Here is a 122092-nt window from a genome sequence, read left to right on the forward strand (position 1 = left end):
AGTTATTGAAAAAGATTGAAAACAAAATCCAGACTTGGAAAATGCAACCGACATTAGTGAAAAGCAATGTTAAGTAAACAAAAGTAAAACAAAAGACGAAATGTAATTAACAGAGGGCAAAATTTTTCTCATGATCGTGCCAACTGCTGTGCCGTAGTGAAATGCGCACTTAAACTATAAAACTATTTTTTTTCTTTTACCAGGTAAGGCCCACTTAGCTACACAGCACTTTTTCAGAAGCGACCTGGCCACAAATTATCTCTCAGACAAGTGGTGTATCATGTGTTAATTTACAGCAGCCAAAAACTCTAAACGCATGCTGATTTTAAATGTGGAGGGAAACCCCCGGTGGAAAATGCACGCGACCACGGGAAGGGAGACATGCAAACTCCAAATATACGCCAAGCGTCAGGGTCGGGATCGGGATCGAACCCACGGCCTCCTGTATACCAGGCGAGGTAGTTAACATCTCCTGGCCACCGGGGCGCCCCGACTTCACGGTGGAGTCGAGCCAACAACGACAGCGAGCGAGAGAGAGACTTCACGATCAGTGTACGATACCTGCCGACCTTGAATACGGCGGCGTATGTTGAGTTACAAAAGCGAATACACGCAGCCCGGGCATTGTTTCGGGACGGCCGCCTCACAGTTGAAGGATGAAACAGTAAATTCAATTCCGGGAGGGGGGGGGGTGTCTCCTGTTAGAGCATGGTTCCCGGTAGATATTGGTGAAATTACAGATCGGACACATCTTAATACCTATTTTATTGGCAGAAAGGGTAAAACATATTCTTATTTTTCATTTTTCGATTTAAAGCTTTCGTGACTGCAAGGATTCATCTTCTTTGGTTCTTTCAGTAAAGTCACGTAGAATGAGAATAAAATAATAAAATAACACAATAAAATTCTCACGACGTGTCGGCCACAACACAAGCGGCCTTCTTCAGGTGAAGGAACAAAAAACTGTCGGGACGACAGAGCTCCAATGAACGCTGCTAAGATTCGTAGCGTCTTTTAAGCTGGTTGAGAGGCACCTTGACAAAGGGGTTTACATATCAAACAGGAGAATTTATCATTGAAATAGCTGAGGGATTTAGCTTGTGACTGGTCACAAAAATAGCTATGTTAAAGTCAAAGCCTACACATCAACAGAGGCACCTAGTACAAATTAAACAAGAGAATTTAGCATTGAATAGCTGAGAGATTAGCTTGTGACTGGTCACAGAAATAGCTATGTTAAAGTCAAAGCCTACACATCCACAGAGGCACCTATGTCAAATCAAACAGGAGAATTTAGCATTGCATTATTTTTCATATTTTGATACTGTCCTGGCAAAAAGGTTCCATAGATATAACTGCTCAACCCGAGCCATAAATGCTCTGATACTTGCATTGTCTTTGTTCTGTTCCCCTATTTGGCGTTCTCTGGTCTGACACTGGCAAGACTGGACCCTAAATAAGTCTCGTCTCTGCTGTAGACCAATCAGTTTCAAAGACAATGGCATATATTATTATCAAAACATGTATGCACGTTCACCACAAGTACATGTGGTTAATGCAGACTTGATTCCTTCCAAAATGTAACTATTTAGTGTTTGGACATCTTAACACCTGATGTATTTCCAGAAAGGGTTAAAACATTTTTTTCATGCGGATACGCGAAGTTTTACCCCTCCCCCTATGTCGCTATGTCGTCATGGAGGAGAGCTGTTCTGCCGTAGGGAAATTAGCTTATATTAAAATAAGTTATATAGCGCCTTATCTCCATACATATAAAAGGAAAAGTTGTGATTGTGTGTCTGTTCAAAATGTTTAGCGTACTTTCCGAAAAGCAACAAACTGGAAATTTGCCATGTGGGTACTTTCCAGACTGTACACCATGCAAATTTTTTTTTTTAAACACACTTTTGTTATTTTGGGGGGGAGGGGAGCTCAATAATGATATTTTTTTTGCACGGCCAATGATCTGTGACATCAAATCTGTCACGTGGCCCACGCATGTGGAGCCGTAACGCATTGTAGTGTAGTGGTTAGCCCGCTGTGTATGTGTCTGTGTGCGTGTCTGTCTGTGTGTGTGTCTGTTTTTGTGTCTGTGTGTGTCTGTGTGTATGTGTCTGTGTGTATGTGTCTGTGTGTATGTGTCTGTGTGTATGTGTCTGTGTGTGTGTCTGTGTGTGTGTGTCTGTGTGTGTCTGTGTGTGTGTGTCTGTGTGTGTGTGTCTGTGTGTGTGTGTCTGTGTGTGTGCGGAGCCGTAACGCATTGTAGTGTAGTGGTTAGCGCGCTGCGCTACGAACCCAGCGACCCGAGTTCGATTCCCGCTCACGCCCACCACCGGTGACGATTATTTGAACCGGTCCTGGGCCTCCCCTGGGTCGACTCAGTCTCAAACGATTAACTGGTGTGGTGTATGAACATCGCCACTGGGGAGACAAAGGCGGCCGGGCGTGGTTGCTGGCCACCCACCCCCTCGTATGCCGTGCCGGCCTTCATAGGTGAGAGATGAGAGGAAGCAATGGGTGGCAAATCTGTGATACGTGACTTTGGTGAAAGCGAAATTGATGACAGTAAATGATGAATGGATTCATTGAATGAATGGGAAATGATTGAAAGCCATGTAATGAGAATGTGAAGAGGGAAAAGTTACGGTGGCGGTTATGAGGGGGAGATTAAGGGGTCGTGGGGTGAGCTAGGGGTAACAAGAAGTGAGTTTTGAGTGAGGAGCGAAGGTGACTGTTTAATATGGAGGGGGAAGATTGTTCCAGTGAAGAGAAAGCGCAAGGAGAAGGAGGAACAGAGACTTTGACTTTTAAACCACTTTTATTGCTGCCAGCAGCAAAAGCACGGGCGCCGATTTCGATACAAGTCACATTGAATACACAGCATGACGTCACATTGAATACACAGCATGACGTCACATTGAATACACAGCATCACATCACAACAAAACCGGCGGGCACGTGGCGCGCCACGCGCAACACACATAGCACGTCGTCACGCAAGTGACGCTCGATGAATAAGCTCGTTGACAATTGAAATGCAGAATTCCGTTTTCACTGGTGCAGAGGGCTCGACATCCCCTCCCCCCACCGGCATTGGAGTGGTACGCGACAGGAAGGTTTGAGAACAACTGAATCTACGACGCAGAATCACAACGTGCATTTACCGTGGAGAAATCGTCCTGCTGACTCGATAACTGAGCCCTGTGACTTTTCGCTGCTGTGTGTGTGTGTGCGTGTCTATACAGGTTCCGTCGTCAGCACAATCGGGCATGCATGTCGTCTTTGTTGAAGGGAGAAAAATACTGACCTCAATTTTTTTTGTTCAAATGATTGTGGTTTCTCTCGTGCGTATGCGGTCGCCCACCGTGGCTGCTCCAGATGCTCGCTGCTGACGTAAACTGTGGCCGGGACTCGAACTCATCACGTTTCCCGGTTCATAGAGCGGTGCGTCAGCCAATCAATGCACCACCGCTCTTCCCCCCACTCTACGGCTCCGTCTTTTCTCTCTTGCGTCAGCTGTCAAACGTGCGGCCGACGATATGTCCGGATTGAACGTCTCCTCTCATTCCCGTTCGACGGACACGGCAATCACTTCCTGCAAGTATCGATTTTGTCTGTTTGAGTTTTCCCTTGCTACGTTGTCTATCCATCTTTTTTTACGCTCGGTGTCTTTTCTCCCCCCCCTCCCCCCATACTTCTTCCACGTGACAGTACAGAGCCATTGTTGGTAATGTCGTGGCCTCCATCCTTGTTACGTACCCCAACCCCAACGACGTCAATACCACTACCAACTCTTAACGCATTTCATCACGTGGATCGAAATCACGCGGTGCGTAGAGAATCTGGCTCCATCGACGCGAACTCAGCGCAACTACTTTGCGATTCAATGAGGATCGTGAGTGCTGCTACGTTCGCCAAGATCTGGCCTCTGACATAATTACCGGAGCGTAAGAAATCGGATTGTATCCAGCCAGTTACGCGGGAGCTCATTGACTTGCATCGGGGATCAATTACCAGCAGCTCTGAAGTTTCAGGTGAGGTCACCGACTCCAGCCCTACCCTGCCCCCACCACCACCGCTGACCGCCCCCCCCCCATCACAGCCCCCACCACATGTAAGGAGCGTGTTTACATATTCGTAAAGTATTGCGACACACACCGGAGGTGAGTAATGTTTATAGCCTAAACTAACTCGCGAAATAAATAAATCACCACGTTATGCATTACCATTGCCTTATAAGAAAAAAACCGAGGGCTACACTGGACAAAGTTGATAAGCCACGCCAACATTGTAACGATAACTCATGATCGCTTCGCTTGAATGCTGAATGGTTTTATTGTATCGTCTCCCCGCAGATGGACTCACAATTGACTTAATGAACAGAATTTTTTCACTTAATCCACCGACTAATTCAACAAAAGGCTGCTTTCTGGTAATGTGTGGGTTACAGAGTGTATGTTTTTTCACCATTATAACAATACCATATATATAACTAGCTTTACTACCCGGCTTCGCCCGGGACTTGGATTGTCTCCCCAGTGGCGATGTTCACACACCACACCAGTTACTCGCTTGAGGCTGAGTCGACCCAGGGGAGGTCCAGGACCGGTTCAAATAATCGTCACCGGTGGTGACCGTGAGCGGGAATCGAACTCGGGTCGCCGGGTTCGTAGCGCAACGCGCTAATCACTACACCACCGCTCCCCCCACACACACACGCGTGCGTCCATAGGTACACATACACGCGCTTGCTGCAGACACAACGTTCAGGGTGCGTACGGCAGCAAACGACTCAAATAATAAACCAATGCTGCGCGAAGAACGCCTTAGACCTGCAATACATTTGTATTTCACTTTACCCGCGGAGGGTTGGGGGGGGGGGGATGCGTGACATCAGCAAGCACAATCCGTTACGCTTCCACATACGGGTTGGTGTTACATGTTATTTATCTAGTTTATTGTGAAAAATTCGGTCACAGTCCCTATGATCACTGTGACATTGCATTTATGGCTTTATTTTGGTGATTTCGAAAACGCTTTTGGGTTTTGGCCATGTTTTTGTTTATTGTAGTACGGAGTTAGACTGATGGCCTTAATCTGAGTTGTTTTGTTGTTGTTGTTGTTTGACTTGCATCCCACTGGGATGTTTGCACACAGCGTTGTGTACGGTGCTTTATCTGGAATATTTTGATGTTTTTTTTCCTGGATTTTCTGTTTGCACAGTCACATAGTCACTTTAAGATGTTTTCTTGTTCGTGTTTTAGTGTTTTTGTTTGTTGCGGTTACACCCGATTCAAGAGCCGAATGGCTCACAGGGCTATACCAAATCAATGGAACTACGAACATGACATATGTAACATCACAGCTCACTTGCCGTGCATAATATATGCATTATTGCGCCCCCCCCAAAAAAATATAAAAGTCTATTTTTATACTTTTTGCATTGTGTACAGCCTGGAAACTAGCCACATGGCAAATTTCAAGTTTGTTGCATTTCGGGAGGTATGCCAAACATTTCGAACAGACACACATATTCACACATTTCCCTTTTATATGCATATATAAGAATAAGATTGACGGGAGTGATGTGCAGAGGAAGCTCGTCAGTTGACCGGCTATTTTGCTTGTTTGTTGGTGCACCTGCACGTATCTTCGCTGTCACCAAGTGAAGTATAACACGGACCGCACAGTTCATTTGCACGGTAGCAAATTGATCAGTGTTGTTGACTAGTCAAATATATCTCAAGCGATCGTGGGTGAAATAAACATCGCCCACTAAAGTTGAGGCTTAAAGGCCGTGATCTGAACGTGGCTCTTTCACTCCAGCGCTGTCCAACCAGACAGTCTCGTCCCTTCACCTGATGAAGGCCGCTTGTGTTGTGGCTGAAACGTCGTGAGAATATTGTGTTATTTTATTTTATCAATTTATTATTTTATTCTCATTCTACGTGACTTTACCGAAAGAACCAAAGAAGAGGAATCATTGCAGTCACGAAAGCTTTAAATCGAAATTTAAATCGCCCACAAAACTTACATTTCTGAAATTCACACCTCTGTCGTAGCGAACTGGAGTCAATCATTAATCTCCGTGCGCCTGCCGAGTTGTATTACCTAATTGCTCAAAACCGCCACGTTTATTCAAATGTTCTTGTTGTAGGGTTTTCACACCTGATGATGATTGCTTGTGTTGCAGTCGAAACGTCGTGAGAATTTTATTGTTTTATATTTTTATTATTTTATTGTTTCCCTTCTACTACGTGACTTTGACCGAAAGAACCAAGAATATGCTCAAAACATCTTCGTTACACTTTAGGGACGACATTAGTACCCAGCACACGCACGCGACCTTGGGGCAGGTTAATAGGTAACCTTTGCTGCAAGGCTGGGACCAAAAAAACGGTTGGTAATTTGCGTTTCTGTGGCTGCGTCACCGACTCCACCCAAAAGGCATAAATGTCCCGCAGTGGTATTTTTAAGGCAATGACGCAACAACAGTACCAGCTTCTCCATCAATTGCCAAGAGGAGCGTACATTCGTGGCAGCGCAGGGGCGTCGCTTATCGAAAGTGCAAGCAATGCACCAGGGCTCACGAGCCATGGAGGGGGGGGGGGGGGGGCGGAGTACACCAGGGCGATGAAGAATGCATGAAGGCAGACAGAGAAGGGACTCCATTTCATTCCTTGCACTAGGACCCATCCCAACCACACCACTGTGGCTACTATCTTTGTTTTTTTACCAGCGCGCCATGCAGAATGCACATCCGTGTGCTCGTTCTCTTATCATGCAGAATGCGAGTCCGCAATTTAAAACGAAACATATTTCAGGGGCTTGTAAAGAGCACTTCGCGTTCAGGCGCAGAGCGCGGGAGTTCGTAGGATGCGCGTGGAGGCAGATGGTTTTGGTGCGGCGTGTGGGGATATTAAGGATCTTTCCAGCCGGAAGGAAAAGGGCTGCTTTGTCGTCGGTAATTATAAGGCTCCCATTCACAGACAGCCAGGTGGCTCAGGAGGAGGATCATAATAGACGTGTCAGCCGTGAGCCGCCACCGGGTTTCAGCCACCTGTGATTTAACCGGGATTTCAGGTGCAGCGAGTTTCTGATCTCAGCCCAGTTTACAAATCGCTCGCAGAGAGACCCATATACTGGGGTAGAGACCGAATACAGTCAACATGGGCAAAGCGTTGATGAAAGCGGGTTCTCCAGTGTATCCAGTTAATGATATCAATCCATTCACAATTGGCTTCACAAAAAACCCAGTCATGTGAAATTAGATTTTTGTTAAATACTAATTTTTGCTTACTTCGGCAATAAGAATCAAACATTTAGAATTGGACACACGCTGAACATTATTTGCGGGGCATGTAAATTGTGTTCATCTAGTATGGATGCAGATACCTATTGCAGTCATTTCAGAAGCAAGTAGTTCTGTAATGCCATCATCTGGGTCATTCTCTTATATGCGGTGATGCATTGATCGAGTTCCAGACGTAAATGTATTCATCTCGTAATGACACCGATACGACAAGTGGAATATAATTGAGTAAAAAAGAAACAAGGACGATAATATTCCATGGCAAAGGAAGCACTGTGCAGGGCCGACCCTAGCAAGAGTGAAGCCGAAGGTGAGAACCCAAGATTGATTCGGACACCTGTCAGTGATGTCAGCTGTGGCAGGTAATTGAATGCAGGTCATCAGGTTCATGGCGCAGTGGGGGCCAAAGCAGGGGTGTTCGGCCTCGTTGCTCCCTTTCAGATACTTGATGAGTTCATGAATCTTGCTGAACACCTACAACGAGTGAAACGCTGACCATGGAGCACGCATCGCTCTGTTGCCACCTGGAAGGAGCCGTGCACTGTGGATGAGCTCGCTATGGCTTGGAGAACCGGGCCGTGGCACGTGCCCACTTCTGGGAACCCATGACTGCGGTGGCAGGACGTGAGAGCCAAGGGCAGCACAGCGTGTTCGCTAATGTGATATTACTCCGAAAGTGTACGCGTTCAAAGTTATTAAATAATATTCACGATTCACAATGGACATGTTTTAACACGCATATTCACAGCTACACCTGGAGTAGCCACGAATCGGTGGCATTAGGCGGACAATCAATATCTAGGTGCTAATTTTGCACTGTTCAAATTTAATTTGGTTGATGCCTACATTTTCTGTTGTATCAAATTGCAAGCTGTAACTCGTTCTACCTTTCATGACTGTGATTGAGGCCATTACGCAGAGGTTGCTATACACGAAACATGCTCTTTGAAAGCACGAAATTACTTTAATTGACTGGACGATTGTGGGAATGCGTGGGTAGACGCTGAGAAGCACTGCTCTTCCCATCGGCTGTGTGCACGATTTGAGAGGCCCTCAAACCTTTAGTCCAGAATATTAGAGGCATAAATGACAATTCCACACACAAACGCACGTGTCCAGTCCAAAGGTACTCATGGGTGGGATTGCAGCTGTGGGAGGCATTGGGGATGGAGTGTAACAAGGAGGGAGTGTAGCAAGGAGGGAGTGTAGCAAGGAGGGAGTGTAGCAAGGAGGGAGTGTAGCAAGGAGGGAGTGTAGCAAGGAGGCAGTGAGGACTTGAATAGATATTCTTGGTTCTTTCGGTAAAGTCACGTAGAAGGGAAACAATAAAATAATATTTTATTGTTATATTTTATTTTATATTTTATTGTTTCCCTTCTACGTGACTTTACCAAAAGAACCAAGAATATGAATCCCTGCAGTCACGAAAACTTTAAATCAAGACTTGAATAGAGTTGCCACTGCGGCATTACAAAAAAAACAGGACTTCATGGGAAGAAGAGTATTTTTTTTTAACTTATGGGTGGTGCATTATTGCGCAACTGACAAAAAAACTGGACTTTGAATTCCCTGGGAGGACTTACAGGTTTCCCAGGATAACTAATTGCCCCCCCCCCCCCCCCAAAAAAAAAAGAAAAAGGACGATCCAGGGAATATCAGCACAGGTGGTAACCCAAGACTAGGGTGGGAATAGGGATACAAAATACAAAGTTTCCCCGTAAAGCCTGAATATACACATTATTGGTTCTTTCGGTAAAGTCACATAGATAGAAAATAAAATTGAAAATAAATTCAAATGAAAAATAAAAGCAAAAAACCACGACGTTTTGATCGCAACACGAGCGGTCTTCATCATCGCCTAATTTTATTTTTTATTTTCTATCTACGTGACTTTATCGAAAGAACTAAGAATGTGAATTCCTGCAGTCACGAAAGTTTTAAGCCTGAATAGACTGTTGAGGCAAATGCTGTTTGTGAGCACCTATGAAGGCCGGCATGGCACACGAGGGGGGGGAGGGGTGGTCAACACCACACCCGCACATAATCGTCACTGGCGTTGGCCATGAGCGGGAATCGAACTCGGGTCGCCGGGTTTTGGAGCACAACGTGCTAACCGCGACACCACCGCTCCCAGTATTCACACATATACTCACAGATTCACGACTGCAGTGGCACCAATTCTATGTTTTGGTTGCGTCAGTCATAGAGTGGGCTCTGTACAATATAACGACTGCTTAATTGCACCGTCGTAGAACCTGTTACTGGATAAGATAAACAAGTGATACCAAAGTACCCCAAATCGGTAAACGCCAATAAGTGTGTTTTGATAACAACAAAAATTGCTCCTCTTTGTCATTCCACTGCCCAATGAAAGCATTTCCACGTCAAAACGGTTATGGGGGTGCTTGAACATACTTCATCACGCTAGTAAGTGCGCGTTGGTAAGGGAGAAGTGGGCGAAGACCAGTTCAGATGTCACTTGTTAGCCGTGGCCAGGAATTAAACCCAAGTCTCTGGGTTATGGCGCAGTGCGAAAACCGCTACCAAGCGCCTCTTAGGTTATCCACGGTAAAAAAAAAACATCTTTAGCATTCCTTTAATGGCTTAAGCAAACACAGCTTTTGAATGATTGAGGTTTTAATGCGTAAACAATAAATGTCTCAAGTGTGAACATCAGACGACTGCACGCTATGCACTGACTCCCAATCTTAAGTATTTCCCTATGCATTTTTTTTCATCTCTTTCAAGTGCCTCCATCTCACTGTTCACCTCCGCTGCGTATGTACCCTGACCTTTACTTTCTACCCCTGTCCGTGCAGCTTATCAGCCCTCTCTCCTCCGTGCCCTCATGTTTGATTTCTGTGCGCAGCTTACAGCTCGTGGGCCTTGTGGCATGACTCATTATATATCTATAGGAGCAATCGACGCATTAAACGGAAACCTACAGGAGTAATTCTAGGCGTACTGCTCGTGGTGTAAGGGTTCGCACGCTTGACTTGCAATCCAGAGGTCGCTGGTTAGATGGGATCTCTCAGCATGGCAGTTGAAAAACTGCGCGCATTTCTAAAATCTCCCCCACCTCAATTTCGATTTAAAGCTTTCGTGACTGCAAGGATTCATCTTCTTTGGTTCTTTCGGTAAAGTCACGTAGAATGAGAATAAAATAATAAATTGATAAAATAAAATAACACAATAAAATTATCACGACGTTTTGGCCACAACACAAGCGGCCTTCATCAGGTGAAGGGACGAGACAGTCTGGAGGACAGCGCTGGAGCGAACAAAGCCACGCTCAGATCGCGACCTTTAAGCTGTGTGAGAAGAAACAAAGCGCCTTGACAAAGGAATTAGGATAGAATTTAGCATTGAAATAGCTGAGTGATTAGCTTGTGACTGGTCACAGAAATGGCTATGTAAAGTCAAAGCATACACATTCACAGAGGCACCTAGTACAAATCAAACAGGATAATTTAGCATTGAAATAACTAGGATAATTTCAATGCTAAATTCTCCTAGTTATTTTAATGCTAAATTCTGCTGTTTGATTTGTACTAGGTGCCTCTGTGAATGTGTATGCTTTGACTTTACATAGCCATTTCTGTGACCAGTCACAAGCTAATCACTCAGCTATTTCAATGCTAAATTCTATGCGAATTCCTTTGTCAAGGGGTGCCTCTGTTGATGTGTATGCTTTGACTTTAACATAGCCATTTCTGTGACCAGTCACAAGCTAATCACTCAGCTATTTCAATGCTAAATTCTATGCTAATTCCTTTGTCAAGGGGTGCCTCTGTTGATGTGTATGCTTTGACTTTAACATAGTCATTTCTGTGACCAGTCACAAGCTAATCACTCAGCTATTTCAATGCTAAATTCTATGCTAATTACTTTGTCAAGGCGCTTTGTTTCTTCTCCCCCACCTCTTTCCACCCCGCGGTGGCGAGATGTTGATTCCCTCGCCTGGTATGCAGGAGGTCGTGAGTTGAATCCCGATCCTGACACCCCATATATTTGGAGTTTACACGTTTCTCTCCCCGTGTTTGCATGGATTTTTTTTTATCTGGGTCCTCCGGTTTTTATCTCCACAATTTAGAATCAACATGCGCATAGAGTATTTGGATGCTTTAAATTTCGACATAAGCCACTTTGTTGAGCTATCATTTGTGGCCAAATCGATTCTGAAAAAATATCAATACCACTCAGTCGTTTAGCTTTAGTTCAGTTTAGAATGGATACAGTTATGATTTAGTTGATCGGCACGTTACCTATAGTGGGGTACTCCAATGTCTTATTTGTGACGTTTTGGTTGTTTGTGCCTTTTGTGTTGGTCGTAATGTCTTTGTTTATCTATTTGTGTTTGGGGTTTTTAACTTGCTTTGTAGTAGCTATATACAATATATGGGTGTTAGCCCTCATAATTATTAATGTACAGCGTTGTGAGATGCAATTATCATGAATGACGCTGTATAAAATTAATTATCATTACTGTATATGTATAAAGGGGATGTCTGGAGCCCTCTCTCCGTTGACAGCAGCATGAACAAGCAATTGCAGGGTTGCACCATTAGCTTTGTATGATAATTCTGAAATAATTCCGAAAGTGATGCAGGCTCAGATCCCAATGGGAGATCCAGTTTCCGCTTTACAATCGTACGTGATGACATTTACAAAAAGCACTGACATCATAGAGAAATATTAAACAAAAAATATTCCCTTTTAAACATGCCATCGTCTGCTGCTTAAAAATGAGGCCTGCGTTGACATTTTCAAATATCAACTAAGGATTTAGTTTCTTACATTTCACACTTTCTTGGAGGCAACACGCAGCAGCGTGTTTTGCAAACACTATATATTTCTCGTTGCGCCCGTTGTTTGTTGGGTTGTGTTTATCTGTTTAACAATGCTATTTAAGCCACATTTCCATTAATTACCATTTATTTCATAGGAAATTAATGTGTTTTACGATTTGACTGGGGCAGGGGAGGGGGGGTTCGCACATTGCGGCTGTGAACCCAGTGGACCTGAATAAAATCTCGAGCCACAGTTGATATTGGTGGCGAGTATGATATTGGTGGCGAGTAATATTCGAACCAGTTCTTGGCCCCATCTGGGCTGGTAACGTCGAGCAACATCCATGCCCGCTACCTAATAGTAGGCCTTCCATGCAGAAATTGACGAAGGGCTGTAAATAATTGTTGCAGATGTTGCACCATACCAAGGCTCTTTTGGTCTTCCTATGGTCACCACCCTCACAGGCCGATAGGGGGCGGCCGAGAGAGTGAGCGGGAGGTGTGGTGGTTGACCTGGGGTAACCCCCCCCCCACCCCGGGTACCCCGTGACCGGAGGTAGAGACCCCAGACCCCCAAGGGGTGGGGGCTGGGGGCTAGGAGCCAACGGTTCATTCCCGAACTTTCTAGAGACTTCTGGAAGGTTCTGGGTTAGGTGCGGTTAGGGGCGGGGTAAGCACCAACTTGTGTAGAAAAGCCGGCCCCTCTCAACGGGACCGGCAGTGTTCGTCCACTCAAGACCCGAAGACGTCTGTAGACCAGAGCCGGGTTGCAAGCGGACCAGCGGTGATACCCGTACGCCCTGGCTAGGTCGGGTCAGGCTAGCCTCGCCTAGCTCCCGTAGCGGAGGACCCGTGAGAGCGTAGCCCGGAGTCCGTAGGGCACGCAGGAAGGGAGGCTGTACCTCCCTTAGGTTATCGGGTGACGGGGCCGTACCCCGTAGCGTTACAGAGGCCATAACCGTAAGTGTTACGGCTATTGGCGTTAACGTTTATTGTAATATACACGCGTTGCCTCCAAAAGAGAAGTCTCGCTCCACGTTCATACCCACAACACAGACGAACGAGTTTTCTTCTCCTTTCACAGTCCAGTACTCAGGGGGCACGAAAAAGTAATCTGCTTTTTAACCGACTAAAATGCCAAGATAATATGCAGTGTTTTTTTTTAAATAATATGCCAAAATAATTACACGAATTGGATAGCAAATTGAAAAGTTAAAGCAATTTTAAAATTAACCATGTCGGTCTTTTGTATTCACTACTCCCACCTGCTTGGTGTCGTTAACTACTATGCCTTAAAGAGCTTCCGCCGTTTCAATTCAATGTTTATTTATTACACGGAAAATCCCGTTTAGCCAGTTACCCAGCTAGTTTCGGTGGCAATGGCCCACAGCCACTTGTCTTCCAAAGGGAGCCACAGCTCCATTCACTGGGATTTCCAAAGTTACAAAATACATTTCACGACAGAGCCATCAACAGCACAGCGGATAATCTGCCTGAATGTAATTGGGGTTTAGCAGTGTAAGGTTTAAAACCAATGCCTATTAAGCTTGCTTCGTCTCTGTAGAAAAATATACACAGCTGCTGAAATTGCACCAAAGTCAACACGTTTTTATTATTTTGAATTTTTGCATAGGGGTTACACTATGAGCAAAAATCGTCTTTAATTACAGGTGTCCCATACAAACATGCCGAAGCTTCATTGGTCTCGCACAACAATGTCAACACCCCCCACCCCACAAGTGTATCAGTGCACAGTTTACTGTAAACTCTTTGACACACTCGGTATACTCCACAAACAAATCCCTTACGTGGCTATAAATGTAACTTTTGGTCAGACCACCATTCTCGCGTCCACTCTTTTAAAGTACCAAGGATGATGGAAGCGATATTACAGCAGGGAAACTCGGGCCTCGCAAGTTAACACTATAGAGTGGCGCTTCTAAAAATAAAAAGATCGTCCCATACAAACATGGGGGGGAGGGAATACCAAAGTTGATCCTTCATCCCCTCTAATGCTGAATCCTTATTGTACCATATACTCGATGGAGATATTACCGTCCGATGCACACCCCCTTCACACCTTCATTAGACTGGTAAGGTACAAGATAAACAAAAATATTATAATCACTCGCACAAGCTCCCCCCCCACCTCACCCCACAAGGCCTATAACTGGCTGTTGGGGCAAGTGCTGTGAGCGAGCACTTATGATGACCGGCACGGTGCACGAGGGGGTGGGACAGCACCACGCCTGGCTGCCTTCGTCTCCCCAGCACTGATGTTGCCACACCAGGTACTACTCATTTAAAAGGCAGAGTCAACCTCGGGGAGGCCCAGGACCGGTTCAGATAATCGCCACCGATGTTAGCAGTGGCCGGGATTCAAATGTGCACCGTGTTCAGAGTGCAGTGTGCACCAAACACTACGCTACCGCCCACAACTTCCCTCTTGTGTGGAGTCCGTCAGAGCCAAGTGGGCACTGAGCCCAGGCACCGTGCATCAGAATGAAAGCAAGGGGGGGGGGACGCCTCAACAAAGCAAAGTGCTCTGTGCAGCAGCAGCAGCGGCAGCAGCAGCGGCGGCGGCGTGCCCCTCCTCCTCCCGTCGTCTCCTCGGATTGCATTGCCTAGCGAAATCCCGCCCGGCCGTGTCATTCAGCGGTGTGCGCCTTCAAAACTTCTCTGGCCCGACAGGGACGGCGCCTCATTAGCGGCGAGGGGCCCCCAACCCTGAACTAACGATGCCGCACTACCAAAAAAAAACAACCTCCCTAAATCCACCATAGCGGGTGGGAAGATCAAAACGAGCCCGTGCAAGATGACACTGGCAACGCCTCAGCTCAAGACGGCCTCTCGTGACACACCACACACAAAAGGCAGGCTTGCACTCCAAGCATCCTCTTGGCCCGAAGCCTGACAAGTTTTTTCCCACATCGTAATATTAAAAAATCCTTCGGCAAAACATGTTCTTTATCGTGAGGTGCGGTGCCGGGGAGGGAAGTGTTGGCACTCTTTCAAAGTATAAGCTTCCAAATATACAACTAAACCATTGAGCAAGTCACCTGGAATTTCGCCCGATCCCGTCGGGCTTAAAGCAAAGCTTAAGCCCTCGATATTGCTTGGATGGGTGACCATACCATGAGCAACAACAAAAAAACAGGTGTAAGTCGTTGTGGGTAGTGCAGCAAAATGCATCGTGTATCTCCCCCCCCCACCCCCCCCCCATCTTCACCAACCCACATTGACCAGCGTGGTGAAGTATGGTCAAATAACCATCACAGCCTGAAAGGTGTATGAGGGAGGCCTTCCTTTCCAGCAGTCGTCGTTCATTAACACATTCTTAAGTAAGCTGGCTTATATTACGTTGATTTCATTGGTTTACGTGGCGCTGTGGTGGATAGGCATTTTGTTCAAGCGAGCATTTCTCTCACTCCGTGTACAAGACAAACAGCCCACAGTTTATAATCACTTGCATTGGCACTCGGGCAACACAATACAACCGTTGGACTTTGTAACTTCATTGCACCGAGATATTTACAGTGTTGACCTTTGTTGCAGGAAACATTCCTTCAATTGTATGGTAAATTATTTTACAAGTTTCTACTTACCAATATAGCTACGATGTTTTAGATTCAATTGCTCAAGCATCTGGATGCAGTCAAAGAAGCCACAGCCTTGTAAACCTGACCAGCAGAAGTATTGTATAAATCCAGTGTCCACATACATGATATTTCTTATAACCAGCACTTGAGTGACGATACGTGATGCCACAATCCAGTGTATGCAACAAACAGTAACACTTCTAAGGTCGCTTCGGTACGCGTGTTAAAGCACGTCCCATGTAAACACGCTGAGAAAGTGACGACCAACAACGGTACTTCCTCAAGTCCTCCGCTGTTTCACAGATACCACCACGGGTTCGTCCGGCGCAAGTCCACACGAACAAGCGAACAAAGCAATCAGCCAACGGAGACCAGCACCACGCGGGCGCTCATCTCTTCTTCTTCTGCTGCTTGAGCATCTTGCGCCTGCGCAGGATCATCTCGTACAGCTTGTCCAGCCCCTCGGAGAGGCCCTCGCCGATGATGGCGCACGCCGGCTGCAGGTGCCACAGCGCCGCGGGCCCCAGCTCCGCGAGCGCCAGCAGCCGCTCCACCTCGGCGGGCGCCAGCGCCGCGGGCAGGTCCTGCTTGTTGGCCACGACGAGCACGGGCACGCCCTGGCACTCGGGGGTGCGCGCCACGCGGTGCAGCTCCGTGCGCGCCTCCTCCAGCCGCTCGGCGTCCACCGAGTCCACGACGAAGACCACGCCGTCGGTGCGCCGGGTGTACGAGCGCCACAGCGGGCGCAGGCGCTCCTGGCCGCCCACGTCCCAGAACTGGAAGCTGACGCCGCGGGCGCCGCCCGCCCCGGGCCGCACCTTCTCCATGTTGAAGCCGATGGTGGGCACCGTGTTGACGAACTCGTTGAACTTGAGGCGGTAGAGCACCGTGGTCTTGCCGGCCGAGTCCAGGCCCAGCATGACGATGTGGAGGGAGCGCAGCGTCGCCAGCTTGGCCAGCGGGGAGTTACGGCTGGAGTGCGACCCGCCCATCTCGCGCGCGCGTGCGCTCGTCGCCTCCACTGCTCGCTTTCGTTTCCTTTGCGGGGGATTTTAAATGCCGAGAGTTGGTGGAGTGGTGATGGTGGGCGTGCCAGGTGGAATTTTCTCCAGCACTGTGCCTGAAAAAGTCAGGAAAGAGCATTTTGATGTCAGATGTGCGCCCGGTCTCTTCTATAGTCAAGGTCACTTTTGTCAGCAGTCTGATCTGTGAGATAAAGATGCACAACATTTGTTCCAGATAAGAAATCTGGAACAAATTTGTGTCCCTTTTACATTTCGTGACAGATCGCTCTCAGTTGGTCTTCGAGACGAATTAAACAATTATATTAATTACAACTTACAGACCTCCGATCAATCCACTGGTGGATGACGTTCCTCCCAACACCATGCTGCTATAAATTTCCACAAGCCACTTTGTTGAGATATTATTTTTGGCCAGGTCACTTCTGACAAATAAGTAAACAATTAGATAGTTGAGTTTTATTTGTATTTTTTTAATAATCAGTTTACCTTTCCTATACTTTGCACTATCCTGTTTTCATATTGTTTGTTGTTGTAACGTTCTGACCCACACAGACTGGATATCTGTGAAAAAGAGCTTTACAACTCGTCAAATTCCTCCAGTATAAATAAATATTCTGATTCATATAATCACTCCCCTATAACGTTATCCCACTTCGCCGAGATCATAGTGCAGTGTAATTACAACTTGTGCTACTCCTCCACCACCCATGAGATACTTGCAATTACATTTTAAACAAATACAAATTGCCTTATACTCCATGCGAGGCCTTCATGTTCTATAGCCGATCATGCATAGTGTCGGGCAAGCGGCCAGGTCAGTCAAATACCTTCACAGAGCTGGGATCAAGACGAAGTTATGTGTGCAACAGCAGGCTTAACGCCCACCAACAATGCTTTTGGAAACATCCCGACGTTTTGCTTGACGTACCGAGAGCTTCTTCAGAAACTGAAAAGGTTTCCTGAAAAAGCTCCCAAACATTGTGCCAAAACAACATGCGGCACTATCTTAAAACACACCGGAGAGCCAAATTTTACGTAACCCAGAACGTGAATCTTGTGCTCTTTTACCGCTCGGTAACTGCACAGTCCGTGGTAAACTGTGCCATAAAATCGCTCATTGTGGAACAGTGCCACCGCCTCGTGCACAATGATTAATGTAGCCGAAAACGGACGTCCAACAAAACATCTCCGAGCATGAGCGAGGATGTGGAACAGTTCTAAAGATACGCAGTCAAGCATGCCTGGCACCAGACACCTGCTTTCTTTTAAAAGTATAGCAGACTGCATTCGTCACGGCTAAGAAAAACACATGTACATTTCAGAAATTTCAGAAATTCCAGAACCTGCCGCGTGAAGATAACCGATGGATTCAAAGGTCAGGCGATGCAATTGTGGTCACCAAACATATTGCTTTGCCTTTTGCATATAGTCAGGTGTGACGAAAATTAAAGTTGTACTTGACCGACTCAAAGCAGTCTGCTTGCAAACCGAATGACCCCTGAATGCACCAAGCAGGTTTGAGGCTGTTTGTATTTGGATAGGTGACCGCCAGGAGATGGTAGTCGTGGGACCGACTGCGAGGTGGCCAGGAGATGGAAATAAAGCAATGGGATCAGTCCATAAATGATTCAATGTATTAGATATACCTGTGGATTGAATCCATCTGTCTGGAGCTTTGAATGTTATCTGCCTCAGTCATATCTGTTTCTCCACATACTCTAGTTACTTCCCAAATGTTAATCATTCCTGAAAGGAAATTGGCCAAACATCCCAACGGAGTACCCTTCTGGTTTAGAGTTGAGAATTTGAGAGGCTTACTCGGGAAATGAAAGGGCATTATTATTAATATAACAATTGCCTGTGCGGAGCTATGGCGTCAGTGGTTTGTGTACTACCCCGTGAACCTGACAACCCGAGTTCAAATTCCAGCCATGGCTAACATCAGCGGTTGAATTATATCAGAAACAGTCCTGGGCTCAACCTGCATTGACCAGCATGGTGAAGTATGGTCAATCAACCGCCATGAGGTCCTTCATCCAGCACTGTATGGACAACGGGGGCTGTATATTACGTTTGTTGATATATTATTGTTATCATTGCTCTGCATGTGCACTGCTGAGCAGCGGGGTGACCCCATGGGGATTTGCTTCGAGGTTGTTTGTGCAAACTGACCTGGGGGGGGGGGGAGGCACAGAAATGAGACACCTTCTCACAGGCGGTCGACGCACGCGCTTGCACGACAGCCTTTTGCATTCCTCTGCCCTCCTTTTTGTCGGACCTGAAATTCCACAATCCACTGCTGTGTACGGTCGTTGGTTTAATGGGTCCAGGCCCAAAGGATCGCGCTATGTGCTTGTGAGCCCGTTAGCTCGGAGGTATCGGCAGACTCTCGACTTTCGCCTTCGTGCTGAAGCGTGATCGGTGGCCCCCTTTTTCCCCACGCCCAGCAGATGCCTCCAACTCTCCGATGTGGTTTTCCGGGTTGTACCGTGCATTGTTCGGCGTGATATCCGACTTTTCGCTCCACCTGCTGGGAGCTTATTCGGGAACGGAATTGAGCGGCCCACGCTCTCCCTCGACTGTTATCAAAGTCGCCAGCTGCTTGTGGTGTTTTATTGTAGCCCAAGTGTTCAATTTAAAAGAACCCGCAAAAGTTTTAGGACGTACGGCTGCTGTGGCGTGTTGGATTAAAGTTCAACTTTTATTTGATATGAAGGTACATGTTTTTTTTCTGTGCAGTAGAGTATAAAATACATTCTACTGTATTTTACATTATGAGACCTCCTTTGCCAGAAACAAGATATAGGAATAGGTTTTACCCTTTTAACTGGCACAAAAACTGACACCTTTATTCAAGGCATCATGTTTGCAATAACCATAACACAAGCAGTCAAAATGCAAACAAAAAAGACAACTCTGATAATAATATGCACCGTCCCCGAACTTGATTGGTTCACACGCGAGACAGCCTCCCCCAGAGCCCAGTCTCCACTGGTGTTGGACCAGAAGACGCCAAAAGGCGTGTTGTGGTTATTGCAAACATGATGCCTTGAATAAAGGTGTCAGTTTTTGTGCCAGTTAAAAGGGTAAAACCTATTCCTACATTCTACTGTACTTTTATGCCCCATGTCTACTATGCGCTCCCTACATTCAATAACCTGCACTGGTCAGCATGAAGTATGGTCAAATCACCTCCATGATCCGCAACGGCGCAGGTGAGGTATCCTCATCCAGCAGCAACTTTACAAAACTAAAATATTTTATTTGCCAGTTAAAGCCAACTGAGCTCGGAGCTCTTTTTCAAAGGCAACTTGGCCACATGCGATAGCCCATCGAAGCGACTCATCTTCATTGGGGCCACATGCGATAGCCCATCGAAGCGACTCATCTTCATTGGGGCCACATGCGATAGCCCATCGAAGCGACTCATCTTCATTGGGGCCACATGCGATAACCCATCGAAGTGGCTCATGTTCATTGGGGGAATTTACAGTAGCCAAATAATCTAAACGCACGTTTCTAAATGCGGAGGGAAAACTTGGAAGACTCGACGAAAAAAGCCCATGAAACAACGGCGAGAGAGATCACGCAGGCTCCAAATATACAGGTGTCGGGGTCACGATCGAACCCACGACCTCCTTGCATACCAGGTGAGAGAGATAACATCTCGACACCACGACGTACATGTAGATGCACATGTTAAGGCTGGGTGCATAGCATATGGAAAGGTTTTGTTGTCGCTGTAATGGCAGAGTGTCAAGTCCGAGAGCGTCTTCATAATGGGTCATACAGTGTGGCCCCCACTGCTATACGCAAGTTCACAATAAAAGTACTTTGCATCCATTTTGTCTACTGTGAGGTTAGCTTGGCCATATTTCACCACGCTAGTCAGTGGGAGGGGGGGGGTCGATGAGGGGATGGCTCCATACCCGTTCAGAAATCACTCGCTACCGACGTTAGCCATGGCTGGGAATCGAAGTCAGGTTTCCAAGTTCACAGGACTGTGGTCTGACCACCGCGCCACCGCCGCTCCACCCTGCATGTTCACGAGTCTCCATTATTCATTCTGTAAGTTGATCGTTGCTTGGAGAACAGCTCTGGAACCAACCCAAAATCTAAACGATTATGGAATGTACAACATTTAGGTACGATGTGTGTGCTAAATATACTATCTTGAAAATACCTGAGCCCCACATTGTGCAAATGCCACCCGCTGAAAAGTTTGTTTAAATAATGCCATTATTTGATTCCCGAAAGGATATTATAAAGAACGCATAATTAAGATATGGACTCTCCATGTCATTGATTGAAAAAAACGTCCATATGTCTGCAAAGCAGAGGACATCACCTGCTCACTAATTAGCACTATTTACATCATGAACTCAAATAATCCTAGCAGCTATGGAAGATTGTATGATGGTCACAGTGAAAATATTTTTCTTTTTCAGTTTAGCACTGCATGCACATTTTTGTCCATTATATAGTAGGGCAGACAGATTGGTTTATAGTTCCACAACACACCTAGGGGTGGTAGCTTGCACAATTTCGAATTGATAACAGGACATTAAGGCATGCAGATTATTTTCGTTACAATTCACATTACCGTTCCATTGTTCAAGAATAAACTGCGACTTCACTCAACGTACCAACACAGGTAGTTATCCTGAACTTAAAACGCTAGCAGCCAACCAATAAACCAATTTGTCCATAAAGGTTTTTGGGTTAGAGCACATGTGTGGAAACTCTCCACCCCCCGCCCCCCACACAGCCAATCAGTAAGGGATTTGTCAGGTAAACAGCCAAATAGTTACTACTTCAGCCCACCGGTGTGTTGGAAAGTGAATCCACAGATTGTAAATATACTTACACGATCTAACCCAAAACCGGTGGGCTCAAGTAGTAACTATTTGGCGTTTTGGTTACATGACAAATCCCTTACTGACTGGCTGTGTCGGGTAGTGGAGGGTTTCAACACATTTATACTTCTGCGGTCTAACCAAAAAACCTTTATTATGAATAATATTGGTCGCGAAAGCATACGTGTTAAACAAACCAATTTGTGCCAAAGAAGAGAACATACCACATGATGACGTCCAAATCGGAGATGGAGCGATTAAATAAACTCGTGTGCACGAACGAGATGGGTTCTGACACTGCAAGACATTGAGAGATGGCAAGGGCTCAGGTGGGGGTAGGGCTTCTTCCAGTAGTGGATAGACAATGTCTGTTCATTAGGATTATATTTCCGTACATATATATTTCGATATGTTGTAAGGCATTGCTAATGACTAATGTGGTGAGCTTTTGTTTGTGGAGCAGTTACACAAACGGTCAACTTCCGTCCCAAAACATTTGTTCGTTTCATTTAATCCCCTTGTTTAACCTCAATCAACAGAACTCCTCTGTCGGCATGCCAATCTGCGCGCAGGTGATACCTGGCAATTACGAAAGAGCCTTTGGTGTGCGGTTCCATCTGTTCCTTTTTTACATTCCACCCCCACACCCAGCCACACCGGCAGAGGGACTCTCTGTGTCTCTCTCTCTCTGTGTCTCCCTCTCATCATGTGTACCTCTTTGCTCTTAGGGGTTTTTTTGGTTCCTGTTGCCCGGCTCTCGTTGAAACCTCTCTGTCCCACCAGATGGACTGTTTGCACCCCTGCCATCCGCTCAGTTCTCAGCCAGTAAGAGTCAGAAATGGCATCATGCAGCTGTATCTGACGCTTCAACTAAGGCCAATGGTCTTCATGGAAAATGTCTAAAAGGGAACACTGTGCTCGGCCTTGTAATGGTCGAAGACTTGATGGGGGATTTGGAGTGCATGAACACCTCCCTGCAGCTTAGGAAACAGACTGTTTCAGGCATGTTGGAGGCTGTGGACCAAGTCAAAACAAGCATGCAGGACAAGCGAATGGAGGAGCACTTTCATGTCTTGTTCGCAAAAGCAACTGCTATGGCAACAAAGTTGGACTGAGAACCTATTCAGACGCTTCATATCCGCAAACCTACAAAACGCTACGCCAGTTAGGCTGCAGCCCATATCCATCCGGATGCCCAGTCTTTGTACAGAGCCCAATTCTACAACGCCTTGGACACAGTGAATACTCAATTCATAGAGAGGTTTGATCAAGCTGGATTCCACAAGCTGCAGCAGCTTGAGAATGTGCTGCTACGCGGAGACATGGACAAGGTGGTAGATGAGTCTCCTGAATTGAATTCAAGACTACTGCAGGTGCAGCTGGCCATGTTTGGGGCTAATTACACAAATCAAATGAGCTCAGATGTTCAAACTTGATTTGAAGCTTTCGTGACTGCAGGAATTACTCTTTGGTTCTTTCGGTAAAGTCACGTAGAAAGAAAATAAAGTAAATAATAGAGTACGACGTTTCGATTGCAACACAAGCAACCGTCATCAGGTCGAACTAAAATTGAAAGAGAGAGACAAAACACAGACACACACAGACAGGCACACAAGCAGAGAGACAACACAGACACACAACATAGACACACAGAGACCCAATGCCTCTGTGTCGAGGCATTAAATAGAGAGAGAGGGGGGGGGGGGGCAGAGAGAGGTGGGTCTCTGCTGGGGCAGCTGCTGGAGCAGAGAAATTAGCATGTCAATGAGCTCAGATGTTGCTAGCATTATTAGGGAAATGGTGCCAGAGGTGAGAGGTCTCTTCAATCAGGTGCAAGCTTTAGTAAGACTTCTTGCTGGTCGTCCCTGCCTCCTCTGTAGAGGCTGAGAGGAGTGTTGTGCCCCGAGGAGGCTTAAGACATGGCTTAGATCTTCGATGAGTCAAACAAGGATGAATAATGTGGCCATGTGTTACGTGCACCAGGAGAAACTTGACAGACTGGACCTTGAAGGAATATGCCAGTCTTTTATCAGTGTCAACGATAAGCGCAAACAGGCCTTTGGATCCTTTGCTTGAAGAATGTCAAGTCAAAACACTTGTAATTGCCTGGAGAGGAGATGAGAGGATAGGAGAGAAGAGCAGAGGAAAGGAGCAGAAATGACTGCAGAGCAGGGGAGAGGAAAAGAGATGACTGGAGAATAGAGGAGAATATAGGAGCAGAGGAGAGGAGGAGAGAGGGCTGGAGAGAAGATAGGAGAGGAGAGCAAACGCCCCTGCTGCCCACCCAAGTTTACTTTTAAATGTGTAAATAAAATCAACAATTAGCTCAACCTTGGCCACAATATCTGGACTTGTCTTCATATAACAATGCATAGATTTCTGTTTATATGATTGTGGTTGTACTTTATTAATACCTAATCTCTGCCATTACATACAATGAAACAAGAAAAGGTAAAAAAATACAGAGCAATTAAATACAATACACTATTCGACATTATTGTAAAAAATAAATAAAAAGTCCATCCCATGTGTTAGTGAATTTTTCAATATTTTAGGCAGGAAATTCGTTTTCAAATTTAGATTTTTTTCTGGGGGGGGGGACCCCCTGGAAGATTTGGTTTCCCCCAATGTTGACTCCAAGGCTACGGCCTTGATGTAGATATATTAGATGCTACTGTTGATGCATGTTGCCACCCCAGGTGGTACCAATCACGCCCTTGGCTCATGGGCAACCGCGTTTAGAGAGCAGGGGGGTGGAGAATATTTCCCTTACCCAAGACCGAATCGTTTGTTCCGGAAGACGCTTACACAGTACGTGGAGCGAAACGTCGGACATCATGCCAACCGACACACGGTAGGTAACAACGCGATAATACATCGGAGAGCTGTTCGGCACAACCACCAAAACCTACACAGTACGATTAATCATTAACCATGCCCGCCCAATCCACTGTTGGATGAAGACCTCACCCCTGGCGGTCGCATCTCTCCCGGTCCTGCGATGAAATTATCCACACAGCATCTGCACCACGGGATGATTTTTCTTCGCTTCACTTCCACGGATACCTCTCCGCCCTTGGCTGTCAATGCTTTTCAAACACTACCTTTATACAATCGACCACGACACTTTATCCTAAACGTTAGGATAAAGCGTTGAAACAAGCTCGTAAATATCGCCCCGCTCGAGAGGAGGTCCCGACGACACAGGGTCGGCAACAATGGTTGGTAAGCCACGGAGACTATTACTGGTAGGAACGAAGTTGTAAACTGAGTGTACCAGCCTGCAATAGATTAATGTGTCCGTCCGTCCGTCCCCTTCCAATACGTTAACGAAGTGAAATCTCGTGCTGTTGGGTGTAATAAAATTGCGCAAAATTCCAATGTTCCTACCAGCCCACCCTGCAGGGACCTGTTATAATATAAAGTTGTGCGGGCCGTTTTGAAGTGGCAGACTTCGCGTCACGTGGAGGGGGGTCGTTTTAAATGAATTAACACACCGTGCGTCCTACGAGTAGAGTGGAGGGTGGGGGAACGCCGCGTCTCGATGTAGCGGACACAACAAACACAACACGTGGCGTCAGCGCCGGTCACACGTAAGGCATTGGCTGCTACAACACACACACACATCATACACTGCTGGTTGCCTGGCGCACACACACACACAAAATTAAACCGCACAAGCAAGCCCAACCTTAGCTCAGAGGCTTTAAACAAACACGACCTTCTTCAGTTTAATGAGTGTGTGGTTAGGAGTGTTGCTGCGTTGTTTGTGGGGGAGACGGTGGTGTAGCGGTCAGCGCTGCGCTGCGCTACGAACCCCGGCGACCCGAGTTCCATTCCCGCTCACGGCCAACATCAGTGACGATTATCTGAACCGGTCCTGGGCCTCCCCTAGGTCGACTCGGCCTCAAATGAGCACCTGGTGCGGTGCGTAGTAAACGTCGCTACTGGGGAGACAAAGGCGGTCGGGCGTGGTTGCTGGCCACCCACCCCCTCGTGTGCCGTGCCGGCCTTCACAGGTGCTGGCTAACAGCACTTGCCCCTACAGTCTGTCACAGGCTACACGGGGGATCTTTGTCTTTGCTGTGTGTGAGCGGTAGGGTAGCCGGTCCTCCTCCCCCCCTCCCCCTAGGTTAACTCAGCCTCAAATGAGTACCTGGTGCGGTGTGTAAAAAAAAAACCCATCCCTTATTGGGGAGACAAAGGCGGCCGGGCGTGGTTGCTGGTTCCCCACCCCGTCGTGTGCCACAGGTGCTCGCTAACAGCACTCGGCCCCAAAGCGCGCAGAGTCTCTAAACAGGGCATCTTTGTCTCCGGCACGCGTGCGAGCGATTGACGGCGCCACTTACTCATGCGTGAAGTTCTCGACTCGCTGCGTGTCCGCAGAGACTCGTTGGGAAGACGACGATCCTTCGGCTCGCCATCACCACCACCACCGGCACCGGCACCACCACCACCACCGTCGCGAAGTGGAGAGGGTTCCTTGGGTAAGAGAAGAGGTTCGTTCCTATCGCTGGGTGGACGGATACAAATTGACGGACTTGATGAATAAGTAAAACGGTGGCCGAACGATATTGATAGGGTCGGTGGGTGGGTTAATGGAATTGGATGAATGGGATTAGCCCCAACCAAATTTGACGGACGGCTGAATGATTTTATGAACTCGCGGACGGATGTATCGACGGGCTTACGCAGAAGCCGTCCTCGCCACTTCTGCCGGCAACCTCCGACTCCGCCGTGGACGAAGAGGCGAGTGGCTGTGCCTGTCTGCAGCCGCGCACTCATTCACACAGCACCCTGCGCAGGCCCCGCCCCTAGTAGGGGGGGCTCAGGGGTGGGGGGAGGGGTGGGGGTTGGTGTGGCGGTGGGGGGAGGGGTGGTAGGGGGGGTGTGGGGGTGGATGTTTACTTCTGGTTTCCGCTATGGCGGTGACGTCACAGCGGTGCACCAAGACACCTCCCCCCCTCCTCCCCCCCCCCAGTTTGAACAGACCACCCCGGGCACGTGGTGCAATGCACTCGCTTTGCGTTGATCTAAAAAAAAACCAGCGGATCTTAAACCTTTACTCTGCAGCCTTGCATCCCTTTGGTTCTCAATCGTAGCTTTTTTAACGTTAATAAATATATGGGGCCGTCCATAAATGACGTCACGCGCCTAATGTGTTTTGTAATGCATTATATGGTGTCTACAGGGTGGCCCAGATGTCTTGTGACCCCCATTTAATTCTCTAACCGTTAACATAAAAAACAGAAATTATTATGAAACGGGGAAAAATATACGAGAGGTCAATTCATTGGGGGGGGGGGGGGGTCACATGACATCTGGACCACCATTGTACATTAATGCACGATTTTAAGTGCGCTGTTTGTGATGCTTTCCAATTCCTCGCATCAATCATGCTGCGACAAACAAGTCACCGAGCGTGTCGTAAAAAAAAAACTCCTTACAGTGTAAATTCGGCAAGGGAAGTTTAAAAATCCACTCCACAAATTATAAAGCACTGTACTGTATTAAACATAACATTATGTGGTGGTTATAATGTTGCCACTACGTTGGCAGTGGTGAAGACGGGCCATTGCCCGAAACGTAGCCTATTTTTTTTCCTTTTAAGGCAACAATGTTATTGACGAATATATCGAGTTGTTTTATTCAACATAGTAACCTGATACAATAAATGAATGATGTAACCAAAAGACGAGCAAGCTTTAATAACGGTATATGGTTTTCGTTATGAGTTTCAAAGCGGCCACTTTGCATTATTTACGTGACCGCACGATGCGATCATTCTCTATCAAGTAAATTTTCGCGCGTGTCAAGGAGACAACATCGGCATTGGGTCTCTGATCCGCTCTAGCAGCGCCTCAAACCTGCATTGCTGCTCCGCGAAAGGGCCTTCAGTTGCTGGGATCTCTAGAGAACCTATAGAAGGTGTTTGGTCTACTCTTCCATACTCTGTGTATGTTGAACTACTTTGCCACCGTACGTAGCCAAGCGTGTTAAGCGGAGGTGCGGTGGAAGGACAACAAACTAAACACCAAATTATATTCTTGGTTCTTTCGATAAAGTCACGTAGAAGGGAAACAATAAAATAATAAATATATAAAACAATATATTCTTGGTTCTTTCGGTAAAGTCACGTAGAAGGGAAACAATAAAATAATAAAACAATAAAATTCTCACGACGTTTGGACTGCAACACAAGCAATCATCATCAGGTGTGAAAACGTGTGCGAAAACGTAGAAGGGAAACAATAAAATAATAAAAATATAAAACAATAAAATTCTCACGACGTTTCGACTGCAACACAAACAATCATCATCAGGTGTGAAAACCACAGCATATATTTTTAGTATTTTATTGTTTCCCTTCTAAGTGAAGGGAAACCAAGACTATGAATCGCTACAGTCATGAAAGCTTTAAATAAAAATTTAAACACCAAATTATCAACAAACAGTTCCACCAGCCAGACATCTTGGAAGAGGTGGGGTATCTACACTTCACCCCACCAGACGCGATCTGCCGATCGACCAACTAACTGTTGTGTACCCATTTATACGTATGTAGTGAGTCCAACTGAGTCGCAGACATTGTTCCTTTTAGAGGCAACACATTTATTGTAACACCGTAACACAAAGGGGTAAATGCCCCTTCACCAGACACAGCTGAGGGTGGTGGCCACCCAGCTAACTACCCAATACAGAGGAGTTACTGCTACCAAGGGTCGGACCCTCATTCGGGTCTCCGACCACGTGGTTGCCTGGTAGGACGAAGAGCTTCAGCTTAAGGCGTAGAGCTTCCCGCTTCCAGATGTTGAGCTTCCAGCTTGTAGAATGCAGCGACCCCGGTCCCTCTCAGGGACGCGCCTTATATCCCCCTACGGCCGGGGCCGCTCCGCGCTCGGCCCCGCCGGCCTTCTCGAGCATTCCCATTCTCTCTTGATCCTTCTCAAGAGCTCTCCCCGGACACGTGGTCACCCACTAGTCCCCCCACCTGGGACCCCTTGTATGTGCAGAGGAGTAGTGTGACGACGTGACGTCACGAGCGCTATGAGGCGCGAGGATGTCATGTCATGCGGGATACTTAAGGGGGACCCCGTGACGAAAGCGGGGTCGTTGTGGGGGCCCGGGACCGAGAGCGGCTGATGGAGGTCTCTCCCACTCGTGACCGGACGGTGTTGGCTGAACCCCAGTCCGGGTTCAACGAGTGGGAAAGCCGAAGAGATAGCCGAGAGCAGGGCTCGAAGAATCTGTGAGAGCCGGCTAAGAGTGGGTTGCTCTCCTCGGTCAGGCGGTGTTGGCAGAACCCCCTTCCCGACTCGAGTGAGAGAACCCAAGGGGATAGCCGAGGCTAGAGGTAAGAGTAAATCCTGGGGTCCACACGAAGGACCCGGTGTAGCAGACACCTACCTCTGGTGTAAGTGTACTTTTCCCTGTCATAATAAATTGGCGTAAGCCCCTACATGAAGTTCTGTCTTCGCGTCCATCTTCACTACACAACATATGGACTCTCCGGATCACATGTCTACGGGGTCAACCAGAGTGCCATGGCCCGTGGCAACCCTGCCCCTGGGCTGACGCTCACCCACTCCCCGTCGTGGGAGCTGCCACCACACGCTGTGCGTGGTGCCCGCACTATCCCAGTGCTCGCCAAGCCCCGCTAGGGCTGGTGTTACACACAGCCACCCTCACGGTGCTGTCCACGCTAGGGCTGGTATTACACACAGCCACCCACACGGTGCTGTACACGCTAGGGCTGGTGTTACACACAGCCACACACACGGTGCTGTCCACGCTAGGGCTGGTGTTACAGCCACCCACACGGTGCTGTCCACGCTAGGGCTGGTGTTACACACAGCCACCCTCACAGTGCTGTCCACGCTAGGGCTGGTGTTACACACAGCCACCTTCACGGTGCTGTCCACGCTAGGGCTGGTACTACACACAGCCACCCACACGGTGCTGTCCACGCTAGGGCTGGTGTTACACACAGCCACCCTCACGGTGCTGTCCACGCTAGGGCTGGTGTTACACACAGCCACCCTCACGGTGCTGTCCACGCTAGGGCTGGTACTACACACAGCCACCCTCACGGTGCTGTCCACGCTAGGGCTGGTGTTACACACAGCCACCCTCACGGTGCTGTCCACGATGTAGGAACATCGAGCGGCACGGCCCTTCCGGGCCGGCACCATACAGTGACATCTCCGATGTCACTACACGTACAGTACAGACGCTGGGTGCACACAGGAGGTGGGACATTTCAAGACATGTGTCGAAATCCAGTTTGCTTAAATCCTCTTCACAAAATAGGTGCCAGCCACACCCGCGACTGAAGAAATCAAAACTCCAATTCGAAGCCTCAGGGACGCCCGAATCAAACACGCCGCGCGTCAGCCGCATGCGATGAACGAACTTCAGTAACAAAAAAATATGACCTATTGAAAGCACATTGTCAATGTTCAAAGGTCATTTTCAAAACCATGCTGAGCTCTGCTATTCGACGTTGGTGATGTCAGATTGACGTAGCAAATATGAATTGTGACACCCTGCGCTATATATATTTTACTGCCTTTAAGTCAAGGGCGGTGTTCAAAATGCAAAATACATTGACGTAATGTGACTTCCTTAACAGTCGGGTTGAACTCTGCATAGTATTATCCCTCCGAGGTCGATTAAATGTGTACCACGTTTTGGGGAGCCAATAATGTTTCTCAAATATACAATAGTACTCGCCATGGGCATGTGGAAGTTCCTCTGCTGACCAGAATAATTAGTGCTGCCTTATGAGTACAATTATACTGCACTGTATTGATAATTCACGGCCCTTTGTCAAGCCACTGATGTTAGCCTTGGCTGGAATCGAACTCAAGTCGCCAGGTTCATATCGCATTGTTGATAACACTATGTAACACAATTTTTGTTCCAGGGAAGTAAGTCTTATTTCGTAATTGCTTATGCCTAGAAAGTATAGAAAATGGCTATTCCCCGCAAATTTTGCTTTTGTAACCAGGACAGTGATATTTATAAATGTACCTATTTTCAATGATAAAACGGGAGAATTTGTGTCTTTTCGTTCACATAAAGTCAGAAAAAAACATGAATCAAAAGTAACATGTATTTATACTAAAGCAAGACAAAAATGACTACAAAAGATTTAGAAGTGAGTAGTTTTTCGAGATTTACGATTATACTGTAAATCACTTTCACAAATCGGCCCCAAATGTAGTCTCCCATCATGTTCTTGTTATACTGTCCTTGATAGCGGCGTTCATAGTCCTGTATATCCTGGTGGAATCGCTCGCCTTGCTCCTCCGAGTATGCTCCCATGTTCTCCTTTAATTTATCAAGATGAGCATCAAGGATATGGACTTTGAGGGACATCCAACAGCCCATCATTGTGCCATAGTTCTTCACCAGAGTCTCAACCAGCTCCACATAATTTTCGACGTTGTGATTGCCCAGGAAGTCACGAACCACTGCGACAAAGCTGTCCCAAGCCGCTTTCTCCTTACTAGTGAGCTTCTTGGGGAATTCATTGCACTGCAGGATCTTCTTTATTTGTGGTCCGACGAAGACACCGGCCTTGACCTTTGCCTCAGACAGCTTAGGGAATACGTCTTGAAGGTACTTGAAGGCTGCCTACTCCTTATCTACAGCTCTGACAAATTGTTTCATAAGGCCTAATTTTAAGTGCAGTGGTGGCATCAGCACCTTCCGGGGGTCCACCAGTGGCTCCCACTTGACGTTGTTCCTCCCCACAGAGAACTCGGTCTGCTGTGGCCAGTCCCGCCTGTGGTAGTGCGCCTTGGTGTCCCTGTCGTCCCAAAGGCAAAGATAGCAGGGCAACTTGGTAAAACCGCCTTGGAGACCCATCAGGAATGCCACCATTTTGAAGTCTCCGATGACTTCCCAGGCGTTCTCATCATACTTCAAGGCGTCCGGAAAGGTCTTGATGCTGTTGTAATTATCTTTGAGGTGCACTGAGTGAGCCAGGGGAAGATACGGGTACTTGTTACCATTATGGAGCAGTACGGCTTTGAGGCTCCTGAATAAGCTGTCAGTGAAGAGGCGCCACTCATTCTGGTTACAGGCGATTCCGATTGCCTCGAACAGACTGGTCACATTGCGGCAGAAGCAGAGCCCATCTTGACGGGTGAAGAAGCTGCAAAGATGTTGGTGAAGCTTCCTCTAATCTGCGACTTGGACCCTTTCATCCAACAAGTTCCACTGCTTGAGCCTAGATGTCAAAAGCTCGGCATTGAACTTGGTGAGACCAAGATCTCTGATCAAGTCGTTGAGGTCTTTTTGGTTGGGGTAGTATGGGTTTCTCTGCTCAGCTCCACCTCTGAAATTGTCATCTGGATCTACGACGTCTTCCTCGCTCTCTGACTTGCTGCTCTCTTCTAAAGAGGGTTGTTCTCTCTCTGGAGGAGTGAGTACGGGTAGCTCATGGCAGTGTGGCACCGGGGCGATGGATGACGGAAGGTCTGGATACGTGATAGAAGGTGAATTCTTACCGGTCCGATGTTTGGAAGGGTCCACCATGCAGAAGTAGCAGTTGCTTGAGTAGTCAGTGGGTTCCCGGCAAATTCTTGGGATAGCGAACTTCATGGCTCTCTTTTCCCCTCTGTACCATCCTACAAAAATACATTTATTTCACCAATGACTAATGTGTAAGAGATTATCGCAACATTTTTCATATATGATATATTTTTTCAAGTAATTGTGAATTGAATTTATAATTTCTACCCGATATTAAACCTACACCGTCATCATCATCATCAGCCGTAGATAATCCACCTCTGGATGAAGGCCTCCTCAAGTCACAACATTCTCTCACGATCCAGGGATGCAATTAAATATACGCCGAGCACCTGAACAGAAGCTGATGTCATCGCTCCACAACATGTGTCTCCAACACAGGTTTTTCATGTACGTGCGCCTCTCCCAGCATGGACATGTGTGTTCACATTAACGCAATGCACTGCGAGATAGGGCCTCCCCACGTCTTGCAGGTCTTGAAAATTATTGACCAGAGTGCGCCACGCTGGTCAGTACGGTTTGGTGAAAGTGGGCAGCGTTTAGGTGCCGTACGATTGATTTTGAACCACTGCCCTCTGCTGCCCACAATGTAAAGCACGCATATGTCCTATGTTGTATGTGTGTGGCGTAGCTATCAAGTGTGCATAGGTTTGATTGCACACGCGCCACATCCACTGGCTGGAGGGGCCCGGGTACCTGGCTTCGAGTAGGGCTGAAATTGCACCTCCGATTAGCACGGTTGGTTACGTACGATGCGAAAGAAGTTCAACATACTGTACATACAAGAGGGAGTGCCCATTTCATTCATTGCACTAGGACTAATATCAACCACACTATGCCGATATGTGCCTCTTGGGTGTGAGACATGTATGGGGTTTTTTTTAATAATATGTTATACAATGTGAAAAGTAATGAGACACCCGCATACAAAACAAATGACATCAACACAGTGGTGTTTTAAGCAGGGCCTGTATAGGATATGAGAACATTTAACATAACTCTACAGTGTACAGTATTTTTTTACGGAAAGTATCCTCTTACAAGCGGACAAGCCCAGTCATTTTGAGCTCAATACTTAATTTACTATTTTACAGTACAAATAATTGCCTACGCTCAGCGGGGTGGCAGTGATGCACAATCCATTGTTCCACTGTACGATTAACGATTTTTTTAGGCCACTGCTATTCAGTGACCTAAAATAAAATATTTCGCTCTGGATGACCGCTGCAAAGTATGATCTCGTGTTTTGATTATAGTCTGCTGATCTTTAAAGGTGCATTGAAATGTTTTTATCCTCCAACTGATGCTCCTGGCGTTGTGGAGTGACTCATGCAGCCAGCTATGGCTATAGGGTTTGGTGGTACATGTTGTTTATGTCGTTTATTGTGAAATTTCGGTCACAGTTCCTATGATCACTGTCACATTGCTCTTATGGCTTTATTTTGATTTCGAAAAGTTTTTTAGTTTGGCCATGTTTGTTTGTTGTCGTACGGAGTTAAACTGATGGCTTTAATCTAAGTTGTCTTATGGTTGTTGTTGCTGTTGTTTGACTTGCATCCCACTGGGATTTTTGCACACAGCGTTGGTGTACGGTGCTTTTTTCTGGAAGATTTTGCTGTTTTTTTCTGGATTGTTCTGTTTGCGCATAGTCACTTTAAGATGTGTTTCTTGTTCATGTTTTTGTTTTTTGTTTGTTGCGATTGCACCCGATTCAAGAGCCGAATGGCTCACAGGGATATACCAAATAAATTAAACTGAAATTTCCCCAACCTTTACCAGCTTCACCAGCGTGATGAAGTAATTACGTGTGGTTAAATAACGACGAAGAGCCGCACTGCAAGGCGAAGAGATAGGCCCCTCATCCAGCAGTGAATTGACGAAAGGGCTGGCCAACACCTGTACAGCAGACAAGCGTAGTACATTGAAATGCACTATTTAACTTATTCACAGAAACAAATAATGAAGCCTACTCAGATATATATGTGAACCAAGCCAATCAACATGCCCTAATCCTGACCATTGTGCTTTGAGAAGTATGCCACCCCCACCCTATTTTCTGTATCATGCGTTTTTTTTTGTCAAACCAAGAGCTGTGGGAAACATGTAATCAAATGTTAAAATAAGTATTGCCTCCGCATAGCAAAACGTGTCGTGCAGCGAAGTATATTGGAAAGGGTGTGGTGAATTGTGATATATTTGCACCAGCAACTCATCGCCCAATTTAGCTGCCACAGCAAGTCAGGCATGATGATGTCATCCCTAAATAAAAAAACATGTGAATCCCTGCAACTAAGTATTTGTAATGCGAATTTTCATAGCGCTCAGTACGTCCATTCAATGTGCAATTGATGTGGAGCATGTGCCCACTAACCACGTACCTCATGTACTGTGCTGCGTTTAAAAGAAATACGTAATTGCTGAGCAATTGGAACTTTTAGAGCACAGGTCAGAGAGATATATCGTGGATTATCCACTCTACAGTATATAGTATAAAGAAGGTCCATTGCCCGAAACGTCGCCTGACATACACTTCCTTTTAAGGCTACAGTGTCATTGATGACTGTGTTGAGTTGTTTTGGTCATTGTCCTTGTGCACCGGTGCCATCACCGAATACTTTTATTACCGTCCACATCTCCTCTTTGAGGCAGTGTTAGTAACAAATGTGTTATTTATGCTTTTTGCGCTACTGCCCACGCAGTATAATTTTAAATAAAGGTATTATTGTCTTCTACGGAAGGGGATCCGTAGTGCTTTACTTACAAAGTCAAGCATGGTTCATGATACTACGGTTGAAGGTGGGGATTATAGACGCAGGAGCCACGTAACACAATTTTGAAAATCGTGGTTGCTGAGCACAGGCGCAAATGCCCCCAAACGCCAAGGAGCCAGCAACAAACAGCACTATTTAAAGTGTAATATGCGTATCTTCAATTGAACACGGTTATTAGACGAATTTTTTTAAAGAGACGATGGGGGTGGGGAATTCCAAAGTAGAGCAGTGTGAGCTAAGAGGCAGAAAGTGGTTAGTATTGTGACCTGCAAGTGTGCTGGTTGAAAATGGTTGGGATTAAAAACTATTTCGTTGACCAGAGTCTTCAACATGGGTGGATGAATCCATGAGTGAAATTCATGTCAACAATAATCACCATGGTGGTAGCGATAGAAGAGTGGTAACGAGGCGACTGTACGCCGGTCACTTGAGTGAATCGGTGAGTGCTGGATCATCATTCAGCCTATTTTACTCTGGAATTACGATCAAGGCCAGTGATTGAGATATAAACTGGGTGCACTTACCCAGATACGATAACAGTATTCCAACTTCGGCCGAATGTGTGCCTTGTTTTAACAGTAATAATTGTTTGGCGTCAAAGAAGGCTTTATACAGAAAATAAAGCCAAGCTTATATGATACATCGTCAGCCACATTAGCAGCACAGTGCAGATCATGTGAGACTGTTGCGCTAAGCAGATTGACGTTTCTAGCACAGGACTGCTTTGGCTATACTACCCTCTTGCTGCCCAACCAAGTATAGCAACAGCCACGCAGACGTTTATGCCAAATATGCCTGTGCTCGTCTAAAGCATTATCCAATCACATTACCTCGGCAGGCCAAACACAACCTGCTCAGCATTCCCATTAACGGATTCAATTAAATCATCCACCACGTGCGCCGAATCACCCCCTCCCCCCCACACTACGCCGCGCGTCACGTGATCCGCGCGTGCTCTCGCGCTCACATGACCCGCGTCACGTGACCGCGCCGAAGATTCAACATCGCAGCGAGACCGGGTGCCTGAGATCGCGCACCGCGAGAGATTCAGCCGCGCTCAGACCACGCCGCACGACGACGACAACAACAACCGCGGCGTATCGGTGGCTGTTGCAAGGTAAAGGCACAGCCCCGACATTGTGATCGCCTGGCGCAGAGAGCGGAATTTCCCTTCGCTTCCCTCCCCTCCCCACTCAACCCGGTTTGAGGCCTAGTCCTCTGCGGGGCCTTAGGCTTTACCTAGGTCGGGCTGCTCGCGAGGGGCGCCGCCGGCTCCGCGGGTGATGTCTGGGATACGCTGCGTCGTCTCGAAGCTCGTTCAATTACATGTGCGCGCGACTATGCGCGTATGTGATTTCGTTAAACTGTTAGGTGTGACGGGTAGGTGCAGCAATTGGGGTAAATACTTTTTCGGTTTGAGGCGAGGCCTGTTTCCACACGGGGTTGGATCTTGGTTTATGGGGGAAAAGAATGCTTAGAAGTTACGGTCTCTTCCAAATTCCGTAATTACAGCAATCTAGTGGATGTGTATTCTTGGTTATTTCGGTAAAGTCGCGTGGAAGGGAAACAATAAAATAATAAAAATTTCAAGCAATAAAATTCTCACGACGTTTCGACTGCAACACAAGCAATCATCATCAGGTGTGAAAACCACAGCAAGAAAATTTGAAAAATCTAAAAATCTAGTGGATGTGGTTTGCATTTTAAATTGTCATTCGAGTGGTGTCCTTAACGGTATGGTGGCGCGTTAGGCCTTTGCATTCAGTCCCCTTTTACCTCAAGGACGCTTCGATCACATGCCGGACATCCTGGTTACACAGCCTAAGTATGTAGGACCGATGGGAAATCATTGATTTTTGCATCGCGTTGTCAGATTAAAGTCCATGGCTGGTGAGTGGAATAAGTGCAGTTCAAATGAGCGCGATGCATTGCTCGTGTTTTGCTGGTAGCAGTGGTGGAAATTCCACGTTCATAAATTTGAGTCCAGTTTCACCATATAGAAACAGGGTTGGGAAACTTGCAGACCGCGGGCAGTGACCCATGATTTATGTTATGAATTATGAATGAGCGACTACGTAAACGATTTTATTTCATCATTAGACCTCCTTTGGCAGTACCAAAATGTAATAATAGGGTTTTTCCCCTTTTCTGGCAACAAAACTGAAATCTTTTTACAAGGATTCATGTCTGCATTAACCACAATACCTGCAGTCAAAATGCAAAACAAACAACATACTATGATAATATATGCATTGTCCTTGAAACTGATTGGTCCACACCAAGGGACGGCTTTCTTTTGAGCCTCGACCCAATTGGTGCTCGACCAGAGGACGCTAAAAGGCGTACAGCGTACGCTGATTCTTAAAGGTGCAGATTCTTAAAGGTGCATTGAAAAATTTGATACTCCGACTGATGCTTCTGTTGTTGGAGTAACTCATGCAGCCAGCTATGGCTCTAGGATTTTGTGTTACATGTTATTTATGTAGTTTATTGTAAAAAATCGGTCACAGTCCCTGTGATCACTGTTACGTTCCAATTATGGCTTTATTTTTTGTTGATTTCGAAAAGTTTTTTGGTTTGGACATGTTTGTTTTGTTGTAGTACGGAGTTAGACTGATGGCCTTAATCTAAGTTTTCTTGTTGTTGTTTGACTTGCATACCACTGGGATTTTTTGCACACAGCGTTGATGTACGGTGCTTTTTTCATGAATATTTTGCTGTTTTTTTTCATGGATTTTCTATTTGCACAGTCACTTTAAGATGTTCTTCTTGTTAATGTTTTTGGTTTTTTGTTTGTGGTTGCACCCGATTCAAGAGCCGAATGGTTCACAGGGCTATACCAAAATAAATAAACTGAAAAATAAAACCGTCAACAACAAGGCAAAGCAAGGTGTCGGCGCATTTGAGGAAGTCTCCAACATCGAAACCGACAAATAAGGGACTACATTACATTGAAAGTAATAGGCATTCTGCAAATATTAACATGACTGAAACTATAAGTAATGCTTTCTTCCCAATTTTTCGCAATCTTTCTGTTTCTATAGCATTTATGGTCTAAAGTACTGGAATAGGCCAAAATGTTCAACTTCTGAATATATACTTTATTTTTGGGCAGTATAAAACAAATGTAAGTATTTTTTACATGTATACATTATCTGGGAAAGTAATCCAAAATTGCATTGCTCATGAGCGTAGCTGGCTATAGATTAACAACATAACTTTGAACTTTTCGGTAAAATATCAAAGCAGAGATCCTTGAACTATAATTTAAAAGGCATTATCTACCTCCTCTGGAGCCAGTCGTCCTTCACAGCTCCCAGTCACCACAGTCAAACTGACTCGTGCATTGATTGAAGTTGCACCGGGCACTATCAATCATTGCCTTCACCTTGTACTTGCATGGGTGAAAATGCACTTGTTAAGTTTGGTTTTGGGAAATTGAACAATCAATTTACTCTATTGTGCGCTACCGTAATTGTTGGTGGGATTAAGACAAAAGCTATGCGAGAGCATACACACTCCATAGCTGCGTTAAACACGTGTGCGTTTACAAATAAAACGTGTAACCAAAATCACTTTAAGATGATTACAAGTGTGAAATAAACTCTATTTGTATTGTATTATGACATATCCTATGAGGTAAGGGTCGAAACTGGCAAAAGTGCCATTGCAGTACAAGTTGCCATTTTCAAAAATGATGTGTGCACACCTACTCCATGTAAACATCCAATGGATGTGCAGTGGAAGATGAATGCCATGAAACTTGTTGCCGTTGCGTCTTGCTTTGCCCAGTGATTGCTTACTCAATATTTTTGCTAATCTCTTCCCTCCTTGCTTTGCGGAGGCGTGGTATGGCGTCGGAGGGGAGCCCCAACCGTTACGAAGTGCTGGATCCTGAACCTATGAGAAGCGCCGTGCCACATCTCACCAGCTTCAAACCGCTGTCCCCGCATGAGGAGGACCTTCCACCTCTCCGCTCTGCCTATAGCTCCATCATCAACCTCTTTCGCTTCAAAGGTGCACACTGTCCCATAAAAAAAACTTGCTTTTGGTTGTCCTGCTGTTTTTTACTCCTAGCGTTTTGTTTCAGTTACTATTTTTGAACCAAAGTTTGTCTTTGAATTAAGTTCATGAATACATTAAGTAGTGAAAAATCATGCATGCAATACCCATGGCTAATTTAATGTCGTATAGCATTTTTGTTGGGAGTATTAGCAGTTTGTTAGCAGACAGGTACCTCTGCATATTTCAAAACATTGCTCTTTGATCTTGTTTTATCTTAAAATTTTGGGAAAACGTTTTAATCAACTTGGCCGGTTTTCAATTGGTTAAGTCCTTACAGTAACACCATTATACAAAAGTTTTTTGTTCATATGAATCCTCTTTATTAAAATTACAGTACTCCCCATTATGAAGGAATGTACAAACAGCTAATGCATTGACACTTTCAACATTGGTTGCAATGCAACCAATGTTTCAAAACGTATAATACAAGGTGACTATATGGCTATAAAGGAGCATGTTAGTCCATTGGAGATGTATGAAGCATGATAATTGTGCCTTAATTCTGTTTCAGGGAGTGATCCAGTCGTGCACAAGGGTGAGCAGCAGGTACGAGTTGAAGGGAGCATGGATTCCCATTTCACTCCCCGAAGGGAGTCTCAGACGGATTCGTGGCATGACCCTCGCCAGGAATCCAGCTCGGACACGAGACAGGGCGCCCGTGAGCACAGAAGCCGCACTGTGCGCTCATCCGGCCAGGGTACGTGGGAGACGATACACATGGACTCTGGCCCAAGTGAAGCCTCCAACGTTGACAGTGAAAAAGGATAGGGTCATCTTAAACACACTTAACTAATATTATACTTATTAATGTTTGTTTTCTTTAAAACAACACTTCTGGGGATACAAAACTCGTTGAGGGAAGATCACCTCTACGCAAAGGTGGTGTATTTGTTATAGCGAATGGTTTTAAAATGCAATACAGTTGGGATTTATACAGTACCTAAATGCAACTACATCTTAAGACATTGCACTAAATATTGGGATATGGGCATTCTGGGGAAAACGGGGACCTATTTATATGAAGAAAGTCGGACCATAGAAAGGTCTTAAGCCTAGACGTGGGCAGGGAGTCGACGGCATCGATGGCTGGAGGAAGTGAATTCCATGCTATGGGGGCAGCAGAGTAAATTATGGTAGAGACAATATTTATCCTCAAAATAAAACAAGGCAGTGCTTTTGCAGTAACACTACAGGAATTGACTTGCATTGCTTCTCATAGTCACCATTAGCAAACACACTTTCACAAAAGGAACAACATACAAGGTGTAATTCCTAAATTGGAGGAAGAGGGTCACATGTCTGGTGGATTACTCGGTGTTAGCCATGAATTCTTAGACATATATAAAATGGTATGTTTTCCCGATTTTTACAAAGACTGGATTTTACAGATGCATCACAAAGGAAGGAAGAAGGACCAATAGACCCACGCTCAGCAGTGCAGCTCAGAAGTCTGGGTACAGTGGTGAAGAGGTTGAAGGAAATCATGGATGGCAAAAGTCAGGCGAGTTAAAATTACAAAACATGTATTATTGCCATTTGCCCAAACAAAACAACATTTTTGAGGTGTCCACTGATTTATGTATATCAGTTATGGAAATAGAAAGTGGTAAATAATCATGTTATCACTTGCATCCCAGGACACAGACCTCAAACAGTATTGGATGCCGGACAGTCAGTGCAAGGAGTGCTACGACTGTGGGGAAAAGTTCACCACCTTCCGCCGCCGCCACCACTGCAGGCTTTGTGGCCAAATCTTCTGCAGCCGTTGCTGCAACCAGGAGATCTCTGGAAAGTTTATGGGCTACACAGGTATGTGTCTAAAGTGTATGTAATGCAGCTGATCACTCTGGTTTTAATGATTTGCACATGTTGCCTGTGCAGGCTGTGATACGCAATACCTGAGGCTATTTTGTTGCTCCACTTGGATGAGGGCCTCCCCATGGTGTGCAGATCATTGGGGGATTTGACAAATCTGAGTGTGAAAGTGGGGAGCATATGTAAGAGAAAGTACAGTATAATAGCAGGCGGTCTCCAGTTTACAACGGTCAGATTTACGGTGATGGACATTTTACAACATTTATATAATGCTACCATGGATCGATTTTATGATGCACAAACTTAATTTGCGACGCATATTCCGACATGACTTGGAGCACGTGTTTGAACAGTCGGGCCTGGTTTCTGACTCGACTTTGCGTGGAGCTTATGTCATCCTCGTGTTTTTGTGGGTTTTCACCTATGAAAACCTGAAAATATGGCTGCTAAAAGGAAACAAATCGGCAAGGGAAATTTCTACTGTTTCTGTATGAAAAATAGGAGTCCGATTTACGACTTTTTCCAGGAACACATTGTGTTTGAAAGCAGGGACCGGGGACTAACCTGTATTGGGTTTCCTGTACCGATCTCTGCTGCCCACCATGTATGACTCCAATAACCCGGCGTGCATCATGGTCACCCATCCAAGCAATAGGCCGAACCGTATTTATCTTCTGAGATCGACCACATGTTGGGTAATACGATCATTGTCAAAATTGTTTTTTTTTATCATACAGTCATACCTCGGTATACAACCGCTTTGGAATACGTCGAATTTGGTATACGTCGTGTTTTGACGAGAAGAAAAATGTCTTGGGATACGACGCGCTTGCTAGAACTTGTATGGGTCGCGAGATGAGTCACTGCGTAGACCCCGTTTACGACTCCTCCCCTTCCTCACCACCATCCTCGTAGGCTATCAGCAAGATAAAGTGATGTTAAATTTTATTTTTATTTCAATTTATTTTTTATGCATTTATTTAAATTTATGAATGCATTGTAGTAATAAGTAGTGTGTAAATTATTGTATACAACCACAATAATGTATAACATGCCATATAAAATGTAACTTCTTATACTCTGGAACGGATTATTTCCTTTCCCTTTATTTCTTATGGGGAAAAATTCGCTTGGTATTCGTCCTACCTTCTGGAACGACTTAACGACGTATACTGAGGTACCACTGTATACATTTGGTACATGAAGCATTATTTGTTTTCTGTCGCAGGAGATCTACGGGTGTGCAACTACTGTAATAAGGTGGCTATGAGCTACACGGCCTCGGCAGATGGAGGCTCCCTGGGAGAGGACCTTTCCCTGCTGGCCGACCAGGCGTGCGGTGGGAATGGTACTGGGGCTGCTGGTGGGAGTATCACGGCTGCCCTAGAACAAAGCCACAGCGAGCCTCGCACACCGATTGGGTCGCGCAAACCCAGCCGCGTTGGTTTCTTGGAGGAACAAGTCACTTGGGGCAGGTGCGGTTTGTCTCGGTCGCCTTCATGTAGGGTGTGTCGGTTTGTGTCTTGCTATTTTGGGTTATGAATCCAGTTGTGAATGTCGTTTTTTCTGGAATTTCCCCCCGCCCCCCCCATGCTTATTTGTGGGGGTCTCTTTCTGGTCCCCTTTTTCCACATTCTTATCGGTTGTCTACATCCACACCATCCTGGTTCACCACTTCACACCACCGTCTGTCTTGGCCTACCTCAGTATCTGCCCTGGTGCTTCCATGTTCATGACCTGACGTGTTTTTTTCCCCCGCTCGTGACCCATCATAGCAATCTGAGCTGACCTTTGATGTACAACGCTCTTGAAACTGTTACAATTGCAACTGCGACATTAAGTTTTGGTTGATGAATTCTTGTGTTTTCAGCCATGAGAGGACTTGACTTGTGAACCTCGTGGTGGGTGGTGTTTTTGTAGCCGAATGGTGCAGGAGCCGCAGAGCAGCGCTCGAGCAACTCTCTCCCGCCTGAGCTCTGTGCCAGAGGAAATCACTCTCTCGCCATCTCATAAGAGGTGGCCAAATGCATCCTTTGTTCTTTACCTTAATGCCAATATTTAAATGTAATTCGTTTTCAAACTTGGATTTCGATTAAAAAGCTTGCCGTCTCATCGGTAAACTATCTGGATAATGTGAAGCGCAGTGTTCATTTTTATTTCTTGCTTGGCGCTCTTTCTGCTCGGTTTCAGTGCTGCAAGTCCACAAGTTGGCCGGAGTTACAAGTTGGATATGACAGATGAAGAGCGAAAGTTATTATTGGTAAACTTGCTTTTTAGCTACGGGACCGTTTTGCCAGTATCAAAATGATGAGAGAATAAGGGTGGGTTTTACCCTGTCTGGCAATAAAACAGGTGATAAGATGTTCAAACCATGTTTTTCCACAAGTATGTGGTTAATGTACACTTGATGCCATATTAAAAATGTATCCATTTGGTGTTTGAACATCTTAACACCTGTTTCATTGTCAAGGTAAAACTTAATCTTATTTTATTGCTTTTTTAAGTTCTCCCACAAACTAAATCAACCTTTCAAGAGTAGTGGGAGAATGTCCTAAACGGTTGTGATACATACCTGTCAAACCCTTATTAGTGCCTACTTTATTACAGACCAATTCAGACCTTATTGGTCACCCCGTGCCCCTTGTGAATCTCAACATTCTTCCTATAAAGTCCCACCACAAGGGAGAAACAGACCAAAAAAATTGCCCGCATTGAAACAGCTGTACGCCGTATGGACCTGAACTCAGTTTCCCTGCATAAGAATACGGGTAAACCGTATCGGTTGACACTGTGAATAGCTGCATTTATTTCACAGGTGTTGCAAAAGCAGACATGTCTGTGATCTTGGAGTTATTTTTTGTTATTGCTTGTTAAAATTTATACATTAGTGTGCCATGTTGAAAGTACATCTGGCTGAATCACCCCAGTGCCTTAGGTATTTGCCTGTTGTGTGTTTAACAGACTACCTAGCTGTGACTGCCTACCTGCTGACTATTTTCTGGCAAGCCAGAATTGAATGCTACATTGGAAGCATTGCTACCAGCGTTATTAGGTTGCAATTCGAAATGCGCATGTTCAGGATACCTCTGTTTATGCCAGGACTCGGTGCAGCTCAAGGAGCTGTGGCGGAGGGTCTGCCATTCGAACACTGGCATGGAGTTCCGCGACCACCGTTACCGCCTGCGCAACCACCCCAACACCATCGTGGGCAAGGAGCTCATAGACTGGCTCACTTTAAACGGGCACGTGTCCACCAGGTGACTGGCTGCCCAGTCACAACCACCATTGGTCATTTGTTGGGAATTGAAGAAATAGCTTTTTAAGCATGCATTTTTTAAATAGCAAAGTTAGTAATTTCAATATTTTTTTTAATTAATTGTAGTATGGCTGAGTTTGCAACTGGGTTCAAAACACTGGGCTGGAATCGCTGAGATCCTATTTTTATATTTTTAATCTGGGCAGCCACTCATAATTTAAATAGTCTAGTGATGGTGTTACCCTTACCAATGTCTGTGCAAAAAAAACCCTTTGCTTAAAATGTGTTTTGACTTAATTTGTATAAGCTACAGCTCTTCATGTTGTTTTCCTCGAATGGAAAATGTTAGTTAATCATAGGATGAACATTTTTTTGTAGCAAGGTGTGCAGGAAAGTACAATGCCTAGATTGTGGATTTCAATTTTATTAAATCACACCTGCCAAATATGGTATGTGTAATCAATGAATCTACTACCACAGGAATTCATGCCATTCCCATACACCAGTTATTTTTCAACAGATTTTAGTATTTCACTAACTGTTTACTGTCTATTGTGAATGGTGCGTCTCCAGGGAGCAGGGTCTTGGGATAGGGCAAGCATTGGTTGATGGTCACTGGCTGGATTGTGTCACCCACCTCGATCAAATATTCCGAGACGAATATGCACTGTACCGACCTCTGAAGGTAAATTACATTTTAGGTGTAGTTTGTAATATTCCCAATTGAAAATAACACGTGGCAAATGTATGAAGAAATTATAACACCTGTTCAACAGCCCTTAATTTTAACTTGCCCAAACAAATTGCAGGATTGTGCACTAAAAGTAAAAGGTGCATTCCTGTTATTTCTTGTTTATGCCACTGCTGGCAGACGGGCTTCCACTAGATGGAGCTCTAGAGTTTCTAGAGGGTGTTTGGAAGGGGGGGAGGAGTACCCACACTTTATCCCACCGCATGTAACTTTTGCAGATCAATGAATTGGTGTGCACCCAGTTATGCTGCGGAGTGGACGGAGGTAGAATTTTGGAAACTATCTCAACTGTGAGACTGGGAGATTAAACTGGAAACCTAATTGCATGCCCAGTGTGGCTAACCTTGACACCACAGCAGCATTTTGCGGTACTTATTGAAAAGTCCATTAATCGTCCATGCTGTTCTCGTTTGCACTTGCTCGTGAACCATATTAGAAAATGGTGTCGTCAGAGCCAGCTTCCCCTGACACAGCTTCACTGGACTCTGTGGAGGGCCCATCGGAGCCCACGTGGTTCAAGGACATTAAGTACGAAGACAGCGACTCGGAGGGCTCGCCAGGGAATGAGCGTATGAACAGCCTTCTAAAAGGTATTGGCTTGTACATCTACTGCCTCCTACATAGACGTTTTTTAACAAGGTTTTTGCATATTTTAAGACTGACGGCAAACACTTCTGTGCTAATTCCTTTGTCGAACACCGAGGGATTATATTTATTATGTAACCCCATTTTTACTGAGGGATAGCACTTGCATTCACGCTACCACCTGTTTGCCATCATGCTTTGTGGGCAAAAGCAAATTTTAGGCTGTGCAGACTGCCTCAGATTGGCATTTGCCTAGGAGCGAGCCCATTTTCATTTACTTGCTTTTTGCAAACAAATATTAGCAGGCCATTCTACTTTGGAGTGGACACTTCAGCTGAGGCACCACAATGTTAGCACCATGCTAAATGCTTTCATCTCTTGGAATGCAGTGAATAGCGCTAACTTGGAAGCTGTTTACGCAGTGGTGTGATATGCGCACGCAACCGAAGACTGGTGTACTCTGGAAAACTTGTGCAAATTTACATGTGTGAGGGAAAAGTAACTTTGAATTCCATCGGGTTTCATTAGTGCTTTTCAAAAGTGATTTGCTTTGTACAGGTTGCTCTTCTTCAGTGGAGGGCGTGCGTTTTTGAATGACGCTTGTCCCCCTCCGGGTGCTTTAGGACGAAGCAGCCCAGAGAAGCGGGCGTCAGTGAGCAGCTTCCATTCTGTGGCAAGCACAGATTCAGCCGCCTCCGTCAGCCTCAGCAGCGATCTGGACAATGTCAACTTCCACGTCAAGAGGCATTCGAGCCAGCCACATGTGCCTCCGCACTACACCGAGCAGAGAGGTCTGCTTTTGCCGTGTGCGCATGGCTGTCTTGCACAGCTTGCATGACCTTGGTGTACCCGCAGTGAGGAAACGTGCACATTGATGGATGCCATTTGGAATCTGTTCAGAATTTAACAGTGCCATTCTAACTCCTTCGTTATCCTTGACTGTTGTGTAAACACACACACAATCGTTATGGACTTGTACGGCTGTCCATAAAGTATTTATGTAAATTTAGAATTACATTTTGAATATTTAAAATGCGTTTTTTTGCATCTAATGTGCGAGTGCCCATGTTTTTTTGTGTTCATGCATGTTTACGCAGCTCATGTTCTGGCTGGACAGCAGTCCCAGGATGAACAACAAAGCATCCATATAAGTGACGACTTTATAAGAGGTATGCTAGGTTCCACTAAATTCTTACGATAATTTCAGAAAATATAATTAATTGCCTTTTGGTTTTGTGTACATAATTGCTTAACTGAAAATAATGGAATTTATTAAATTAAGAGCAACTTGTAATCTTACAATTAGCTTACATTAAACATCAATAAACTTTCACGACCAATATCCATAATAAAGGAGTGTTTTTTGGGTTGGATCGCATGTAAGTGTCGTTAACCTGCTAGGTGATGTCATCACTGAGCCTATCAAGTGTGAAGACCAAGGTGGGGGGAGTGGGGGGAGTTCATGTAGTCCTATACATTTATAATGGAATAACATGAAGAAAAAAAACTTGTTTAATTAATGTTGCCTTTCTGGCAGAGTCATTGTACACCCGTGGTGTTGAGAAGCCAAACAAGGACCTGCTGCTCACCCCGCTGGGCTGGCACCACAGCGCCCTGGAGAACCTTCGCGAGGAGAACGGCGAGAGACCGGCCATGGAAATGTTACTGTAAGTGTTGCACACTATTTGGGGAGGGAAGCCCCCTTGTGACATTTTTAGTTTTCAAACAAGTCGGGGGGGGGGGGGGGTGGAATTAATGTATACTCGTGGATGAAGTAAGACTTTCGAACATGGGTTTTGTCGTCAAGTGTTTAATTAGCAGTTCGAAGACAGGTTCTGTGCAAAATGCGTTTGCATATGTAGTGACATAGAATTAGCTCTGCAGTAGCATAGCGCTGGTGGGGAAGGATCTGCAGCTTACAGCAGCCCTGACAACCGCAGGCTAAGTGATAAACCAGAGGGGGATCTAGGGGAAAGGTTACGGAGGGGACACACCAGGAACCCGCGGGTAGGTTCTAGAAAGGGGGCATGGCCAGGGGCGGAGCCAGGCCACACTGACAGTATAAGAGGGACCCCGAGAAGAGACCTCGGGGCTGTCGTTTGAAGTGAGATCCCCGTCATGCTGCTGGAGTCTTCACTGTCGTCTCCGTCTTCGCCATCTCGGTGTCGCCTGTCAGGCAGTTTTACCAACTGTCCCGCTGGGTGCGTGTTAATAAACGGTGCCTCCAACTCTTAGTGTCTCCGATTCAGTCACTACACATTTGCATGCAGTCCCTTTGCTCTTGTTTCTCCACATTTTTGGGAGGCTGAATTTGGCCAATTTTTCTTTCTGGTAAGCCCCTTATAGTGATGACTTAATATCACATTTTCATTCCTAATTATATCATGTTTATAGGAGTTAATGTGCCCCCTCCCATTTGTGACGGACAGAGCTAATGCATACATTTTCAGCCTTAGAAAGCAGAAAAAAATAACATCGTGAGTTGCGTTGCTTCCGGTTGCCCACCACCACAGGTCAGCGAGCCACACCCACGCCACGGCCGTGCTGCAGCAACTGCTGTGCATGCAGTGCCTCCCGCTGGCTTGGTGCGATGGGGTGCTGCCTATCGTGGACCAGGCCGTGCGCTGTGTCCGGCCAGACGTCAAGAATGACGACGACGACATGGACATCCGCCACTACGTGCACATCAAAAAGGTGCGCCCGCAACGTGTGCGTGGGCAGTGATGCAGCGCCTTGGATTCTGTATGCGATACCGGGTTCTCCATATCTCCTTGGGAATGGCACCTAAGCTGTAATAGGACAATTGAGTAATATAGCGTACATTTAAAAGCGTTTCTGTCTACACCAATGCTGGATGAGGGCCTCGTGCCATGTGGATCATGACAGATTGGTACTTCCAAGTGCTTGTCACTGTGGGTTGGTGAATACTGGTAGCATACAAGTACAATACTTCAACGAATTTTGCTGTACTTTGCCCACCTTGTAACCATGGTTTACTTTTCAAAGCCAAAAGTCAAATTTGTCTACCATGCTTTAACTTGTCATGCTCACTTTATTTCATAGATTCCAGGTGGGAAGAAATTTGACTCTGTAGTCTTGAATGGATATGTCTTCAGCAAGAATGTGGTACACAAAAAGGTATGCTTTTATGGAGGACTGTGTATGATCAAATTTTAAATTTTTGCGCACAAAGTCGCACTTTAAAATGTTACATTGGCGCATCATAATATTGTAAAAGAACCTGCTCTTCTTTTTTTGGTGGTTTTCCAGATGAACAGCTGCATCAGAAATCCCAAGATTCTGCTTCTCACCTGCTCCATTGAATACCTGTACAGAGAAGAGACCAAGTTCTCCTCCATTTGTCCAATTGTCCTGCAGGTCATTGCAGCATTGCACTTCCATCCAATTAGACATTACTGACTGTCGAGGATTTCATCTCTCAATGTACATAGTAATTCTAAGTGCTATTTTACATGCATTTTCTTGGCTTGTCTAAAACCAATTTTCTGCATATGTAGTCCATTCTCTTGTCAGTGATACATCAGCCAACCCCGTGTCGCCAAAGCTCACTCCTTGTGCCATCACTTGGAGCTTTTCTGACATAACATCTGTAGTAGATGCTGTGAATGGCCTGCAGTGGTATATTTTGTAATTGTGCAAATTACTTTTAGCGGTTGTTACTCCCATGAATGATTTTGCGAGCTCGCTTATAGGTCTGCCTTTAAGGACGGATTACTCTTATTTCTTGAACTATACAAGATATTGTCTTCATTGGTTATGAATGTTAATTGTTTGTGAAGGAGCGGGAATTTCTGAAGAATTTCATTGCTCGCATCGTGGACATGAAGCCACACCTGATGCTGGTGGAAAAGACAGTGTCTCGGATTGCTCAAGACATGCTTCTGGAGAATGGCATTGCACTGGTCACCAACGTCAAACGGGTGGGTGTGCACACGTTTGTGAAATACCTGGGGAGCAATAGTGGTTAGTGCGCTATGTTATGAACCAGGTGACCAGAGTTCGATTCCCGCTTGCGGTCAACACCAGCGACTCTTTTCTGAACTGGTCCTGGGCATCCCTTAGGTCGACTCGGCCCCAAATGAGTACCTGGTGTGATGCTTGAACATTGAAACTAGGGAGACAAAGGCGGCCGGGCATGGTGCTGGCCACCCACCCCCTCGTGTGCCGTGCCGACCTTCATAGGTGCTCGCATACAGCACTTGCCCCAACAGTCTGTTCGTGCTATATGGGGGATCTTTCTATTTGTGAATACACAGTTGTGGCAAAAAAGTGCTCGTGCAGTAGTTGACACACTACTTGTCAACCCAGCAGCCAGAGTTAATTTCGAAACGTGGAAAGTGGTATTACAACTTGTCCTCGGCCTCCCCTCGGTCGACTGGGCATTAAGCGTATCTTTGGAGTGTGAAGAATCTGCACTGGGGAAGACGAAGGTGGCTTGGCTTGGCGCTGACTAAAATTGCCTCTGCCAGCTTTAATAGGTATTCGCTAACAGCACTTGGCTAAACGGGATCTCTGCATACATACCCTTGGCGTTCTCCCTTCTTTAATCGGTGTGCTTGAGCAATTCGGCTACCTTGTATAGCTTCTGAATTTAAGTAAATCATCACTCATGTCCTTTGCCTAACTTTGCACTGCACTTTAATACATTGTATCTTTTTCTTTGAGAAATATGCGTTGCAAGACCATGCAATCGGGTTTGTTTTTAGAATGTAATAGTTTACTTTTAATGTTTACACTAATGCAGAAAGTGATGGAGATGGTGAGCCGCATGACTCAAGGCGACCTGGTACATTCCATAGACCAGTTGGTGACCAAACCCCGTCTTGGCTCCTGCCACAAGTTCTACGTTAAAGCGTTTCAGCTGCCTAATGGTAAGAACGTTATATGTAACTATCTTGTTTGCCCATCCTAGGATGGAAGCTAATATTTATGAAAAAATTGAGCAGAGTATAATTGTATCTTGTGTACAGTTTAATGGCAGTGAATCTTGCATTTAAGTATGTCATCAAATACTTCACTGCAGTTCACTGTGGCACTATTAATGGCAGTGAATCTGGCACCAAAACTACGTCATTAAACACCTCGCTTCATGTCACTGTAGCACTGTATATAACTTGCTTTCAATTTCAAATTCACTGCTCTGATACTTTAGTCTCTTCGGCTTTCAGTCGCTGGGGTTGAAATAATTTGGAATTCGATACAATATCTGTTAAATCACCGAGAAATGTATTTTACCATTATGTACAAGCTTAAATTACTTGCCTTTTGTCTCAAGTGCTGAAGAAATAAATAGACACCTAATCCACTTTGTTGCTGCGTAGAATTATTTATTAGATTCACTTTAAAGAAACGTAAAGCTAAAAGCGAATTAGCAAAAATGTTGTATTTCCGCTCGACCTGCGCGAGTGTAAACATCCACCCGCTCATGAATATTGATGATGGGGGGGGGTGCAGCATGTGGAGTGACATCACGCGCATTACACACAGATATTCTTGGCTCATAGTAGTAATGTTGGTGGATTTTCCACCCACTGTTTCATATTAGCATTTTTATTATTACTATGATGAAATTAATTTTCGTATGCCTGGATCTCATCATTATTCAGAAGCTGTGCAGGACTGAGCCTGTTTATTGTTTACTTAGGTGGCTTACCATGGCTTCTCAGATGTGTAAGAGAGGAGAAATGCGTGGTGCGTACAGTTAAACAGTGCAAATGGGGCAAACAGAAATGCGTGTTGCAACATATTTGCACAGACAAAAAACAGCCAATAATTAAGTTGCGAAGCGGGTGCAACCGAGGTCGGGTGATAAGAGATTAATGGGGCAACTGGCGGAGGCATGGGAGGGCTTGTTATAAGCGCGAGTGGGTGTGAGAGGTGTGAATTGTTGCCGGGGACGACTTGCCGCTGCCGCTCCAGCCGCCAACAGGACCTTGACACTCGCACATCGCCGGGCGGGTGTTGGCTGATCCTCCCTGCTTGGGACAGACGGGTGAGCGGGTCCGAGGGAGCATAGGTGAGGGCAGCGGTGGAGATGCGAAGCTACTCATTGTGCAGGATAAGCGAGGTGCAGAATAGATAGGAACGGGGAGAAGTTGAGTATACGTGACCGTACCGATAGTTATAGGTGTGCCTAAAACTTGGTGCAAGAATGGGTGAATAAAGTGTAAGCAGGTGACTTGTTACAACGTGTTTTTGATGTGAATAATTTTTGAAGACACTACAGATGTGTAGGCATCGGACCGAGACGACATACCCAGGCAGTTTGCAGTGCCGAGTGTCGCCCCCTCAATGTGTGGGTTTCTCCCGAGTATTCTGGTTTCCTCCCACATGGAATAAATGTCATGGAATTGGCCAAACATCTCAATGCAGGACCTTCCTGAATAAGGGTATTGACACTGGGTAAAGCATTCCTAGATTTTAATTGGCATTATACGCTTTTGGGAGTGACATCATTTCAGTGTTCTACTTCTTTGGAATTTGCATTTTTTTAAATGTTAAACAATAGTTTTAATTGCACATGCACTGCTAACATAGTAGTACCATCCGCTTGTAAATGTACTGTGGCATGGCTCTAAAGAAACACTACCTATAAATTTGTTTGTAGTAAAACAAATCAAATACTCCATGGCCTTTTTGTACTATTGTCATCTCATCCGTGTGCGCTGTGCTGTTTGTTTTGTTTAGGGAAGTCCAAGACACTGATGTTCTTTGAGGGCTGTGCACAGCATCTGGGCTGCACAGTGCTACTGCGGGGAAGCGGGGCATATGAGCTGGCCCGCGTAAAGGAGATCATCCTCTTCATGGTCTACATGGTGTACCACTCTCGGCTGGAGATTTCCTTTCTCATGGATGAGTTTGCCTGGCCGCCCTCGCTCTCCCGAGCCGAATCCCTGCAAAGCATTGGCTCTGAGGTTGGCAATAAAACCAGGGCCATCGCGCACATTGAAGACCCTGCTTCCAAGAGTAGTGATGGGCTTCGGAGCAGCATCACAGACCAAGCACACGACTCTTCGGACGATGCCCAGGAAGCGGACAACCTGAGTGGTCGCACGTTAACGAGTGGAGACCTGAATTCCAATTTAAGTGCAGATGGAGTGATTGAAGATGATCCAACCGGTCACTTTAGACCAGACTGTCTAGATTGTGCAAAGGTTTTGGTTGGAGAGCATTCAATCACTAATGTCAAGAATGATGGCTCGGAGCCTCCGACTCTTAACGATTCCCCATTTGGGCTGGATATGGAGACTAACATTCATAAAGGTCAAAAAGTTGAGACTAACGTTGAAGACCATGTTCCAGCGATGCTTGCTCTCCATAGCAAGGAGGATCATGCTATTACTAAAGCATCAAGTATTTATGATAGCAGCAGAGACGCAATGAAATCATTGTCCCCTGAAAATGAAGATGCATCTAAACCTACTCTAGGTAAAGGGGCAGCAGATATGGCAGATGGGAGCAGCATGAGCAGTTTGACCAAAAAAACATACACTCAGCCATTTCCAGACCACTCCGACCCACTACGTGCCAGGTGTGAGGTAGCTGTCAAGACAAGGGTGGATGACGAGTCTCAGTTCCACGACCCACTGCGATACGACATGGGCCACTCTGCACGCTCTGAGGAGGAGAGCCACGAGGAGCGACTGAGAAAAATCACCCGCACGTTCGTGACGGAGATGAGGGACGTCATCCTTTCGGTGTCTCCGTACATGACGTTTCCTGAGCCATTTGTACTAACCGATGCTGGTTCACGCAGCCCTTGCCGCTGCTACTTTTCCGATGAGATTTTCTGGTCAGCGCTGTGCCACAAGGAAGCCAAGGACATGGAAGACCGTCGCAAGAAGCAGCTGCTACGGGATATGACCACCGCGCATCTTGTCCCCAACGGCGCTGTCTCTTCTCAAAGACCCTTGTAAGGCTCATGTTGTTACGTGCAGTTGTCCCTACTACATTCGTGTTCTGTGCCCTTAAACGGATTAAAGCCCACCGATTTTGTTAAGAGTAGCGATAACCTAATGAAGTAAAGTCAAACCGTAACTTGGAATATTGTTGGCTGCTTTTTAATGCACGTTTCATTTCCCGTTTTCCCATCAAGCGTTGTTGTCGAGATGCCCAACCACAAGCTGCTTTCAGCCAAACTCATAGAGCCCTTGGCCAAGAACATGGAGCTCGCCCGGCTCCTGGCCGACTACCGGGCACAGGGGGGCAGCCTGCGGCTACAAAGCCGGCACATCTTGAGACCTGGCACGGATTGGAATGACCAGGACCACGATCCAGAGCAAGCTTGCCGTGAACGAGAGTCTTCCTGGGCATCCTTGGACTGTGCCGAGGAATCGAAGCAGCAAGACCCTTGGCAAAGAAAGGTAGTTGGGGCAGTGTTCTGAAAAAACGTGTGCATACATTCCCACCGTGTTACACTAACTTGTGGTGGTGCGTTCTTGTAATCCAGCACTTTGGAATTGGAGGTTTACTGGGTCGCATGTTTGTGTAACTCCCAAACTTGTTGTTTTAAAGGTTTCCGTTCAAGGAGAGTACGGTATAGCAAGTATGCTTGTGAACCCATCTCTGCAGACGTTTGAGTTGTGCTGTCATATACATCGGTTATTTTTTGGTAGTCCAGTTTTTCCACATGTAAAATGCTCAATCAAATGCATCCAGTGTAATTTCCTTTTTGGAGTTTTTAATTGACAATTCTTGCAGTGATTTTTATTCGCGCTGAATTATACCCAGAATAAACTATAATGCCATTAAAAATAATTGTAAAATATTGTTTTATACAAGAGCCTCACTGGGCATCAATACTCTTTTCAAGGGATTAATGCATCGGAATGTTTGGCCAGTTCCATTTCTCTGCAGTGTAATAAAGAAAATGTTTATCATTAGCTCTCCTTTTCTAAGAACTGAAATAACCTTTGGTTTGCCACATTTGATAACGGTGTGTAGTTGTGATTTTATTATAACGTGAAGGTGAGCTGCGACCACTTTGTTTTGGTCAGATTGACAGCTTGAACCCCCTGCACCATCAGAAGCTCTGCGTGCTGTTCAGCAGCTTCTCCCTGTATTCAAGCAATGCTCCCAACCCTTGTGTAAGCCCATGGTGAGTGGTTTGACTCTGCACAGTATGCACACCTTGTAACACTTTCAATTTTAGGAGTCAATTTTAAATGTTTATCCTGCACACGTGTAGAACTGCAACTTCATTACAAATTCTGTGATATTTACACTAATCTATCCATAAGGATGATAAAGTTAATAACAATATAATGCTAAGTCATGCTGATAATTTAGTGCCCAACGTTATTTAATATTAATGGCTGATTTTGGGCATACAGGTTGGTGACAATGGAATTTTACGGAAAACAGGATATCACACTTGGGCTTTTTCTGGAGCGGTACTGTTTCAGGTACGTCATTTAATCTACTTAACAACCATGCTGGCACTCGGATAATAGATTGTGACATGGATTCCTCCACGGCCAAGCTTCCACATGGACTATCCTGTTCGTAGACGCAGTTCTTCCACGTTTAGATTTTGCTGAGCAATTTTGCACCATTGTGCTGTGTGCATAAACACAGCCTCTGACCCAATCACTTGCAAAGTGCACCCAATCCTGTCAAATCTCGGATACCAAGCAGGGTTGAGCCTGAGTAGCGCTGACCTTCACAAAACAGGTGATGTAGGCTCATGCTGTGGGTCTGCGTTGTCAGCAGAAGGCAGTGCAACAATATTTGCTGTATTTTTGACTCCAATGCGCGGTGCTTCCTACTTGTCAACCCCAAGACAAGTTGTGAACTACGGTCAAACAGTACGGCTTGAGCGCCTTTGCCCAGCAGTGTATGAACAAACATGACTACCTGAACATAAACACTGCTGGCAGACCAATCTGTATTCAGTTGTGAGGAAGAGCTCGCCTGAGGAAATGTGACCAGAGGTCTGATAGAATGGCATGGGCTCTGGTACAAGGAATTAAATTCGTGGTGGGGGGGGGGGGTGGGGAGTCTGTGTCTTATCCCAGCTGAACTGCCTAAACAATAACAATGCTGAACTGGAGATGCACACGTGGGGCATATACTGGAGACACAACACGCTCAATGCGGAACTTGTGCTTGAGACGCAATGCACGCTGGACACTCTCGGAAGACATCTGCACAGTGAACCCCTGGACCCATAATAGCTGCGCCACTGTCCAGCATGGACACAGCAACCCAGCGAGTGACGGCATCGCTTGCCATGTGTGTGCAGGCCGTCGTACAACTGCCCGAGCATGTACTGCGACACCCCCATGGTGCAGCATGCCCGCCGGTTTGTGCACGGAAATGGCTGCGTGCAAATCCTGCTTAAGGAGCTGCAGTCGCCCGTGCCCGGATACCAGCACAGCATCCTCACCTGGTCCTGGTGCTGCCTTTGCCAGCAGGTGTGCCTGCACACACCTGCACACAAAGATCCGTGATTGCTCGGCATGTTTGTGGTGTTAAGTGTTATCTAGGGTTTTTAGAATGTGAAATTGTCATTTATTTCTGGTCGTAGATTGTCACCCGGTTTTTAGCTTGTTCAGGAGCTAGACTGTCGTTGCTAAATGTTACCCTTTGTCGAATTTTTAGGGAATCTTGCCAATGCCTCCCAACAGCTCAAATTGCCATAGTTGTGTTTTGGCCATTTGCTGAAGGTGTGCATCTGAACATAAAAGTTTGAGTTTACATAACGTGCATGCTAATGTTGAAGTGTGCTCATGAATACAAGGACTCTACTCACGAACGAGTTGGGTTCCAGAGATCTGTTCATAAGTTGATTTGTTCCCAAGTCCAACTTTACTCCTGTCGCTTCCAAACATGTTGTACAGCATGTACACTAAACGTGGAGAATGGCTTTAAACGTTGTCTTAGCTCCTGTAGATGCCGCTAGTTATGTTCTGCAGATGTAGATGCCACTGGTTCTTTATGTTCTGCAGATGTGGATGCTAATTCCCTTGGTCAGTTTTTTAAGAGAGTAGAGAGGAAACACAAGCACCAAGAGATGTCTGAACAGTTGCTCTTCATAAATCAACTTGTAACAGGCAATTGCATCGTGAACAGCTCCCAACACCTTGGTAAACCTTTCGGTGTTTGGGTCCTGAGACTCAACAACCCAATTCCTTATTAATCGTGCCGACACCTTCAGCCAGCTGCTTGGTGTTGAACCCCTTTGGGTTGCTCAGCCTCCTGTTCTTCCTCCAGGACCTCATCCCCTCCACCCTTTGACACCAACAACCACCGCCATCTATTGTGTGGTGGTTGAACTTGCGACTCAGTCCAAACAGGCAACTGGACATATGGACAAGTTTACATTATGAGACCTCCTTTGCCAGAAACAAGATATAGGAATAGGTTTTACCCTTTTAACTGGCACAAAACCTGACACCTTTATTCAAGGCATCATGTTTGCAATAACCACAACACAAGCAGTCAAAATGCAAACAAAAAAGACAACTCTGATAATAACCTATTCCTATATCTTGTTTCTGGCAAAGGAGGTCTCATAATGTAAATGCTCACCCCGAGCCCTCAATACTCTGATAGTGCGCTGTTTTTGAGTTGTACGCCTTTTGGCGTCTTTTGGTCCAACACCAATGGAGACTAGGCTCTAAGAAAAGCTGTCTCGGGTGTGGACCAATCAAATTCAAGGACAGTGCATATTATTATCAGAGTTGTCTTTTTTGTTTGCATTTTGACTGCTTGTGTTGTGGTTATTGCAAACATGATGCCTTGAATAAAGGTATCAGTTTTTGTGCCAGTTAAAAGGGTAAAACCTATTCCTATGGACAAGTTTGTTTGTATCTCTGAATAAGTCGAATGTTCATAAGTAGAACAGTCCCTGGTATACTTTCCCTGTGCTTCCTGGAACAGGCGACACCAGTGGTGCCTCTCTCGGCCGACTCGTGGGCCATGTCATTTGCCAAGTACCTGGAGCTTCGGTTCTACGGTCAGCGGTATACGCGGAGAGCCAGCGCCGAGCCCTGTGGCCATTCCATCCACCAGGACTACCACCAGTACTTCTCCCATAACCAGATGGTTGCGTCTTTCAGGTGATTATTGCTGCTAAACACAAGTGTTCCTCTGGGGGTGGGGTAGGGATGGTTGTTTAGTGCTACGAATCTGGCAGTATTGGGGAAACAAAGACGTCTGGGCATTGTACTGGCCATGCCAAATGCCCACTAATGATCTTAGTGGGCATTTGAGTGATTTCATGTTTGAATTGATGTGCCTTTCTGCAGTTCGAATTTATCTCTACCTTTATCAATTTCAGAATGTAACAAATGCGATGCAAATTTACACAATCGTCCTTTTTAAAGTGACTTTTTTTTACCTCCCCAGTAGAATGCAGTGTCTGTCGTGGTGGAGAGAGCGATGAACCTTTATCACTGTCTTGTATTTCCACAGCCACTCTTCCATCCGCCTGCGCCTGATCTGCCTGCCTCCCCTGGTGGTGTGCATTCGGCCACACCACCTGCCCCTGGCCACCCGGCTTGCTGACCTTAAAGACCTAACCACACAGTACGTGGCACGGTGTCACAGTTGCAACGTGGCGGTCTGTAAACTAAAAGGTGAACTGCGTTGGTGCACGTTGCCTTGTGCCACAAAGGTGCACAGCTGTTTTTGCCCCCTCTGGTTCCAGTGTGCAGCAGGTTTACCAGGCTGTCGATGAAAGGCTGAGCTCCCTCAAAACGGAGACCTTCAACAAAAGCCGGGAGGAGAAGGTGGAAGACATGTTCGCACAGAAAGAGGTGCGGTCTCGTATTGCGCAGCAGTTACCTTGACTGAAAGTGTGGGTGGCACATCCCCCCCCCCCCCCCCAACCATCGTGAAACTAGTTAGTCAATCTACATTTATTTCTCACTTGTACAGCCATTTTGTTAATTCACTGTTGGATGAGGGCATTCCCACACCATGTCAGTTGTGGGGGTTGTTTTGATCATACATCGTCACTGATCAGTGTGGGTTGAAGGTGGGAAGCATGGATATCGGAGCATAGTACTGTACAACAATGGATTTTTACTACACTGCCCTCCTGAAGATGTCCTGCAGCAACCTGCAAACTCGTGCTTTATGCATGGAGGCCACACATCCGAGCACTGTCCAGGACAAAATCTGCTTGGCCTCTTGAGACCTGACGATCGGACCTATTCCGGGTGCTATGGCGATAGGTGTTGCTTACATGGCTCCTGCTAATGTGCCATTGTCTTTGCGGTCAGATGGAGGAGAGTGAATTCAAAGAATGGCTGGAGAAGATACAGGCTCGCTTGCTGACCAGCGCAGGGGATGCCTCCCACCAGCCCCGTCTGTTCTCCGATGTGCTGATTGGACAGAAGCAGAAGCTGTGCGAGATGGTCCACGCCTGGAACAACCGGTAAGTCACGCTGCGAGTGCAGTTTTTATAATTATTTGTTCCTTGTTAGATTGTATCATTAATAGTGTCTTCAGAGTACCCTAAGTGCATATACTAAGTCTTACATGTAACGTGGTAATTTGGAGGAACCTTTTAAACATCGATAGTAATTGGGGCTTTTGAAAATCACTAATGTATTTTGCATAGTGCCTTATATGCATGGATGTCTCCTTTCATCACATCTCAAACCATTGGAAAGGGCACCCCTTGTGGCTGCAGTCCCTGTGGACACAAGGTCACATGGCACCTGGCCTGCAAACAGGCATATGGCTGCCTGTAGGGGAGTGATTATTCACGTGTAATTCCTTTTGTGAGTAATTTTAGAATTTGGCACATTTGGACCCGGACTGCAACAATCAATGGCCTAGTCTTGAGTGACATGAGGTGGATCTTTCATCTTCGAATGTGAAGTAGATTGCGCATATTATTCCACCTGCAAAAATAATCAGGGCGGCCACTGGATTTGAACTGAACCTCTCAGGCAGGGACTGCTACTGCTGGACCATGTCACATTGTACTTGCAAAGCTCAAAAAATAAAAAATGTGCAAAACAATGCTGTGTGCTGCATTTTCATGCAGCGCAGAAATATCGTGCACCAGAGTCTGTTTCGAACTGTGCAGTAACTATTGTAGCATTTGCTTGTGCCTGTCATTTTCGGTGTTTTCAGATGTTTTTATTATCTTACATCTTTTTATCATTTGTATAACATAGCAAAATAAATACAATTATAAGTTGCAAGTGGGCTAAATTTGGTCTGCAAATAACCAGGTTTTGTAAATAGAATGTATTACCAGGGCATCGCACCCCTGAATTGGGCTTTTATTTGAAGGACCTGGTGTATGTGAAAACTTGAGTAACTATTGGAGAATCTCCGTGTCTGTGTGCCCATGTCATGTACATCTGGCAGGCTTCAGGACATGTTCCATCAGGAGAAGGGGAAGAAGCGACAGACAGTGCCACCGAGCCCTGGACGCCACCGGCATGCTGATGACAGGGTGGGGCCCACGTCCACAATTTACCAATGCACCGGTATAGAATGCCTGGTGATTTGTTATGGGCAAACAACTGCTCGTTGCGCACAATATAATTTTCCCTGTTTTTGTGTCATTTGGTTACAGAACAGTGCCCACGATACCTCTCCAAGGGTGGTGTCAACCAGCAGCGATAAGGGTATGCTTCCCCCACAGTACACTGCTTTAAATACACAAAATAAAACATATAATTTCTTAGACGTTGCAGTATTATTGTGTGATTGCTCAAGTCATGGGCAAGGGAACTTTTGTTACTCCTGACTGAATAGGATTTTAAAATACACACGTGTCTGACTTTTATAAGGGCAAGAGGTCGGTGGCTGGACAGGTGTGTGAGCATGCAAAATTAGGTTTCCAGGTCAATATTTACTTTTAATACCCGATTTTATTGCAGATAATATGCTTGTAGTGACATGTGAATGTTGTTTGCAGGCCATCTCAAAGTGTTAGGCCCCGTGACCACGAGCCATATGAAATGAAGTTTCCAGCCAGATGTTTTCCCCACCCATGGTTCAAATGAATAACTGTCATAAGATTTTTTTTTTAATTTGAGTTGATTGCATCGTCAAACTGCGATACGATTAACTCATGTCTGGTGGGTTGGTGGTGCAGAGGAACAAGGCAGCTCGCTGGGTCCTCCGGGCACCAGCGCCACGCACCTGCAGCCACCGTCGCCCTATGAGGCACCCACCTACAACACAGAGCCTGAGCAACCGCAGGAGGGTAAGCTGTGGGGACACGCTCCAACCCCACTCGCCGAGCACTCGACCCACTGAAACGCCATCGTCATCCACAAGCAATCCTCTGCTAGGCGAAGCCCTCTCCAAGCCATTGCTGTCTCACTTGGTTCTGCAATCCACTTGGCACGAGCCGATTTCATCACACCAATTCCACAGTTTGCGTCGGTTCAATTCCTCCAGTCTAGATAAAGATTTGTGTTCCGAGTTATGAAGCTCTCTTTTTTTACGGCCCCACATTTGGGTGTTCCCCCTCGCCCCCCCCCCCCCTCTGCCTTGGGTCCCCACCAACTGTCATTTGACCACCACCCTTTCCTTCTATCAACGTGGTGTGTGCAATCCAACATGTTTTTCTTTACAGTGGCATGAACCATAATTGGATTTACTCAAACTCCTTACCCATCCTCCTGCACATTACTCCTTGATCTCGCTGCTTATGGTGCAAGCTTTTTTTTATATAAAATCTTAAGTACGAATAGAATAGTTTTACTCATGCCATTTTGTATGCACGGATGCTGTATCACCATTATGCCTGGTCAGTTTCATCTATCGTCCATAAGAGAGGTTTTTGAGTTGGATCACGTAAATGTATAAATGTCTCGTTAAAACCCGTTACCACCCAACACAGCCAACTATTAAGGGTTGTCACGTAAACGGAACATGCCAATTCGTCACCAATACAGAACACCGGTGTGTTGGAGAGCCAAGCCCCACAACATTTACAGAGTACGACGTTTCCCCAGTAATTACAACTAGCTTCATCAGGCGACAGCCATATTTGTGCCGACGTGTAAAACGAATCTATCGTGTTTGACTGCCTTACGGATTCATCTGCCCTAAATATTTTTCAGATGTGGTGGAAGGATTCTTTGGCACCTCCCAGGAGGCCCAGTTTAAGGAGAAGTCAACAATGAAAGCCATCATAGCCACACTCCTGCCTGGCATCAGCTACAACCCCATTCCTCTGCCTTTGTAAGCTCTTATTATTACAGACCTATTGTGGCACTTTGAAAGTTGTGGGTTGTGCGTTTTTAACATTGCCTCTTTCGAATTCACTTGTGTCACTAATGTTAAGGGCCCATTTTGATTCGTAAATATACAATGTGTTCTGTTTACATACGTCTAATCCTTTGTGATTTACTCTCGACCTCAATGAATGTGCTGAAAGGATGGTCAATTACCAAATGCCTAGTTATAGGGGTCCATAGAATAGACAACCGTTGAATTCGTTTTTAATGCAGTAAAAACTCACAGTGAATGCACAACCTGAAGGTTTTGTGACTTTTGACAGAGGATCTAGAAAGTATTTTATTGACCTTGTTACTGCACCAGATTCTGGTATATGCGGTGAGTCCTCCAGCAATTAATTTCGGTGACACACCTGAAATAATGTTACTTTGTACTTGTTGATGAAATTATATATATTAAATGCTTACTGATGATGCATTAGTCTACGTGCGTTTCGGCATTGTTATTGATTTGTTACATTTTTAACAGTGGTTTTTGCTCTCTTTTCTTGATGCTGTGCTGCAGTGAGCCGGACGATCATTACGTATTTGAGTTCGAGCGAGTGCCCATTGTAGTGTGTGAAAAGGAACCCAGCACAATCATTGCCTTTGCGCTCAGGTATACCACCCCATTTTGAAGGCCAACACATTGTATTTGTAATTCCCTAAAGATCTGAAATAAATTACATGTGTATCTTGCATAATAGTTTTTTAGCTAGATCGTGTAAATATATAAATGTGTGTTATTAAAACCTGCCACCACCCGACACAGCCAATTAGTAAGGGTTGTCAGATCAACAAAACATGCAAATTCGTCACTAGTACAGCACAACGGTGTGTTGGAGAGCCAAGGCAAAAATTTACAAACCGAGTACGACGTTTCGCCAGTAATTACAACTAGCTTCATCAGGCGACAGCCAGATTTGTGGAGAAGTCCATCTGTTTCGTTCCTTATAGAGGCGTAGATGTGGTGACCACACTTCTGCGCTCTTGCGCAAAGTGTGGGGGAGATTAATGAGTCAACGCGCATTATGCGAGCCCTTTAATCTTGTCCTTCCTACGTGTTAAAATGTTTATCTTAATCCAATTTGTATAATTATAATAATCATGTGCAAGCCCATTTAGTCTTGCTGGTTTTAGCCTCCCCCATGCCATATCAGTCATCTGGGTTGTTTGACAACTTCACTAATGCTGCTGGTCAGTGCAGATTGCCAATGGGATGGGCCCTGGGGCTCTTTTAGATGACACTTGCCACCATCAGCTGTCTGGCAATGGAACTCGGGTCGCCAAGTTTGTATAGTGCAGTGTGTTCACTGCTACCTTGCTGTTCCACCCTAAAACCAATTTATTTTGAAATATAAACGAATGCTGTGATTTTATATATGCTTTGCATAATAGCTGTATCTCTTTAAAGGAAAGGGTCAAATGTGTGATTTATATATGTATTTAAACTTTTGTATTTATGTGTCTATCAATGAATACAAATATATCATAGATGAAAAGGCTTTAAAGATTGTAACAAAAATAAAACTTGACTTGATGTTTCTTTTTAATCTGGTTACTGTCCCCTTATGCTCAAAATCCTTAATGTAAATCACACCGCACCAATTCACATGATCTGTTACTTGAGAGTTGTATTGTTTTTGAGATTTAATTTTGTTAAGGTACTCCAAGCTATTTCTAGTTTTGAGGTTTGACTGGCAAATATGTATGTTTTGATTGCCAGCTGCAAAGAGCACAAGGCTGCACTGGAGGAAATTGTTCGAGTCCTGGGAAGAATGGGAAGTGAAAAGTCTACAGGCAGCGCGGGGTACTTTCCAGCATACCAATACTTGTGACCGTTAACACCAACACTTTGATTTATTCCTCTGCCCAATGGCAGGTCCTTGGCTCAAACGCCCTCCATCCTATCTTCTTGATATGTCTCCTCGTATCACTGTACGGCCCCTCAATCAAGTTGTCAAGCAGTGTTTTTTTTAGCTGTAGGGCCTCTTTCCCAAAATCCTTCAGAAATTCCTTCATCTCAAGTTTGCAAATCTGAGTATCTACTAATCGTTGACCTAGACAATGTGGTAATGAGCATAGATTTGTACTTCCTGTTTTACCACCACCTGCGGATGTGTGGTTGATACAATTGGGGGTGTGGGTGGTGTGGGGAAGCTGCAGTGTAGTGGTGAGTGCACTGCGCTACTAAACCGCTTCCCACTCGCAGCTATTACCAGGTAGAGATTATCCGAACCATTCTTTGGTCGACTTGGCCTCATTAATACCTGGTGTGATGTGTAAACATCACCACTAGGGGAGACGAAGGTGGTCAGGCTTGGTCCTGGCCAACCATACCCTTGTGTGCCGTGCCTGCCTTCATCAGATGCTCGTGAACTGCACGTGCCCCAACAGTCAAAGGCTACACAGGGAATATTTTCTTTGGCACTGGTCAGCATGCTCTGCTGCAAAACTTGAGTGATTCTCGGCCACAGCTTAATATAGGTGGTGAACCATAGCCGAACCGATCCTGGACCTCTGCTAGATTTGGCTCGGCCTTCGATTAATACCCAGTGTAACATAATATCCGGGAGTGGTTCTAACCATATCACCATTACTGTTGACATGTTACAGTGGGGGGGGGGGGGGTCTATGTGTGGCTCCCTCATGGACAGTATGCATCTGACATTATTAACTCTGTCGTCACAGTGGTGTGGAGAAAAAGGAGAAGATCGTCAGCCCGGGCAAGAGTCCTGAGACCATCTTGTCCGGCGGTCGCTCCTCTGAGCCAGAGACTGGTACAAAAACTAATGGTTTGAGTGGTGTTTGATTGCAATTACCAATGCATGCAAGCTAGGTCCATCTCACTCGTATGATGGTGTGTGGCCCCCTGGGTGTTGTAAAGGTAAAAGGGTTTTTTCCTGAGATTCCATGCTCGGCTACACTGCTGCAGAAGGACCTCCAAAAAGAGCTCTAAAGAGAGCCCCCTCCTAAAAGGGTGTAGCCTACTCTTCCCCGACAAATGTCTTGGAAGAATGGTAGGGAGGGGGTGGGAGTACCCACACTTTACTCGCACTGCCTACTGTGACTTGGTGTACCCTGTTATATTGCTGGGTTGGTAGAGGGATATAAGAAAGTTGTCCATTATCTCTGCAGACCCTGGAGTATTTTCCAGGTACTTTTTTTTACAGGTCGGACATTCGTTTAAATTAATTAATTTTTCAAACATCCCAATGGAGAATGTAGCAGTTATGAAACTCGGAGGCTTTCCTGAGTAAAACAAAAAAGTTGCATTATAATTGTTCCCGAGGTGGGCTCTCAGTGTAAATCACGAAACTCAATTGAATTGCAGCACCATAATTACCAGCCGATTCCTATAATTCAAAGCAGTTTGCCTTGCACTAATGTGCCATTAGTTGTATATAGTGGCCTAAACCTGGGCCTTTATCTAATTGCAGTTTTGTAGTTCCTTTTTTAATTGTATTCATTATTTGGTGATGCTGCACTGGCAGTGGTGCACAAATAACAAAAACTCAATAAATTAATCAACAGCACTGCCTTAAAAACATAGGTGACGTTTTGGACAATGGCCTTGACAGCACATAGACCAGAGAAGTTGCATTAAATTGTATGGGTTTGATTATGTAAAAAAATGTATACTGAGCTTTACACCCACCCTGATATGCACTACAGTGGGCTTCATAGGTGCGTAATGATAGTGGAGTCTACTTGCGACGTGAAGGGACAAGTGGCCACGGGACGTAATTAACAGGCGTTAGCTGTGAGTGCAAAGGGACTAGTGGCTACGGGAATGATCGAAGGGAGCGTGCGGTCAGGTGACGGAAGAGGACGGTAGAATCTGTTGGTTGAGCGAGCGTCTAGAGTCGGCGAGAAGGTTTGGCAAGGGGGGCGTGGCCTCGGTCCGTATACAAGGGAGATGCGCGGGAGACTGGGCGCTGTTGCAGCAGTAGGGTCTTCGCCTGTATGAAATGAACGCGTCTCCAATAAAGGAGCCATCTCAAAAGTGTCAAGTCGTCTTTACAGGTGCACTCTGACAGCCCCTTGCCTTATCAGTTTTAATATGGATGGAGGGAGACTTTGTTTTGTGACCATGTGTGGCACAGGGAGGAAGATCTCAGGAGGAGGGATGCTCTCCTTCTTCCGGGGCACGGTGACTAAGCCGCCTGTCGAGGCCGGAGAGAGGAAGAAGGCCGAGACCCTGCGGGGAGCGGAATCGGTCCAGTGCACAGTTGGGCAGGGGTCCAAGGATGTACCCGATGCCCAGGGCCTGGGTTTGTTTTTTCATTTTTTTCCTGTTACACATCGGCAAAGCTACTTTAGGACCACAATTTTTTTACAGACTGCTTGTCAAATGTGTAATGATTACCATAAGAATCGCTATATAACTTTTACCATTTTTATGCTGACGATTGCGTACCATTGAATAGTTTGTGGTAACAATTGACTTGGCGATGCTTATGTCCTGTCTGAATCTGTGCACGTGACTGCTGTAAGCCACTAGGAGGTGCTACGTTCCCCACAGGCGATTTATTGTGGTGAATTGAGACCCTCAATTATGACAATTGATCACGAGTGGGCAAATCGTTACGTGCCTACCACCCATGCATGTGGGGCTTCGTGTTACAGTTTTGTAGGGGATGTACTCTGCGCGTCCCTTTTTATATTTTGACAAAACTGCATGGTACTTTGGTCAACCAATGGTGCCCCTTTTACACATCTGTGTTCAATTATTATTTTAAGAAGAAAGTAATGACTGCATTGGCTGTTTTGGCATTTACATTTAACAGCGGTCAGTGAATCATTGATGTTAATTGATCGCATCTAACGTATATGCTGTATATATGAAAAAAATCTAACAATTTGTATGCTTTTGCAATGTCTAGCTGTTGACTTGCCATTATTTTTATTTAACTAACTTTGATTTGAAAAGAGCCTCATTGTCAACCCACAAAATAAACGTTTACTAAAGTTGGCATCCAGAGGTCACTAAAAGCAAACTTTGGAGGTCAGGTGTCGACTCTGCAACAACTGCAATGGAATGTTGTGGCAACCACAATCGCTATGATGGCCTCTTAATCTAAAGAAGCTGAGGCATATTCCACAGATCTGTCATCTTTCGCAACGTATCGTTTTCGTCTCTCCCTACTTTGTCTCCATTTGTCATTGGCATCCAAATAAAGTTGCGTGGTTATGGCCAACACGAACGGCACCCACCCTGTTCTGTTTTCTAATCTGGTTTAACCTGTTTGGCAAGCATACCTGGTTGGTTGGTGGCATTGTTTAAAATAGATTTGTGCATCATTGAATGGAAGCTTAACGAAATTTAATGACTTAACCGAAGCCATTGTTTTTTGGCAAGTGCCTACATGTGTGGTGATCATAAGTTCTGTACAGTATTTTTTTAAGTATATTATGGCCATTGTCCGTCAATTGTTAATACAATTCTAATGTTTTAAGAACAGGATATAAAGAAGATGCAATTACTCTTACTCTTTTCAATAGAGCTGCCTCCAACATTGCGTTTTATTTTCTTGAGTACATAAATAAGGGGCTTCACAAAAAAACTTCCTTAGATTTGTTTTCACTTTTGTGACTTCCAGACCACAATTGTGTGGAAGACTGCTTCACAACTCCCCTCAGTTTTGTTGACATTTTAATTTTTCCTACAGATGAACCTGATGGCTCTGACAAACAAAAGAAGCAATCCGTCCACCCCCACATTGAAATCCGTGAGTTGGAGAAATTCTAAAAATCCACAGACACTTATTTGGAGTGCATTAAATACTGCCTAGGTAATCCTTCTTGGCAATAGAAAGGAAAACGGTATGTTTGTCTTATTTGTGAACAAGATTAATGGAGAATCAGATTCAGCCTGTGTTACAAAGTGTGGAAAAGCAGACAAACATACATTTGTAGTTGAAAATGGTAAACTGTATAATACGTAGATAACACGACCTTTTAGAAAGAACATATACATAGGAAAGATTTTGGGCAATGGCCCTTCGTTGCACAGGAATGATTTGTGCTTTGAAGAAGGGCCATCCTCAAACGTCTTATTGGCAAATGTTTTGGTGTTTATTTTTGCTCTTGTTCCACTGCCAACACAGTATTAACACCCGCTGAGGTACACAATACCGGAATAGGAGACAACTACATGGAAACGCATTGTCTTGAATTGTGTTATTGCATAACTGAAAAAAAATTGGAATTTTAATGTTCTGGAAATACTTGCAGGTTTCCCAGGTCTGCTATTGCAAAAATTGGACGATCCTGGGAAAAACAGAACGGGTGGCCACCCTAATAATACAGCATCTTTTCTAGGACGTTTTTGTCAGAAAAACCCAGCTGACCCAGCTTGCTGTCTGTTTTTGCTGACCGAGCAGAGTTCTCCGACTCAAGTTGCCGGTTTTACTGTCGCGTGTACTATGGGGAGGAGTTCCGCAAGCTGCGCGAGGTGATCTTGAGCAGCAGTGAGGAAGACTTCATCCACTCACTCTCCCACTGCATGCCGTGGCAAGCTCGCGGAGGAAAATCTGGCTCCGCTTTCTACGAGACGCAGGGTGAGGCTTGCAGGGACGGACCGTGTGACCTGGCCAACTAAACGTGGACAAAGATTGCTTAGGAGAAGATCTAAAAGTGTTGTTTATTCACAGAATAGGGTGCAGACGTTGAATGCGTCCTCTTAAAATAATTGGTCAAGCGTGAAAAGCTAATACAACCATTTACCCGAGTAAAGTGCACAAATTAAGTGAAATACCAATTTCCCAATCCCCTTTTTCACGAGGTAGTTAATTTATATGCAATCTGGACAATCTGCACGCAGTTAATCTCGTTGGATTTCTGTGGTAAATAAAACATGTTTGAGTAAAGTGGTTCAGTAATGAACTGTCGGAGTGCAAATTCCCTGCTCTGGCTTTTCCACTAACCTAATGCAGTAGCCCTTCTGCCTTCTCACTGCTGCAGATGAGCGTTTTATTCTGAAGCAAATGTCTCGTCTGGAGGTGCAGTCCTTCTTGGAGTTTGCGCCACACTACTTCCACTACATCACCAACGCTGTGACCCAAAAGGTAAGATCCACTTGGCTTTTGTCCTCTCATTGACTTAAAATGGTCTTGAGTTGCAATTCTGTTCATAACAATATTGTAATGTAGCGCTCAGAGACGCTGTCTTACTTAAGTTGCATATATTAATTATATTACAGTCCACCCGACTCTGCCATGTTATCAGGTGGACGCAGGTTGACTATAAACAACTGAGTGACTCTATGTAGCTGCTACACGACGTTCACTATATAGCTGACTGACTATATAGGAGCCGTCGATGTAGTAGCTACGGTAAAGATGTATAACTTCTTTCCCAGCCTTCCAAGACGATGAGGGCGATCCACCCTGATGACAGCGATGGTCTGAACCCCCTAATCCCCACAGGAGCGCCCCGCTCTGCGCTGCCTTTTATTTCCCCTCGGCTCTGCCTCGTCCCTTTTTCCCCGAACGCTCTCCTTTGCCTCACTATAACACCCCGGGGGTTCCATCTCTACCCCTGCGTTGACTCCTCACCCAGTTACCTCACTTGACCCTGCCTGTCCTCATCGCTGCAATCATTATTTACGGCCACTAGGCCCCGTACTGTCCTTACAATATTAAGTACCGCATCATCTTACGTAATTTTGGTAATGAAAATCAGCATGCTAATATACCCAAATAATTAAATTTCACTTGGTCATTTTACCTATTGTGACATAGATTGGTAGCATGGATAGTCACAAAAAATAAGTGAATTGTGGAAAAGAGAACACATGCAAGTTAAAGACATCACTTTAACTTTAAGAAAAGTGGGTAGGATGCCATTTTATAAAGGGATTATGTCCAATGGTCGAGAATAGTGATGGTATGGCAGCCAAAGAAGGTATCATACCGAAGAGGAAGACTGGCAAGGTAATGGGATGAATGCAATTAGCTCCTATCTAGGAGCAAAATGGATAATTGCATCACTGGACCATGAGAGATGGTGATGAATTGAGGGGTGCTTTTGTTCAACAGATTGATCATAGCTGACGATGGCTACACTATCTCTGCTCAACCTCAATTGCAGTGATATCACTGGTAATAAAGTGTGTAATTCATCACCTACTGCAATTAACTTCTGTGAAGTCAATTTCTGCCAATGTGAGCCCAATAGACTTACATTTCATACCATGGATGGTGTTTGTTATTTGTGGCCAGCCTTATTCAACCAGGTCCGTTCAACCAGCCATTTAAATTTGTTACAAATATTTAATTGTGTTTCAGTGTAGCTGAACTTATGTAATGGTCGTATTATATGTTTATTGCAGCTCAAATGTGAAAGGTGTAAATACATTTTGATTTAAAGCTTTTGTGACTGCAGGGATTCATATTCTTGGTTCTTTCGGTAAAGTCACGTAGAAGGGAAACAATAAAATAATAAAAATATAAAACAATTCTCACGACATTTCGACTGCAACACAAGCAATCATCGTCAGGTGTGAAAACCACAGCAAGAAAATTTGAAAAAAGTGGCGGCTTTTTAACGTTAGCACCACAGAGTGATTTGGCAATTATTCAAATGGACGAGTCATCTATGTTCGGAAAAGAGGGAGGGGGAAGACACGAATAATGGATGCAGTCTGAAAGCCACCGTAAGCGTGAACAATCAATACAGATCTGAAATGGTTTATCAAATCCTTCCAATGATTGCTAAACTAGAATCCATCTTCTTGGTTGAAATTGTCTGTTTGTATATGTGGCTAGCCTCATGAACGAATCTCTCATGATAGCCACATGGCCTGCAGAGAACCCCTGTCTTGGAGAAGTCATGTGAGCCTACTGAATTATAACAGTGATCTGCCACGGCCGAAGTGTTGGTCCTACCGTGTTTCAGGTCTGCTTTATGTTCACGAATGCGGTCCGAGACATGTCGTTTGCTTTCTCCAATGTTACTACCACAGAGGCAACTTAGTTTGTAGATGCCAGGGTACTGTATGTCCGGAATCACATCTTTTACAGACGGAACCAGATCATGGATTTTATGTAATGTGTTGAATCGGACCTGGATCTTGTGTGTATTCAAGATTTTGGAGATGTTTTTTGTGATCCCCGCAATGTAGGGTAGAGAGGTTTTGAATGACTCCTCAAGAGGGTCCTTCTTCATGGTTGGAGTGATAGCTTTGCGGATTGTGTAGTCGGAGTAACCATTAGCCTTAAGAGCTTGGTGTACGTGCTTGAGTTCACTGGCAATTTGTTCCTGGTCGGATATGCATTGGGCTCTATGGTGCAGAGTCTTGATGAGGGAATTCTTCTGGGGTGGATAGTGGTGGGAATCCGGTTTCAGGTAAGCATCTGTATGGGTAGCTTTTCTGTAGACAGTGGCTCATTGAACCATCAGGTCTCTATTAGGACATTACATAAAATCCGTGATCTGGTTCCGTTTGTAAAAGATGTGATTCCGGACATACAGCACCCTGGTGTCTACAAACTAAGTTGCCTCTGTGGTAGTAGTTACATTGGAGAAACCAAACGCCATGTCTCGGACCGCATCCGTGAACACAAAGCAGACCTAAAACACGGTAGGACCAACACCTCGGCCGTGGCAGTTCACTGTTATAATTCAGTAGGCTCACATGACATTGACTTCTCCAAGAGGGAGGTTCTCTGCAAGCCATCTGGCTATCATGAGAGATTCGTTCATGAGGCTATCCACATATACACAGACAATTTCAACCGAGGAAGATGGATTCTGGCTTGGCAATCATTGGAAGGATTTGATAAACCATTTAGGGTCTTAATTGATTGTTCACGCTTACGGTGGCTTTCAGACCGCATCCATTATTTTCGTCTCCCCCTTCCTCTTTTCCGAACATTGATGGACTCGTCCATTTGAATAACTGCCAAATCGCTCTCCGTGGTGCTAATGTTAAAAAAACGCCACTTTTTTCACTTTTCTTGCTGTGGTTTTCACACTTGATGATGATTGCTTGTGTTGCAGTCGAAACGTCGTTAGAATTTTATTGTTTTATATTATTTTTATTATTTTATTGTTTGTCTTCTACGTGACTTTACCGAAAGAACAAATAATATGGTGTAAATATATATTATTTGAATTTTAAAATAGTTTATTGGCAGACCTTGTTGCTTTAGGCAGCAACTGATAAATGTCTACTGATGAAGCTGCTGTTAAGGTCATGGTGGAGCAATAGGATTGTGCATGAATTAGTTGGTTTAAAAGTGTACAACATTAGATAAAAACATCCAGAAGAAAGTAAAACAGTGGTGTTTGATGCTGTTACTAATGCTTGTACTGATAACGCTGGTGTTGATCCTTTATCAGCGTCCAACGGCTCTCGCCAAGATCCTTGGCGTGTACAGAATCGGATTTAAAAACTCGCAAACCAACACGGAAAAGAAACAAGATCTCCTGGTAATGGAGAACCTCTTCTATGGCAGGAAAATGACCCAGGCAAGTTTCCGTTTACAGTCTACATTTGGCTGTAATGGTTTAGTCCTGGCTCGCAAGGTGTTCAATGCCCGGCAGTTACTTCACACAACATTGTGTGAAATTGTTTAAATGTACAGCCCTTTGTCGATGCACTGCTAATGGGTTCTGCTAAAATGGTGTTCAATAGAAGACGGTGCAGAAACATCCCTTGTACTATTCTGTTTCCACATCTATGCATCTCGCACCTTCAATCCACACCGACCAGCTTGAAATGTGGTCAAACAAACCACAATGTGTGAAATACATACAAAAGCAAATGTGTTCAGATATCATCTGCCCATGCCATGTGATGTCTCATTCCATTATTTAATCTTTCTCTTAAATGACAACTTCAATGAGGATGTCACTGCCAATTGCCTTGACAAAGTGGTCTTTGGTGCTGCGATAATGTGACACTGCAATCTTAGAGCCAGGATGTATACAGTGCAGACAGCTGATATAGGATCTGGGAGTTCATGCCCTCTGAATGCTGTTCATTTGTATCACGTTACAAATGCTTACATTAACTTTTGTGGTTAAGGGGAAATGACAAGCCAAGTGTAAATTATCCTGCGCCACAATTGAGTTTGGCCCTATGAGCCGTCAAACTGTTATTAATCTAAAATTTTCATTTAAATATACTTGATTTCAATCGGACAAACTCGAGCCTTTAAAGCCTCATTGGCAGTTGTGCAAACCATTGGAATTATTGGTAGTAGAATTGAGCTTAAATTCAAGTAGAAACTCTAACATCATCAGACGTAAATGTCTCGCTGTATTCGGCTCCAAGTAGTAGACTCGAGCCTCGCATGTATCTGCAGTTAAGGGGCAGGGAGATGGAAAATGTGCATTACCTGTCCACCATGCTTTGAAATCAGCAATTTGAGCTTTATTCCTAGCCACGGCTAACATCAGTGAAGAATTATATTCGAACCAGCCCTGGGTATCCCCCCCCCCCCCCCTCCAGCCTGGACTGATGAGTGTGATTGTATGGTTAAAACATCCACCATGCTGACACATGGTGGGGGGGGAGGCCTTAATTCAACAGAAAATTAGGAAAGGAAGGTGGGTGCGTTCTCTTTGTTTATTCATGAATGTCCTGGTTAATGATGTCCACTGCATTGGCGATGGTATTGTCTGAAAAACATAGGTACCAGCAAACCTCCCTAACTATTCCTTTGCTAGTTTATCATCAGCCATATGAATCGATTGGCGGTAGCCCGGGTCACCGCAAAATATTGGTGGGCTGGGCATAGTTTAAGGTTTTTTTTTTTTCTGGGAGCATCGCTGGTACTACCCTGTCCTGCCAGAGGGCAACGCTGGGAGCGATGACGATGTCGATCCCGCCAGCACGACCGTGACCGCCCCCGCCAGCACGACCGTGACCGCCAGCCGTACCAAGAGAGCGCCTGGTGCGCCATTGCCTCCAAGTGGTCTCGCTCCCAAAGACAAGGGGGGTGGCCACCCCTGTAAAAAGCAGAACGTGCTGGGGAATGACCAGACCAGCATCCTGATGTACTTTCAAAACAAGCAACAGCCGTTGCCATGCACAAATCCCCAGCAGTCCCCTTTAATGAGTATTTTGCGTGTTTTTTTATTTCCATATTTAGCGTGCGTATCGGGCTCGGTGACACCTCCCGTCTTCATAGGCCTTCTGGTTTCGGAGTTATGGAGGTTTTGGCACCCCCGGGTCACCGCCAATCGATTCGTATATCCACTGCTGAAATGAATGTGCCTGCTAAGCCATCTCCTCCGGTTTGAAATTCAACAATCCATCTCGCTCCCGCCCCCCCAAATGAGCAGATTTAATTTCTGCATTTTTCATCAATGTGGTGTGCAGTCCTTCAGTAGCTGTGGTTTAAGAATGTTAGTGTGGCATGTAAGATTACAAGGTGAATTGAGGTTAGATGCGCTTGAGGGAGGAAGCTTAAGACAGTGGTACCAGCCCGGGTGCGTCAAACTCAAGTGGCGGACGAAGATTTCGGAGTTCTGGCAGGCGTCGTCCATGTACCCCTCTGCTCTTGTGTTGCATGTACATTGAACCTCTCTTGCACCGTACGTAGCCACCCGTTCTAATCGGAGCTGTTGCCTGGGGATACGAGCAGGTGTTTGACCTGAAGGGCTCGCTGAGGAACCGCAATGTGAAGGCAGAGCTGAGCAAGGAGGGGCCATGCGAGCTCGTGCTGCTGGACGAGAACCTGCTGCGGGTAGTGCGAGACGACCCGCTCTACGTGCGCCCGCATTGCAAGGCGGCGCTCACTGCCGCCATCCTCAGGGATGCCCACTTCCTCTCCAGCCACCTCATCATTGACTACTCTCTCCTTGTCGGCTGGGAAGAGGAAACGGGGCAACTTGTACTCGGCATTATAGGTCAGTCCTGCCCTTTGTAGTGCTTTGCAATTATTTAGGCTGAAACTATTTGTATTCTCTCTGTTTATAACTGGTGGGGCATGGAAAATTATAAATCAAAGGTGAGGCAAATTTTTGGTGTAAATCTGAGTGCTATTGGTGACTTAACCTCTGGAAAAATGGTAATTTTGAGAACCCATTGCTACATCGACAATCCAAGCCCTGTTTATCTCATGGCTTACGATTGACTTATTACCTGCTGGTATGTGGTAGTGCTACCATTACCAATTCACTCATTCAGAGGTCAAACGCATGTTGGAAAGCGTCAAATAATTGGTGTATAAGCATTAATTAAATTTCTTGTGATTATGCCTTCCACTTTCTGACGTGAATTTAAACGTTCGTTGATGAGAAATTACTGAAGTTTGCAGTCAGGGATGTCACTAACATTGTAATACAAAATCAATACACTGGTGTGCTTTGACGGAGCACCTAACCAGTCTCTTTCACATTTTCAAAGATTCGAACCAGGCAGCGTGACAATATAAACACTTTTGAGATGCTTTTTAATTTAATGTAATATTTCGATTTAAAGCTTTTGTGACTGCAGGGATTCATTCTTGGTTTTTTCGGTAAAGTCACATAGAAGGGAAAAAATAATTATTTTATTTTCATTATTTCCTTTCTACGTGACTTTACCGAAAGAACCAAGAATATTAATGTAATGTTTTATTCATAGATTTGTAGTTTTGTTTTGTCATTGCATGTTTAGAATTACCCTGTATAGTAAACTAATGTTCCTGAATTTATTTACATTTTCTCCTGTGAAACAAACTGCTTGCTTATGCTCTTTGGTTCTTTCGGTAAAGTCACGTAGAAAGAAAAGAAAATAAATAATAGAATACGACGTTTCGATTACAACACAAGCAACCATCATCGGGTACGAATTAATGAGAAAGCAATGATAGTAAACTTAGAAATATAATGTAATACAACACAGTCGGCTAACATAACAGTCAACACCCTACCTGGTTGATTACATTCTTCTAAAGATTGCTCCATTTGAGAGAGACATGGAAACAAAGACAGACACAAGCCGAGACAGACACACAGAGATAGAGAACTTAAATCCTCCCCGTAGAGGTTGACTTGATTTGGAGCTTTAAACAATATTTAATTTATTTTCTTTCTACGTGACTTTACCGAGAGAATCAAAAAGTAATTCGTGCAGTCACAAAAGCTCCAAATCAGGTTTTGCTTGCTTGTGGTTTAATGGTATTTGGCTTTAACGAATACGTCTACACTTCCTCTGCTGCACCCAACCTCTTGTAGGTCATGGATGTGTATATAACTGCACGTCAATAAATCCATTATTAAATCCGTTTTTATGGTCTCCTAGATTACATACGAACCTTCACCTGGGACAAGAAGCTTGAGATGGTGGTAAAATCTGCAGGGATCCTTGGTGGCCAAGGTACATGGATGTTAACGTTTAAGCACTTTTTTTGCATTGTGTCAAATATATTCCGAAGTGGTTCTCGATAACAATAAAGGGTTAAGAGTCCTTGAACATCAAAAGTACTGCACCTTCCCTTTCCGCACAGTCACTAGTGGTGTAACATATTTTCCCCCGCACCTGATTTTAGCATGGTTGGCTGCATACAATGTCAAGTTATACATAGGCCTCTCCTTCCCTTGCAGCCTGGTACAGTTGCTCTTCCTGGTACATAATAGCAATGCCACTTAGTCACCTTTGACCTAGTCCACATGTCATTCATTCCCATGGCGGCGTCACCTAAGGGGTTTGTCTGTTCATGCTTTTTTATATATTGGCATTGTCTTCTCCCCCCTGCAGGCAAAATGCCAACGGTGGTGTCACCTGAGCTATACCGAGCCCGTTTCTGTGAAGCCATGGACAAGTACTTTCTCAAGGTCCCTGACCACTGGACAGGACTAGGTTTAGGTATTGATTACTGAACTGCGTTATTACTGTTACTATGGCTATCTCTTTTGTGGCATTAACATGTGTTTTTGTGCTATTTTAAATTACTTGCATTTAGACACTTTAACACTGCTGCAAATTGTGCTTTGTGTGCATTTAACATTTTGCCTGTGGACCAGTACCTTGCGATAACCCTTAAATTATGTTGGTATAATTGAGCACAATTAATTAAAATTGTAATTTTAATGTTGGCAGTAGCTTTTTTCCCTTTTTTATATACTGTCTTCATTTTTAAGCAGGTGACTTAAAATGCTTTGAAATATAAATACGGTACAGCCTGTGAGATTTTTTTTATTTATCCTTGCATAATACAATGGCACTTATAGGTGTGAATGTCAAATACTGTGATTTAACATTGACTTTACAAATCTATGGTCGACCGTTTTTGATTAAAAAAAATTGAGTTTGTTTTTATCTTGGCGGGGGGGGGGGGGGGGAGTTAAGAGGTGTTATTTACCAATGCTTTCCCTCAGTGTTTATGACCAAAGACCCAGGTATTAACAGCACTTGACCTGAAGAGATGAGCATGCTGCAGTTTTTTTATCGCACTGCATATTGTTTTCATATTCAGAAAGTATTCCAATGAAGTGTAATGTACCTTTTTTTACTTTTACCTAAATGTTTCTTTGGGCTTGTCCTAAAATGTGCGATTTTTATCTAACATGCTGCATTATTATTATTAAAACGGTGAAACCCCACGTGACTAATGTTATGTATGCAACCTAAAGGTGTGTAATTTACACTTATGCCTTAACTTTATACAGGCACCTCTGTAATAGTCATACAATAGAGCACTGAAATATCGAAAGCATGTGCAATAAACATTGCCTTTATTCATGAGTTTCATTTGTTAAAAAAAAAAAACTTTTACCTAAGCAAATTGTTTCATAGCAGGTGCCACCACAATCAATACGCACTGCTGTAATCATAGCGGGTGCCACCACAGTCAGTACGCACTGCTGTAATCATAGCGGGTGCCACCACAGTCAGTATGCACTGCTGTAATCCTAGCGGGTGCCACCACAGTCAGTACGCACTGCTGTAATCGTAGCGGGTGCCACCACAGTCAGTACGCACTGCTGTAATCATAGCGGGTGCCACCACAGTCAGTACGCACTGCTGTAATCAGTGGGTGCCACCACAGTACGCACTGCTGTAATTATAGTGGGTGCCACCACAGTCGGTACGCACTGCTGTAATCCTAGCGGGTGCCACCAGTCAGTACGCACTGCTGTAATCCTAGCGGGTGCCACCAGTCAGTACGCACTGCTGTAATCATAGCGGGTGCCACCACAGTCAGTACGCACTGCTGTAATCATAGCGGGTGCCACCACAGTACGCACTGCTGTAATCATAGCGGGTGCCACCACAGTCGGTACGCACTGCTGTTCGATTTTTAAGAGTAGTTTAGAAATATTTTTTAGACCCGGGCAACGCCGGGTACTTCCCACTAGTATCTCCATAAAGAGACTGGTCTGGAGCGTCTTGACCCCATCTAACCAGTGTTGACTAGACTTACACAATCGCTTCATGGACATAGCTGCCACCTACCCGGTTTTCGGGTAGGTGGCAACTTTAACGACAATTGGCATCGGTGTTCAGGTCCCAGGAATTTATTTGTAGCGAGATCTGGTACCGCTGGTGTTTGAACTATATTACAGTCCTGTATATAGCACGGTCTTGATGGATCGAGACTAAGAAATGTCCCGATTTTGGTCTGTGGAAGACGTGGCAACCGTTGTCCTGAGCCTCACCCGGCAATCCACCTTATTTCACGACGTTACCTTTTTAGCTGATGACTGATTGAGAATCCCCCTCCATCGATATTTTCCCCCAAAGTAACCAAGGGTTTTACTCCTTTGCTCTCGGGGGGGTGTGACAGTTCCAGGAGAGTACCATTGTGAAACATGCGTGCACTACATTTCTGTTTACTGGGTGAGGGTTATTGTTTAACGCCTGCCGTTCACATTTAATAATACGCACAGCTGGCACTTGTATGACCTTAATAATTTTATTTTAAATACAGATGTGTATCTGGTTTATTGGTCAATATAATTATTTTCCAAAATAACCAGGCATGTCAAGTTAATCGGATTTTATCATTCTCAGATCCGGTTTATTATTTGGACCCTGGTTTCCTTGGTAACCAGCATCCATATTCCTTGGTTCTTTTGGTAAAGTCACGGAGATAAAAAAATAAAGTTAATACAAATTATTTTTTTTTATATATAAAAACACTAATGTAGACTGTAGCCTGGTTCTTAATCGGAGCGAGTATACTGGCAATCTATAATGTAGACACTGTGCCTGGTTATTAAGTTTGGTTAACCAGGCTACATATTCTTAGCTCTTTCGGTAAAGTCACGTTGAAGGGAAACAATAAAATAATAAAAATATAAACCAATCAAATTATCACGACTTTTCGACTGCAACACAAGCAATCATCAAAATATATAATATTTATTTTATTGTTTCCCTTCAACGTGACTTTACCGAAAGAGTTAAGAATATGAATTGCTGCAGTCACGAAAGCTTTAAATCAAAACCAGGCTACAGTTGACATAAACTGCCAGTGCATTCACTCAGTTTAATAACTATTGCTGCAGTCTACATTACAGACTGCCAATATGCTCAGCAGCTTAAGAATCAGGCTACGTATTCTTGGTTCTTTCGGTAAAGTCACGTAGAAGGGAAACAATAAAATTATAAAAATATAAACCAATAAAATTATCACGACTTTTCGACTGTCATCATCATCAGGTGTGAAAACCACAGCAAGAAATGTTGAAAAAGTGAGAATTGTATTGTTTTATATTTTAATTATTTTATTGTTTCCCTTCTACGTGACTTTACCGAAAGAACCAAGAATATGAATCCCTGCAGTCACGAAAGCTTTAAATCAAAACCAGGCTAGTCTACAGTGGGTTTTCTTTAGTTTTTATATTTTTTATTTTCACTTTATTTTTTATAATTTTTCTATCTACGTGACTTTACCGAAAGAACCAAAGTCACGTAGAAGGGAAACAATAAAATAAAAATATAAAGCAATAAAATTCTCACGACGTTTCGACTGCAACACAAGCACGCCTGATGATTGCTTATGTTGCAGTCGAAACGTCTTGAGAATTTTATGGTTTAATATTTTAATAATTTTATTGTTTCTCTTCTACGTGACTTTACCGAAAGAACCAAGAATACACCATCCACTTCTCCCCCGCTCGGATCTGGTTGCCACGGCAACCGTTGTTGGGGGGCGAGGACTGTTCCCACGGGGCTGGACCCGTGGGAACAGTCCCCGTGGGAACAGTCCCCGCCCCCCAACAACGGTTGCCACGGGGGTGGGGACTGTTCCCACGGCGCTGGACCCGGCTGCCGTGGTTTTTTCGTTCCCGTGGTAACCGCCACCGGAACCGGATCCTCACGGAGAACCGGTTCTCGTTGCCTCGCCCCGGATCCGGTTCCCAAAGCCCGACCTCACCTCATCGGCGGCGAGAGGCGCGATCGGCCGAGCAGGCGAAAACAACAACAACAAGCAGCCGCTACAGCAGCTACAGCAGCCGTGCATCTCCAAGTGAACCCACCACCCACCCCGAACCGGAGACCTGCTGGTACGCGACTATGCCGCTTAGCGCCGCGAGAGTCCCGAGGCTGAGGCGGCAGCGTCGGGGAGCCAAGAAGATGGCGGCGCGATGGGATGGGAGGCCGCGGTGGGGGGGGAGTCGTGTGGTGGTGGTAGCAGTGGTGGTGGGGGGAGTCGTGTGGTGGTGGTAGCGGTGGTGGTGGGGGGAGTCGTGTGGTGGTGGTGGTAGCGGTGGTGGTGGGGGGAGTCGTGTGGTGGTGGTCAGTAGTGGTGGTGGGGGGGGAGTCGTGTGGTGGTGGTAGCGGTAGTGGTGGTAGCGGTGGTGGGGGGAGTCGTATGGTGGTGGTAGCGGTGGTGGTGGGGGGGGAGGTTGTGTGGTGGTAGCGGTGGTGGTGGTAGCGGTGGTGGGGGGAGTCGTGTGGTGGTGGTAGCGGTGGTGGTGGGGGGGAGGAGGTCGTGTGGTGGTAGCAGTAGTGGTGGTGGCGGCGGCGGCGACTCGCAGTGGTCGCGACGCCCGCAGCTTACCGGGCGAGGCGGTCCCATTTGGCCCGAGTCCTTAAAGGCGCTCTCCGCGGGGCTGAGCTGTTGAGCGTGCGGCTCGGCTGGCATTGTGTGGCCGTGCTTTGGGTTGGGTGAGGGGAGTGTTTGTGCGGGGGGGTGGCGTGGGGGGTCCGCCGTAAGTTGCGATTGTAACAACGTCTGTGTTATCGTTGTCACCTAGCGAGTTAGGTGGGGGGGGGGGGGTGTGGGGAGTTGGGGGTCGCGATGTTGGGGTGAGTAGCTGCCCCCCCCCAGCCCCCGGCTGCTTTGTTGTGGCTGCGGCCTAGGCTCTCGGGAGGGTCGGCGCTGCTGCTTGAGGCCGCGCTGCGCATTCCCGGCAAGATGTGAAGTTTTTTTTCCCCCCGGGGTTATCGGCACGGGCGGTGTACAGTTGACGTTATTGACGACGCGCTCGTTCACGTAGACGCGGTGGACGCAGTCAAAAGTTCGCAGCTTCGTGCGACCTCGCCTGCCGTCGGCACACCGGGCGCCGCGAGTCTCTCGCGCAATCTTGCGCGTGTGGGCGTGAGAAGTCGACTCTTGTTACACGCTGCCACCATTTAAGCGCAAAAACAAGCACCGTCTTATTTTATTAACCTTCTCCCCCCCCCCAACTCCTCCTTGTGAGCTCACGCCCCGGTACTCGTCAATCTCTCACGCCCCGGTACTCGTCAATCTCAGGCGACACGACGACCCCCTCTCATCACGCATTTGCCTGTCTCCCGGCTGGACAACGTGGAAGGCCATCGTGTCTGAGATCTAGAAGTCGGGGAGGGTGGTGGTGGTGGTGGCGCCTGTTCCCCTCCTCCAGTAGCAACAATTCCGCTTGATACACGTGTAATGTACTGCTGTTTATCAGTGCCTCGTGGGTGTCAGCCTTTCTGCGTGTTTTTATTTCTGCAGCAGGTGCCTGTTACTCTTTGTTTAATGTCGACGTCTTGCGCACAGTCAATTGGAGCCGGATGATGATGATGGTGGTGATGATGTCACCCGGCTACACGGTGCCGCCCTTTACGTATGAAAAATACTTCTAATTGTTCAACGAACACGACGCTGTGGACGCAGTGCCAGAGGTCGTCATTATTTTCAAAGAATAATTGTAAGCTGTAATGTGAACGAGTCAGGATTACAAAAAAATACTCAGAAGTGGCTTTGAACCTTATATACTTTGCAAAAAAAAGTCGTACATGAACAAAGTACGATGATGTAACATCATGGTGACGTCATCACTTACATTTTTACGTAAAAACTACCAGTAATTCATCTTGGTAAGTTACTGCTTTTGTACAAATGAAATGCCACCCATAGATTATTCAATATAATGGTATTTGCTTCAACACTACTTGTGCTTCAGTGTTGAAACAATTTAAGTCGTTTAATTTGCCAATGTGTCGTGAACAGATTAACGCTACTGATGAAGTAATGTTTAAGAGTATGGCTTAAAAGTACCCTCATGTACAACATCGAATTCGTTTTTGTTTCTGGGGTTTTACATGTGCTTACTTTTAAATAATTCGTTGTGGTTCCTGTTTTCTAGTTCTTGAAATGTACTTCCTATTGCTGTGATGGAAAAAAAGTTATGTTGATGAGAAGTTGCATCTCTGGTACACTGGTTTAAGGTAACAGTCGATTCTTATTACTTACGTTTGCTTTGTCCGTGTGCAGTATTGAATCAACCCCTTCCACTACCATCTCTGCCGCCGAGGCCTCGGCTGAATCTGGGCACGCACCCTCCCCGCAGTGCCACACAGCAGCAGCAACAACACCATGGCAAGCCGTGGGTCGGCCAGCCGGCCCAATTGCCAGACAGCCACCAACAAGATGTGCCAGTTCAAGCTGGTGCTGCTAGGCGAGTCTGCCGTGGGGAAGTCCAGCCTGGTGTTGCGCTTTGTCAAGGGACAGTTCCACGAGTTCCAGGAGAGCACCATTGGTGGTGAGACATGCGGGCACTACATTTCTGTTCGCTGGGTGAGGGTTATTATTGTTTCTCGCTTGCCTGCCGTTCATCACATTTAATAATGTGCACAGCTGGCACTTGGATGGCCTAAAAAAAAAACGTTATTTTATTCTCAATACAGATATGTGTATCTGGTTTATTGGTCAATATAATTTTCTACAACAAAAATTCCATCACTATAATGAAATAATTATCAAAATGGGACCATTTTGCCAGTATCAAAGTATGAAAAAATAAGGGTAGGTTTTACCCTTTCTGGCAATGAAACAGGAGGTGTTAAGATGTTAAAACACCAAATAGAAACCTTTTGCAAGGAATGAAGTCTGCATTAACCACAAGGACTTGTGGTGAACATGCAAACAAACACGCTCTGATAATATTATTTGCATTGTCTTTGAAACTGATTGGCCTACACCAGAGATAGCCTTTTTTCGGGCCTAGTCTCACCAGTGTCAGACCAGAGAATGCCAAGAACTAGAACTGGCCCCTCACACCCCTTCACCAAACTGCACTGACCAGTGTGGTAAAGTCTGGTCAAACAACCTCCATTAAAATACATTGTGGGGATACCTTCACTCAATAGTTAATTTTCAAAGGGCTGTAAATTAACTCTGCTTACAACAGAGCCAACTGTATGGAGTGCTGTGGAATTCTGATTGATAATTTAATGCATGACATCAAAGTGTCTCATGAAGATCCTTTTACATTTTTCATAAGAGAAGGGTGTTATACAATTTGAATTCATAGTGTCAAAATATAAATGCACCTCACATGATATATTGTAGTCTACAGTTTCTAAGTTTAAAAATAACTTAAAGTAGATTATAAAAACAGTCCACAAAGCTACAATCGATTGTTTTTAACTTCATTGCTAGAGCTAAATAACATTTGGCTGATAAATAAAGGACGTTATCGCCCAAATAGTGGAAATGTGTTCCATTTAAAGCTTATTTAAAATTGGATTCTCAATACTTAATGAATATTGTTCATTTATGCCATCCTTGATTAATTATCAACTGTGTTGGCTGTATGAGCTCAGTATTTCTTTTGTAAAGTGACTGTTGATAAAGGAATGTTTGCTTTGACTGTTTACACCACAAGTAAGATGGTATACAACCACCATCCTTGTGTAATGACAGGGTGACACCTGCTGGCATGACAGGGTGACACCTGCTGGCTTGGGAAGGGATTCACGGGTACGGGCACAGAAGTAACAACCAATCGGGAAAGGAGGTGTATCTGGGGCAAAGGCAACAGGTGGGGTTAGCTGAGATACTCTGGGAACTTGCTCGAAGGTTCCACGAGAGGGCGTGGCCGGAGGCGTGGCCTGGCTACGCCTGGGGGGATATAAGGGGGAGCGGGCTAGGGGCTCGTGTGTGGGGTCCTGGCTGTGTCGCTGTTCTCTGACGTCTGGCCACGTGGAAGACCTCCTGCGTGGTTTCCATCGCCGTCATCGTCACGCCGCCAGCCAGCGGCGTGGCTGAGTGAGGGCGAGGGGACCACGCTGAGTGATCGGCTGTGTGTAGCCAGTAGAGACGTGAATATCGTGTGTTGTACTCAGTGGGAGGAAGAATAATAAGTGTTGGCCTGTTTTGTGCCCAGTGGGAGTGATAAAAGAAATACCCTCTACACGATGTGTCGCGGAAGTGGCTCATTATACATGTAAAGTTGTACATTAACTAGCATCAGGCTGTTTGTGGTTTTATTTATTGTCCCTGGCTTACAATTCAGTCTTCAGTTGTAATGTGGAAAATTCTGTCTTGATAAATGAATACAAGGCACAAGTACAATACCTTTTATTTTTATCATGACCAAATATATGTCGCCAATTTAATTTTATTAACAATTTTTTTAATTAAGCAGTAATTAACCTATCAATTGACCTCAAAGCCACATGTCACTGAGGACTAAAATGTTAAAATTTTATAAATATATATCTGTTTTATTGTTATCTTCAGTACGTTCCCTTTAATTTCCTGTAATATCTATCACCTCCGATTAGCATGGTTGGCTACATACGATGAGATTGAAGTTTGAACTCATGACACACAAAGTGCTTAATCGCAAATGAACCACTACCTTGCTGATCTCGTCAAGGAGCATTAACCATCAAGCGAACTCCATTCTTCCTGACAGTGGCTTCTTGCCAACCATTGGACAAAGACGGTCACTGCATCACGTGCTTTCAGATGCGCTTCTGCGGCCGTCTGGAATGCTCTTCCTTTCGATATTAGGAAGTAAATCTAGATTGAAAACTAATTTCTGTCGAACTGCTTTTTGTGTTTATTTTTTTGCCCTTCCCCCGCTCTTCCGATTAGCATGTTTGGCTACATTCGGTGTGAAAGAAGTTCTACATACATACAGTGCATACATTGATTGCCATACCCTCTTGTGGTGCGTGCACCAATGTAAAACATTTAATTTACAAACCTGTACTTTTTCAACAGCAAAGGTGTCGTTGTAAATTATTGTGAAATGAGGTTTTGTGCATTTTCTACTTTTTAGCATTTTCTTAATGCATTTCCACGTTTGTGATGCATATGTGATAACAGGAAATATATAGTGATTAAAACTATTCTATAGCCACATTGATATGTTTCTTTCCAATAAAAAAAAATTCCAAACGCACTCCAGGATTCCAAGCTGAAAAGTACACAAAGAAGAGTTAAGTGGTCTTGGACAGGACACACCTTTAGGGTTAGAGGTAGGGTTGTAATGGTGGCAGGTGGTTGAAACTAACAAGGAAGATTCAGCCAAAGGAGGGAACACACCCGGGTAGATGGCCACCGTGGAGATGGAGCAATGAAATTGCTTGTGTCATAGAACAATATTGGGTTGTATCACAAGACTGAGATAGCAATGGCCTTTAGAGTCCATCCAAAACATAGACCCCGGCTGATGATAATGATTATGTAAGGTTTCCATACATATTTACAAACATTTCAATTAATATTTACAAAAAAAGCTGTTTTAAGTGATTGTAGCATTTACACTGGTGATGCTTGAGCTTTGTGTTGGTTTTGGATGATGGCCACAAAATGTTTAGCTGCTGGTAAGACTCCATTCTCTCTTTGACCGCAGCGGCATTCCTGACGCAGACTGTGTCCCTCGATGATACGACTGTGAAGTTTGAGATCTGGGATACGGCCGGGCAGGAGCGCTACCACAGCCTGGCGCCCATGTACTACCGTGGGGCGCAGGCGGCCATCGTCGTCTACGACATCACAAACCTGGTCACACGCACACTCAATTGCCGCTTCTGCTGTATGCACATCAGGAATTCATCTCTCCCCCAGTTTTATTCCAGTTGTGCTCTCGCCACGTGGCGAGACAAAAGAGTTAATTGCACACTTGCAAAGCAGCACATCACCACGTGTTAGAGAATAGCTTGTGGAAGAAGATATCACCGATGTACTTTTTGCGATCCTTTTAAGTTACCTTTTTTATCCGCTTGAGAGAGCACTGCACATTCTCATGTGCCCTTCTACAGAGAAACCTACATTTATTGTCCATCAAACCATTTCTTCATTTTCAAAGCTCATGTTTTATCACGTTTAGTGGACAAAGCTAAACAAATTAACACGATGGGTTTTTTTTTATGCAGTCATTGTGACCCGGTAGAAACCATACTAGATTTGAGAACCCATTTTAATCGTATGTGGCTACCCAGATTCGGGCTTAGGATCTCGGTCGTGCCAACTCAAAGCTTCAACCGCTGAGGAACCTAATTACCACTAGCCCTGCTGTAAATATAATTCTCATGGTAAAAACAAAATAGGTGCTGGACTCCAAAATGTGCACTTAAACTGCTGATCTTTTTCGTTAGGAAATACCCTTAAATGCTAAACTATCCACCTAATTCTCTTTCGGTCTTTCGGTAAAGTCACGTAGATAGAAAAATGATACAATCATTTTTAAAAATCACGACGTTTCGATCGCAACACAAGCAATCGTCTTCAGGTGAAAAAATACAGCAGGCGGACTGCTGAGGCAGGAATAAATATCGCGAGAGCTACTGCAGCCAAAGGTTATATAGGTTTGAGATGGTTATAATCCAAGGGTAAGTGGGCGGGGCTAGAGATGGAATTTGCAAGTAAATGTAAGATCGCAGAGCTAGGTATACCTCGGCCATTGTGTTCCTAGAGATTAGCGTGTCAATCTGTTAATGTAATCCCATGGCTACGGTGCTGAAGAAGCCTCTGTATTGCTCGAGATTAGAGATGAGCATGTCAATGTGAGACGGCTCCTGCAGCAGCGGCTGTGTTAATGAGACATTCAGCTTATTAAGCAACGAGGAAAAGGGAGCAGCAGCTATGTTAGTGAGAAATTTAGCCGCTTAATTTAAAACATTTAACAAGGTAATGTAACTCAGAGAGTCGGAAGAAACTGCTAACATAGGCAGGTAGGATGGAAGCATCACAGCCAGTTATGACGTTACCGAATTCAGGAAGGACATTATAGTCATGAAAGCTTTCAGTCAAGCTTTTTCCACTTTAAGGGATTTTTTTGCCAATATCGAAAATGATGCAAAATTTAAATAGGTTTTACCCTTTCTGGCAATAAAACAGGCGTTTAAGATGTTCAAACACCAAATATATACCTTTTCAATGGCATGAAGTCTGTTTTGCCACAAGTATGTGTGGTTCATGCAGACTTTATGCCTTGCAAAAGGTATATATTTGGTGTTTTAACATCTTAATGCCTGTTTTATCGCAGAAAGGGTTAAACCTATTTTTTTCATGTCCACTTAATTGTTGCTTTCTCAACAAAGTGTGTACAAGCCGCTGTCCCAATGCCTATGGATTTGTAGGACTCATTCGCCAGAGCCAAGACCTGGGTAAAGGAGCTGCAGCGACAAGCAAACCCCACCATTGTGATCGCTCTTTCAGGAAACAAAGCTGACCTTGCCAGCCAAAGGATGGTGGAGTTTGAGGTGAAGTGATGCATCTGACACAAGCAGGACACCACATGTTGTCAATGTACCTTTCATATATTTAAAGTGAAGAAGTTAACAAAACACGTCTCCACTTGTGACACTGCAGTAAGAAGTAATGGTGCTAAACAATTCACCAATATGGAGTGAAGAACCTCCGTAGATGTGGGTCTGGGGAGGTGAGGGCTGCAGTGGAAAAGCTTGGACTTGATGCCACTGGTTCAGTTACATTTGTGGCATTTCATCAGAATCACTTGAACTATTTTGTATGAATTGATGTTCATTTCTGTTTGCAGGAGGCCCAGGGCTATGCAGAAGAAAATGGACTGTTGTTCATGGAGACATCAGCCAAGACGGCCATGAATGTGAATGAAGTGTTCCTTGCTATCGGTGAGCACCACCCCTCCCGTTTGTTCATAGGGATAATTTGCTGCTCTCACCATTTTTATTATTTATTTTCCAATTGTGAAGCATAAATCCATGTAGACTTAATGTACTGGTTTGTATCTTGGCTGTATCGAAGTTTCAAATGTCTCATAGTCTTCCCCATTTTTTTAAATGCTAGCCACAACCTATACTGTTTGTTCCTATCTAGAATTAGCTCCTGTCACTAATAAAATAATCTAATTGCCTTGTAAAATGTTTCTTTTGGTTGCATTTTTGCTTCTGAATGTAAGTAAGTGTTGCTGTTTTCCTCTTTTCATGCATTTTAGCCAAGAAGCTTCCGAAGAATGAGCAGCAGAATCCAGGCGGCAAATCAAACGTTGTACCTATCGACCCCACATCTCAAACAAGCAGTAGCTGCTGCAACTAACTGATGGGTCTCTCCTGGATTTGTATTTTGCTGTACATTTATAGCTGGCTGTTCCTTCGGTTGTAAACACTTCCTTAACATTTTGCACACACTGTTTTCGCAAGCCCCTCTCCAGTGTGGTAACGTTTGTTTTCTGTTGTATTCTTTCTGTGGATTATATTTGGGAACACGTGAAAGAAAATGTGGTGTTATATTAAAAACGGTTTTAGGCCGGCCTGGCTCTTAATGAAACTCCTGTTTCTCCTGTTTAAATATGGCACTTAGTTCACAGTAGAATCATCGCCGGCCTTCTTGGGTTTAAAGCATTGAAAATTATGGTATTCATCAACTTGACAATAATATATTTTCTTGGTCCACATATATTGTCAAGTGTTTTTTTTTAATTGACAGCAGTGAAGATGCAATTTGCTTTATGATGTTTTTGTGTGCTGATGGTGTATGTCCAACATAGGGAAATATCTGCATATTTTGAAGGCCAAATGCAGAATGATCTGTAGCTGCAAAATATGCACATGTTAATTTTAACACCAGTTTTAATTTGCCCAAATAGACATATATGTGTATGCTGCTAATTAGCATAGTTTTAAAGGCACTAAGAACCTTACTATGAAACATTTTCACCACATTACATGGATCGAGAAGTGCTTGGTGTTAAATAGCTTTCTCTGTTATAACATTACTGTATAATCTGTATTATCACTCGTCTTGCTAACTTTCTTGCAATGTGATATACACATTGCTTTAGCTGTCAGTGCTAACCTTGTATACTCTTCCATTGGCGTTGATACACGAAACTGCATGCCAGGTTTGACATCAGATCACACCTGTTTGTGATGCTTTAACATAGGCTAGCCCATTGGTTCCTATGCTGGCCCACTCATTCTAACCCTGCTAAGAATGCATGTGCACACTAACCATTATTAACCATTTATATTTTTGCTACGTATTTCTTTTAAGCAGATCAAGCACATAAAATACTGAACAGGGCTGTTGTCATTGACAGATGTATCTTCTTTTGTTTTTGGAATAACATTTAATGGTGACTTTTTTTTCCTTATTTTCTGTTTGCATTCATAAGTCTCTTTCTCGTGGAAGTCTTGGGTAATGTGTAAATAGGATAGTATGACATGGTTGTGTGATTAAGGTCTGCAGGGTAATGTGCACACCTGTGCTTGTGGTGAAGAACAGGACCCAACTGTTGAGAAATTTGTGATGCTTTTGATAAGGCAATATACACTTGGGGGGAAAAACAGATCAGCTGCCGCGTTTATTATACATGTGTACATTTTTCATTTTATGGAAATGACGATGTGCTGTTAACATTTTGCGCTTTTGACACTTTATGTTGAGAAATGTTACTTGGCTCAAATTATGTACATCATTAAAAAGACAATGACATTCTTTGGAATCCCATACTGCAAGGTTGTCATTTGTTGATTTCATCAACACAGTTTTGCCTCTAGAGTTCTTATTGTTCCCATATGGGCTGTAGAGCTGAGAGTTTTTTTAGCATTCATGTTTTTCTTCTGCTTTATTACTGAATACTACATAGGCTTTAGTTTACTACATTTGAATTGAGGTTTTATGAAAATGTGTTCACCGAGGATATTTTGATGGGTTCAGTGAACTATTTGTGGCATCTCGCATATATGCATGAGCATTTATGTCCAAAATGTTTTCTTGAAATCCCTGTGATTGGAAATTGGTGCATTATAAATGACAAATGTTTATAGCATTTAAAATGTTTTATCCCTATTTTACAAACTATGATTCTGCATAATATCTTAGTTGCCTTTGGGATCTAACCTTGCACATTACATGCTGTTTATCCAGAGTTTGAAGATTCCTGGTCCTGAATGAGTGTGCAGAGAAGTGTATTCAGTGGATAACTGATTAAGTGATCTGAGAAAATGCTTCTTTAATACTTGAGTATTTTTTCTTTGCGAAAGTTGTAATCTGCTACAAGATTGGATTCGGTAGATGTCTAGGGTTGAATGCTATCCGAGAAGGTTTATGTATCCAGGTCACCTCGCATCTGGCAGGGCATCTTAAATGTGATCAATTAATTGTGATTATTAAGAGCTGGTTACAACTGAACAAAAAATTAAGGAATAAGCAATGTTTTGTATGTTTTAAAGATACCATTTGCAGGGCAGCTTAATTTGAGATATTGTTTTGCAGACCCTTGAAATCAACAGCATATGCAGCCATGATTATGACATTTCACAAACCCAGAAGCAACATCTTACGATTGCAATGACATTGTTCCCAGTAGGGGGAGTGGTCGTGTACGTAAAGCTTATTTTGCGTCCTTGTTTTCATTTGATTACAAAATAACCAACACTTGTGTTTTTTCGTATATGGAGGAACTTTTGTAAGGATGGTGGTTTCCAGACGCTTCCAAAAAAGTGCTGTATTGCCAATTAAATTTCCAAATGTGTTGGTGTGCAGTACTACAAAACTATCATTTTGATGTTCAAGCAGAGCTGATTAATAATTGCTGCAGATCACAACTTGATGAGGGATAGTAAGAGGATATTCGGTGATTTCATTGTCATACTTTTCACTTCTGCCTTGTCAAATTCGGTTCCTGTATTATAAAAAAGATAGAAATAAAAATTACTGAATACATTGATTTTAATTGCATTTACTACAACACATATATACAGGGTGTTTTAAAAATATGGACCCAATTTCAAAGCAGGATATTTCACGATGGCAACATGTTACAATTACACAAAAAGTTACAAACGGTTTGATGAGTTATCAAGTTTTACTAGCCATTTTATAAATGCTCTATGTTCCCTCCATCTGCTGTGCGGACAACATCGAGACGATAGTTGAATTCGCCCCAAATGCCTCTCTTACGTTTTCCTCTGAGGTGCATGGTAGCCCAAATTGTCGGTACCATTGACGAATGTTCTTTGACATTGGCGGATCAATGCCAAAACGCCGTTGAAACGCACCGCTGCACCGCAATTATGGATTCAGTTTTGCTGAACTGCAGAACGCAAAACGCCCCTTGTGTCGCGGTGGGGTCATCGTCTTGCCAATGACTGAGGCTAGGGGCTGTTTGTGTGCTGGTAGAGGCATCTATCGGTCATAAATTGAAACTCTATGCCCCGCCCTCTCTATGCCCCGCTATCTATGCTCCGCCCTTTCAAGTGGTAAGAGTTTCATTCATGGGCGGTTCGTGGTTGCAGAGATCGATTTCAAATCGGGTCCAATATTTTTTAAACACCCTGTATTTACATGAAGGGAAAGCTACAAAAGTCAATATCTTTTAAGTAGATTTGCTTGTGTCATTTGTGCTTTGTTAATGTCAATTCTGTCTCAAGTTCGACATGGTTGATTCTTCGAGGAGCCTTCAATCGTGGATAGATCATGTCTTGTAGTGATGATTGTTTATATAGGCTGAGACTAACATGTTGGCTAATGTGTAAATAGAAAACTATAGGTAAACTAATACAAACATCTTTCCTTCCAAATTTCAGGTCGGTTCCCTATTCACAGCAACCATGCATTTAGATGGTTGAGTTATGCAAATATTACAACCATCACGAGAGCACCACAATCAATGCGAACACCGTGGCTTACACTCTCGCATAAGCTACGGTTTATCCACGAAAGCTTTACCAAACACTCAATTTCAAAACAACCTTGCATGTAACATTTGGCCATATATTTTTGAGCATTAAATGCATGCATCGTGGTGGGGGTAGGGGGGGGGAGTGTCCGAGCCACCCTCACACACTCGCACCACACACACACAGACGCAATCTCCGCACTCAACATCGCACACACCAATCGCACGCACGAGAATACGCGAGACGGGGGTCAAGGGTTAAAGGGCCCCGACGTCACACGGCGCGCGAGACGCGTGGATTAGGAAGGAGGGCGGAGATGGAGAAACGCGTTCGGGTTTGGTTCTGAGGAACGAGTGTGGCTGTGGTTTGAAGAATAAAGAAGTGCTTAACCAGTCTCCGACTCCTTCAGTGATAATTATGCATGTCCCTTTCTCAATTTAGTGTTGATTCAAGGCCTCAACCGTGTTGGTCATGGGGATTGATGTCACCAATTTGGTCAGCACAGGTTGAAGGAAGTGGTGGGGTGCATGACTGATTAATATCGCGCAATGTTCACCACGTCCCGAGTGTACACAGAAGAATGAGATGCATGCTTGGATTTACGCTGAGAAAAGGGGAACACGAATCTGGAACAAACACAAATCTGAGACATCCATAGTAACAAGAAAATTATTTGGGCTTTGGCCGGACATATCTCTAATGGTCGATGGCCGAGACTGATAACGGAATGGCAACCAAATGAGTGAACGTGATGAGGACGACCACGCGAGTAGGGTCGATGGGATCGGTTCATGTGTAGGAGCGAGATGGACGGTAGCGGCACTGAACGAAGAGGGATGGGCGGTGGGGAGTGGGGGGGGGCATCTTCCAGCAGTGGATCGACAATGGATGGACATTATTATTCACGTCCAGGAATCCAACAACTCAATGCCGGGTTCACATCGCAGTATGCTAACCACTGCGCCACCACTCCCACCCATGCACAATGTGTGCTGTCCGGTAACTTCGGTGTGGAGACGAAAGAAAAAAAAACGAGCCAGATGCACGTGAAGCGGCCCCCCGCCGGGTGGGTTTTAGTTTTTGTCGGTCGTGTTTACCGCAAGATCGGTGGTTTCGCAGAGGGTTGGTGGGTGGGTGGGTGGTGGCGGGGTGGGGGGGGAGGTCAGATTTGGTGGCTACGTGAGACGTGCGCTGCTCGGCTGGTTGCGGGTGGCTGGGAGGAGGAGGATGAGGAGGAGGAGGTGCCGGGTGGAGCTGTCACCGCCACCAGGGGAGGAGAGGAGGGCGGTCGCTGCGAGGGATCTGCCAGGTGTCACGCAGCAACGCTTCACGATGGAGAACTAACACGGGGGTGAGTCTTCTGGTCGAGCTTGTCGATTTGGAGAGGTCGTCTTTTTTTTTAAATCTCGCGTCGAGCAATTTTACAACGAATACAATTTAATGTCTTTTGTTCAGAACAAACGTTTTTTTTTCTCTTCTTGCGCGGGTTATGTCGTAGTCCTCGGCCAGTTGGCGGTCGTGACGAGTGAAGCACTTCTCTCTGCGTGTGTGTGTGTCAAAGCAGGATCCTTTTTTGTGTGCGTGTGTGCTTGTTTGAGACGCTCGTGTTGACTTTTGTGTTTTTAAACGCCTCCAGGCACCGGCTCTGGCCGAGCGGCTGAGTTGTCACCCACACTGTACCGTATAGGAATGTGAAAGCAGACAGATTGTAGGTGTCACGGGCGTGTGTGGTTATAATGCTACCCTCCGAATTAGTAACATCATCTCCATTGCGCCTGGCATGGTTGGTGTCACTATATGACACGCCTGTCAACCCCTCGTCAGTGCCCTACTTCATTACACACAAATTCAGACCTTATTGGTCACCCCGTGCCCATATAAGTCTCTACATTCATCCTACAAAGTCCAATCACTAGGGAGAAACACAAACAAATAGACACACATTTTTGTTACCCGTATTGAAACGGCTGTACGCCGTATGGAGCTGCTAACGAAAATTTCCATCCGCAGGAATACGGGGTCACCCGTGTGAGTTGACACGGTATGATACAGGAATACGGGGTCACCCGTGTGAGTTGACACGGTATGATACAGGAATACGGGGTCACCCGTGTGAGTTGACACGGTATGATACAGGAATACGGGGTCACCCGTGTGAGTTGACACGGTATGATACAGGACTACGGGGTAACCCGTGTGAGTTGACACGGTATGATACAGGAATACGGGGTCACCCGTGTGAGTTGACACGGTATGATACAAGAATACGGGGTCACCCGTGTGAGTTGACACGGTATGATACAGGAATACGGGGTCACCCGTGTGAGTTGACACGGTATGATACAGGAATACGCGGTCACCCGTGTGAGTTGACACGGTATGATACAGGAATACGGGGTAACCCGTGTGAGTTTACACGGTATGATACAGGAATACGGGGTCACCCGTGTGAGTTGACACGGTATGATACAGGAATACGGGGTCACCCGTGTGAGTTGACACGGTATGATACAGGAATACGGGGTCACCCGTGTGAGTTGACACGGTATGATACAGGAATACGGGGTCACCCGTGTGAGTTGACACGGTATGATACAGGAATACGGGGTCACCCGTGTGAGTTGACACGGTATGATACAGGAATACGGGGTAACCCGTGTGAGTTGACACGGTATGATACAGGAATACGGGGTCACCCGTGTGAGTTGACACGGTATGATACAGGAATACGGGGTCACCCGTGTGAGTTGACACGGTATGATACAGGAATACGGGGTCACCCGTGTGAGTTGACACGGTATGATACAGGAATACGGGGTCACCCGTGTGAGTTGACACGGTATGATACAGGAACACGGGGTCACCCGTGTGAGTTGACACGGTATGATACAGGAATACGGGGTAACCCGTGTGAGTTGACACGGTATGATACGGGGCTGTTGAAGTCTTCTCATTGTAAAGCAATTTAGTGACGACGTCGTCCTTGCTATAGCACTTGCGAATGTTAACATTCAAACGGAACTTATGCGATGCTCTATGCCACATGACTAGGGCAGTTGTCTCGCTTGGTTCTTTCGGTAAAGTCTGCGTGACTTTACCGAAAGAACCAAGAAGATGAATCCCTGCAGTCACGAAAGCTTTAAATCAAAATTTAGGGTAGTTGTGTTATTAATGTTCTTAACTGAAGAACCCAGTTTCCCATTAAAGGTCACGTTCTTGAAAAAGATAACCTGTCCATTATAAGGTAGTGGTTTGCAGAGGGATTTTGTAACGGTGTATATATTTGCTGAAGCGAAAAATACAGTTCCCAAATACTGCATGCAAATATAACGATTCGTGTGTTTACTTTTAAATTAAATACTTATTTAAACGTGCTTTTCAGTGTAGTAAGGAATTAGGGCGCACGACCTCTATGTGTATGATCATTAAACGGTATGCTTTATCATTCGAGTTGGCGTTTGGCGCCGCAGCTGGCATGGAAGCATGCTGAATTCCCCCACATGTTCATCGTAAGCGATTTACCGTCATGCAAATTACACATACCGAGCACCGTGGGTCATAAATGTGATATGAGCTGCTTTTAAGCTGCCTGAACATTGAACTTGCTTCGCTTGTCATTAAACTACAGTACTGGAGTCACCCCACCGCACCCTTTGCAATTAACGCACGGTGTGCACAGACTTGCTGATGACATCCCGTCATTGGATTCGACCACCAACCATCAACATCACCGCGCCGCGGTGACAAGATGTTAACTACCTCGCCTGGTATACAGGAGGTCGTGGGTTCAATCCCGACTGACGCCTGCTGTATATATAAAGGCTGCATGTCTCTCTCTCTCGCCGTCGTCGCGTGCATTTTCCTCCAGGGTTTTCCCTCGACATTTCGAAACATGCGTTGAGAGTATTTAACTGCCGTCAATTTCCACGTGATAGGCCACTTTGTCGAGGTATCGTTTGTCATGGAGTGACTCATGCAGCCAGCTATTGCTGCAAAGTTTGGTCGTACATGTTATGTATATCGTTTATTGTAAAATTTCAATTGCAGTTCCTATGATCACTGTTACATTGCTTTTATAGCTTTATTTTGGTGATTTCGAAAAACGTTTTTGGTTTAGCCATATTTGTTTGTTGTAGTACAGAGTTAGATTGATCACTTTAATCTAAATTGTCTTATGGTTGTTATTGTTTGACTTGCATCCCACTGGGATTTTTGCACACAGAATTGATATACGGTGCTTTTTCTGGAAGACTTCGCTGTTTTTTCCTGGATTTTTCTGTCTGTGCGTAGTCACTTTAAGATGTTTTCTTGTTCATGTTTTTGTTTGTTGCGGTTGCACCCGATTCAAGAGCCGAATGGCTCACAGGGCTATACCTAATAAATGAAACTGAAACTGGCCAAGCCACTTCTGGACTAGAGCTATATAGCTAAGTGGGCCTTACCTGGTGACACAAACCGGTTGATTTCGGCTGCTGCCGGGGGGACGTGGTGGGCAACAGAGGGCAGTGCGGCAACATCTAATGTTTTGCTGTAGGGGTCAACTTTTACACTCCCCACTTTCAAACCCACACTGACCAACTTGGTGAAGTATGGTCAAATTACCCAATCCACACGGTGTGTGGATTGGCATAAGGCTGTTACGTGTACATTGCAAGCTTAATAATCGACATTAATTGACGCATCGTTCCACCCACGTAATGTTTGCTGTGTTGCCTATTGAATGGTAGCCGGTCTCAATTTGGCTCTCGCCTGGTTATGACGAATGTATGTACAGTAAGTTAAACTTCTTTCGCACCGTACGTAGCCAACCGCGCCAATCGATACAATGACTATGTCTGACTAGGAGGGATGTGAAGCCTAATGTAAGTTTTCCACAAAGTGTGGCTTCTCGCGTGTAAATGTGTAGCAGCCAAATGCTGATGACATGAGTGAATGCCTCCTGAAGGTCGGCACGCAGACGGGAGAAGGGACAACGAAGAGGAGGGAGAGCGAGGAGGGGAGCGATGGAGCACGCCAAGCTCGTTCTGCTGGGAGAGCAGAACGTGGGAAAGACCAGCCTGCTGCATCGTCTCGCCACCAACACCTTCCAGCCCTTCGAGGAGCCCACTGTGGGAGGCAAGCACATGTCAAATGTGGGCCTCAGGATAGAAGTCCCTCATTGTCATCATCGGCTATTACCTATCCATTGCTGGATAACTATTTTTTTTATTTCACAAGGTAAGGCCCACTGAGCTTTGTAGTTCGTTTTCAGAAGCGACCTGGCCACAAATGCGAGCTCAACGAAGTGGCTTATCACGTGTACATTTATAGCAGTCAAATGCTGTGAACACATGTTTCTAAAAATGCGAGGACCTCGGAAAAATAAATCCACACGACTACAGGGTGAACATGCAAACTCAAAATATACAGGCGTCAGGGTCGGGATCGAACCCACCACCTCCTGCATCATCAGCCGAGGAAGTTAATATCTCGCCACTGTGGCGCCCCTAAAGACCTCCCTGTGCCGTCACCATCCCTGACAGTCTCGCGATGCAACGATTCATCTTGTCGCTGCACACGATGTGACGCCGTCCCTCCATCTCCGCAGTGGACGTCGTCTCGGATGCGTTCCATAAATGGCCGCAAATGCCATTATTATCGTCCACCGGTCACCATCCCCTGTCAAAGCTCACCTACGTTTCTTAACAGTTGATGCAATGCATGTACCTTGCATGTGTTCTCTGATCCACGTGTCCCTCTTTCCATCTGCCAGTTTTGCTGTTCCATTGTCTTGGTCAATGTCGACGTTGTTGATCCATGTCATATAAACGGTAGTACAGCAAGGCCAGTAGCTGTACAAATATTTATCCTACTTCGTTTTTAAACTAACATTTTACATAACGACTTATTTTTCTTTCAAAAAGAACTGTAGCTCATGTAAGGAGAAAATTGTTATTTAGCTGTTGATTTAAAATTCTGTGTCGAGACCATAGTTCATTGCCCGATATATGAGAAGGTTGGCAAAGCAAACCAGACTAACAGGTAATGATTGTATACACTATACAATACATTACCATCTCATTTATCATTGTTCTGCATTGTTCACTTTACATGTCATTGTGAGTGCTTCTCGGTCAGCCACTGGCATTCCGTAGAGGAAGGCTGGCCATCGTGCCAGGATTGAAGTATTATCGATGTCTCGTGTTCTTCAGCAACTGTGTTCCCGGTGCTTAAACACGCAAAGAGTGTGGCTTGACCGAAAGCCTCAAGCTCCATTTAAGTCATGTAGTATGACGTGTGCATATGGTAGCTACCTTTTCTGATTTTCCCAGGACATCCTATTCTAAGATTCCTGATTTTTGTCAGTTGTAGTTATCCCCTATTCCGGTGAGATATTCTTCCTCCCATGATGTGTCCCGTTAGGTGCTGTATCAACATTCAGTGATGATGATCGATGATGATAATGATAAACTTCTGTCTGTTGACCGGTGCAGCGGCCTACACAAGCCACGTGGTGCACTTGGACGACACGGCGGTGAAGTTTGAGATATGGGACACTGCCGGGCAGGAGCGCTACCACAGCCTGGCACCCATGTACTACCGCGGGGCACAGGCTGCCATTGTCGTCTACGACATCACCAGGAAGGTGAGCAAGAACTGCTGCTGCTGCTGATTGGCTGTAGGAAGGCGAGATGGCTGGATGGCTCAGGAGTTAGAGCTCTGAGAAAACGATCAGCTTTGCTGTCACGTGACAAACATTACTGTCCATGGAAGAGAGTTGGAAAGGGCTCCCCCCCACCCCCAACTGTGTGAACCAGAGGTCAGAATCAGAATCTTTATTTTTCCTGGAGAAATCCGAAAAGCTAATGAAACTCTTTTTCACAGATGTCCAATAGGGGCATGGGGTCAGAAAGTTACAACAAAAAAACGAGCGGAGTGCAAAGTGTAGGAAAGGAAAGTTAAATCACCAAACATAATTACATAAGATAGATAAAGTATATAAGTTCACAATGCATACGTACTGTACACCAATTCTTAAGCTTGGGCAAGGTAGAAAAACAACAGCAAGTACAGTCCCAGACCACACCAAGACAACACAGTCCCTCAATAAAATTGCACATTAACATTCAAATTTGAAATCGAATGGATCTCAGATGTCTGCTTCCATCGACTATTCTCTTCACACAGATAAGTTGCACTGCCCTGTGAGGGATGGAGATAGATGCTTCATCTCATGGCATGATGCCTATAGCAAAATTAGGGTACAGTTAGGGTAAAATTTCGTAGAAAAGAAAGTGACAATAGGATGCCCCCGTTGAGGATAGATTTCCAAGAGAGTTCCATTGACAAGGAGCCACTTCTGGTTGCTTGACGGGGGATCAAACCCCACCAGTGTGGCGCAAATATTAAAAGTTCAATAAGTTGTCAGGACGGGTGCCGTTTAGTGCCCCCAAACCTAGCTATCGCTGCCTTCCGTTATATTCCCATCGTTTTTTAATTCATGACATTTCACCTCCACTGCCTCAATTATTTTCAAGTGCAACAGCTAATGCGTTGCTCATAAGGCACACCTTTCGTTCTTTGTTAAAAAGAGCAGAAGTTTAAATAGCTACAGGTGTTGTTCTTTAAGTGGAGGGTTTAAGCGCCCCTTTTTTTCCCTAGTTGGCATGTGTTTGGGTATTATTGTTAAGATCCAAGCAATATATTCTTGTGAGAGTGCCCAATCTGCTGAGCAATGCCATGGTCGTATTTATAAGAATAAGATACTTTGTACTAGTGTCATAACAATGTTGATCAAATTGACAATTTTCCCAAAACTGTATCATATGTTAACCCATTTCAAATGTGTTGCTGGTAACCGAATGTAACTGTCCTAAATGTGATGACAGTGATGACGATGATTATAATAATTATGATGGGTGTGTTTTTTGCAGTGTTATTAGAACACTTAACTTGCAGCTGTTTGTCAATGCAATGCATTTCCACACCATGTCAGGAGTGAAGGCTACATACTCTTGCTTCTTTCGATAAAGTCACGTGGGTAAAGAAAATTAAAAATAAAATAGAATAAAAGATAAAAAAAATTTTTAATTAAATCACGACGCTTCGATGATAAAAAGATTTTAGCTGTGATTTTCACACCTGATGATTGCTTGTGTTGCAATCGAAACGTCGTGATTAAATTTATTTATTTTTTATCTTTTATTTTATTTTTCTTTACCTACGTGACTTTACCGAAAGAACCAAGAGTATGGATCCTTGCAGTCACGAAAACTTCAATTCTAGACTGAAGGTTATTTTAACCATACTTCACCCCGCTGGCGAGTGTGGGCTGCTAAAGGGATTCAGTGGCAAAATGAGTTCAGATAAAAAATCGTCCCAGGTATTTGTAAACAAACCGGCCCAAATTCGGGCTTAAACAAACCGGGCCAAATTCGGGCTATGGGCAACATATTTTTTAATTTATGGGTTGTGCGACAATGTGTATAGGAGCTCGATTTGTGATGTGACATATTCATTGGCCTATTTTGGCTGGGTCCACCAAACAAATGGGACCCCTTGAGGAAGAATCTTTAGGGCTGCCGAATATGGAACTTAATGCAAACTGCGAGCATACATAATCAATGAAGTGTACACATTAGAGGTAACAAATATTTTAACAAAACAATATATTATGCATTTGTTTTACACTGAGCATTATTGGCAATTTCCCCAACACAGACCAGCCCACCGGCCCTTGGAATGGACCGGCTCATCGGGCATTTGCCTGCCTACTGATGTTAGTCGTTAGCCAGGAATCGACAACACGCCGGTGAAGTGTGCCAACCACTGTGCTGCCGCGCCACCGTTTATCTGGGTATGCAGGATACGTTTGTCAGAGCTCAGGAGTGGGTGAAAGAGCTGCAGAGGAGGGGACCTCCACGCATCGTGATTGCGCTCGCTGGTAACAAGGCAGACCTGGAAGCTAGGAGGGACCTGGAAACCGAGGTGAGGCGACAGTGGCTTCAGCACGGTGCGGTAGCCTGCGGACTTGTCAAGGGATATTGAACTCAGAAAGGTTGCAAAACAAGGATGACAAAGCATGGATGAACATGGATTATGTAAAGCTTTTGAAGATGTGTTTGTCCCTGGAAGTATTTTAGTAGCAGTACGGAATCTGATGGGTAGCTATCAGGGCAAAGTTTATTTTCATATTTGTGCCTCCATGTTTTTGACACCCCTTCTATTGATTTGGCCGGGTTTAATAGATATAGACAGAGCTAAAGTATTAATACTTTCAACCTTAGTTGGAAAGTATTTATAACATCCTGACTTTACTGGGAGTGGATGGCCGTGATGGTGCACTTAATGCTTGTTGTGTTTGTGTGTTTGTAGGAGAGAGAAGCAGTGATTAGTGCTCTGTACTACAAACCGGACACCTCATGTTCGATTTCTGCACACGACCAATAGCAGTGTTAATTACAGTATTGTAATTTGGCCTGGGTCTCCCTTATGTCGACTCAGACTTAAATGAATACCTGGTGCAATCTGTAAAGATCTGCACTGGAGAGAAAAAGGCGGTCAGGCATGGTGTTGGCCACCCTCCCCACTAATTTTGGGTGCCATGGTGGCCAGATGTTAACTCCCTCGCCTGGTATGAAGGAGGTCGTGGGTTCAATCCCGACCCTGACGCTTGCTGTATATTTGGAGTCTGTATGTTCTCCCCGTGTGCATTTTTGTCTGGGTCCTTCGGCTTTTCCCTCCACATTTAGAAATATTTGATTAGAGTATTTGGCTGCTATAAATTTTCACATGATAAGCACTTCGTTGAGCTATCATTTGTGGCCAGGTCGCTTCTCGAAAAGTTTAGTTTCAAATATTTATTTTGCTCCAGTTCTACCTCCTTCTAAAGGATTGCAAATTAAGGAAAAATGTGTTTTCCACACATCCCCCAAATTATTAATGGATGTAAAAAAAGAGGGCACTTGCTGTCAGATATCCTCGTCAATAATAAATTTAATATTATACTTTCATAATCACACCTGGCACAGCTCTTAATGCACTGTTTTAATCTAGCCCATGCACAGTGGCGTACCGTTGTTGGCATCGGCTCTGGGGCAAGGAACGACATGGGGCCCCCTGTCCAATACCACCCCCCCAGATCTCTTCGTAGCCTGGCGTACGGGCCCCTCTGGCCCGTGAGTCATGGTGCAGTTGCACCGCCTGCACACTCCATTTCCCTCGATTGCTTCGGTACTGCACTAGTGTCTCCACACGTCGTCCTCCTCTCCAGTGGTATCTGATGACACTGTGTGTGTCCCCATGAATGTAAGATATATGTGACCAAGATTAAAACTCCAGGGTGGAACGGTGGCAGAGTGGTGAGCGCATTACACTCTTAAACTCCGGCTACATACATTTGATTCCCAGCCACCACTGACGTCAGTGGCGAGTGATATCTAATCCAGTCATGGGCCCCTCTTTCATCTACCCACATTTACCATCGTGGTAAAGTATGGTCACACAACCCCCATGACTCATGACGCAGGGAGACTTTCATCCAGCAGTGACTCGACAAAGGAATGTAAGTTATTATTATTATATATATACACGTGAGGGTGGTACACACTGTATGACCTATTATATGATCACGTTCTTGGACTTGACATCCCCCATTGCAATATGACATGCACATTTACAGGTGCAGCCCTTTGTCAGTTGACTGCCGACACGGCATTTGACTGCCGGCACAAGGCAATAAGGAGGCTTTCCAGCAGTGGATGGACAAAGGGCTGTGTACATTAAAGCTTAAAGTGACCAGACGTCCCGCACCAAATTGTACCCAATGCTTCTGCGTGCGTGCGTAATGCAGGCTGGCAAGCAGTACGCAGAGGACCTGGGACTCCTCTTCATGGAGACTTCGGCCCTCACTGCCATGAACGTGCAAGATGTTTTCCACGCCCTGGGTCTGTGCTGCCACTGCCTATTCATCATCATCATCCGAAAGCAGCAATAGCATCAGCCGTGATTTATCCACTGCTGCATTAATTCTTCCCCAATACATCACTTTCTCTCACGGTCTTGCGATGTAACAATCCATCTAGCGTCTGCACATGAGCTGATTTCATCAGTCCATCGCCGAAATAGATTCCTCTCCTTTCCCTCGTTTGGCTGCTACTCTGTTGTTGGTCTCGACCACCAGCCATCATCTCCTCTGATGACACGTCCTGCCCAAGCCCACTTACTTTTCTTAAGAGTTAGTATTATATCTTGACTTAAAGCTTTCGTGACTGCAGGAATTCATATTCTTTGGGTCTTTCAATAAGCCACGTAGATAGAAAAAATACTAATAACAATATCACGACGTTTCGATTGCAACACAAGCAATCGTCACCTGATGACGATTGCTTGTGTTGCGATCGAAACGTCGTGATATTATCATCAGGTGACGATTGCTTGTGTTGCGATCGAAACGTCCTGATATTATTGTTCTTTTATTTTATATATATCTACGTAGCTTTACCGAAAGACCCAAAGAGTACGGTTCATATGATGTCATTAACTTGCATACATTGTCTAACCCATGTGTCCCTCCCAATGTTTCTCGGCATAATTTACAATAATCTCTCATGTTTCTTTGACTTAAAAGAATAATGTGTTCCTCTTTCTTTGTTAGTGTCCTTGTTTCAGGTCCACATGTAAATAGCAGAGTATAATGTAAACTGATGATGAACTTCTTCTTTTGTCACACTGTGATGCATACCTCGGACGGCTATTGACGAAGATATAAACTGCATGAAGAGAGCAGGGTAGAGTTATTAACCCATTTCACACGTAATTTTCTACACCGGTTGATTTCCCTTGTGTTTTATTTCCGTTGCTTCTATATATGTTCGAATTGTGCTCACAGATTGCTGTCAAGGTGTTTCCACATATGGAAACTCGAAATTACGTGAACCGGTCCTGCCCCCCACTTCACCCCTTGCCCCCCCCCTCCCTCACTTCCCCCCCCCCACCCTTTCACCAACCCACACTGACATGCATGGGTGAGGACACTTAAACTGTCCCCACGACCAACATAGCATGGGGGGTGGGGCTTATCCAGCAGTGGACTGACAATGGGCTGTACATTCTATCTCTTGCGCAAAGGCGATATGTTCATGAGCTTTAATGCAAATGTCAAGGTCTGCTAGCAACGACTTCAGGAGAGAGTTCGTGCTGTGTTTGGGGCTGTGCAGTGGCGGCTGTTGATCTGGACAATAGATGACTCAGCACCTTAGCTTGGGAAAGGACATGGAGTCTCACGTTAAACGGAGGTTTTCATAACCAGTACAAGATCCATGTGTGTTTGCCAGTTAGGGGCATAAGTCTGCCAGCAGGGGGCAATGATTGATTTGTGGATGCCTTTCTACGAGTAATGACAAGAGCAAAGAATTGCAGGGTTGCACCTTTAGCTTTTATATTAGGCATCTCATGACTACAATTTTAATTTAAAATGTTATTTTTATTTCTTCTTTATTTTCTTCATTATTCTTTCCTTCAAGCATGTTAGTCCATGAGCCCATACGAGATATTTCACCTGTCGGTACCTCCCCAACTGGCTTCATTTTAGTGGTCCCAATGTCTTTATGTGGCCAATAAAAGTGAATTGCGTGATAACCATTTGAAATCAGTGGGTTATCAAGTAATTCGCTCACATTTGCCATGTAATTCATTATGTCCTGCTAATATTGTGCTAATAGATGATACCAAAGTCTTCTCTGGCCCATGGACTATGTAATAAAAAAAAAGTGACATAGGTACGTGCAAAATATGACGGAGTGTGTAGAGGGTGATCCAGATATTGTGTGACCCCCCAATTAATTGACCCTAACATTATTTTTCTTGGCATGCTCATTTCTGTTTTGAATAAATCTTACTTTAAAATGTTTTTTTTAATGAAGTTTTAGAGACATCTGCACCACCCTGCACATTTGATGATGGTGTTGTTTCCTTCCTCTCGCACCCACAGCCAGCAAACTGCCCAGGAGCTCTCAAGAAGACTCGCAGAGACTCCAGTCGAGCAACGCTGTCCGTTTAGAGCAAACGGTGCAATCGGCAGCCGAGCCAGAGAGTACTTCTTGCTGTTGACCCTAATTCACGTAGACAGCATCAAACAACACGAACGTGCACATTTTTTTTAAAACAAATTTCGGTATGGGCCAACATTACAATTGACGGACTGTGGATTTTCTAAATCGACATTACATTTAAAAAAAATGTTTTGATAAATATTGTTTTCCAAACAATTTTAGCAGAGCACCTGCAATGCAACACGTATGAGTCTGTAAAGTCTTTGTGAGCGACGTTGTACAGTGTGTAATGTGGCGTACGTGTGCGGGCATCAATTGTTGCGTTGACCGTGGCGAGTAAAAAAAAGATAATAAATGACATGAAACATTAAAAGGACTGCGCTCTCGCTGCTGTGTAGCCGTCGGTCTTGTCCACGTCAAGCCGTCTGGCGTGGGTGTGCCTGTACAAATGTCCTGTTTGTGCTTTTACAATACACTGTGACCTCACCGTTCAAATTGCAACGTCGCTTGCTATTCGGTATAAGGAAGCCATTCTCGGAAACCACACCAGGGTACCAGCCCGGCGCAGCCAGCGGTGTATATGTGGGTGCATGCTCGTGTTTTTTTGTTGTTATTTTCCACTTGGTGTTTCTCTTCTCGATCAACCGTCCTCGGAGACCCTTCCCAGGTGAGCTGTGTTTTTCGCCTGTCTCTTGCTCGCCGTGGCTGAGCAGTAGGACGGTGCCCTTGACCCAGCTGGAGCGAGCGAGCGAGCGTGCGCAGTCGACCCTCTCTGCCCGTGCTGCGCTGGATAAGGCACTCAAACAAGGAAGTTCTCAGTTCCTGTTTGTTTTAAAAATAAGTTTTGAGGCAACGTATTTAAGTAACTTCGTTTCAAGTGAAGTTCATGGTACGGTGACTAAGCAGCAGCTTTCCTGCGTCAAAAAAAGTCATCGTCTCCATGCCATTGTTTGGCCGGTTAATTTCTTCTCAAGTCAATTAATTGTCCATGAATGGTGCCCAGTGCCAAGTGAATTGTGTGACGGTGTTGTGACTGTACGCGACCTGCTGTACAAACTGCTTTGGGCTATTTTAAGGTGTGCCGATGTTTTGGGAATTTTTTACATTGACAGTTTGACTTAGCGTGCGGTCATGTACACGTTGTGTTTCTGTGTAATTTGAAAAAAAAAACATTTGCGTTTCCATAGAAATGTTGAAAAGTAGAAAAGTGTGGAATTTTCCTTTTTCTTTTCTCCCTTGCAGCTGTGAACGGAGGCCGCTTGGTTCCATCGGCCACAACCTCCGTCTAATGCTGCCTCGGTCGAGCAGTTGGTATTGCTTTCGTTGCAGTATTTTCTTTACAATTTACTCAAAAAACTTCAATCCAGCAACCTTAAAGCCACATTCAGTCCACACATTTTCAGTAGGCGTCCTTTGAATTTGTTGCCTTTAACTATCGTCATTGCTTTTGGTGAAAGTCTGTTAAATGTCAACTGCATAGGATTTCTAAGCCGTCTTGCTGCACCGCACCACTCGCTTGTTGTACCGTGCGATGTTAGAAATGATGTCCGATGTTTCGCAACACATGCTGGGAGCTTCTTTAAGAAAGGAACAATCTCGAAACGCGTGAAGTGAAAACATCGGACTCCCTACCGAACACACGGTTCGAGTTCATCGCAGAGCGGTCAAACGTCTGTTAGATGGCATCCTTGTGTGGAATTACCCCACTATTATGTCAGTTTAACACGTAGGCTTTCGCGACAAATATCCAAAATACAGGTTTTTTTTGGGGGGGGGGGGGGGGGTTAGATCGCGTAAATATAAATGTGTCGTTAAACACGCCACCACCCGACAGCCAATTGGCAAGGGATTTAATAATAGGGTTGTTCCCCTTTTTTCTGGCAACAAAACTGAAACCTTTTTACAAGGATTCATGTCTGCATTAACCACAATACCTGCAGTCAAAATGCAAACAAAAAACATATGCACATTATACAAGTAGGTTCCTACAAGTATAATGTGCGTTGATTACCATTTCCATAACCAAAACGGCAATGGATAACCCATAGTCATTTACATGCATTTTTTACTCCCTCCCCTCCCCCCACTTCGGTTGTAATTACTGGTGAAACGTCGTACTCAGATTGTAATCGTTGTGGATTTGCTCTCCAACACACCGGTGTGCTGTACTAATAAGGAATTGGCATGTTCTGTTTACGTGACAAACCTTACTAATTGGGTGTGTCAGGTGGTGGCGGGTTTAACGACACATTTATATTGATGCGATCTAACCCAAAAAACCTGTATTATGTATTATAATGCCACTCTTCGCCAGATTGATTTTATTTGGCCAGCTACACTGTGAACTAGGTCACAAACACGTAGTGATTTCTCTACTTTAGCTATCGCTTTAATAATTTATTTCAGCATTAAAACCCTCTCTTGCTCATTCTTGACTAATTATGCAAGGAGACTTTCACGCGTTTGTTGCAGGTAGAAGTTCCCACTCGCTGAAGCCATGGGCCAGAAGAGGACCAACGTCTCGTTGAGGCACCAGATGACCTCGAGCCTTCGGGGTCGCCAGCTGACCGTCCAACCAGCCTCGACCAGGAAGGCCCTGCAGTTCAAGCTGGTTCTGCTGGGGCGCGAGCAGGTGGGCAAGTCGAGCCTGGTGGTGCGCTACGTCCTGGACCAGTTCACCGATGACCTCCAGAGCACCATCGGTGGTGAGTGCCGGCCGTGTGAATTCAACGCGTGTGTTTGTGTGTTGTGGCAACGGTAGCGCAACGATGAGGGCATTGCGCCAGGAAACCGGCAACCCAAGTTCTAGCCCCGCTTATGGCCAACACCGGTGACGATTATCTGAATCGGTCCTGGGCCTAATCTAAATCGACTCGGCCTCAAATGAGTACCTGGTGCAATGTGTAAACATTGCTACTGTAGAGACAAAGCGGTCGGGTGTGGTGCTGGCTACCCACCCCCTCGTGTGCAATGCCGGCCTTCATAGGTGCTTGCTAACCCCAACTTGCCTCAACAGTCTGTCAAGGCTATATGGGGGATATTTGTCTTTGTATTCCACCGAATCCACATTTTATGTTGAGCAATACCATAACAGTTATTGCACTGCACGATGAATTCAGCAACCCGCATTCGTTTCCGGCCAATGACAAGGAGAAGAAGAAGAATTACAGCATATATAGTAGAGCTTTTCATGGTAAAATATGACGGTGCTTTACATCACTGATAATGGGGGTGGGGGGAGGGTGAGAAGTGGCTTCCTAAAAGAGGAATGATGTTAAGTAGGACTTGAAGGTGGCAGCCAAACCAGACTCCCAAGGCTAAGATCAGTTGTGATTTATCTGAACTGGTCCTGGGGATTCCCCAAGGCTGAGTTAGCCTTTGATGAGTGCCTGGTTCAGTGCTTAAACATCAGTTGGTGAAGATATAGGCGCCCAGTCGTGGTGCTCGAAGGCAGTGGTGGCACAGGCCTGTAATACAGCACTGCGGAGGTGAAGTTTGGCAGATCACACAAATGTCGAGAAACTCCATTTCTGTGGGTATCAAGGTTGCCATGCCCTTTGCGTGCTAGGAGATGGCAGTTCAAACAGTTCATTCATATTTTTCCATCTATACGGGAATAGAGTGTTGCCCCACTAGTACGCATGGGTTTCCTTTCATATGTACAAACGCTTATTGTCTGAAAACATATTAATATATGAAGCAATTGGCGGGACCCTGGGGTCCCATCACTGCCCCGGGGTGGGAAAAACCGCGTGGCGACACGAGTCTTGCCTTACCGACAACAAAACTAGTTTACACTATGAAACCTCCTTTGCCAGTCGCAAGATATAGTAATAGGTTTTTACCCTTTTATCTGGCACCAAAACTGACCGGTTACCGGTGAGGCGTGGGGCACGCCTCACCGGTAACGCTATTTCTATTGTGTAAACGCGCTGCGTAAAGTGCGCGCTGTGTAAACAAGCACTCGCAAATGACGGCGGCCGTATGTCCTGCAGTACACGCGCCTCACGCGCACGCTCAAATCACTCGCACCACCCCCACGCTGCAGCCATGCGCTCACACCGGGCACACCGTCTCTCCACAGCAGACATGCCACACACACAGATCACAGACGCTACGCCGAGGTTCTGCCCACACACACAGAAATCACGCTACACCGATATTCTGTGCGAGAGTTTATTAATGGCGCCAATACGCATTACCCGGAGGAGGAATATTTCGCGAGGAGAGCCGAGCGTAACTCTGCCTATGAACCCAGCTACTCAAACGTCCTGCCACGTGCCTTGAAACTGGACTCGCGGTGTCCCACGGACGCTGAGAGTGTTGGAAGGAGAAGGACGAGAGAAGACTTGCCCAATCACTGTCTCGCAGCAGCACTCGCTGGCATCACACGGATGCTGTGAGCGGCTTGAAGAGGCAGGACGGCAGGCAGGGAGTGGGTCGTGACGGCCCGGAGGTTGTAGACAACTGCCTCAATCGTCCCGGGGCTTCCACCTTTATACTCTCGCTGCCGCTCCACCCACCCATTGTTTTCTCGTGCCCAGTCGTCCTAGCTTTCGGTCTAGCTCTTTATTTATAGCCTTCGGGTCCACTCTTTATGCCTCCCACCCATTGATCTCCCGTGTCCAGTAGTTCGCGTCTTAGGGTCTGCTCTTTTATGCCTAATATTCCACCCTCTAACCTCCCCCCAATGTTGTGTGTAACTCATTGCGGTTGGCCCAGGGAACCTTTTCTTTTTGCGCCCATACAATTTTAAGCCAATTTAGGGGCACCGCAATGTAACCTGTCCTGTGGGGGTCTGCCAATCTCCTGGCACCGGGAAACCGTGGGACTGTCCCCCTCGGGGCCCTTCGGATTAAAACCCGATGTGTGAGGCAACTCCCGCCAGGACACTACGTGGGTGCGCTGCGTGCGGGTATGTTTTATGTATATAAATATAAAAATACAAACGTTGTCAGTGGTTGTGTCCTCTCGCACGCGGCATGGCAGCTGCCTTCCAGAGCCAGACGGTGTGTTTGGACTCAGCCCTCGTGAAGTTCGAGATCTGGGACACCGCCGGGCAGGAGAAGTACCACTGCCTGACGCCCATGTACTACCGCGGTGCGCAGGCAGCCATCATTGTCTACGACATCACGGACGAGGTGAGTGTCCGCATAGCTATTGTCATGGTGATGCCGGGCGCTTGTGTGATGGTTGTCACAGCCTGTCTGGGTGGGCGGGGGTTCAGCCGCCCCTGCTTCAAGGCTCACTCCTCCCGTCTAAATTCTAAGTCAAAGAAAATTTCGGTGCAATGTTGAAACCAGCAGTATTTTTTTTCTTCAGCCTTTCCTCATGTATAGAGGAGGCGAGGGACAGAGCAGAATGCATGATAAGACAATAGCAGATCAGATCGATACCCATTCTGTTTAATTATAATTATGGGCGACGGGTGGCCAGTGCCAACAGGGCTTAACCCCCTCGAATCTATTAACATCATTGCATTCAAACACAGCCAATACTGCAAAACCTCTGGAAGCCGGACTAGATGAGACAGCACAAGGTCACCAGTAGGAGCGCACGTGGCAGGCTGACGCAAATGGTGAATCCGTGCCTTGGCATTCATTCAAGATTTTAGTATTTTATTTATTTAAATATATACATGGAGCGGTGGCACCATGTCCGATGAACAGGACAACCCGAGTTCAATTCTTGGCCACGGCGAAAGTGATATCTGAACCGGTTTTAAACACCCCTTTCACTAATCCGTATTGACCAGCGCAGGGAAGTATGGTAACAAAAATAAAACACTTGCTGTGGAGAGGTCTTCTTCCACTTTGGGATTGTAAAGAGGTTATACATTAAAACAAATATTTCAGCTTCCCCAACCAATTTATTTCAGCCCCCAACAAAAATTCACCCATTGCCTGTGTCATTCCAGCCTTTCTCTGATTTGTGGATACAGTGTACACAATTCCGTTATGAACATGGTTCTTGATTTCATGCATCGATTTATCATGCAGTCAAGTCTTAAATTACACCCTTGTTATGTAACCCAGATGGATGCTGCCGAGAAAATATTCGCAATATATTCTTAACCTTTTTGGGTTTACTCTGTCCTGTTTTGGAACATAGAAGCATGTGAACGTCACTGCTAGAGCTTTCAGATATTCGAATTGTTATGTTTTTATGCTGTGTTTAATTTTAAGTGGCAAAGTGCTTACAAGCAGCAGATATAGAAAAGCAAAATCATAACATTAGTCATGGACCAGCGATATCAGATCGTGCTCATTAAAAGACTCATGTGAGAGGGGAATGTTAAAGTTACATTTCCATGAGTTATGGATGGAGGAGATAAAAAAGGAGTGGAATGACAAGATATGTATTTAATCATTAATAATTTTGATTATTCAGATGGTAGAGTGCCCAATGTTGTAGTTATTGAGCGTGCAGGCAGTGCAACTGCACTGAAGCCCACGGGTGGGCCAGAGAGGCCCAGGCACGGGGCTATGACGAAAAGAGAAATTGGACGAGGAGGCCCCACTTGTATGTATGTTTGTTGAACTTCTTTAGCACCGTGCATCGCCAACCGTGCTAATCGGAGGTACGGGAAAACGTTATTCCTTACACCGGGGTCAATTCACACCAGGATCAATTATGCCGCTGAGAATGGTGTAAAATGAGTTGTCCAATACATCCGGTGGGTGGTTCTTCAAAGATGCTACCATTTTGATGAGGATAGATGTCAAGGTAGACTTCTATTGTACCCATTTTAATATCCATACTTGAACTATCAAACTCACGTATCACTTTATCACCCTCCCCCTCCTTGCCACCTCTCACACCACCCTCTCTCCTCCCTTAATCCCCACCGTGTATCATCCCAACGTCTCACTTCTTTGAACCAACTCTCCTCCTCAATAGGCTGCACCAATAATGATGCTTCAACTTCTTGGCTCATGCTGTGTTTATGCATTTGAATGAAAAACGCTTTTTTTTATCTATATGTATGCTCGCAGCTCGCGAATACTTTGGACTTGACCAAGTCGAGCCTTGGGTAGTGCTTGAATGAGTAACCACCATACATAGTTTGTAAATATAGCTTGCAGGCCTATGTAGCAACATCCATTGTTGCACCGTACTTTGATGCTCCCACAACTATGCTCCCTATCTTTACCAACCACCACTGACCAGTGTGGTGAAGTATGGTAAAATAGCCTTCGACGACCAGCATGGCGTAGGGAGGCCCTCATCCAGTAGTGGATTCGCGGGGGGGAGGGGGGGGGGTCGGTGGAAGTTTGGCTCCGTGCATGTTGCCGATGCTGCAGGAATCTTTCTCGAGGGCCAAGGTGTGGGTGACGGAGCTCAAGAAGCAGGTGAACACGGCGGTGGTGATTGCTCTGACCGGGAACAAGACCGACCTGCATCTGCAGAGGCGAGTGCCATGTGAGGTGGGTTCTATTTGTGGGCAAGGCGGTGGGGGTGTGGGCTGGGGTGGGGAGGGGGGACGACACAATATTTAAATTTAGGGCGGGGGGGCAAGTGACTGACTCTCCAATATAATTGGGGGGGGGGGGGGAGCATGGGAGAAAGGATGGGGATATACAATGCAATGTGGATTTATATCGTGACGAAATGCAACTGCAACAAAAGACATTGTACAAAAACAGTGGGCATGTTTACTTCGTAGAGAGAGTTACTAGGTAATATAGTCAGTCATAACCAGAGCAACAAAGGAAAGTCTTGAGTCTACACTTGAACAGGGGCAGGCAGTGAACAGCACGGATGACCGGGGGAAAGGGAGCTTTATGGGGGGGCGGGTGGGGGATAAATGTGGGGGTATAGCCAGGAATGAGGCAAAGTTGACACTGCACATTTTATAGGGAAAATAAGTACCGTACCCACGATGTGGATGAACCATAGTCGAAGGGAGAGGACAAATGCAGCTCTGTTGACGTGTTAAGGGCGTGGGTTCAATTCCTTGGCTCGGGTCACAAGTGTTTCTTTTTTAGTAACACTGTTTTCAACCTACGTAAACTATAGTACATTATTTCATGTTATCATGATATTGTTTTCTCCGATACCAAGGTACTCTGCAAGCCGTCTGGATACCACCAAAGATTTGTCCATGAAGCCATACAGATATACAAATATAGACATAACTTCAACCGAGAAGATGGATGCAAATTGAGCAATCATTGGAAAGATGTGATTAACCATGTTAAACCTCAACTGCTACTCTCCCCCGCTCCGCGTCCCCCCCCCCCCATCCGTGGCTCCGATGTTCTCTAGCAGGAGCTTTACCTTCCTGGCTCCACCCACACCCCCCATGCTGTGCCCGTCCTCCCTGGCTCCTCCTCTTGCCCTATGTAACAGTCTATCATCACAAATAGCTCTCTCTACAGTTATTTTGCTGCGCCTTTTTTACACCTGATGAAGGAAGCTTGTGTTGCCTCTGAAACGTCGTGATTTAATTTAGTTTTCATTTATTTTACTTTTTACCGACGTGACTTTACCGAAAAAAACAAAGAGTATTATTTCATGTATTATGATGAGTTATACCTGAATTAGTCTTGGGCCCGCCCTTCACCAACCCACACTAACCAGCGTGGTGAAGTATGGTCAAACAACCCCCACTGACTGACATGTTGTGGGGAGGCCTTCATCCGGCGGTGAATCGACAATCACTTGACTTTTTTGTATCGGCGTATGCTTTAACAATAGATGTCATTTTAATAATGTGTATTTTTATTGTTTAAATTAAGTCAATGTGCTTCATCCTCCTTTATAATGGAGAGGGGGTGTGGAGTCACGCGCATTGCCCGCCCCCCCCCCCCCCCCCCCCACGTCTCGTCTTGCCAAGTGTGGAGGGACAATAGCAGATTTAAAATCTTTAGCAGATTCAGAATTTTTAGCCTATTGTTCTGCTGGTCGCCTGGAGAGAACACGAGTCACTCTGCCCCTTTCGCGGAGCACGGAAGCCTGGCTGCCTCATCCATTGCCCATCGTGTCACCCCTCTCAGGAAGCCAAGACTTACGCGAAAGAGAACAGACTCATGTTTTTTGAGACGTCAGCCAAGACAGGAAACAACGTAGAGGAGGTCTTCCTCACTTTAGGTGAGTACTTGGAGCTGACGTGCCACAAACTGGCTATGGCTTTGTGGTATTGTTGTGTTTGTTTGATTCAATGTCTGTGAATTCAGGAGATGTGCTGAGACGATGTTGAGCCCAGATGTTGGGTAAAGACTGCGTGATGGATGCAGACAGGGCGATTCTGTGGAGGATGTCGGTCTTGCAGCGACCCGCCCTTCCACTGGCTTGCAACCAAAAATAATTGTTGACTTTTGATTTTAAGCTTTCGTGACTGCAGGGATTCATATTCTTGGTTCTTTCGGTAAAGTCACGTAGAAGGGAAACAATAAAATAATAAAAAATATAAAACAATACAATTTTCACGACGTTTCGACTGCAACACAAGCAGTCATCATCAGGTGTGAAAACCACAACAAGAAAATTTGAAAAAAGTGGCGTTTTTTTAACGTTAGCACCACGGATAGCTATTTGACAGTTTGTTCAGATGGACGAGTCCATCTATGTTCGGAAAAGAGGAGGGGGGAGATTAAAAATAATGGATGCGGTCTGAAAGCCACCTTAAGCGTGATCAATCAATTAAGACCCGAAATGGTTTATCAAATCCTTCCAATGATTGCTAAGCCAGAATCCATCTTCTCGGTTGAAATTGTCTCTGTGTTTGTATATGTGGATAGCCTCATGAACGAATCTCTCATGGTAGCCAGATGGCTTGCAAATCACTGTTATATTTCAGTAGGTTCACATGACATTGACTTCTCCAAGACTTCTTTGCAAGCCATCTGGCTACCATGAGAGATTCGTTCATGAGGCTATCCACATAATCAAACACAGAGACAATTTCAACCGAGAAGATAGATTCTGGCTTAGCAATCATTGGAAGGATTTGATAAACCACTTCGGGTCTTAATTGATTGATCACGCTTAAGGTGGCTTTCAGACCGCATCCATTATTTTTCGTCTCCCCCCCCTCTCCTCTTTTCTGAACATAGATGGACTCGTCCATCTGAACAAACTGTCAAATCGCTATCCGTGGTGCTAACGTTAAAAAAACGCCACTTTTCTCAAATTTTCGTGTTGTGGTTTTCACACCCGATGATGACTGCTTGTGTTGCAGTCGAAACGTCGTGAGAATTTTATTGTTTTATATTTTTATTGTTTCCCTTCTACGTGACTTTACCGAAAGAACCAAGAATATAATTGTTGACGCCAATTGTCGTCTTGGTCCCAGGGGGACCAACTCTCAATGTACCCGTTTCATTTACCTGTTGGCAGCAGTGAACAGGAACCTGCAATGCTTGTGAAGATGTGAACCTGAGACATCGGATTTGACAATAAGAGGATTGTCTGTATTTTGAGTGAGGATGAGCAGCAGTGTGAGAACAATTCATTTTTAATTGACACCCTTGGTGTCTTGTGAGCTCGCATTTTTTTTATTTTCTCCCGTAGCCAAGAAGCTGGCGGAGAACAGTGAGGGGACGATCGTGGAAGCGCGAGCCGAGACCATTCGCATCGACCACCCGCCAGAGGCGGAGAACACGAGGAAGGCCTGTTGCGTATGAAGACGAAGCATTATCTGTTCTGCTTTGTACGTGGAACGCTGTACTTTGTAAGACTTGTCTGGTATGTGCTGTCAGAAAGTTTGGTAAGAATGCTATACAGCTCGAAGTTCATCTGGCCAACACGGTGGGTGAATCTGGATGGACGAGTTCAGTTTTTATTGTTGGCCCAGCCCTTAGAATACCCCCACCCGTAACCCCTTCACAAAACCGCATGTTGATACAAGATCATCATTTACGGTTTCCATGGGGTTGACGCATTTAGTCTTGACATAAAAAGCATAAATACAATTATCTGTAGTACAGGAAATTCCTCACAGATGCCTTTAGAAAAAAAAGTGGTTGGAAAACATTAAAAAAATACCATTCTAGCAGAAAATAGTTTTTAAATTAACAGTTAAAAACAGTGAAGTTCTGAATTACACAGATCAAGACTTTGTTAACCACAGCTTAAAACATTTTTTCGGACAAAATTCATTTGTGCCAACATGGACATGTAAAAATAGACTAATGGTAGGACTTGACACTGGCAGTTTGCACACACCAGCACCAGGTTCATGCTGGGCATTATCAAAGTGCTGTGACTTATAAAGTGGATGTTAAAAACGTATGCTCAAGCTGCATTGCCCACAAGGGGTATGGTGCTGTGCAATGGTGGTGCTGATCCATTGGGGGCCTAAATCAGAACATGTTTCCCCTCCCCCGCTTTAGATTTCAAAAGTTCGTGAGATGACATAAGAGATATAGACAGGAGTTATGGATGTAAGTGAAATTAGAGAATTGTTGATAAAAATACGTCTCAGAAGAAAAATAGATGAGACTGATGCAGTGAAATGAGATACTGTATGTCCAAACTCCAGGTGGTGGTGGCTCTACAGGTTTGTAATCCAGCAGTGGAGGCAAAGGTTGGTGGATCACACAAATGTTGTGAAACTCCCCATAGGCGTTGAGGTGCCAAAACCCTGGCTTGCCAGCAGAAGGCCGTACGACAAGTGGTCTAACCTCCATCTGTGTAGTGTTGTAGGTCTCTTCTTCTTCTAGAGGCTTGTGGTGTGCGTATGTGCGGGTGGCGTGTATCGCGCACACACTCAGCCTGAGACGAGGTAGTCGCAGGAGGCACCGTCCTTCCCTTTTATTGTGTTCACGCCACCAACTCTGGCCCCCTCTCTCTCACGACCACGCTGCCGTACGACCCGGCTCAGACACGACCCTGTCCGCGTTGCACCGACGGCGTCGACCGCGACAGCCAACGACTGTCCGGCCGCGCAATGATCGGGCGAAGGTGGCGGCGACGAAGGCGGTGACGACGACGACAGCGACGAAGAGACGAGTCCACTCCCAGCACCGGCGGCCTGGAGCTCTCGCTCTCCGCTGCTTTTATTCCCCTCGGCGCAGCTTGGCTCCGCCCTAGCGGCGCCTCCCTTCTCGAACCCACCAGAGGGTTCCAAGGGCCTCCCACGAGGTCTACCGTGACCCTTGCCCCAGTTCATCCGCCCTGCCGGCACACACACACTCGTGTATGTGCTGAATGGCGTGTGCGCTAAGTGACCACCTGCAGTTGCAGCTGCTGTACAAGTAAGCGGCTGTCACTACATCTGTATGGAGATCAGTGTTGCCCACTCGCGTGCTTGGTTTTTATTCGGGTGCTTCGGTTTCCCCCCACACGAAAAACACACGGATTGGGTGATGATATCTTAAAATAAAAAGCTAATGCAGGACATCTGATAAATCTTTACTCAGGCTCTCCTGGATAAATGATTATTAGGAGACAAAGATGGCGCAATACGAGAAAATACAAGGATGATATGAAGCAATTGGCGGGACCCTGGGGTCCCATCACTGCTCCGGGGTGGGAAAAACCACGTAGCGACACGAGTCTTGCCTTACCGACAACAAAACTAGTGTCAATCGATTGGCCTCGTCGAGAGCTACTCGGGGCGCTAAGTTTCGTAAAAAGCTGAAAAATTACATAAACACGTTAAATTCACTGCCTGGGGGGCGGGCTCGCCTTGGCAAAGAAGCTGAGGATCGACGGCTGACCGGAGGGCGTTGTCGCCGTGCGCGACTGCAGTGGACGCCCCCCGGGGCTTGCGTTTGGCCGGTGGGGTGGCGCCCATCGTGTTGATCGCCACCTGCTGGTGCTTGTTGGCGCGAGTCTGGGCGGGCAGCGCGTTGCTGTTGGGATCACGAGTGGGCGGACTGAAAAATAATTATTGACCTGATTTTTTGTGGGACCCCTGGGTCCCGCCAAATGATTCATGTAACTCGTCGACATTCGGTTCACCCATAATTTTTCATGAATTGCGGGTCCCCGTTGAGCTTTTTGGGGTGATACCCTTTTTGTTTGCTTGTGCTTAGCCCCACCCAGTGGTGATTGTGAACGTATTGGTTTTACAAGTGCAATAAAAATGAATGTCAAGACTTTGGATTTGGATAGGTTATTGGTTCACTGGCGAGAACGTAACTGTTACCTCGGGTTTTCATTTAAGAACATTGCTACCTGAGCAATAACAATTTGATACCACGTTCTACTCCACAATTTAGTTTTAATTTACAACCCTTTGGTAATGAAAATTTACCATACTGTACTGGATTTCACCCACTTTTTTAATACAGCAGTGTACCATTGTTTGATGTTAAAGCTGGGGAATATATAGTTGATTATATTTGATGCATTATACTTTACAGTATTCTATATATATATTACTATACCTAAAAACGGGGGCTAACATTGTTTTTATATCATTAAGTAGACTTTTTGGGTAGCGTCAATTAAATTATGCAACTCATTTATGCATTAAATGCAAATCGAAATGTGTTAAAATGTAATTCTGCACGTTTATGAATTTGACTGGCATGAAAACATCTATTTGGAGCAATATTCTCTTAGACTGTATTCTTTAAACTCATTTACCCATACAATACTTGTAGTTCACATTTAAATAAACATTTACTTTATAGTGATCCGACTTTACTAGATTGTACCAAATGGTTGGCAATTTACTGACTTGGCAGCAGGGGCAGAGCCACAGGGGGGGCTAGGGGGGGGGCTTAGCCCCCCTGAAATTTTTGGGAAAGTCGGTAATCAGGATAACCGAATATCTGGCTGCTGCAAAATGCTGCAGGCTGCCACCTTGTGCTGCCCTGCAGGCTGCATGAGCGGCAGCCTTTATAACTTATTAGCCACATCAGCGGCTCCGACCTATTAATAAACTCCGCGTTCAAATCCAATGTGTTTCATACATTTGTGGCGCCCATTGGAAAACAAACACTGGATATCTCAGAATATTGAAGTCAGCCCCCCCAAAAGTCAAAATCCTGGCTCCGCCCTGCTTGGCAGGGCCATCTGGGTTAAATACGGTTCTCTAAAATGCCAGTACTACTCAAGCTGAGCGTGTGGTCAACGAGAGAACATTTTTACAAAAGCATTTCTTTATTCTACCAGAAAATGTGGACACCACAAAGGCCATAGTTTAACCTGCAGAATGTCAGGTTAAACTGTGCATCAATTGGAGTTAAGATGCTGCGGCTTGTTTATCCAGTTTTCACCATTCGACATTTGAGCGTAAAAGAGCATGTTCAGAATTTGAACATGCAATTAACATACCAACTGGGTACCAAGATAGATATTTAATGGATTGGCTTTGCACACAGATACGTGACGTTTTAGTACCCATAGTACAATTGGTGCCCGTTTAATTTCCAAAACCCAAACTTGAAAAACCACAATTCAGTTATCGTGTTTTAGGATCAGCATTTATTAACACAGAAGGTAAAAACAACGAAATGTGGATAGCACGGCTCCAAAGACGATGTCAGAGTGTAGTGGCCGCTTCTGGTTGGTGTCCTGGTGGCAGAACGTGCGGCAGGGCTGAGATGAGTGACGCCCGCAGGGGGAGAGGAGATGGCCCCGTCTCACGGACAGCAGAGGCCTGCTCACTTGGACCTCTGACGCATCTTCCTCCTCTTTCGCTTCAGCCTAAACCAAGCGTGTGGGGCAGGCCACGGATGAATAACAGGAACATTTAACCCAGCACCATAAGCCACGCCACACAAACACTGCACACCTCTAACGCTGTCATGAACATACAACTGCTACAGCATTTCAATGTCAAATACTGCACAGCATAGCCAACTCAGGCATGTGTGAATTATTCTTCAAGGGCATATTCCAAAAGCACCGTACAAACGTATGAGTTATTGTTTTCATATACATATTACATGTGTGCATTATATACTAATTTGTACAAACGAATTGTTTAGCAGACTGGATTTGTTGTTCACAATAGGGTGATGGTAGTAAGTGCAATGCAGTCACCGTCTCACCTGCGCATACGCTTCTTACGCCACTGTTGGGGAGACAACACGCCACGTGATTAACAATTGGGCAGACATTTAAACGTCGTTTATTTTCAACTTTAAAGCTGTAAAAGCCATCTTCCCTCCCCAAAGCAGCCCGAGTTAACATAAGCACACAACAGGCCCTATAACAGGCAATCACATTCGCTCAACAGGGTGCACACACAAGTAACTTGTTCATAATAAATTAACTTCTGCTGGAAAAACAACGATCGAGAAGACTCACGGGTTGGTCCAAAACCTGCAAAAAAATTAGGTGCCCTGGGATAAAACTTGATATCCCACATGTAATGTAAACACATACAGCCCCTTCTTTGGTTCTTTCGGTAAAGTCACGTAGAATGAGAATAAATTGATAAAATAAAATTCTCACGACGTTTCGGCCACAACATAAGCGGCCTTCATCAGGCGAAGGGACGAGACTGTCTGATGAAGGCCGCTTGTGTTGTGGCCGAAACGTCGTGAGAATTTTATTGTGTTATTTTATTTTATCAATTTATTATTTTATTCTCATTCTACGTGACTTTACCGAAAGAACCAAAGAAGATGAATCCTTGCAGTCACGAAAGCTTTAAAACGTACAACCCCTTTGCAAATCCACTGCTGGATGACGATGATCATCTCCCCACGCCATGCTAATCGGGGTTAGTTGACCATACTGGATACACGGAGCACTGCCGTGGGCACATTGTAGACAATGCATTTTGCAACACTGCCCTCTGCTGCCCATCATAACGTGGCCTTGCAGAAGCCTACAAAAACACGAGTTTCACGCAATGGTCGCCCATCCATGCAAACACAATACAGGCCGCAAAAAACTATCCTGCTTAGCTTTCGAGATCTGACCGAGCACAATATGCTCATTGCTGCAGACTATCGTCTTCCCACAACTGAACGCACACCAGATTTAAAAGACTTCGCCCAGTTCACTTAATCCACCCAACAAAAGGCAAGCCGCCTACTAAAGCAAAACGTAAACCAGCCACTCAAGACAGCGCATGACTTGCTACTAAAATCCCGTGAACAACCATGAAGCTTGTGTAGCTTATCACTTGTTATCCGGGCACACCCCTAATCAATGGGGTTTTCTTTTTTAAAGAGAGCATTACCGGAGCATTCGTGAATTAACCCACTTCGCGTGAATATAGTTTCATAAGCAGATGTTTCACAAAAACATAGCGTGTATAAACGTGAGAAGAGACAGCAGCGGTATAGCTGCGACACGAGGGGCATGGCACCCCACACGACACACGACATTCGCCGACACCACACGGTACCTTGGCCCTCATGTCGTCAAGCCGCTCCTGCGCACGGACAACAAAAACACACGCGGCCGACAAGAGAGAACGGATTAGACGTAGGCAGTATACAATTCGCGGTCTGAAATCGCGTTGATAGCGGCGGATGGAAGTGGATTGAGTTGGGAGACTTCGCACGCGAGCGGAACGGGCACCCACCTCGAGGGACGAACACGATGCGCAACAAGGGGAGTAGCGGAAGTGGCGAGCACGTGACCGAGGTGACGATGACGTCACGAGAGTGCACAAACCCCGCCCCCAACCCCCCCCCATGGTAGGCGCGGTCTCCTCCTGGTAACCCGCGCAAACCCCGCCCCTTCCCCCCCCCATGGTAGGCGGGGTCTCCTCCTGGTAACCCGCGCAAACCCCGCCCCTTCCCCCCCCCCATGGTAGGCGGGGTCTCCTCCTGGTAACCCGCGCAAACCCCGCCCCTCCCCCATGGTAGGCGGGATCACCTACAGGTAACCCGCGCAAACCCCGCCCCCTCCCCCATGGTAGGCGGGGTCTCCTCCTGGTTTTAGCATTGATGGTCATGCAGTACTCCCCCTACCTACCAACGAGTTCGGTTCCAGAGGCCTGCTCGTAAGTCGATTTGTTCGTAAGTTCAACTTTACTCCTGTTGATTCCAAACACATTGATACGGCATGTGCACTAAACACGGGGGACGACTTTAAAAGTTATACAATCTCCTGTAGATACCACTGGCTGTTCACGTTCTGCAGATGTAAATGCCACCACCGCAATTTATTGCGCGGGGGTTGAAATTACAACCCTCGGTCTGGTTCGTAAGTAGATGAGTCGCCATATAATATACCGTACATACAATGCCCGCATACTGTGATTTCTGGGTTTGGGTTGCAAGGATTAATCGATAAGTTTGTAATTGTTTTTTTTGTAGAAGCAAGTGGATCTATAATTTTCCATTGATTAGTTTAT

The 122092-nt window shown here is 45.3% G+C and overlaps 5 protein-coding genes and 1 long non-coding RNA gene across 11 annotated transcripts; 4 read left to right on the forward strand and 2 right to left on the reverse strand.

Moving 5' to 3' along the window:
* Positions 1-13689: 13689 nt before the first annotated feature.
* LOC116948285 (ADP-ribosylation factor-like protein 4C) lies at positions 13690-26401 on the reverse strand. The gene is made up of 3 exons (XM_032964808.2): positions 26274-26401; positions 25932-26064; positions 13690-16821 (listed from the first exon to the last, which is right to left on the reverse strand). The coding sequence occupies exon 3, from the start codon at positions 16691-16693 to the stop codon at positions 16091-16093; it is 603 nt and encodes a 200-aa protein (XP_032820699.1). The 5' UTR covers positions 16694-16821; positions 25932-26064; positions 26274-26401; the 3' UTR covers positions 13690-16090.
* A 9419-nt stretch (positions 26402-35820) lies between these two features.
* On the forward strand, positions 35821-77130 carry PIKFYVE (phosphoinositide kinase, FYVE-type zinc finger containing). Of its 2 annotated transcripts, XM_032964772.2 has the most exons (43): positions 35821-36012; positions 38740-38912; positions 39472-39657; positions 40349-40461; positions 40598-40769; positions 42004-42250; positions 42696-42791; positions 42966-43035; positions 43875-44032; positions 44605-44716; positions 45219-45372; positions 45991-46158; positions 46465-46536; positions 46905-47034; positions 47881-48061; positions 48431-48505; positions 48638-48745; positions 49168-49308; positions 50133-50259; positions 52076-53300; positions 53484-53751; positions 54385-54485; positions 54721-54792; positions 55632-55803; positions 57272-57450; positions 57806-57919; positions 58041-58149; positions 58618-58772; positions 59720-59807; positions 59931-59982; positions 60456-60566; positions 61432-61552; positions 62114-62206; positions 63314-63397; positions 64279-64367; positions 65694-65861; positions 67260-67319; positions 67974-68150; positions 68554-68657; positions 71935-72063; positions 74187-74451; positions 75830-75904; positions 76286-77130. In XM_032964772.2, exons 2-43 carry the CDS (start codon positions 38747-38749, stop codon positions 76405-76407), a joined length of 6609 nt encoding a protein of 2202 aa, XP_032820663.1. In that variant the 5' UTR covers positions 35821-36012; positions 38740-38746; the 3' UTR covers positions 76408-77130. The 2 variants fall into 2 exon arrangements, with proteins under 2 accessions (XP_032820663.1, XP_032820672.1); XM_032964781.2 differs by lacking the exons at positions 35821-36012; positions 38740-38912; positions 39472-39657; positions 40349-40461; positions 40598-40769 and having other exon boundaries at positions 42122-42250; positions 42646-42791.
* A 2732-nt stretch (positions 77131-79862) lies between these two features.
* Positions 79863-90887, forward strand: LOC116948277 (ras-related protein Rab-5A-like). The gene is made up of 6 exons (XM_032964795.2): positions 79863-80040; positions 82218-82485; positions 85591-85742; positions 87320-87442; positions 87739-87832; positions 88156-90887. Exons 2-6 carry the CDS (start codon positions 82320-82322, stop codon positions 88254-88256), a joined length of 636 nt encoding a protein of 211 aa, XP_032820686.1. The 5' UTR covers positions 79863-80040; positions 82218-82319; the 3' UTR covers positions 88257-90887.
* Positions 90888-93043: 2156 nt separating this feature from the next.
* On the forward strand, positions 93044-105247 carry LOC116948263 (ras-related protein Rab-5C-like). 2 transcript variants are annotated; one of them, XR_012945198.1, is made up of 6 exons: positions 93044-93194; positions 96789-96958; positions 98317-98468; positions 100688-100810; positions 102675-103611; positions 104814-105247. XR_012945198.1 is itself a non-coding variant. In XM_032964758.2 (6 exons), the coding sequence occupies exons 2-6, from the start codon at positions 96847-96849 to the stop codon at positions 104930-104932; spliced, it is 600 nt and encodes a 199-aa protein (XP_032820649.1). In that variant the 5' UTR covers positions 93044-93194; positions 96789-96846; the 3' UTR covers positions 104933-105247. The 2 variants fall into 2 exon arrangements, 1 of the variants encoding a protein (XP_032820649.1); XM_032964758.2 differs by having other exon boundaries at positions 102675-102768.
* A 149-nt stretch (positions 105248-105396) lies between these two features.
* On the forward strand, positions 105397-117920 carry LOC116948251 (ras-related protein Rab-5B-like). Of its 4 annotated transcripts, XM_076069387.1 has the most exons (8): positions 105397-105541; positions 106117-106185; positions 107347-107579; positions 109864-110015; positions 112179-112301; positions 113874-113967; positions 115390-115528; positions 116702-117920. In XM_076069387.1, exons 3-7 carry the CDS (start codon positions 107372-107374, stop codon positions 115500-115502), a joined length of 690 nt encoding a protein of 229 aa, XP_075925502.1. In that variant the 5' UTR covers positions 105397-105541; positions 106117-106185; positions 107347-107371; the 3' UTR covers positions 115503-115528; positions 116702-117920. The 4 variants fall into 4 exon arrangements, with proteins under 4 accessions (XP_075925502.1, XP_075925499.1, XP_032820630.1 ...); XM_076069384.1 differs by having other exon boundaries at positions 105397-105950; positions 115390-117920; XM_032964739.2 differs by having other exon boundaries at positions 115390-117920.
* Positions 117921-119241: 1321 nt separating this feature from the next.
* Positions 119242-121433, reverse strand: LOC116948243 (uncharacterized). The gene is made up of 4 exons (XR_004403777.2): positions 121316-121433; positions 121136-121162; positions 119826-119848; positions 119242-119478 (listed from the first exon to the last, which is right to left on the reverse strand). It is a non-coding gene; the product is annotated as an uncharacterized LOC116948243 (long non-coding RNA).
* Positions 121434-122092: the final 659 nt, after the last annotated feature.

Source organism: Petromyzon marinus, chromosome 2 (genome assembly GCF_048934315.1).
Source record: "Petromyzon marinus isolate PM22_M1 ecotype Great Lakes invasive population chromosome 2, UKy_Petmar_22M1.pri1.0, whole genome shotgun sequence".
Lineage (NCBI taxonomy): Eukaryota > Metazoa > Chordata > Hyperoartia > Petromyzontiformes > Petromyzontidae > Petromyzon > Petromyzon marinus.

Bases quoted from the DNA above. Each gene is read 5' to 3' on its own strand.
- LOC116948277 (XM_032964795.2), top strand. From the start codon at position 82,320: ATGGCAAGCCGTGGGTCGGCCAGCCGGCCCAATTGCCAGACAGCCACC. The intron at 82,486-85,590 runs GTGAGACATGCG...CTTTGACCGCAG, and splicing joins CCAGGAGAGCACCATTGGTG to CGGCATTCCTGACGCAGACT. The intron at 87,443-87,738 runs GTGAAGTGATGC...TTCTGTTTGCAG, and splicing joins AAAGGATGGTGGAGTTTGAG to GAGGCCCAGGGCTATGCAGA.
- LOC116948251 (XM_076069384.1), top strand. From the start codon at position 107,372: ATGGGCCAGAAGAGGACCAACGTCTCGTTGAGGCACCAGATGACCTCG. The intron at 110,016-112,178 runs GTGAGTGTCCGC...CCGATGCTGCAG, and splicing joins TCTACGACATCACGGACGAG to GAATCTTTCTCGAGGGCCAA. The intron at 112,302-113,873 runs GTGGGTTCTATT...CACCCCTCTCAG, and splicing joins AGAGGCGAGTGCCATGTGAG to GAAGCCAAGACTTACGCGAA.
- PIKFYVE (XM_032964772.2), top strand. From the start codon at position 38,747: ATGGCGTCGGAGGGGAGCCCCAACCGTTACGAAGTGCTGGATCCTGAA. The intron at 53,752-54,384 runs GTAGTTGGGGCA...TGTTTTGGTCAG, and splicing joins AAGACCCTTGGCAAAGAAAG to ATTGACAGCTTGAACCCCCT. The intron at 62,207-63,313 runs GTATACCACCCC...TTTGATTGCCAG, and splicing joins ATCATTGCCTTTGCGCTCAG to CTGCAAAGAGCACAAGGCTG.
- LOC116948263 (XM_032964758.2), top strand. From the start codon at position 96,847: ATGGAGCACGCCAAGCTCGTTCTGCTGGGAGAGCAGAACGTGGGAAAG. The intron at 96,959-98,316 runs GCAAGCACATGT...TGACCGGTGCAG, and splicing joins CGAGGAGCCCACTGTGGGAG to CGGCCTACACAAGCCACGTG. The intron at 102,769-104,813 runs GTCTGTGCTGCC...TCGCACCCACAG, and splicing joins AGATGTTTTCCACGCCCTGG to CCAGCAAACTGCCCAGGAGC.
- LOC116948285 (XM_032964808.2), bottom strand. From the start codon at position 16,693: ATGGGCGGGTCGCACTCCAGCCGTAACTCCCCGCTGGCCAAGCTGGCG.